At 39.5% G+C, this 128,692-nt stretch overlaps 6 protein-coding genes and 2 non-coding genes across 15 annotated transcripts; 4 read left to right on the top strand and 4 right to left on the bottom strand.

Annotated features, from left to right (window-relative positions):
• The first annotated feature begins 10,229 nt into the window (after window positions 1-10,229).
• On the top strand, window positions 10,230-21,962 carry LOC131222367 (uncharacterized). 2 transcript variants are annotated; one of them, XM_058217410.1, is made up of 16 exons: window positions 10,230-10,381; window positions 10,646-10,937; window positions 11,788-11,871; window positions 11,958-12,029; window positions 12,135-12,206; window positions 12,339-12,575; window positions 13,682-13,792; window positions 13,885-13,998; window positions 14,181-14,306; window positions 14,756-14,824; window positions 14,988-15,094; window positions 16,851-16,934; window positions 17,026-17,122; window positions 18,862-18,981; window positions 19,577-19,761; window positions 21,371-21,962. In XM_058217410.1, the coding sequence occupies exons 2-16, from the start codon at window positions 10,824-10,826 to the stop codon at window positions 21,675-21,677; spliced, it is 1,899 nt and encodes a 632-aa protein (XP_058073393.1). In that variant the 5' UTR covers window positions 10,230-10,381; window positions 10,646-10,823; the 3' UTR covers window positions 21,678-21,962. The 2 variants fall into 2 exon arrangements, with proteins under 2 accessions (XP_058073393.1, XP_058073394.1); XM_058217411.1 differs by having other exon boundaries at window positions 10,238-10,381; window positions 10,623-10,937.
• Window positions 17,189-17,335, top strand: LOC131224587 (small nucleolar RNA snoR2/U65). The gene has a single exon (XR_009161060.1). It is a non-coding gene; the product is annotated as a small nucleolar RNA snoR2/U65 (small nucleolar RNA).
• Window positions 21,963-26,129: 4,167 nt separating the features above from the next.
• LOC131224005 (heavy metal-associated isoprenylated plant protein 28-like) lies at window positions 26,130-28,865 on the top strand. The gene is made up of 3 exons (XM_058219592.1): window positions 26,130-26,226; window positions 27,259-27,331; window positions 28,404-28,865. Exons 1-3 carry the CDS (start codon window positions 26,221-26,223, stop codon window positions 28,595-28,597), a joined length of 273 nt encoding a protein of 90 aa, XP_058075575.1. The 5' UTR covers window positions 26,130-26,220; the 3' UTR covers window positions 28,598-28,865.
• A 1,948-nt stretch (window positions 28,866-30,813) lies between these two features.
• LOC131222365 (AT-hook motif nuclear-localized protein 10-like) lies at window positions 30,814-38,970 on the bottom strand. Of its 3 annotated transcripts, XM_058217408.1 has the most exons (6): window positions 38,712-38,970; window positions 37,655-38,147; window positions 36,672-36,754; window positions 35,309-35,440; window positions 32,920-33,081; window positions 30,814-31,285 (listed from the first exon to the last, which is right to left on the bottom strand). In XM_058217408.1, the coding sequence occupies exons 2-6, from the start codon at window positions 38,070-38,072 to the stop codon at window positions 31,046-31,048; spliced, it is 1,035 nt and encodes a 344-aa protein (XP_058073391.1). In that variant the 5' UTR covers window positions 38,073-38,147; window positions 38,712-38,970; the 3' UTR covers window positions 30,814-31,045. The 3 variants fall into 3 exon arrangements, with proteins under 3 accessions (XP_058073391.1, XP_058073390.1, XP_058073392.1); XM_058217407.1 differs by lacking the exon at window positions 38,712-38,970 and having other exon boundaries at window positions 37,655-38,187; XM_058217409.1 differs by lacking the exon at window positions 38,712-38,970 and having other exon boundaries at window positions 36,672-36,724; window positions 37,655-38,186.
• Window positions 38,971-58,611: 19,641 nt separating this feature from the next.
• Window positions 58,612-65,764, top strand: LOC131222362 (psbP domain-containing protein 3, chloroplastic). Of its 2 annotated transcripts, none has more exons than XM_058217406.1 (9): window positions 58,612-58,770; window positions 58,867-58,979; window positions 60,446-60,511; window positions 62,583-62,663; window positions 62,753-62,817; window positions 63,030-63,105; window positions 63,248-63,366; window positions 63,527-63,571; window positions 65,523-65,764. In XM_058217406.1, exons 1-9 carry the CDS (start codon window positions 58,613-58,615, stop codon window positions 65,547-65,549), a joined length of 750 nt encoding a protein of 249 aa, XP_058073389.1. In that variant the 5' UTR covers window position 58,612; the 3' UTR covers window positions 65,550-65,764. The 2 variants fall into 2 exon arrangements, with proteins under 2 accessions (XP_058073389.1, XP_058073388.1); XM_058217405.1 differs by having other exon boundaries at window positions 62,735-62,817.
• Window positions 65,765-66,347: 583 nt separating this feature from the next.
• LOC131224398 (U2 spliceosomal RNA) lies at window positions 66,348-66,543 on the bottom strand. Its single transcript, XR_009160886.1, has one exon. It is a non-coding gene; the product is annotated as a U2 spliceosomal RNA (small nuclear RNA).
• Window positions 66,544-67,548: 1,005 nt separating this feature from the next.
• On the bottom strand, window positions 67,549-77,579 carry LOC131222361 (uncharacterized). Of its 2 annotated transcripts, XM_058217404.1 has the most exons (9): window positions 77,043-77,579; window positions 76,025-76,086; window positions 75,008-75,122; window positions 74,792-74,915; window positions 74,122-74,202; window positions 71,013-71,354; window positions 70,697-70,881; window positions 69,776-70,617; window positions 67,549-69,691 (listed from the first exon to the last, which is right to left on the bottom strand). In XM_058217404.1, the coding sequence occupies exons 1-9, from the start codon at window positions 77,387-77,389 to the stop codon at window positions 68,196-68,198; spliced, it is 3,594 nt and encodes a 1,197-aa protein (XP_058073387.1). In that variant the 5' UTR covers window positions 77,390-77,579; the 3' UTR covers window positions 67,549-68,195. The 2 variants fall into 2 exon arrangements, with proteins under 2 accessions (XP_058073387.1, XP_058073386.1); XM_058217403.1 differs by lacking the exons at window positions 74,792-74,915; window positions 75,008-75,122; window positions 76,025-76,086; window positions 77,043-77,579 and adding an exon at window positions 74,633-74,682.
• Window positions 77,580-84,662: 7,083 nt separating this feature from the next.
• LOC131222357 (uncharacterized) lies at window positions 84,663-116,485 on the bottom strand. Of its 3 annotated transcripts, none has more exons than XM_058217398.1 (8): window positions 115,787-116,485; window positions 115,522-115,645; window positions 91,375-91,507; window positions 90,882-90,918; window positions 90,482-90,719; window positions 87,758-87,885; window positions 87,554-87,651; window positions 84,663-85,235 (listed from the first exon to the last, which is right to left on the bottom strand). In XM_058217398.1, the coding sequence occupies exons 1-6, from the start codon at window positions 116,021-116,023 to the stop codon at window positions 87,788-87,790; spliced, it is 867 nt and encodes a 288-aa protein (XP_058073381.1). In that variant the 5' UTR covers window positions 116,024-116,485; the 3' UTR covers window positions 84,663-85,235; window positions 87,554-87,651; window positions 87,758-87,787. The 3 variants fall into 3 exon arrangements, with proteins under 3 accessions (XP_058073381.1, XP_058073383.1, XP_058073382.1); XM_058217400.1 differs by having other exon boundaries at window positions 91,375-91,504; XM_058217399.1 differs by lacking the exon at window positions 84,663-85,235 and adding an exon at window positions 86,322-86,589.
• Window positions 116,486-128,692: the final 12,207 nt, after the last annotated feature.

Raw genomic sequence — 128,692 nt, 5'->3', positions numbered from 1 at the left:
GGTGAAATTGACCAAGTACAGATGATTTGATCGAGTACAAATGAATTGATTGAATATATGTGAAAATTTATTGAAGAAATTTAACCAGCATGGGTGAGAACCGTTGATACGAGATTTGAGACGGTTCTCAACCGTCATTCTTTCACAAGTGACTATCCTGAGTACAAATTTGTTAGCACATGTTCACGAGTATAGGTATTGAGACGGTTTTCAACCGTCCTAAATTCACGAAGTACAATTGTTGAGATGATTTTCAATATATGAAATTTGACTAGTATAGGTGAAAATTCATACGGGTGTTAAATTAAGTGGGAATTCACCTTGTATGGGTGTTGTGACGGTATATATGAAATTTGACTAGTATAGGTGAAAATTCATACGGGTGTTAAATTAAGTGGAAATTCACCTTGTAAGGGTGTTGAGACGGTTTTCAACTGTCGTAAGTTCACCGAGTGCAATATTCGAGTACAGGTGTTGCGACGGTTTTCAGCCGTCGTAAATTCACGGTTTTCAACCCCTTCCCCCGCAATTGACCTATAGCCACGATGTGAAAGTTCATTATGTATAAGATTCACCACATACAAGTAAAAATTCACCCGTACAAAGTAAACATTAATCGTGAAAATTCACTGATAGGCTGCTCAATTAAAAGTGAAGTTTACAAAAGCAACTCATTAGGTGTCCCCGCACATGTATGAGAAAATGGACCATAACAATTTGAGCAGCCCCATCTAAACACCCTACCACAAATGGCAAATGTGTCAAAAACTACACCGATCTGATAATCATGTCCATCAATTAGTGCCCTTCAAACTAAGGGTTTAAAGTAAAAACGGAGTTATTTGATAATCCAAGTGAGTTTAATTGTTAATACATATGCACTAGTAATGAACACGCTTTGTAATTATTTTAGTATAGTTGGTGGATGCTAGACAATTCATAACCCGAGAATCAGATTGAATGATCTTATCCTTTTGTTAGCACTTAGTTTGTTTTCTGTCACGTGTAATGAATATCATAGTCTCGGTGAAATTGACCAAGTACAGAGGATTTGATTGAGTATAGATGAATAGACCGAATGCATGTGAAATTTTACTGTAGAAATTTGACCTAGTTCAGGTGAGGAACATTGATAATTGAGATTTGAGACGGTCTTCAACCGTCATTCTTTCTAACGTAAATATTCTAGTACACAGTACTGGTATTGAGACGGTTTTCAACCGTCATAAATTCACAACATACAAATGTAGAGATGATTTTCAATATATGAAATTTGACTAGTATAGGTGAAAATTCATACGGGTGTTAAATTAAGTGGGAATTCACCTTGTATGGGTGTTGTGACGGTATATATGAAAATTGACCAAGTGCAGGTGAAAATTCATACGGGTGTTAAATTAGGTGAAAATTCACCTTGTATAGGTTTTGAGACGGTTTTCAACTGTCGTAAGTTCACCGAGACGAAGATTCGAGTCAGGTGTTGCGACGGTTTTCAGCCGTCGTAAATTTACTGCGTCCACTTCTTCCTATTACGACCTCAGCAAGTGAAAATTGACCTATAGCCACATTGTGAAAATTCACTGAATATAAGATTCACCAAATACAGGTAAAAATTCACCAGTACAAAGTAAATATTAATCGTGAAAATTCACCGAAGTTAAATTAAAGTTTTAAAAGTTTAGAACTTAGGCTGCTCAATTAAAAGTGAAGTTTACAAAAGCAACTCATTAGGTGTCCCAGCACATGTATGAGAAAATGGACATGAAAACAAATCATTGGACCACAACAATTTTGAGCGGCCCCATCTAAACGCCCTACCACACATGGCAACTGTGTCAAAAACTATACCGGTCTGATAATAATTTCCATCAATCAGTGCCCTTCAAACGGACGGTTTAAAGTAAAAACTAATCATTGAAGTTATTTGATACTCCAACCAAGTTTAATGGTTAATACACATGCACTAGTAATGAACATGCCTAGTAATTATTTAAACAGAATAGTTGGTGAATGCTAGATAAATCATTACCCGAGAGTCAGATTGAATGATCTTGTCCTTTTGTTAGCACTTATTTTGTTTTCCGTCACGTGTAATGTTTGAGGACATTAGAATCAATAAAGCGGCTCAATCTAAATCAATCAATTTTGACCCCAAATGTCGAAATAAGCAAATATGTTCAATGTGAACATATATGACCATATTCCAAGAATATCAATCACTTATGCAATCACTTGAAGAATTTTATAATGACTTAGAAAATAGAATTCTTCCTTTGAATATAGGTTACAATTTTCTGTTCACCATAAAAGATTTTTCAGTATACCAGTGTAAATTAAATAAAACAAAAAAACTCACAATAGTCACTAAGCATGATTTTCAACCATCACGACACTTCATCTTTAAGCATGATTATCCATTTTGAACGCCTAAATAAAAGAGTTTTCAGTATTTTCTCCATTACACACTTAAATGGAAGTTATATCCTAGGATTGACCGGGCGTGCCAAACAGAGTCCATGATCTGATCCCAATTCCATGGATCTTTAGACAATCCACCGACAACACCATCATTACCTTTAAATCCCATCCAATCCACCCAAATCCGTTCATTGCCCCCGACGTGTTTGGTTCGAGGGATTGGAAGGGATGGGAAGGTTTGTTACATTTTTCCGTTCACCATAAAAGATTTTCAATATACCAGTGTAAATTAAATAAAATGAAAGCTCAAAATAGTCACTATGCATGTTTTTCAACCATCACGACACCTCATCTTTAAGCATGATTATCCATTCTAAATGCCTAAATAAAAGAGTGGTCAATATTTTCTCCATTACACACTCAAATCTCTTGCTTTCTTTTATCCATAATTGTTGTACTGGTGTGAATTTAATGACGTAGCTTATAAGTGGCTGTTTTGGAGTATCAACTTTCCAAGTGAGCCCAAAAAGGCATTTACCTCGATTACCTCTCAAATCTAGAATTTCATTTGCAGCCCCATTTAACCCAATTAATTTCATTTACTTTCATTTATTTCCATCCAAACACACTAAAAAGCCATTTATTCCCATTTACCATTATTTGAGAGGTAGCTTATAAGTGGCTGTTTTGGAGTATCGACTTTCCAAGTGAGCCCAAAAAGGCATTTACCTCAATTACCTCTCAAATCTAGAATTTCATTTGCAGCCCCATTTAACCCAATTAATTTCATTTACTTTCATTTATTTCCATCCAAACACACTAAAAAGCCATTTATTCCCATTTACCATTATTTACTCCCAATCCCTCCCATTTCCTCTCACCCAAACAGCCCTTAGGTGATTATATGTTTAGAAATGCCATAGTATTTTGCCACATTTGAGAAAAACACTAGATTATATAAAACCTGCATGCAAATCCCACATTTGAGGAAAAACACTGAATTATATAAAACCTGCGTTTTAGTGGTTCGGTGGACTAAAGGGACTGGAAGTTAAATCCCGGGATTGGCCCGGCGTGCCAAACAGAGTCGGTGAACTGATCCCAATCCCATGGGTCTTAAGACAATCCACCGACAACACCATCATTACCTTTAAATCCCATCCAATCCACCTTAATCCATTCAAATTTGCCTGGGATGTGTTTGGTTCGAAACAGCCCTCAGGTGATTATATGTTTAGAAATGCCATAGTATTTTGCCACATCCGAGAAAAACACTAAATTATATAAAACCTGCATGCAAATCCCACATTTGAGGAAAAACACAGAATTATATAAAACTTGCGTTGAGTGGTTCAGTGGACTCAAGGGACAAGATTGTGTGATTAATGCCAAATACTTGTATGCACATGCAACTCAATTGTCGCATGTAAAGGGCACATGTGGATGAACAGTACAAATAAAACACACGCATCACGAGAGGCCAAAGATGCAGTGAATTTCAAAATCCTCCGGAAATTTTAAAATTTTAAAATCCACCAAAAGCTATGTACTATCTCCGGATGAAGTAATACATGGACTAATCCAATCCTTCCGAAACTTAATCTAAGGTTCCATTGACTAAATGCAATTCCCTACCACTTAATCTAAGGTTCCATTTAAACTCTTTAAAACTAAAACTAGTCCATTCACTGCTCATACAAGTAGCCCAATTTCTCTCCATTCCTTTCACTCTTTATACATTTGTTATGAGAAGCAAGGTAGATTTGTAAGTGGGTTCACCATACTGCGTAGGTTTCATCCAACCCATTCCTTAGGTGCACCTCTTTCTCTTCACATTTTGTTTTACCCACTCATCTTAGCTTATCTCAGCCCATCAGACGGTAAGGGCACCGAGGTGTGACTGTGGAGGCTACCCAGATTATAAGATTGTGTGGGGCCACCACGGTATCCAACCCCTTCATTAAGGCTACCCAAATTATAAGCTTGTGTGGGGCCACCATGGTTCATCTCTCCCATCCAAACCGTTCATTAAGTGAACCTCATGATGAAGGGGCAGTACTAAAAAAAAAAAAACGAAAACTCCAGTTTACTTTTTTGCGTGAATTTGAAATGGAAATTTTTCAGTGTGATGAGCATTATCGTCAGAAGGGATTTCATACCCACTGAATTCCACCCATGGAGTGAAGGAGCGGTAGAGACAGGCTAGCAAAGATAAAACAGCGGATGTGGGGTTCCATGCTAGTAGAACCTCCGATGGAAATAAGAGGCGATGTAGGGCCCAAATGGAGCACGTGTGAGCGTAAAGCATGGTGACACGTGTAACGATCGGCACACGTTTCAATTTCCCAGACGTGTAACTGTATCACTCCATTGTAATGAGGGGAGGACACCTGACTACGTCTGGTAATGGCGTTTCTTCCACAGAAACTCAAGCCCCAAATTAAAAAAAAAATTACAGAAATAACAAAAGAAAAGCTCCAAAAATTAAAAAAAGAAGAAAAATGTATCAGCCGAGACAGGGATGATAATGACAAAAAAGAAAATCACCCGGTAGGGTTAAAGCTGATCATTTCATCTTCATGTTGCTGGATTTGGGAGGTGTTAAGAAACCCTAGATTTTTCTCAACACTACATCTCCAGCATTCCCCAAATATATACACATCCAACCTCTTCATGACTGCAAAAAGTAATCCCATCCACACATCAAGTGGACCACACCTGTATCATACATCTCTTTCAATGTTGTGGCCTCACCTAATGAGCGAATTAGACTGTTTTTTGCACGCTCATGGTTGGAGATGACCATCTCTCACTGTAACAAAATTTATAAAAATATATATAAAGATTAATAAAATAAAAATAAATATATATAAATTTATCGGATCGAGACAAAAGCGAGATTCGTGAGAAGACAGAAAGAGAATACGCTCGGTAAGATGATCGAATTCGCTCTTGCTGGCCTCAGGAAGCATTCGGTCACGGTGCGCCATGTAAATACATACATGCGCATCTCGACGCCGCTTGACCAGCCCTTTTTCTTTTCCTTTTTAGATCGAGAAGAGAGGATTAGGGTTTCTTAGGTGGGGAGAGAGATAGGGGTTTTTTCGCCGGTTAGGGTTTCAGTCGAAAAACAGAAAGGAAGGAGGGTACTGCTATTATTTATAAAGAGAGAGGGGACATGGCTCGCTCGGGTTAGGGTTTGGTTTTTCGTTATGAAGGTAGGGTTTTATGGTTTTGATTAATGATAACTGAACACATGCAGGCAACGGTGCCGCACCTTGTGGTTTTCCGCCAGTATGCCACTTGTGTAGGAAATCAGTGCCATTGACTTAGAAGGCCCAGGCACGATAATTAATATTCTTTTAAAGCAAGATGAGTCGCTCATTATTTGGGCCACAAATTAATTTTCAATCCTACTGTACGTGGTCTATTGATTCCAACGGCATGGCCCCATTAATGGCACTCATGGTCTTGAGTTTTTAACTAAGGTGACCGTCAAAGTGTGGTCTACTTATTTCATGGTGCTGATCACCTGAACAAGTAGCAAGTTGGCAGGAAAGAGTAGTCCTCCGTGCTACCCGAAATTGTAGTTAGCTCTTTTTTTTATTTCTATTGTGGATAGGGTGTTACTGGGCTTCGATTGAGCTTAAATTTCAGGCCTACTTTGAGTAGGGCTGTGAACGGACGGGCCTTCGGGAAGGTTTAGGCCCGGTTTTTAAACCAGTACTAATCAAAATTCTAATTTCTCAAGCCCAATCTCGGCCCATTAACACCCCTAATTTTGAAGTCTGGCCAGCCTTCGACTAGATGTCTTAAAGTCTGCGAACTTAACCCAGCCCGGCCCAATCTCATCTCTCTCTCTCTCTACTTAAACCGGTGCCACTCATTTGCCCTTGCTGCTATTGCAACAGTGGGTAAGGAGTTCAAAAAAAAAAAAAAAAAAAAATGAAAGAAAAGGATTTTCTTGCAATAAATCAGCATCACTTCTCTTCTTTCTTTTGATCCCTTCTTTGAGCCAAAATCTCATATTCTACAAAAGCCAGATGAACCTTTCTCTCTCTCTATTTTATACAACTAAACTTCCAGCTTGGGTCAGGCCCTATATACATACTTCGGGCCGCCAAGCTATTTCGGCCCGTCACCGGTTGTGGCTGAGTTTGGGCTTAAGATTGAGAGTACAGGCTACCTGGCCCGTTGACACCCCTAATATTGGATGATGATCGAGCACCTTCATTCAAACCCTATGTTTTCAGGCCTATGCAAGGTAGAGATTTGACATTGTGGGATATCATGGTGAGGCCCACCTCTACCCTTCAATCAGCATAAGTGGACACGCGTCATGTGTAGCCAGCCCTGTGAGCGACGGTCACTAGCATGATGCTAAGCATTCGTTTTCATTCAAGTGCCATCGATTGAAAGTGAAAATTACAAACAACAAATTCACATCTGACATCAACTGACTAGCATGATGCTAAGCATTCGTTTTCATTCAAGTGCCATCTATTGAAAGTGAAAATTACAAACAACAAATTCACATCTGACATCAACTGACAGTATCCACGTCGTTCACTGGGCAAACCAAATTGGGCATCTCCAATCCGTCAATGGGCCCACCATATGAACGGTAGGATCACCAGTGAGCCCCACATGTGCAGTTAATAGGTTGATCCACTCAATAGGTGGGCCACATACCTTCCTTTTGAGTTAGGCTGTCTGGTGTACATTGATTCCACCTTTTTGGCCCTTCTGATGAGTGATGAGTGAAATAATGTGAGGTCCGGACCAACGATCTTCCTCATATCTTTAAAATCCCATAAAGAAGGAATCAAATCACTTATAACAGTACATTCTCTCTGTTTTTAAACCTAAAGCGACCCGTTCAGCTGTCAAATAAGATTCTTCTTATTTTTCTCAATAAGTAAGCAAAGGTGTCACTATGCACATGTCTACCATGGATGTCGCACGTTGATGATATTTTGAAATAATCTAATAATCAACTATATCATTAAAATCACACCAATAAAATTATTCAAACTACGCAAAGGCTAGTTATCTAAATTGATAACTAAAAAAAATGGACAAGTTATTTGTTTGTAATCCTTATGTTTATAATACACTTGAAGTTCAATTTTATTTTTTATTTTTTCATTTTTTGCTAAAGTATATATTTCAATGGACTCATTACAATAATTATGACAAATATCACATATATACACTAATTTATGACATGAGCTTTAATGTGAGATATCACGTATGTTTCTGCAAAAATATTTTAAAAAATTATAAGCTCTCCCAATTCCTCCCATTTACTCTCATCCAAATAAGATATTTGGATTTCAAAATATGAACGGTAGGATCACCAGTGAGCCCCACATGTGCAGTTAATAGGTTGATCCACTCAATAGGTGGGCCACATACCTTCCTTTTGAGTTAGGCTGTCTGGTGTACATTGATTCCACCTTTTTGGCCCTTCTGATGAGTGATGAGTGAAATAATGTGAGGTCCGGACCACTCGAGTTGCGTGGCCCGTTCGGCAGGAGAGCCGCGGTCTTGGTTTTAAAATTTTAGTTCTCGTAACATTCCGCTTGGATGCCACTTGATCAGCCAGATGGGATCATCTGGTCAGGTAAATCTGGCATCGTATCTGGGCCCCAACAGATGAACGGTTCTCGTCCTCAGTAGCCCCATTATCGACGGCAGAGATCAGTTGAATCACAATTCTAAACCTCTTTGTCAACGCGCGCAAATAAATCAATTTCGCGAATTTGCCGCCTGATTTCGAGGGGAGCGGATTAAGTGCGGCCTCGGTTTCACCCAAGACAGTGCGGCCCTTGGCGTGGGAACATCTTGATGTATATATTCTACATCCACGCATTCCATCCGTTTTTTAAGACGTTTTTAGGACATGGTCCTAAAAAAGAATCAGATATAAATCTAGGTGGACCATTCCATAGGAAACAGAACTGAATGACCATTAAAACTTCTTACAGGCCAAAAAAGTTTGGATCAAGCTTATATATATAAGCCCCTTAATATAAGGTTACTTGACCTTATCAACAGGTCGGATGGAAACTAAACATTATGGAACCATTACGGAACCATTACAATTAGCTTTACGAAATTCTTAATAGTGAAGCGTCCAATCACCACTGTTTCATACGGTATTATGCACTTGATATTTAGATATGTTTAATTTTTGTATTCATGCCCTAAAATGACCTAAAAAATGGTTGGACAGCTTGGATTTAGAATACATACATCAAAATGGAATCAGTGTAAGAGCTGGACCTACTTGTGTGAGGCCAGTCCGCATCTAATGCTCCCACATTTGAGGCCATTCTATGCCTAGCCTTATTCCACAATCCTGTTCGCGGGCCACTCGGCGTAAGGTATCCAACACGCTGAAAACCTTGCTAGACGGTGTTACTTGGGCACACCATGATGTATGTGTTTTATCTATACCGACCAAGTCATTTTGGATCATTATATTAGGCAATGAATACAAAAATTCACAAGTGGACCACACCGTAGGGATTGAGCACCCACCATTAATTTGCCCTACTAATGTTTATTTTCCATCCAACATTTTCACTAGGTCACACTCATATGGATGAAGGAAAAATACAAATATAAACATGATCCAAAACTTTTGTTGCTCTAAGAAGTTTTTAACGGTAGTTATTTTGATCACTACTTTTTCATTTGGTGTGGTCCACTGGAGATTTAGATTGCCTCATTTTTGGGCTCACGCCCTCGTTAGAGGGGGCAAAATAGATGAGCAACGACGATAAAAGACATAAATCATGTTGAGTCCCATGGCACCGTTCAGTAGGGACGTGGCTACTCGCAGTGTCACCGTACAATCCGCGTCCGTCCAAAAGGGTCGCCCCATCATAAAAGAAATCGGATTGGGTAAACTCAGTTGGGCCCATCTTGAATGTATGTGGTCTATTTACACCGTACATTTGTTTTTACATTTAATTTAAGGAGTTTAGCTCAAAATTGAAGCATATCCAGATATCAAATGGATAATACCACACGAAACAGTGGGGATAATGATTTCTACAGTTGAAACCTTTCTAAGCTCGACAGTGATGTTTATTTGTCATCCAACTTGTTCGTAAGATCATATGGACATGGATGAAGGCAAATAAAAAATATAAGCTTGATCGAAAACTTATGTGGCCCCGTGGAATTTTTCAACAGTAGACTTTTAATTCAACACTTTACTGTGGTGTGGTCCATTCGAATATTATATATGCTTCAATTTTTTTGGCTCAGGTCCTAATTTTATCTGAGCAGACTTTTAATTCAACACTTTATTGTAGTGTGGTCCATTTTGAACATTATATATGCTTCATTTTTTTGGTTCAGGCCCTAATTTTATCTGGTAAAATGGATAGACAGAGGAGATCAGATACATAAATCATAGTGGACCTTACATTATTAACTCACTACGCTAGATGTAGTGAGTTACTACGCAATCCGCTTCCATCATAAAAGCCAGACGCCCCAAAAACCACGCTGGGCCAGATATCGATGGTGGGCACACGGTGCCGTGTATATTACATCCAGTCCAATTATGCATGTAGCCCTCCCACTAACTCGAAGGTTTCGACGGCGGATGTAATTATCCTCACCGTCTCCCGTAGTGTGGTTCACTTGAGCTTTGGATATGCTTCAATTTTTTTGTGATGCTTTAAAATGATCTGAAAAAATGGATGGACGGTATGGATATAACATATACATCACGGTGGGCCCCACCGGGTATCCACACAACGATACCCTCGCAACACAATCCGCCAACACCTCCTCTCCAAGACTCTTAATCAAAAAACCCTAAAACCTCTCACTCTCTCTTTCAAAACGAGGCTGCTTCGTCAGCTACTGCTACGTAGGCGGCTTGACCCTCTTCCTCATATTTTCACCCCAGATCTCGTTATTTGCGTTAGAAATTCCGCAGGTAAGAATCTCTCTTTATCTGTTTTTCTCTTCAGTTTCTTGAAATTCATGAGATTTCCCGTCTTATCTTGTTGAAATTATTGCTTTCTTGAAACTTGCATATTTTATCGCGTTTTCTCTCTTTTAATTCTCTGAAAAAATCAAAGAGATATTCAAATTTCGAAAATTCAAACGATCGTCGTTGAAGTCTCGAAAATCGTTGCCGCTCGAGCAGTGTTTTGCATTTCCTTTTGTAATTTCAGCAAAGATTCCGAATATCGCGCAGGAGAGAATTCTATTTCCACTTGGGCGAATCGATTACGTCGGAATTGTTTCCGTCTCGTAAAGCGTGGAGAGATACGTTGGCTTCTGTATCGTTTCCTAGGGTTTTTGCTTCCTGTTCCGTTCGCCCGGCAACAGGAAGATCGAAAATCCTAGAGTAATTCAGCTTCTGTTCGGAAAGCATGGGGATGGAAGCAACACCGGACGTGGAAGGATTCCATGAAATGACAGATGATTATTACAGTGACTCGGAGGTGGTCTCCCATGTCCGCGACGTCCTCAAGTCGGCCACTCAGGTATACATTCTAGACTCGAAGCAACTGAATATTTACCCTTTCAGGGTGCATTAATTACAACATTACTTTAAGGGCATTGTTCTGAAAGCCGGTCAGGGCGTCCTGCCGGTGTAACAGATTGCTGAATTCAAATGGGTTCAATTGTTGGCTGGTTCAAACCGCAACACCACCTCCATGTCACAGTGATAGAGTATAATCCCTTGGGAAAACAGAGCCAGTTCATGTCGCTTTGTACTTGTTCAGGCCAGATCAGCAATGGATTTGATTGGCTTTCTTAAGCTTAGATGGTTTGGGTAGAACTGTCCCTGACAGCTGTTACACTCAGACTGCTGGTGGGGGTGGCAATGGGTCTGGTTTGAGCCTAGCGTTAAAATTGATAAAACTCCTCATTTCCCACTCGAATGTTCCTAATCTATCTGTTGATTAAGCGGGCCACACATGCGTAGAGAAACATACTGCACTTAAGAGGAATGAAATCAACCGTTTATGTTCAAGATGCATGGTTCGCGTAATCGAGTGTTGGAATGGCATACTTGTTTCATATTAGACATGTGCATATGAAGTCATTTTGGGCTAGGCTAAAGTGACTTGAGCTCGAGCCTCGCCCAAAAATTGATGGAGCCATGCATGTCAGGCCCAAGCCTGGTCCAAAGCTGGGTTGGGTTTGTTGAGCGGAGCAGGCTTCCTGCCTGATTGCTACCCTTACTTCCCAGTCTTGTCCATTTTAAAAACATTTTCTTAAATGTACACGGTTTGAAGGTTTTATTGTGTTTGTGAGGAATCATATGGTCTAGTTCTGAATTTCAGAACCCAGCTCTCTTTGAGGTCTTAAAATTAAAATCTAATGTAGGGTGACGTTGAGCATTACAATGAGCTGGTTGGGGTTATAAACCATACCGAGCAGCTGGAGGTTGATCAGGAGGCCTTGCTTGTGGTAGGTTGTTCTCTTTTGAGCAAAATTGTCATTGATTCCTCTTCCAAACTCTTGTGCTGATTAATTTAATTGTATGTGCTTACCAGCCAAGTTTAAGATCATTGTCGGGAGCAGTCTCATCTATTGATATTGTTCACCACGAGGCTCTTCTCTCTTCTGTAAGATCAGGAGTATAGTCCTTTTTTTGGGATTTGTATAAAATAAAATACCCTGAACTACTAAAAAAAAAACTGATTATTTCCCTACTGCTGTATGTGCTTCAGATATTTAGGATGAGTATTTGGAACTACAGACGGGATGCAATGGATGCCTTGCTAGAATTAATCGTTTCTTTGGTATGCATTTTTCGTTGTTCTCACTCCTGGTTTCTGTTTGGTAGCATAATTGAGTGGGCCAAATTTGATTATTTGTTTTTTTTTTTTTTTTTTTAAAAAAAAAAATTTGAATTTTAATTCTATCATTTCCAGGCTGCTTCAAGTGGCAAATTTGTTGACGCCTGTTTGGACATGCTTGTTTTCAATTTTTTGCCGCCTCCAACTTTGCTTTCCTTTGTGACGCAACCACGGGGTCTTGCAAGAAAGGAAGAAGTTCTTGATCGGGTGCATTCAGCCCTGGGAGACATTGCTGATTTGGTGCCTCTTGCTCCATTGAGGTTGTTGCCAATAATTATTCAGAGAATGCCACGGATGCATACTAGGGAGGCTGTGAGTATTAAAATCATACTTCTTTGTTCATAGTTTGAAGCTTATCTATTTGATTTACATGTAGATTTGTATGTACACATAATGTTTGCTTATGTCCTTCAGATCCATGTCATTTTTGTGCGCTTGTAGATGTCAAGCTGATTTCTAACCATCCTTCCCTCTCCTTCTTTCTTTTGTTTCTACATGAGATACAATTTATTCTCTAAAATGTATTTGCTTGTTAAATCAGTTTACTTTTGGTATATTGGAATGAAGTAGTGTCAGTTCATTGGAGAAGAAAGTCCTTCTCATTTAGAACTTGCCAATGTACTTACGGCCTTTTAGGGCCTGTTTGGTCTGTGGATTAAATGGTATATAATTGCATTAGATGGGATTAACACCATTATAGCACAATGATTGCATGTCTGGAAATACCATGATATTCTAGCCATCCAATCCCCACTTTCGGGATCAAATTCTTCCTCTGCAAAAACATTGCATTAAGCGATACCTATGTTTGGTGGACCATGGAATTGTGACCAGATTCACAATTGATGGGGATCACTTGTACACGTATATAACTTGAATGTCACGTGTAAAGGGCGCATATGGATGGACAGTGTGGATAAAACACTTGTGTCAATGTGGGGCCCACAGATGTAGTGGATTTCAAAATCCACCAAAATCCATCAGAAATCCTGTTGGGACCAAATGTAATTCCATCTCACATAATCCCAATCCTTTTGGTCATCTGCAAATGGCGAATGAAATTTGCACGATACCAAATGCAAGTCTATACCACCTAATCCCACCTAAGCCCAGATTCCAAACAGGTCCTTAGTTACTTGCTATGTTTTTACCATAGGAAAACATCTGTACCATTTATGTTCCCTCATGCAATAATCAACTGGGTGAAGACTTCTCTTTTGGCTATGGTAACAATCATGCCCAAATGATAAATTCTATCATGTCAATGTGACAGTTACTTTCTTGTTGCTGAGGTTTATTGTAACTGTGTTTCTCCTATAGCATCAGTGCAACAAAAAAATATTGATATAGGTTCTTTGATTGGTTGTTACCATTATAAATTCACCTTAGTCTGAAGATTTTTCCACTTGTTCTTTTAGTACATTGCATTGTATGTGGAGAGCATGTTGAGGCTGGAGAGTGGTGCAATTGGAGAACTTGTTGGGAGCACAATGCTAATGGCGGTGGTGGATAGGCTAATAGATTTAGATGTGAGTACATGATGTTTCCTAAAAGGAATTGTCAAAACCTTATGGTGCACGCAATTAGCCTTATGTTAATTCTCTGTGTTTGAATATTTTAGATGGAAATAGGATGGGAGGACATCTTGCAGGAAGATTCTAGCAAAGGCATATTTGACATGGAACTGGAGGATGTGGAGGAACATTCAGATGACGACAAGACAATTGGTAACGAGGTAATTCTCTTACTTTCTCTAAAGTTTGTTATTATTTGTCTATTTAATATACCTTTAAAAAAATTGTCTATTTAATATTTGTTTGATATACTGTTTTGAAAATGTGATCTTCCCATTAATGAGTTGGATTGTTCGCAAGGGTTTCAAACAGAATAAACTAAATATACAGTGTTTCTCCGCAGCTTCCAAAAGGATCATTGACTCGACAAAGTTTGGGTGGCAATGTAATTGCTGACAAACTAGATACCTTGATGGTACTCACTTGTGAGCATCTCAAATCTTGTACAGAGAATGGTCGTCTAGTTAAGGTGATCTTCTTTTTCCAATGTTTTGTCATGATCTCATCTTTGGAGGGTATCTTATCTTTGGTAGTTTCTTTTTATTATTATTATTATTATTATTATTATTATACTGTAATATATAGTTTCATCATTTATTAAAAAGAAGGAAAAACTGCATGCTCTTTTATGTTTCCAGGTGGCTGTTTGTGATTATGGTAAATAGAAATTGAAGCTGTTTTGTGAATGAAACTTGCCACATTGGGGGCTGGTGGATAACATAAATATGAAAGATATCCGTATGCCATTCTTTAGTTTTGGTTGTTATAATGTTGTCCCTCCTTATATTGAGAATGTTATTTCTCTAGCCTGCATGTATTCAGAAACTCTTGGGGCAATTCTTCTTATGTATTTCATGTGAGTTGAAAGAATTGGACAGGATGGATTAATGCATCATCTCTCTTTTAAATGGTCCACAGGTATTTGAAACACTCATCCAGTCCTTTCAGATAACTGTGCTGAATGCCTATAAGTCGAAGTTTGCCCAGGTAGCTATCAATATCTGTCTTATCTATTTCTGAAGGTCTTCTTGCTTTTTTATATCCTTTGTTGCTGTACCTTTTTCTCCACTGTTTATTAATATATTAATATTAGGTTGTCAATTGCCCGTTTGTTGCACCTTATCCTGAGACGGTTTTCTTTTTATGGCAGTTTGTGGTGTTTTATGCATGTTCGCTGGATCCAGAAAATTGTGGTGTAAAGTTTGCTGTTGTACTTGCAGATATTTTTGTAAGCAGTACTCAACCTCCCCTTACAAGGTAAGCTGAAGGAACTCTCAAAACCTTTTCGTGTTTGGGTTGTCCGAGCCCTTCTTTCATGTAATTCTTTTATTCTGAAATAGAATGGGATCTTTTGAGATGTGACTGATTGTCTTTATTGTTTTAAATCCTACACCTGGAAATTTAGACTATCAGGGTATGGGACACTGAGCTCTTATTATAATTTCTTTTTAGATGGATATGCATTTATTCCTCATTGGCTTGCATGCGTAGTTCTATCATTGTTAGTGCTGGATGAGGCGTTTGTTGGTGCAGTTTCTTCTAGTAACGATAATCAGGGATCTCAATGAAATAAAAATACTAAAGGAGAAAAAGAAAACAAAAAAAAAGAAGATTCTCAATGCCTGTACTAGGTAGACTGCAGCTGATATCTACTTTGCTGAGCATATCTATTAGAGAGCTGATTTCTTTTAGATAGAGAGATGGATAGTCCCTTCTTCTTGGTTTTCACTTCAAATTGGTTAAAAAAAGAAACAAAAAACTCAGGTTGCATCCATTATATAGGTTTGCATGCTGGAACAGGTCAGAAGAGTTGGTCCAAACCACCCCCAGAACTGGTCAAGGTCTGGTCTGGGTTTTAAACATTACGGATATTCATTGGTGAACTTTCTTGTACTTTGCTAATATCCAATCGAGGATCTCAATGAAGGAAAAAAAAAAAAAAACTTGATTATCAAAGACTACCAGGTAGGAGACCGGAGGGTCAGCAAGTCTCCATAATTATTGGGTTCTTACATGGTGGGCATTAGTGGCCTTTCAAAAAGAGTAGCTTTCCTACCAATAAAAACACAACACAAGCTTCATTTTCTTTCTTACTTCTTTTAATATAGAGATGGATAGGCCTTTTCTTTGGCCCTCTCTTCAAATCAGCAGAAAAGAAAAGAAATACTCAGGTTGAGTCCAGTAATCTTTGACTGTTTACCAATGTTTAAAACCCCTGCCTGACGTCAACTAGTTTTTAAGGGCAGTTTGGTCCAACTGTTCTGACCTGTTCCAGCCCACGAATCTGCATAAAGCAAAGCAAAAAGGAAGCAACAATTGATCAGTTTCAGCCATAGTGGTTAGGGTGTCTGATGTACAGGTAGAATCTTGGGTTTGAGCTTTACATAGTGATTTTCCATTTTTCTAACAAAACAATTTATCACCCTTTTTCTGTATGATGGCTGATGACCTAGTTGACAAAGTTTTTATTGATCCAGCCAGTTTATGTGACCTGGTTATGGTCCAAACTTGTCTCTCTAGTCCAACTTCAGATTCTAAAACCTCTCTCTCTCTCTCTCTCTCTCTAGAAATTTAGAGTTTACTCTGTCAATTACCATTCCAGTAGTCCCTCTTGTATTTTCGCACATACGTCACATGCTTACTGCTCATTGACTAGCTCACGGGTCTATACATCTCTTGATCTCATGAGCTCGTGCGTCTGTTATGGTTCATCATGCAGTGGACGTGGGCGTGGAAGAATTTATTTATTCCAATGTCTACATGTTTGTACAGGATGACCTGTAGAATATGTAGATGAGTAGAGTGCATACACTCTTTGGTTATTTGTGAAAGCACACACACACACACATGTGTGTGTGTGTGTGTGTGTGAAAATGTACAATTGATTCTTCAAGTGCTAGGCTACTAGTGCTGTATATGTGCATGCTTGTACTGGTTTCTGCAATGAATTCTGAAGCATAAGAGGCTAGATGGCATCTCTTATATTTCTTATCTTCTTTTCTTTTCTATGCAGGATGAGTGCTGTTGCTTATCTTGCTAGTTACTTGTCTCGGGGGAGGTTCCTGTCATCCTCTTTTGTTGCTAGCATATTGAAAAGGTCACTGCTGAACAAGTTGACCGCTCCTTTCTTTCGATCCTATAGATCACACAATTTTCTGATGTGATTCTTCCTGTATTCATGTGGACAGATTGGTGGATTGGTGTTTTGCGTATTGCCATTTTCGGAATGGCGAAGAAAAAACAATGAACCCTGCAGCACATCGAGTCTTTTATTCTGCATGGCAGGTACATTCTTTGGCTTGGATGTGCTTTGAGGAGATGCATAATCTTCTTGTATTATCACTTTTACATAGCTTGATGCCATGTTGCCAGTAGCAGAGAGAAGTGATTGCATTTACACATTAATAGGTATGACCAGGCACATAGCAATTTCACACATTAATAGGAACCTGTGGGTTTCTAGGTTTATCCATGGGGCTGGTTTCTGTGCTTACACATCTTTTCTTTTCAAACTTGTTGTATAATGATTCTTAAGAAAAAGATCTGTGCTTTGAAATGTCATAGGCAGTTTTGGAGTAGCAGGCTTTTAACGACCTTTTAAAAAAAATAAAAATAATAAAAAAATAAAAAAAGAAAGAAATACATTTAAATTGAAGATGGCAGAGAAGCGGTTGTCCATGATGTATGAAACATCAACTGATGAGAGATAAAGGGTTTCCTTGCGAAAGCATAACAAATATTCTGAAGACTGACAAGAAAACCGACAGTTACTTAAACCGTTTGTGATCCTATTTTGCTTGAAGTACTAAACCAAGTGACATCCAACAAATACATGGCCACACATTTCCTAGGATCTAGCCGGTGTTTTAAATAGCGAATAGCATGGAGTGTAGTTTACCTCTCTGAAGCGTGAGGCGTAAGCTACGTAGCGTGTATCGTAAGGTACATGCTACTTCTATATTTTTAACGAAGGTTGTGCTTGGTTGCACCAATTTCATGATGTTTTGCACCAAATTAGGTGATTTAGAATGAAATTTACAAAATGCATGATATTTGGTGCAATCAAATGCAACCTGTAGTAATAGGAAAGGGCAACAATTAAGTATAACGGTAAAGAAAGAGTAAAAAACACTGATTTAATATTGTTACTTTTATTATTTTACTAAAAGCATTGAAATTATTAATGAGTTTTTATTGAAAATAAATTAACAAATTATTGAAAACATTAAATGATTTTAATGTTATTACTGAAAGCATTGAAACGATTAATCAGTTTTTATTGAAAAAAAAGGTAACAAATCATTGAAAACATTAAATGTTTTTAATGTTGTAGTGAAAAATAACCTGTAATGTGAGCTACATAGTGTGTAACATACTTTATATTGTGTGTAGCATATGCAAATTATCATGTAGTGTAGGCTACACGCGACTTAAGCTATTTTCATGAGCTACGTAGCGTTAAGTCTAAGCCACGTTACATAGCGTAAGCTACACACTAAATAGCGTAGCTATTTAAAACACTGGATCTAGCAATGATCTACCTATAAGGCTAACTTGTTTTGAAACATAAGCTATTGTGGATATGATGTCATAGGAAGCACTATATCATCAATACCATAATCTCGCAAAATGACAACATACATGTAATTACCAGTACCATATTTGATCTATCACGTTGAAATTATTTTTATAATTTCCTGATAAAAGAATCATAGCTCACATACCCTTTGCTGTTAGTTTTATTTGCTAGCAGTTTCAACCATGTCATTTATTCTTGCACCTAGCTTGTTATTTGAGTGAGTGGTGTATTGCCCCCCTGATGCCATGTAGCCCAGCATCAAATCTTACCATGGGTTTTCAGTAAGGCAGTGGCCCTGAAACACACACACACAATAAAATAAATAAATAAATAATGTTTCTCTTCTTGATAATTTGTTAAGTTTTACCTTTATCTGACATTCTGAACTCATTCTCTCTCTCTCTCTCTCTCTCTCTCTCTCTCTCTCTCTCTCTCTCTATTGCAGGCTGTCATGTATGTTCTCTGTTTCCGGATGAGGTCGATGATGGATGTTCCCCATCTCAAATCACAGCTTTTCCACATGCCCTTAGAACCCATCTTGCGTCACCCAATGGATCCTTTGAAGGTGCGTTTACCATTATGTGCAAGGCATTGGTCTGTGGTATGCATCTTAGTACAAGAGGATCAGTCTCCTTACAGAAAATTGCACTGGATCATTCATATCCTTTTGTGAACCAAAATTTGGTTGATGGTGAATGCTATGCTTGTTTTTTCTCTGCACCATTTTTTCTTCTTCCAGCTTTTGTTTCTTTCAATATCTATAACCACTTGGTGTGGGCTCAACTCCCTTTCCCCTCGAACTGTGTAGGGATTCCAAAATCCTGTTTGGATCAGAACAATTTTGAAATCCCCTTGAAATTTCCCAAAGTAGGTGAGGCAGACACTGGCACATCACAAAACAAATTGCCATTTTGTATGTTTCTCCCTGCAGAACAGGTAGTTTGGAACTTAGTTGCAGGATTATTTCTAACTAGCTGCCACTCCTGCTTCTAATCACACTTTGGTCTTGCGCTTCCGCTCCCTCTCCTGCTCCTGCTTCCTTGCCATTTATACTCATACTTGCTACCTGAACTTGTCACTGCTTTGCTTCGCGCTTAGTGCAACTATACTTTGGAATTCCTGCTAGCACCTAACTAATACCTTTTTGTGCTTTGCAACAGGTGTGTTTGCCTTCCATAGTAGAGGAATTCCTGCGGCAAGCCAAAGCAGCCTGTCTATTCACCGTGTCAGAGACCTTCCTCTTTAATAATGTGCTTGACTCAGAATTCTCCAAGGCTTTTGGTGGCATGGAGAGGCTTGACATGTTTTTCCCATTTGATCCGTGCTTGCTGAAGAAAGCTGACAGGTTTTTCTTTCAAGCTTTGCATTAAATTTTCTTAGAAAAGCGAGTTCATGCTGTTCTTTTTCGACATCCAAGTGATGGTGGACATTTCTTGATGAGGAATGGAAAACACTTGGGTACCTTGACCAGGTGCTTACTGGGGTTAATTTGTTAGCGTGCATAAAATCCACGCTATCCGTCAATATCATGTAAACCACCTCTTTTGGTCGTGATTCCAAAAGTAAGTCTGATTCAACAATCAGGTGGATCACCCCATAAAATTAGACCTAAAACCTCTAAATTCAAGTGTTATGGTCTACATAAGTTTTGGAATACTGTTGACTTTTGGGTAATTTTCTCATCATGACGAGGCAAATCAGATGAATGGATTGGGAGGCATATAAACACCGTGGTAGGCCCTACACAGAACTAAGGGTGTTCCATACCAATTGTTTCCTATGGTGTGGCCTACCTGAGTTTTGGATGATGATGATTTTTGGGTTGTGGTTAAAATGAGGTAACATACCTGATGGATGGGGTGGATCTCATGAAGGTTTCATTCATGTGGCTCTCAGGTTGCAAAAGTAACCCCAGTAGGTACTGAGCTGTGGGCTAACCCTATTGCAGTTCGTGAGGAATCATATGATCCTTCAACTGGATGATGTGTATAATATAGTGCTTGTCTCCCTGCTTGGACAAGCGGGGCTGCCAATGATTCAGTGATCGAGACTGCTGGTCTGATGAGCCCGGCTGTTGTGAGGAATTCCTCATAATTTCCCCAATGGATGATTATGATCCTTCAATCAGTGGCCCTGCAAGTAGATGGCTAAGAGAAAATGTACAGTTGTCCATATTCAATGGAGGGAAAAAGAAAATACCAACAGATGGTCTCAGTTCCTCCTATCTAGGAGGTTTGGGCTTTCAATGGGTACCTGGACCCATGGGTGCCCAATGGACCACACCTGATTCTGTGGATCCAGGTCCCAGTTATTGGACCTAGTTGAAAGTCAGGTGTAATCAGGTTTCGTTTGGGTCCATCCATGTGACCAACCAGGTTAAATGTTGGGTCTGGGTCAGGTCCAGTTAGTTTTAGTAATATAATTTTATATTTTTAATACTTTTTTTTGAAAGATATATTTTTTGATATATTGACCATTCTAGCAAAAGAAATGAGATTTCCTAAGCCACACATGTAAGATAGCCCATTACACAACATGCACGTATCAAAATGGTACGTGTACGTGCAATCTAATACTTCCATTGGGTGAGCCCAACCATGTAAATGCTTTTATTTGTCCCAAACCAAACTTGAAATCTAGATCCAAAGACCTGATGGGTACCTGACTAGTACATGAACCCAATTGGATTTGGGCTTGTGTCTTCAAGAACTAGACCCGATCCAGCAAGATTGGAACCTGTATACCCTGGATACGGGTGCTGTAGGACCTGACCCAATCTTGAACCATTGACAGCCCTATTTGGGGAGCAAGTCTGGGACAGTAGCCAGCCCATCAAATCGGTAGTTTTGGTTATCAAACTACAATGACGATTGGCTCATTGTTCAGTATTGAATATTCTGATGCTATGGAAGCTCTTTATGACAATTCTCTCATCCTTTTCTTACTCTTTGAAGATATATCCGACCGAGCTTTGTCTTCTGGTCGATGGTCAAAACCACATATGACGATGACCAAGATGATGATGGTGAGGAAGATGCAGATGATGACGAAGATAATATTGCAGATGATGCGAGGAGGTTTGGAGAGAACGACATGGCCGCAAGCTTTGAAGAAGTCGACGTTGACCTCAATGAGTTTGAATCTTCAATGAATAAGATGTCCATCACACCCAAGAATTCCTTAAAATATGCTATGGGGGACGACATTGGGATCCCCAGACGCATGCCAGCCAGAATCAGACCCTCTACCAGTCCATGGTGATTGGTGTTCGCCCTTGATGCGGATATGGGAGAAACATAAGTTTCCGGCTGTGTTTATATACCAAAAAGAAAAAGAAAAAAAACAGAGAGAATGCAGTTTTGCGGGTTGACGGTGTCAGCCTCAGGGAAGGTCTGAGGCTGGGTTGAATTCGTCGTCGGGTGCTGGTTGTCTTCTTTTAAGGTATTATGACTTTTAGTGAGGGTGTTTATGGGATGCGTTTTTTGTAAAATGATTGGTCTATGATTGTATGATCTTTGAACGTAAGTGAGATACAGTTTTCTAGGATATGTGGCGTCTCAGTAGGATGTGCTGGAGCAGAAAGATTGTTGTCTTCCCAAACACGTCCCACCACCTGTCATGGCAATGGGTTGGTTGAGTCCGAGGGTGAGACTTGGAAATGAGAATGTGGCCCATATAAGTAACTGGGTCAGGCTCAGGTTGAGCCCTGCCTACCTGACCTGCTGTATAGCTGATCAATGGATTGGGCCCATATGACCTGAGCTGACCTGACCTCGCCCACAACCGAAAACAGCGTAATAGTTGAAAGTAAATATTAAGGCACATTTGGATTCCATCATTAATTGGGTCGAGCTGGCATACCTTTTAACCCAGCCCTGTTCTTAAACCCAGAGTGTCGTCATGCTGGGTCGGGTTGGATCGGTTGAGTCACACCCAATGATAATTGGGTGGGCCAGGGTGGGTTAGTTGAGCTTGGCTTGATGAATTTGAAGTTGGTCGCCTCAGGCCCCAGTGTAATGGTTTTGCAGATCGGGTTGAACAGGAGCGATTGCAGCCCCCACCCACCAACCATGGATCATGGGCGGGTGGGGTATACCTATGCGTTTTTTAAACGTGCTTGTACATGGTATTCCTGCTCACTACAAGTAAATAGGGGAGATTTTCATATCTAAATTTGCTTCTTTTTATTTTTCAAATATAATTTTTATAAATTTATTTTTACCTTGGTAGAATTTTGGGATTTGTTTGAAATCTTCAATAACTTATACAAGGTAAATAATGGGGTAAATTTTTTATTTGCGACTGTGTACTTCCTATTATTTGTCAGTGGAGTTGGTAAATGGGCACAATGCCCTTTTATGTATGGTTACCTGATGCCATAGGCTACCATTTTGGGAATTTTTCCTGTTCTTCCCATTTATCAGGTGGGCGCTAACGTGAGAATTCACTGCCCAAAAACACCTCCTTTGGATCATCCGAACCATTTGAACATCAGACTTGCTCTATGGTTGAAGAGGATTGATAGGCTGAGGTCATCCTCGTTTAAATTCAGCCATGTGCTCAGGGGAGGTAACGGCCTGGTGGATGGGATGGCCCGCTTGGGGTCCCAGCTTCAGCTTTCCTTCATAGCTCATCATGTGTCTGAGCTCACCCCTGCAATTAGAGGCTCGATTCTTCTTGATAAGTGGGTCTCGGCGCTGTTCGCATGGTCCATTGTGTATAGGTCCATTCCCAATAAAACTGCCCCGTGTGAATTTCCCTTTTACGATAGGTCTTGGCCTGAGCTTGCTCGCCTGGCCTTGACTCGAATGTTTTTGTAAAGGTTAGTTTCTCATGAATATACTCCCCATCCTTCTGGGGATTTCTATTTAAAAAAAGAAAAAAAAGAAAAAAAAAAAGACTTGCTCTATGGAAAACATAAGTAAGAAGAACAGATATGCTTTATGGGAGGGGGAAAAAATGAAAAAGAAAAAAGGACATGCTTTGTGGAATTTGCATGTCATAGGCAATCTTTTGTAGTAGAGGTTTGTCTGTTCAATACGAGCTATGAACGGCGAGTGATAAACAGGTATCATGAATTGTGGGTCCCACTTTGCATGTATCATGAACAAAAAATTAATATTATCTGACCTTGGATTGGGGGACATTTGTTTAAGAGTTATCCAATTATCCTGCTTCAACAAACGAGTGTCCACGAAATCAGACGTTAGGATTTTTATTTATTTTTGTTCAAACAGTCTGATTTTTGTGATGTGACTTAGTTAAGTTCCAACTTTCTAGGTGCCTGGGTATCAAGCCGTATACGACTGCCCTTAAAAGCAGCAGCCATAATAACAGATAAAATGTTACTTTCAGCCCCTAAAACCTCTTGCCATGCCAAAAGGTCCAAAACAAGAAACATTTATATATATATATATATATATTTTAACACACGCACACACACCACCACACACTCACACGCCATAGTGGGATTTCACCACCAATGGGTACTGGAACCCTTGACTAGGTGTTGAAACTCCTAAGAGTCTACCACCGGAGCAAGAGAAACATACAAGACTTCTAGTCGACTCACTGAGTTGGCAAGCCAGCTTGACAAGACTTCTAGTTGACTCGGCGAGTATGCTCTTGGCTCGAAAACTCATCAAAGTGAGTTGACTCGGAAGAGTTTCCAGTCGAGTCACCTAGTTCTAGAACTGGGATCTGATCGCCTACAACCCACTTTTACAAGCATTTAAAAAAAGTGGAATTAGAAATTGTGAAGGCGTGGAAAAATGGGTTGTAGCCTACAACCTCTTGTAGGTGATTTATTCTCTCAAAGAGTTGTCGTGATCAGATCACTGTCTGATCACAGAAGTAGCTATTCTATAGAGGGGCCCACAATGATTCTTACAATACTAGTGGGCCACCATTCCCAATAATGACGTGTGGACCCCCAAAGTTGAAAAATCTGGAAATAATGAAATTATCAAAGAATCCCTAAATATAATGAAATTACCCCCCCTGAACTTTTTTGGATTGACCAGTCAACCATTGGGGCGTGAGGGTGTTTTTATTCAAATAGGCAGATTACTTTGGGTTTTTTTTTTTTTTTTTTTGTAAATTTGATCGAATTAAATCTTGCTATTAATAACAAACTATCAGTGGCGCGTTTGGATGCACAATCCAATTGAATTGCAAATTAGTACGGTATACCAAAGTGAATCTCACCAAATTGAGGTTTCAATTAGCATTGATGCTGAGGGCCCATTTCGATCACTTTTAAACGGGTTACCCTCCGATGTTAGTTTTGCACTATTTAAAAAATGTAGGGACACTTCAAACGTACACATGGCATAGTTGTAAGGCAATCAAGACCATCCAAATCTCCAACCCAACTATGGATGGAGCATAACAAACAAATGCAGTGAGAAGATAATATTAACCATCTAATTTTCCATTGGACCATTCATAATATACTTTTAACCATCCATTTGATGGACACTAAATGAATGGTTAGGATTGTTCGATCAATGTGAATTTAAAGATATGCTCCACTCAATATGGGACCCACAATTTGGATGGTCCGGATATCTGTAAATCAGCTCCACTTATGAGAAGGACGATGAGTCACCACCATTTCCTAACGTAGGAGTAGCAGACTCCCCATCATTTAACCGAGGACTCGCAAATTCTACATTTTAGTTCCTTCATGCATCCAAAAGCAGTATGATAATGAGACAGCTGTCAAACCTGTCCCTCTTCAGACACGTGGCACGTGTACATATTGCCACGTGTCACCATGTTTTTTTTTTTCCTTGAAATGAAAAAAAAAAAAAAAAACAGAATATTAGGCCACGTCAACAAACATGCTACATGAAGGAAGGAACACGTTACCCAAAAATACCAAACTTGTATGAGGGTACATTTCTTACATGTGTGGCCCACATACCCTCTCTTTTTCTTTTTGCTCCTTTTCCTTTCTCTTTCTTTTGGTATTTCAATCTGCCCTGCAATTCGGATAAATCCCAACTGCATTTTGAATCTTTCTCCATCCAAAGATCCCAAAAAGCTAACTTGGACTCGTCAACCCCATCATCATCATCACCACCATCCATTCAACCTTAGCTTTTCTTCAGCTCATTCCTTGAACCTTGTGCACCCCACCCTCAAAAACACACACCTCGATCCAACCGTTTGCTCGTTTCCCTGCCATGATTTCCTTTAGAAAAAAAAGCAAGTCAAAGAAGATCATACACACATCGGGTCTAGGATATGTACAACACCCTTTTTGTGCCCTTCTATTTTGTACCACTGGGGCCCACTTTTCGGTGATCCGAGCCGTTGAATTCATCGATGGACCGTATCCCCAAAACCCCATCAAATGCGACGATCCTTACCCTTCGATCGGACGGGTAGATCCGTTCCATCGGCGATCGGAGCCGTTAAACTTATGGATGGACTGTATCCCAAAAATACCATCGAATGAGGCGATCCTTACCCTTCAATCAGGAGGGTAGATCCTTTCCATCTAGATGGTTCCATTGCCGATCAGATAAACAGCATGGATCAATGAATTATGGGCCCCACACTGACAACCTACGTATATCGTAGAGTACGATGATCGTAAGATTCCTATGTTCTGGCACTGGTGTTGATGGCCCACTTTGCCGTTTATTCCATACTTTTCTTGTGTCCCCTCTTAGTATAAATGTGACAACATTCCCTCACTCATTCCAGACATTCCTTTTGTTGGTTTTCATAACTTTGGTTGGTCACATTTCCATCATCAAAACCACATTCCTTCCCTTTCAATATTGGGTTATTGATGGAGGTATGTTGCCATGATTTTCTAAGATTGGCTTTCTCTATTTCAATAAAATAGCATTTCTGTGGAAGAACATTTGTAGTCCTACAATTTCTCTTTTTTTTTCACTGGATTTGCTAGTTTTTCAATCTTCCCTTCATTCAAATGTCTACTCAGGTTTTAAAACTCCGTTTTTAGAGTACCGAATCCTGTTTTTGATACCAAATTACTCATAAAATCAGACTGGTCCGACTCGGTCCACATCAATCTGACTGTCTCTGCCGCTCTGGCTCGCCTGACTCGGTCCAATTCATTCCAATTCGAACGAGTTGGGCTGAGTCGTCCTGATTTTAAAATATTGTTGGTCTAACTAGGACTGGTTTACAATAAAACTAATACTATTTGGGGAATACTGAGTTGTTTTGAACTGTCTCTAAAACCATGTTTTCAATGGTCCAGATCTTGTGTTCGCGGTAGATGTAGCCGTGTCTGGTCCGGTCGACTGGAAGACTCAAATGAGTCTTGATTTGACTCGGTTCAGTACTTAATTATTAAATAAAGATATTGAAAATAAATGATTAAAGGGTTTTGCTAATCTTCCTACCTTTAAGGCCATTTTAGAAACATCCGCGATTTTTTATGAGTGACGTGTTCCTGCAATCATCAATCCAGACCGTTCATTCATAGCACAACTGGGGGTGCAAGAATCATGCGGATGGGATAATCTTATCCCTTTGAATGGTGTCGATTTGTTACAACTGTTCATTTTTTACAAGCCATTAGATCACATGGTTAAAATCATCTAACTAAACTGCTTCTCTGGAATGGTAAGTGATACAATAGAGGATCTACTGAAAATATGTTTCAAGACAATGATTGGACCTATTGTGTTTCTCTGCTCAATCCTGACTGTCCATTTTCCATGCTTTTGATATAATGTTTTGGACCATCCAATTGGTGTGATTTTTGCAGCATAACTTGCTCTTAGTTGCTTCTTGCATGAATGAAGGTGATCCATGTTTTGAAATAGCTTATGAGTTTTTGAGTGTTGGTTTGCAGACTGTTGAGCTGAAGGTAGAGATGGTGGGGATACATGAAAAGAGACTAAGGAAATGCCTCTCCAAAGTTAAGGGTATGGTCTTCAATCTATTCTTAGTGTAGCCCTTTTTTTGAACGATCCAAATCGTTCATATGGTGGGCCCTATGATGGATGAAAGACATCACTAAAATCCCTCCATCAGATGAGCCTGACTGATTAATCAGGCCCATTCAAAAAAATGTGTACTGTTGGCTGTCATTGCGCTTTTATTTCTGGGATGGTTAGAATCATCTGATAAGGGGGATAATAGAGCATGGCCATCACATAATGTGGCCCACCAACTTCATCAACTTCTTAGGTTACACAAGCATCATTGTACGGCGGATTGCGTACTGAGTAAACTCTGTGGGGCCACCGTGAATTATGTATTTTATCCACTCTATCCATCCACCATATCAATGTGATCTTATGAACGGGTTTGATTATCTGTGTGATCTTATGAAGAGGTTTGATGACAAATAAACATGACTGTGGGCCCTAGGAAGGTTTCAACCAGCTGATGTTTGTGTTTTCCTTTGATCCATATCTGTGTGATCTTATGAACGGGTTTGATGACAAATAAACATGACTTTGGGCCCTAGGAAGGTTTCAACGGTGGAAATCATTATTCCCACTGTTTCCTGTGGTGTGGTCCACATGATATGGAAAAAATGGATGACGGCGTGGATAAACCACATACATTCAAGGTGGGCCCAACAGAGTTTACTCAGTACGCAATCCGATTTCAACTAGGGAAAAAACGCCTAATTATGCGACGATTAGTCAAGAACCCATGTGGGGCCCATTACAAACATCCCCTCAAGTGCACTTAGCAAATCATCGCGTGACTGTGTGGGGTTTAATCCCAACCATTGATTCTAGAGCATGGCCCACCATAACAACATCTTAGGTTTGCACAAGCCACATCGTGAAACTAGGGAAACCACAAACCACGCCTAATCACGCTGCGATTAGTCAAGTGCCCATATAGGGTCCATGAGGCCATTACCAACATCCCTCCAAATGGGCACTCGACGAATCATCACATGGCTAGGCGGGCAGCATAATCCTAACCGTTGAGGGAAAATAAGAGGTTGTGATTTTGTGCGTGATGAATGAATGGCAGGGATTGAGAAGGTTGAAGTGGAAGTCAGCAGCCAGAAGGTGGTGGTGACAGGGTACGCACACAAGAACAAGATATTGAAAGCAGTGAGGAGAGGTGGATTGAAAGCAGAGTTTTGGTCTGCACAAAATGAGATACTTCTCAATGCTTGTGCAAGTAGCAGTTTTGGAAGGATCAACAACTTCAACTTCTTCTAAGTGTCTTTCTCTGTTTTCTTACATGAAGTGGGCCATGTTGGTGAGCACCTGCACCTTTACACGTGGCACACGTGTCAACCCAGCATGTGGATAGGACATCTAAGCCGTGTTTTGAGGTGGGCTCCACCGTGCAGATGACCCAATGTGAAGATCGGGTGGGCCGGGCCATCTTGACTGTGCGGCCGACCGTATGGACGGATCAGATGTTCCCACAAATGTACTTTGGTAAGGCAAAATGTAAAGAAAGAGAATGGAGGTGTTTTGGAAATGGTGTTTTGATTGTTGTTTAGATAGAAAGATTCTGTAGCTAATGGATGGGGTATCTGTCTAAAAAAATATCTGGATAGGAAGATGGTAACCCTCTGATCATCAGGTGGGCCACCCCTAAATTGAATAATAGTAGAATTGAACTGATGCATGGATGGTTATTGCTTCAGTAAACGGAGATCTGATCACCTTCGTACCGCGAGGAACCCTACAATCCTCCATCCCAAGGATATGTGCATTATACAGGGTTTTCAATTTGTACAAATGGGTCTCTGCATTCCCGTGATCTAGACCATTGGTCATCTGGGTCCCAAAGTGGATGGACCATAACCCGCAAATCTCCTGAAAAAAAGGACTAATATTGATGGCTAGGATCTTTCAATCTGAACTGTCCAGATGGGCCCACAGGCCAAGACTGCAATAATCGGTTAATCCTATCTGGTAGTGGTAGGTGACCTGCAACGTCCAGCAAACTGATGATTAAAGCAAACAGAATCCCATCCGTTGGAACATATGCGAGTTTCCTATCCGTTGGAGCTTCACAATGATATGCATGTGGAATCCAAGGTGAACCTCCGCACGTTCCCCATCAAAGCCCAAAACTTAGGCTGATACAAAGCTCAGTTGGGGCCACACAGGGAACAACATACTATCATTTGTAATACCTCCAAATTCACGTGGTATGGCCCCACATGAGTTATGGAATGGCCTGATTCTTAGGATATTCCTTCATGGTAGGACACCTCAGGAATTTTCTATGGTGGGTGGTCCCCTCTCATTGCTCCACGTTGTTCCCTTGGGTGTGGCCCACCTAGTCACATCAAGGTGGGCCCCACACATCTGGAACTCACTCCAGCCTAAAATAGCCAACAGTTATATTTCAACCGTAAATCCATAAACCACACCGCTTGAAATTGTCCAAGTGGCACATAGACATAGACGGTAGTAACCAGCCCTGGGTTACTTCTGACCACCATATGCATGCGACGTGAATGATGGAGATTGAAGCAAGGTAAGGAAGCTCCAGTAAAACCGCCTGTCGTTCTTTACTGAGTCATGGCAAGAACACTCATCAAAGCTGTGAAAAAACTCAATATGGGTACTGATTGACTGACATGGGCAAATCTAGTTCTCCGTGATTTCACATATTCAATTTTTTTTATTTTTTATTTTTTTCATTGCAATATTATTGGGAAAATCTCGCTCAAAATAAATCATTTAAAAATATTATTATAAATTAATGAATGATGTTAAAATTATAAAAATATATGTATATAAAACGATTTATATGATCTGTTAAATAAATTTCGTGTTAAAACCTAAAAAATTACAAACTGCCTAGATATCTTAATATCTCACAATACTATTATTTAATTAAAATGTCACAATCAAGGCAATGTTTTTCACAATGTCCCAAAGGATGAAATGCCCTTCACGGCCTCGGTGTAGGTAAATTCACTAACAAGGAGGGAGGATTTTATTCAAGAATTTTTGGGATAAAAAAATATCAGCAGAGAAATTCCATACTGACCTGTTGGGTAATTGTGATGATCTTGCCCTTGTCCCTTTTCTTTTCCTAATTTACATGACTCACCGGCGCCATATTGTGATCATTGAATCATGACTCATCGGCACCACATCCGTCGATGCCGATTGGTCTCATGCTCTTTCCATCAGAAACCTTCTCCAGCTATTTTTTTCATCGACACCCCATGAAAACGCTATGAAACATCCTGAAAATTGGGCGGATGATACAGAGGTCTGTTCATTTCCAAATTTTTATACGCCTGCAAAACCCATTATGTTTTTAAATTTAAATGGCAAGGGCAACGCGGTTCAAAGAACCAACAAAAACAAAAGGATTTGCAGGGTGACTGATATATAATCAGAACAATTGCATACGTTACCAAGATATGATTCAACACCCGATAGGTTGTAAAAGAGTGACGTAAAAAACACTACATCTATTTTCCAACACACAGGGTGCCGAATGGAAGCACCATACACCATGTAATACATCTACGTCAGTGGGTCAAGAGGAAAAGCCACCAGCTCCAATCCATTTTTTAGCACAGATAACATTACATTTGAGTTAAAAAGCATCAGATTACATGTGGCCTCGACACGTGCCTCTACGCAGGATGACTCAAGTCTCCTCTGCAGCTGTACGTGACAGCTTGCTTATTTCCATGGTATGTTCGTCAAGATGCCATGTGGAGTGCTGTTATTGAAGGCACCTGCACTTTGGTTGAGCGGGCTCCCGGGCCCACCTGAGGACTCACTCAGTGTTCCGCGCGACGGTGGGCTACTAGTCCCGGCTGCTCCAGCAGGGTTCATCTTTGGTGGGGCAGAAGAGCCCAAAGGATTCATTGGTTTTGATTGCTTATGCCCAGTGTCCGCAATGAAGCTGCCCACGACCACCTGAGATTGCGGGCAATCGTTTCAGATGAAAAAAAGGAAGAGCTTGGGTCTAGATCATCAAGACCGGCACAGAAAAATAATAGCTTCTATAAACCTTTACTAAAAAGCTGTGATTCCTGTAGCTGTAGATACTTCACTGCCTAGTAATTAACAAGTAAAAGCAAAACCATCCTCTTAATGGATTTCAGAGACAATTTAGTTACAGAGAAGATGGGCTTCCCATGTTTCATGCATTTTCTTTGAAAAAAAATGAAATTCATTTTGTATAAGACTGTAGTAATAGTGATTTCCAAACAGATCAGACAACATGATGATTCAACTCGAGCAATATTCGTGTCAAAATAGAATGGTTTGTCAATTGCCACCAGAGGAAACCGTCAAATCCCTTCTTCATACCAAACCAATTAGATTTGAAAACAACACAGGTAATAAGATATGGCTGCTAGATTCAAATATCGAGGCCCTGTTTGGTAGACGTCTAAAAATGGTGATGATCTTTTAATTAATAGTAATTATGTGTTAGAGATCGGGATCTCTAATATATGAATGTTAACTCAAATAAGATGAACTCGGTTTTTTTTTTTTTTCAGAAGTAAGATGAACTCGGTTTTAGGCGTCTACCAAACAGGTTCTGGGTATTTCAGAAAAAAAAAGGATGTTTCAGAACAGAGATAATTTGTGTAATTCAAATGAACAAGGGTATCCACAGTTGTAACCTTTTCTTCTTTTCTTTTGCAAGAAAAAAGAAAAAAGAGAAGAAGATAAGAAATCAATAGTTCTTTTTTTTGAGAGATAATAAATCAATGGTTGATGTTTTCAATCAGGTGAAAGCTAATGCTTGAGACAAATGAAGGTTGGGTATAGACTGGGACTGTTGATCCAAGCGCTAGATCCCTATGCTAGTTCACCATCAATTAGAAAATGGCAGTTGCTCATCCTCCTCACATGCGGCACTCATGCATGACTATCCAGTATCCAGACCACCCAAATTGGGGGCACGTTGTGGACTGAGCATCTCTCTCAAATCACACTGATCAAGCAATCTGAACCATCCAATTGGTAGCTATCAAATGGCTGGTGGAAATTAAATTGAGTTGTCCAAGTTCGAAGCACAGAATCAGATGGTCATTTTCATCTTTTTTTGAGAGATTGATCATTATCATCTTCTCATTGTAAAATTTTGGATTATCCTCCATCCACAATTGGCCAGCAATTTGGACAGACTAGATTGTCATACAACTATACCATGTGTATGGTTGAAGAGTAGCTGCCATCTTTTATATGGTGCTAAGCTAGCATAGGATGCCCCAAAACAATTATTAAATGGACATATTTTGAATTTGTACAGCTTGGGGTATTATATCTGATTCTTTTTCTTCCAGTAAACAATAAATTATTCTGATTTTCTTAACCATAGATCATTAAATTACTGATGGGGCAGTTTTTAGTTCCCCATCTTTGTAAAGATTGCTCAAGCCATTCATCATATAAAAACCATGTTAGATCCACTAAGATCATTATACTTTGTAAAATCATACATTATATAGATTTAAACCTCTAATTGAGTTTCTTAGCAGATTTGCTTGGAAAATGAAACGTCAACAAAAGCAGGTGTAGTTAAAAGCTAGACAGACCTGGACTGGGGATGCTGCTGTTAGAAGCCCAGCCACTCCACCACCTAAAACACGGCCATCCGGACCAGCCAGTGATACGCTCAATCCACCTGTTCGGCTGCGTTGTCCACCACTTTCCGAGAGAAGAAATGAGCCAGAAAGTGATAGGATTTCAAATCGTCCCTTTATAAACAAACAGAGGCTGGTATTAGTAAAACACCTAAAGCGAGGACCACCCACAGAAAATTTTCTGTGACAGTGACAGACGCCACCTACCTGAATATCATTAATGAACATAATACTCTCATCAAATGAGATGAGATAGCAAAATAGGACAGCCTACAGGATCAAACCCTTCTTCAAGAAACAACTTTTCACAACTCAACCTTTTTGGTAAATCTCATTATTTTTTATTGCACTGTAATTTCACCAATTCAAGCTCATGGACCTGATTCCCATTTAATTAACAAAAGAACAATTCCGTCACTATACTCAAGTGCACTGGAATGCAATTATTAGTGCTTACTAACTTTGCCGAAAATAGTAATAGCATGTGCATTGGTTGGTAAACTGAGTCACTGACCAGTGAACTCTCATGGATTCTTATAGGAGATGAATTATTTCAATAACATTTAAAGAAAAATTTATAACATTCTTCTAGGAGAAGAAAAACAACTGCTGCTTCTTCTTCTTCTGTCTTGAAAGGCCTACACCTCAACATCTGAGAGTATGACTGACATTTTCTTGGACATGAATAATAAGAATCTGTTTTTCGCTTAAATATATTTTAACAGGTGTTTACCAACCCTACCAGTTGTCATATATGTTAACCCACTTGACCGATGTAGACTCTTGATTCTTGCTTTGGGAGTTTGAATCAGTGTTTAAAAACTTAGCTAGTTGACTTGGGAATAGGCTGAGCCAACTCAGATCAGCATCAAAATGAGTTGATATTCGTTATGCCTCAAGCCTATATTGGAATCAGTTGATTTCCTCCAAACTTGCTCAAGTTTTGCATTAATCCAACAGATCAGCTGAGTTATGTGTGACTTGGGTGAGTTTTTTTTTTTTTTTTTGAAAGGTAACGGTACCAGGGATTGAACCCTGTATCACTCACACAGTTATGTGTGACGTGGGAGAGTTTTAAAACTGGTTGTGTTCAGAAAATGCAAGGTCGGGATTTTAACATCCACCCAAGACAATTGAAGAAGATCCTTACCATTAAAACAAAACATGCCTTGTGTATAAAACATTAGTTATATAAATACTCAAAATTTGAATTTTAAAAAGCAAATTGGCTAAAAACCACATGAAACCATATGTCGCAGTCCAACATATATGTAACTTAAGATGATTGTGACTGATGATCTAGTAGGTCACTCGTTTTACTGATGTCCATAATAACTAACAAAAAATAGGGAATCAATCTTAACCATCAGTGGCATAAATCAATCTTAGACATCCATCATTGATCTGATGAGCCTTGACAGGAAATGCTACAATATGCTCACAGGCTGGAAGATCCTAACCTTTAAAAGAGTGGCCTGAAAGTAAAAGATTAAGGAGAAGATCTGTAAAAAAGGGATAGATCATCTGGCTAGGATCTTACAATTTGAATGATTTTGAGGAAAAGCCCCCATCTGCAGTGGGTCCCACCCATATGTCAATGGACTAGATTGATGAAGGGGATCAATTTAAGCAAAATGGCACACGGACACTATTCACTTCCCAATCAATGAGGAATCTATAATTTCCCAACTAATTATGTCATATCCCACCAATACCATCCTCTTTAGCTAACCATATCACTAATTGATATTTTCATATTTTTTTTGTGATTTCATTAAATCTTTAATTGTGTCTATCCTTAAATAATATAGCAAGGTTTCACTCTTTTCTATATAGAAAGGACTAGTTTGTGCATTCCTATTTTAATTTTTTATTAAATATGATGAAAATTTACAAGACTAGGCCTGGTCACCAGTTGACTCATCCCAGTCATGTTGGTACCCAAGTCCAAGTTCTTGGTGTTCAAACAGTGGTTTGTACCATCATTTTGTCCATCCACAGATTACGTTGGTGATGGAAAATAGCATTTGTGCTACTGAATGCTGTTAGATCACTTCCTAATCTGCACTATGGAAAGGTGTTAGAGCTTCTTGAGATCAGACTTGTTATTGGTAAAACTTTGTTAAGAAAGGAGACAAAATACAGCATTTTATGACAAAAGGAAAACTATCCACAATTTGGAGAGAAGGTTTCAATAGTGACCATTCCCTCATGAGACAGACATAAAGGTTATGGTTCTTGTTACTTGTGTATATATTGAAATGGTTGGGAGGTCTATAAAAGTTAACATAAGAGTTTCCCATATTGCATCCAAGTTAACATAAGTTATAGTCTCACAAACCTCATAAGTCACTGTGCCACCCGATGTTGCTGCCTGACGCAGCGTTACATTTGATATAGCACCATTTGCTGAGAGTATGCAAATTGCCCGTGGTCCATGCTGGGAAAATGACATTATCTTTGAGGATACATCCTGAAAAACAATATTCACAGCATAAATAGCAGCTTGAGTGCACTCAAGTGTCTTGGTCTCAAACTCTCTATAAGGTGTAAATTAGATTTTTTTCCAACACTGTCATATAAACAAATAGCTGGGACAAGGCTTCTCCAATCGTGACTATCATATAATGGTGTATGTGTACAGACATGTCGGAGAAAACTCTAAGCTATATAGTTTCTAATCTTTTTGTTGAGCTTGCCAATGTAGAATGTGAATTAGGTAGATTCCTTCTGCTAGTTATGATCAGGGTGAACTGATTCAAGAAAATTCCTGTTGGATGGTACAAAATAAATTCTTTTGAACCACCGGAGAAACCAAAATGCCAATGAATTTAACATGTTATATAAATCAAAGCACGATTTTTCTTTATCTTTTCATTTTTAGTGCTGATTGTTTATCGGTTTTCTTTTCTATCATGTAGAACAAATGTAATATTAGTAATATCATCCATGGTATTGCAGCAATCAATATCAGGGATGCATTTCCACATGATATATAATAATAGGGAATCCTAGTAGTGAGATGAATCACGGAATATCATAGAAACAATTTCAGATCATCAAGCTTCATGAGAGCAAGTTTATTCTACACATGACTATTACTACTCACCAGTGAGCAAGAACCATATGAACAAAGAACAGCGAGGAACAATTTTATTTTAACCAATAATACAATGACCAATAATTTATTACTCTGACACATGAGATTATTATTTTTTAAATATTTTACAATTTATAATTAACTTCCTAGGGCTCAATATTTTAATACCCAAGTACTTCAAACTGGAACTTGCAAAATAGTACTACCAAGAACCCTTTGTAGCTAGAATATTTGCCACAACATCTCTTCAGTTTTAACACGTTTACGAACATAATATCTAAACAAGAACATGGATAAATTAAGCTAAAAGAACAACGGGAGGTTTAAACAATTTTAGTACCAACAATAATCTAAATAAAATACATCACATCAACACAGAGTACGATAATCATGCATAGGGCATAGAAACAAAACAAAGTAACAGTTTACTATAGCAATGCATCAAATCCTAAAAGCAGTTGTTGGAGATTGTCAAACCAGATAACACATTCCAATGTAAAATTACAGAACAGAACCCACATTTTCATGCACACAATCACATTTTGACAGTAATCATAAAAGGATACAAGAATACCATGCAGTTATGAAGAAAAAAAACGCGTACCTCTCCAGCTTTGACTGTTATAACATGAGGTGTAAATCCGACTCCTGCGGATCCTGCAAGCCATTTCCTCAGGATGAATTGTGCTAACATTTTGAAAAAAGAGAATTTTAGACTAATCTAATAGAAAACAAAAGGCAAGTTGAAGATAAAAGGCAGTACTAAAATATTTAAAATCAAAAGCTCAAGGAAAAAGTAAGCGAGAGAAATTCCCAACCATTCAACAAAGAAACTATGCAGAACCAAAGTTTTATAAATAACAGATGATTCTCTAATTTTAATAAAAATGCATTATGGACACATTTACTTTAAAAAAAATAATAATAATAAAGAACTAAAAGAAAGTAAAATTTACATCCTCAATTTTAAATGTTTATTTTTGTATATCTTTTATAACTGAGACAGAGGGGAAAAAATACATATATGCAGAAACTATTCATTAGTTTTCATAAACTAAATCTGAACTTTCTTGTTTATCATTCCAACAAAAAGAATCCTTTTGCCAACCAAATAGAAATGCGACAGAGATTGAATAAGTTTATTTAACCACACAGAAGGAACAAGTACCTAAGTTGTACGCTAATCAGAAGTACAGCTATTTAACATTATTAATAACCATAATACCCATCACAAGGGCATATGGGTAACTTCCCCAATTTCATTTCTAGGGTCAGAAATTCAGATTTAACCGAAACCAACTCCCAGCAAAACAAATACCCTTCTTTCCCCCCCTTTTACTAAGTCATCTCCCCCTTTGCTATCACCCCATTTCATTTTCTGTCAGAAATCAAACTAGCCCACGCAGTACCAACCAAGCAAGAAACATTTCACCAATGCATTAAAGTAAGGTCCCTGTTGTGATAACAACCCACGCAAATCAGAAGAATATAATGCAAAAGAACATATAATAAAACCACAAAAACAACATGAAAGAAAGAGAAAAGAAAACATAGGGACATGGAGATGGAAAGGAAGAGAATTATTACCGAAAGCAACCATCTGCTTCTTGCTGCCAGAACCCGGTGGGCGGCCCCTTGCTTTTTTCATCATCAATGAAGGGGATGTTGGTGAAGATAGCCCGCCACTGTTACCCCCGCTCAATGGAGGAGCGGCAGGGGAGACGGGTGTCAGTGCGAGGGCCATGGTGCCATCGGGACCATACTTCCGCGGCCGCCCGCGCTTCCGTTTCATCGGTTCAGCCATGTTAAGGCCATGTTGGATGACTGGCGTGGCGGGACCCTCACTGCCGCCGCCGCCACTCAGATACCCTTGAGAGCTCCCTGTGACTGGTTTGTAGACTGCCGTTCCATCGGAATTGAAGGTTAATCTCATGTTATGCATTGATGGTTGCGATGGCACGGAACTTTTCTGCAGGCCGATGCCGAATGACTCTCTATCCGACATGATCCCAGGCTCAGATCCTGACAGATCCGATTACCCACTCACTCCCTTGCATCGGATTAAAAAAACACTGGAACCCTAAACCATCAGAAACCCTCAAAAAAAAAAAAAAAAAAACAAAAACAAAAACTCACGAAGACTAGAAACCTTAATTTCAGAACTCCTACAAACCGCAATTTTAAAAATGAAAAAAAAAAAAAAAAAAAAAAAAGTCAAATCGCAACTTCGTACAAGCAAAAACTATTCGATTAAAAGAATTTTTATTATTATTAAAAACCTTAAAAACGGAAATTCACAACCCTAATTCAAATATTTAAACCCTAAACCCTAGATTCCGAAAAACACGTTTTCTTCCCGAAATAAATTCAAAAAAACCTAAAACCCGGACTTCGAAGTGAGAAAAAAGAGGGGAGAAAAACACCGAAATGAAACCCTAGCTCGGATCCTGCAAAAAAAAAAAAAAAAACAGAAAATTTTCAAAATCACAGTCAGGAAATCCATCTACTACATGAAAAATTACTTCCTGAAATTCCCACTTTTTCCAATTTTACCGTAATTAAAAAATGACCGAAAAACGCAGGAAAAAAAAAAAAAAAAAAAACGAAATTTCAGAAAAGGAAGAGAAAATGGGGATTTTCATACCTGAGAGCAAAAAAAATCCCTACATAGAGAGAGGAAGGGATTTTCAAGAAGCTTGTGAAATGCCGAAGTCTCTCATATTTCTCTTTTATTTAATTTCCGTGCTTTCATTTTTCATGTCTTCTTCTTCGGGCTTTTATTTAAATAGATATTATTTTTTATTTAAAAAAAAAGGGGAAGTAAAGGCATAGCCGAAATTGCTTTCGTCCCGAAATAATAAAAAAATAAGTAAATTGCATTAATTCCAACGCCTGAAAGTATTTCTCTATTTTTCCTTTTATTTATTTATTTATTTGAGCCCACTTGCTTTTTTCTTTTTTCTTTTTCTTTTTCTTTTTTCCATCAACTGTACGGTGTATCTCAGACTCTGGAGTCAACGGACCGGCTTTGGGCCAGCCCAGTGTATGGGCCATGCACTACAATCCCCATCCAAATCCCAAAAAATTGCTGGGCTTGGGCTTACTTGTCCCATCTTGGAAATTAATCACATTCTAATTTTCCACCGTAAAAGTTCTCAGGTTCGTTTAGCAATAAAGGTTTTGGGCCTGTAGAAATGGATCCAAATTGAGCTTAAAATATTGTGTCTGGCGTTGCGATGAAATTTTGGAAGTGTGTGATTTGAAATCCTATGATGGTGTTTGTTTTCCATTTACAACCTGCAAATGTAATTAAGAAAGTAATTATTAATTACAATTGTAAATGGTATGAATTTGGAATATTTTTTTCATTTTATTTCATCTGTTTGATTTCAAGTATGAATGGAAAAATCATTCATCATGAGTAGTTCACACAATTTAATTATTATTTTAAAATGGTAAATCATAAATTAAGCAATGGCATGATGTCCCGCAAAAGATATTGTTGACCAACTTTACCAGTGCAGCTCCAATTGGTCCATGCAAACAAATCGGTGAGCTGGTGCAACTCATGACTTGGCTGCCATCCTGAAAACCAAAGACTCAAGTGAGACGTTGTCGTGTGGATGAATGTTTGTATATTATATTGAGACTATCATTTTTTGTTTTGTTTTTTTTTTTTTTTTCTGTAATATCTCGCGGTCATAAAATATTGTAGCAGATACAAGTTTCAGTTGGTGGTCACCATAGATGTTTGAAATCGCCGAATGCCGACCATTAACGTCACCATAGGTGTACGAAATTGTTGAACACGCACAATTAACTTGTTTGTAGTGCCTAATTTGATAGTTTGTTGACTGTAAACCTGAACATAAGATGAATAACACCTAAAGAAAAGGGCCAAAATTTCCATATTTAACAAAACAACGATTATCGACAATGGATAGAGTAAAAATTCGAGGCTTTGAAAATCTTGATACGAATTTCTAATTTAAATCCAAATCCAAATCCAATGTGGCAAATAACCCTTAAAAGCTAGTTTCTAAAGTCCAAGAATTATAAATCCTCTTTAACGAAGAGCTCTTCCCCATCACACTCCTAACTCCTCTCCCTCCCTAACACCATCCATTGCTGTCATTGTTGAGTCATTCTTCTCTCAATAAATTTGTTACCCATAGTTGTTTTGGTTGGAGAATTTCTTTTCTCAAGCTTATTGTTGCTTGATTAGTGGACCATTGAAGCTCAAGGCCCGAGTTTTAATATCTAGGTATCATATCTTGTAAAAACTAGGGTTTTGGGGCTATTGAAATTGAAATCCAAATCTAGCTCAAAATATTGTGTTTGGCGCCATGAAATTTTGGGAGAGCATATGAATGCACTTTCTAATTCCACTTTAAAGGGTTATTGGCAACATAGTTTTTTAATAGTTAGTGTATTCAATCATCGATTTTGAATCTAAGTCATGGTTGGCACCTTAGATCATGGTGGATTTCAAATCCTACCCTGTATTGAAAATCCTTAAGAGGGCTTTTTCTTGTTATTCTGTAAGCATGGACTGCAAAATTCAAGAGTTTTTAGTTCTGTCCAATTATCAGAGCTCCCCCCATATGAAGTGGCTTTATTATTATTATTATTATTATCTAAGTTACCAGATACAATTTCTAGATTTCCAAACACAGGGTTTTTAGGGTTCGAAAATCCTGATATGGTTTTCTAATTTAAAATCCAAATCCAATGTGATAAATAACTATTAAAATCATTACTCAGAGCATAATTTTGTTTTATTCCCAAACATGAGATAAAATAAAAATCTCAGGGCTTGAAAATCCTGATATGGAGTCTTAATTTAAAATTCAAATCCAATGTCGCAATTATCCTTGAAAGCTAGCTTCCAACATCCGAGGATTAGAAATCCTCTTTAACAGTCATACCCTATTGCACTCCTAACGGCTCTCTCCCCAACACAATCCAATATTATTGTCGCCAAGCCATTCTTCTTTTAAGAAAATTCTCATTGAGATTTGTTTTGGTTGAAGAATCTCCTTTCTCAAGCTTATTGTTGCTCCATCATCAAATTACCGAAGCTGGAGCTCTGAGTTTTATTCTTTGAGCATCATATTTTCTTGAAAAAATTAAGTTTTGAGCTCATATTATTGGAATCCAAATCCAGCTCAAAATATTATGTTTGGCGTCAAGAAATTTTGGTGGAATGTGATTTGAATTGTGAATGCGCTTTTCTATTCCTCTCTAAAAGTTCATTTAGAATATTCAAGTCTTAGATTTTGGATCCAAGTTATGTTTGGCACCTTGTATTCCGGTGGATTTCAAATCCACCTAGGATTGAAAATCGCATTTTCTTATTCTTCTGTAAGTTGTGCTGTTAAATCGAAGGATTCTCAATCCTCTCCAATTATTATAGCTTCTCTCTTCCCTTCCCTATGAAACGGCTTCTTCAAAAATTTGAGTTGCTAGACAACTAAATTTCCAAACACTAGAGAATGAAAATATTAGAGTTTAAAAATTTTAATATGGATTCTTAATTTAAAATTTAATCTAATGTGGCAAATAACCCTTACAAGGTAGCTTCCAAAGTCCTAGGATTAGAAATCCTCTTCAATGAAGAGCTCTTCCTTGTCACACTCCTAACACTGCTCTCTCTCTCCGACTCCATCTCTTGCTATCGTCATTGAGTTGTTCTTCCTACGAGAAAACTAGCACCAAGAGCTGTTTCAGTTGAAGAATTGCATTTCTAAATACCATATAATGGAAATTTTAGATTTAAAAAATGATATAATGAAAATTTCATAAATTTTAAATATCAAGTTATAGTTATTACGTAAAAAACATAATCCAAGCCACCAAACAAGCCCTGTATCTACTCATGGTTTAAGGTCCACAACACATGCGCAAATAAATAAAATTTAGAAAAATTAAAACCAAATTATATATAAGTTGGCTGAACATGTGTTGCCTATTAAGGAATTATATATATATATATATATATATATATATAAACACACGGACAAAGGCCAAGCTGACAGGTTCAAACCTGATCCAAAGTTGGTCGGTGGGCCACCTGGGTGGTTGTCCACTGCATCTGCCTGCACACAGAAACTTTATATATATATATATATATGGAGAATGTCACAAGTTCAACTGATTGGACCATACTTACATTCCTCCAAGAGAATACTTTCTAACCTATCATCTACATGCAACATCCAATCTTTCCAATAGGTTAGCCACACCATAAAGATCTACTTATACAAAAATCATCCCCATCCACCCATCAGGTAGGCTAAACCATAGAAAACAATGTCCAGCCATTGATAAATAATAAAATACAAGTGTGGTATCCTGGATATGTGGGTGTTGCTAATTTTTGCACAAGGCAATCCTCATGATAGGACCAACTCATTGGACGGGTTGGATGCGACACATACATAAAAAGGTTGAAAGATATCCACTAGCCGGACGGTGGTCCAGCTGGTTGAACTTGATAACTCGCAGTTCCAGGGGACATGTACCTCAAATTGGACCACCGAATGTTAGTTGCTCACAAGATGTGTCATGCCCTAAAATTGCAATGGAATTATTGCCATGAGTGGATTTTTGGTGGACATGAAAGGGATGGTTGAAATGGAAAGTAGTCAGTGGGACCGGTGGGCAAACAAATGTCCACTACTGTCAGTTCCTATCAATTAATCTAATTTTGGCACTATAAAAATTTTGGGAATTTGACGTAAACTACCTATATATTATAGAATTTATATCTGAGTACCTTAAAAAAAAAGTTTTCAATAAACTATATTATCATTAGAGTAACTTTCCGTTAGATTTCTTGACGGCGGCTTGGGTGAGCCATGTTGGGTGAGCCATGTGAGTAAATGGTTCGGGGTTTGGGTGAGCTCTACCCTGAACCAGCCATTTGATAGCGTTTTATTAAAGTATTAGAGTTGTTGAATATCAGGGATTTTTGGTCCATGGAAAAGTAGGACCCATGATATCAACTGTTTAGATCATCAAACCATGGGCTGTTTATACACGCGCAGAGTCATTTCAGTAACTGTTTTTTTTTTTTTTTTTAAAGACACAGGGTGTCCCTCTCCCTTTTGAGGCAATGCTATTTCCTTCCATTAATTATTAAACCATTCAGAATATTCAAGAGATCGCATCTGTCCTACTCCCCACTGATGTGGGGACAAGGCTTGGATGATGACCCTGACACCAGATAGCTAGCTGGTGCAAAGCTTTATGGGCCCCACCATGATGTATATGTTTTATCCACACTGTCCATCCATCTTTTCAGATCATTTAGTATGAGCTTAAAAGTGAGGCAAATCCAAATCTCAAGTGGACCACACCACAGAAAATAATGGTCATTGAATTCCCATCATTACTTGGGGCCATTGTAATGTTTATTTTTGGTCGGGCATTCAATCCCTATTATGTGATCCACTTGAGATTTAGATATGCTTATTTTTTTGGACCAATGCCCTAAAATGATCCGGTAAAAAAAGCTGACCAACATGTGGATATACAAAACATACATCACAATGGGCCCCATGACATGGGAAACAATCACTAAGGTGTTACCAAGGGAACACCTAATCCTCTCCGGTGCATGCAAAAGCTGGTTGTCCAACCACTTTTGTGTACCACAAAGTGGACGGTTTTGATCATCCCATAAGGAGTTGGTCGGGCCAATTGATGGTCTCAATTCATGATACGGATTTTGTTGGGTGCTTTGCACAAAACCTTAGGATCTAGCCTCCCAAAACAAACCAGAATTATGGGATAATTAAGCAATGAAATAAATCAAAGCATAAACCATACCACACAAGAGATTTTTACGTGGAAAACCCTCAAAGATGTAAAAACCACGGGACCTCGTCCAGATCAACAATCCACTATGAAGTAGAACGTTACAACCTTCGTCACTCACGCAAGAGTGGATAAATAATAAGAGAAATAAAGAAAACAGAGAGATCTCACCGATTATGAGGACGTGGAAGCGCTGAGATATGGTAGATCACCTCTACGAGCATATCCTCCCTTCCACAAGCTTCCTCTTTCTCTTTCTTTCTCTCTTTCACACATTTGATAGCCCTAAACCTTTTGGCAAACCCTTGCAAAGCTTTAGAAAATCCTCTTGTATTACCTCTTGCATACACTAGAAAACCCTAAGGACCTCCTATTTATGGTTTAAGAAACTCTCTTTCGCACTGTTGCGAAAGCCGCCTTAAAAATTCGAATCTCGCACAAAATTGGACTCAAATCTTCATAACTAGGACTGGTCGTGCAGGCTGCAGGAGTGGTCGAGCACTGTTCATTCGACTGGTCGAGTACTGTTCACAGAGCTCGTTGGACTTTAAGTCGAGTGACCCAGGACTGGTTAAGCACTGTTCACTCGACCGGTCGAGCAGGCTGCAGGACTAGTTAAGTAGCACGGGGATTCAAATGTTTGTAGTATCTGAACCGCACCTCATCTCCTCTGACCTGAGGAGGAAAATCCCATCAAATCTCCCCCTTTCCGACTCAGGAGGAATTCACCTTCTTCAAGACAGGCAGGTTTCTATAAACCTCAAACTTACCCTTGAGCAAAGCCTTGGTCATCATGTCTGACCCATTATTGTCCGTGTAGACCTTTTCAAGCTGTAACACCTTTTGTTCTAAAATATCCTTGATCCAATGATACCGAATCTCTATGTGTTTCGACTTGGAGTGCTGACTTCGATTCTTGCTCAAGTGTATAACACTTTGACTATCGCAATAGACCACGTGCTGCTCCTGCTTCAGGCTAAGTTCCTGTAGAAACCTCTTCATCTAAAGCATCTCTTTACATGCCGCTATGATTACAATGTACTTGGCCACTGTCGTCGATAATGTTACGACCTTCTGTAGCTTGCTCTGCCAAGAAACCGCTCCCCCTGTAAACGTGAACATGAACCCCGATGTAGAATTTCTAGAGTCTATATCGCCTACCATATCTGTATCTGTGTAGTCCTCTAATACAGGTTTACCGTCAACATAGCATAGGCTCAACCTGGATGAGTTTCTTAGATACCGTAATATCCACTTCACCATATCATAGGTGTGGTTCTTATGCAAGGATCTCATCTCCTCTCGCATAGCTCTCAATCACTCCCTCTTATGCTCGTAGGCTAGGGCCTCAGAATAATCTTCTAGCTCTCCCTCATCAGTTAACATAATGTACTTATGCGGCAAGTACCTCTTGGACGGCTGTTTGTCCCTAGATGACCTCCTCACCTGTGGCTCAACAGGTGGATCAAGTGGGGGTTGCTCTCCTGGTCCATCTTCTGAAGGAACTCCCTTGTCCTTTGCACCTTGTTGTACTCCCCCATCATCAGGCACCACGGGAGGAATAACCGGATTCATTTCTTGTAGCTCACCTGAACCAGGCTGGTTCTTCTCTGGCTTACCAATGTCTTCTATACACTGATATTTAAAGAAAATCACATCTCTGCTCCTGACGAGCTTCTTCTCGGTTGGATCCCACAATCTGTAACCGAACTTTTTATCACCGAACCCCAAGAACACACACTGCCTGATTTTCATATCAAGCTTGGACCTCTCGTACTTTGGTACGTGAACGGATGCCCTGCATCCAAACGCCCTGAAATGACTATACGATAAATCTTGTCCAGTCCACACCTTCTCAGGTACTTCTCCATTCAACGGGGCTGATGGAGACCTGTTTATCGAATACACCGTCGTGTGCATTGCTTCTCCCCAGAACGTCTTGGGCAATTTCGCATGCGATAACATGTATCTGATTCTCTCAACAATAGTGCGATTCATTCGCTCAGCTATACCATTATGCTGAGGGGTCTTGGGAACCGTCTGTTCATGCCGTATATCCAGGGACTTACAATACTCATAAAAGTTGCAAATGTATTTACCACCATTGTCAGTGCGGATGCACTTCAATGATCTACCTGTCTCTCTCTAGACCATAACATGAAACAATTTAAACACACCAAAGACCTCATCCTTGGATTTCAAAGCAAAAACCCAAAACCTCCTAGATGCATCATTTATAAAAGTAATAAAATACAATGCTCCACCCAAGGTTTTGTCCTCATATGACCACAAACATTAGAATAAACCAAATCTAATGCATGCACTTTATTAACATGAGAAGCGGATTTAATAAATGAAACTCTATGCTGTTTCCCTGATAAACAATCAATACAGGTTTTGAGAGGTATACCTGTCACGTATGGAAGGAGACGCTTCCTCGCTAATAGTTGAAGCTCTTTTTCACTCATGTGGCGTAGACGCCTGTGCCACATGTCAATAGTTGAATCTTCCACTGCGTTCAACCCACCCTTGCACAAACTGACACTTGCCTTGTAAAGGGTATATAACACTTTTTTTCTCTGGCCGCGATCAACGAGCTTTTAATGAGCTTCCAGCGCCCACCAGTAAACCAACTTTCATAGCCATCATCATCTAACCTTCCCGTTGACATAAAGTTGAGGCGAAGGTCTGGAATATACCTTACATTCCTAAGAACCAATGTGCAGCCTACATCGGTCTTCACACAAATATCACCGACTCCTACGATGTTCGATACGCTAGAATTTTCCATCTTCACGGTCCCATAGTCACCTAACTTGTAGCTTGTGAAGAAGTCCCTGTGTGGAGTCGCATTAAAAGAAGTTCCTGAGTCAATCACCCAGTTGGTGTCCTGACTCGTAGCTGTGAGACATATATCGTGATCTGCTAAAAGAATAATTACAACGTCGCCATCTGAAGCGACCGCAGTAGAATCTGATTCATCTTTTTTCTCATTTCCTTTTCCTTTCTTATCGTTCTTATTTTTACTACATTCATACTTATAGTGGTCATTCTTACCACAATTCCAGCATTCAACATCCTTCCAGGTACTCGACTTGTCTTTTAATTTATCTCGGGCCTTCTCACCCTTCCTGTTCTTTCCTCTCTCTCGTTCCTGTGTCATAAGGGCTTCTTGCTGAGTAGATCCTTGAGACTTCCTCATTGTCTCCTCATTGAAGAGACAGCTAGTAACCTGTTCCATGGAAATCTTTCCGTCTGGCGCGGAGTTACTTAGAGATACCACCAATGTCTCCCAACTATCAGGCAATGAACTAAGAAATAGCAAAGCCTGCAATTCATCATCAAGGACCATCTTCATAGAGGAGAGTTGGTTCACTATATTGTTGACCTCATTCATGTGTTCGGCCACAGAACCACCATCTTTGAACTTGAGATTCACAAGTCTCCTTATCAGAAATTTTTTATTACCGGCTGTCTTCCTCTCATACAACCCTTCCAATTTCAGTCATAGGCTAGCGGCTGAGGTTTCCGTAGACACATGGTGGAACACAGAATCATCCAGCCGTTGTCTAATAAACCCCACCGCCTTCTGGTCCATCTTCTTCCAATCATCATCAGACATATCCTTGGATTTTCCTGCTGTGCTTAAAATCGGAGAATATAAGTCCTTGCAATAAAGCAAGTCCTCCATCTTAACCTTCTATATGGTCCAGTTAGAACCATTAAGGCTGATCATCCTTGATGAGCCACCTTCTATAATTCAAAACCAATCCTACTCGTTTAATGAACTTAGCTTTGATACTACTTTGTTGGGGGCCTTGTACAAAACTTTAAGATCTAACCTCCCAAAACAAACCAGAATTATGGGATAATAAAGCAATGAAATAAATCAAAGCATAAACCACACTACATAAAAGATTTTTACGTGAAAAACCCTCAAAGAGGTAAAAACCATGGGACCTCGTCCAGATCAACAATCCACTATGAAGTAGAAAGTTACAACCTTCTTCACTCACGCAGGAGTGGATAAACAATAAGAGAAACACAGAAAACGGAGAGATCTCACCGATTACGAGGACGTGGAAGCGCTGAGATATATTAGATCACCTCTATGAGCATAGCTTCCCTTCCACAAGCTTCCTCTCTCTCTTTTTCTCTCTCTCTCTCACACCTTTGATAACCCTAAATCCTTTGACAAATCCTTGCAAAGCTTTAGGAAACCCACTAGCATTACCTCTTACATACCCTAGCAGACCCTATGGATCTCTTATTTATAGTTTAAGAAACTCTCTTTCGCGCCCTTGCGAAAGCAGCCTTAAAAATTCGAATCCCGTACAAAATCGGACTCAAATCTGCGTAACTAGGACTGGTCGTGCAGGCTGCAGGACTGGTCAAGCATTGTTCACTCGACTGGTCGAGCACTGTTCATAAAGCTCGTTAGACTTTAAGTCGAGTGACCCAGGACTGGTCGAGCACTGTTCACTCGACCGGTCAAGCAAGCTGCAGGACTAGTTAAGCAGCGCGGGGATTCTACTGTTTGTGGCATTCGAACCGCACCTCATCTCCTCTGACTTCATGAGGAAAACCCCATCAGATTACCCAAATACAAATACAACTAGGTGAGAGTTAGCCCACCAGACCATTTCTCATCATTTAAACTGAAATTTCTATACAGGATTTAGAAATGCGGGTGCTGTGGGGAACATCTCACCTCCCATATTATGAGCTTTGCTAAGGGCCCACGCGCCAGCAAATGCACAGCCACCAAATATGCCACCGTGGTGAACAGGTGAAACATCCAATCCGTCCATCATGTGGACCTCACTGTATAGATGCTAATGCCAAAAGATGAAGGTGGTCCACTCAGTACTTGTGCCATGATATAATAAATGATTTAACGGGTTAGAAAACTTAGGCCAATTTTTTCAGTTGTGTGACCCATCTGAGTTTTGGAATGGACTGAGTTTGAGCGTGTTCCTTCATCCTAGTGGGCCACACTAATGAATGAGTTGGATGGCATATACACAACACGGTGGATCTCTCGCCTCCCCAAATTCCATTTGTTCCCTTTGATGGGACCCACCTGAGTTATGGTACGAATCATGCTGGATTTTGGGACCTACGGCCTAAAATCGGGAGGGTGCATCTAATGGACGGATTTGATGGCACTCACACATCACCATGGGCCCAACAATGCTCAAACATGCGGATCGTTTGTAATCACTCCCTTCAAAATGAGAATTTTTGTAAGTTAATTGGATTATATTCTAAGTGTCCGTTTGGATACTACCAAATAAGTTACTTTTTTAACTTACAGTCGGTGAGTAACTTATTTGAGATAAGTAAGTTTGGTTAACGATAAATTACAAGTTGCTTTTTTATGTAAAGTTATTTAATTACTTGAGTTTAATACCTAGAAATCTAGATAAGATACTTAAGGCATAAGTAACTTATCTTAAGTAACTTAAGATCCAGACGCTCCCTAAGTGATTTCGTGGGTCCCACCTATTAATTCCCACTAACCATAACTTCCCTGGCAGGGACAATCCTGGCCGTCCAATCAACACACTTTTCTCATTGCATCTGAGACATTGTTAGCTACGGGCTGCGTCCATTCATACTATACTGATTCAACGGTGAGGATCATCTGATGATCAGCCTCAATTGTTAATAATCAAATACTACTTGCATACAATAAAAAAAATTCCCTGAAACGGGCATTTATTTGGCCGTATTTCTGAATTTTTTGTCACGAGAATAAAACAAGTACACAAGGGTAATCCATCAATTATTATAATAGAAACCCCATTTACTTTTTTTAATTAAATATTTCCTTATTTGGACGCCACTTTGAGGTAGGCGGAAGTTTCAAACAATTTCCAAATAACATTGGCCGGACTACGCACACGCACACCACACGTGTCTGCAATGTTGTTATAATAAATATGCGTTTGGTGTCCACTGCTCGCACGGTCTATCTACTTATCACTTGCTTGTATACGTGCTATTCCATCTAATTCGGCATTAAGTGAGCCCCACTATTATGATTGGATGCTCCAAAAGTTAGGCCAATCCGGTTATTGGGTGGACCATACTATGAAAAACAATTGATAACCATTCAAAACTTTTAAATTAATGTAGTGGCCCACACGATAGTTAGACTAATTTGATTTTTGGGCATCCCACTTTTATGATGGAGCAATCTTTTATTGAGATTTCCAAAATGTAATGGAAAATAAAATAAATAAATTTTAAATTTTAGTTCTATAGCCTTATAAATTTCCATCTAGATATTCTTAATTAAAAAAAGCTCAAAATCTTGTTGTTAAGATTTACTTAGATTAGGACAGTCAATGAACCGTGGATTTGTTAACATCGTTCTATTGACAAAAAAACTACGTTTGGATGTCCATTCATAAGTTGTAATCTGAATACCTGGGGTGTTTGGATGGATATATATATTTGCCTAAAACATAACAAAAGATAATGTTTGGGATCACAGGTAAAAGAATTTCGGGCAATAATTCTCTCTCTCTCTCTCTCTCTCTCTCTATATATATATATATATATATATATACACACACACACACACACACACACACACACACACACACACACACTAACGCAGTGAGAATTGTGAATCCAAAACGAAAAAGAAGACAAAGAAGAACATACCTTCTTCTCTCTCTCTCTCTCTCTCTCTCTCTCTCTCTCTCTGTTGATAGAATATTCAACCCTCTCATACATCAGATGCAATAAACCACTCAAATGATCCCACAACCAAGAAAGGAGTGGATTAAGTGTGGCCCCTAACCTGACCTCACCCAAGATAGTGCGGCCGTGGCCGTAAGGCCTTCCTTGATGTATGTATTCTAAATCCACATCATCCATCCATTTTACTAGATCATTTTAAGGCATGTGCCAAAAAATAAAGCAGATCCAAAACTCAAGTGGACCATACCACAAGAAATAGTAGTGATTGAATGCCCTACCATTAAAAACTTCCTAAGGCCTACCGTTGCATGATGTTTATTTCTCATCCAACCTGTTAATAAGGTCACATAAACTTGGATGAAGGGGAAAAAACAAATATCAGCTTGATTTAAAACTTTCGTAGCCTATTAATGGACAATCACCATTGTTTCCTATGGTACGGTCCACTTAAGAATTGGATCTGGGTCGTGTTCTAAAATAATCTTTAAAAAAAGGATGAATGACATTGATATAGAGTACATACATCAAGGTGGGCCTCATGGTAAGGGCCACACCATCCTGCGTTAGGCTAGAGCCGCACCGTCTGGATTTGATAATTCTAACCATAATTAGGTGGCCCATGGCCAATAAATAGATGAATGTGTAGATTGATGTATATGTGGGCCATGTCTATCCAACAAGTATAGTTTTAACTAGCATTGTTTTGTTTTAATCATACCTTTTGATGGACCATCAATTGAAAGGTTTAGTTTCGACGATTCTAAGGGTGTGTTTGGACGGACGGATTGGAAGGGATAGAACGGTAAAATCTCAGGAGTACAAAGGGCGCATGTGTTTAGGTATATATCCCACAGACGCACTGGATTTTGAGGGATTTGTCTACGAAGGGAGGGATTGCGAAATCCCTCTTGGAGACGACGCCTGGGATGCTGCCTGCATCAAGCCCATCCCATGGCTCTTCTTCCATCCAGTCGTACGGATCGACGAGATGGAAGCTTTCAACTCGACGTGGCCGCTCGAGTTGGTGGGAGTGAAAATGTTGGCGCGAACAGGTATGTATACAAATAGGGTTGTTTGGAATGATAGTAGTTGTCTTCGTCCTTGTGATGGTCGATTTCAGGTGAGCAACGACCTTTGATTCAAACCCATTTCGACCGAGGTACGTCTCCCTCTTCGATGATTGAAGCAACATAGATTGTTACTTTGATTTTTTCGAATCGAATTATTATGTTGATTTCTTGTGCGATGCTTTTCTAAAATCATGACCTTGTTGGTCCTACTTCGAATTTGAGATAGAAATTGAGAGTTTTGCTTCCTACATGTTGTGATTCGTTGTTCCTTTTATTATCATGTAGAATGGATTTTTTCCTGCACGAATTTTGGGGGTTTGCTGTCGACAGATTGTGCATGGTACCTAAGATGGTTTCTATGATTTCATATAATTTTTCTTGATATTTGGGGGTCTGCTGTATATGAAGGGCATGGTACTTGATATCATTTCCACGATTTATAAAATTTTTCTGGTTATTTATGTGTTTGTGGTTGAGAACTTTTGCGTGTGTCACGCCGCAAACTCGGAAACCGGGCTCATAGAATTCCCGATCCCTGAATCGAATGCCGACAGCCTCCGTAGTACCCCATTCTCGGCTCCCAGCGCCCATACGCCAGATTCTAATCCTGGGATCCTATAAGGAGGATTTTCTAATGTACATTTATCTTGTAAGAAGCATAACCACAAGTTTACCCAAATCACAAAGGCAACATCATCATCACATATCCACTAATATAAATGGTTGAATACAATGCTGAAAGGGAAAATATCGAAAATCAAATCTCCATAAGACAGCTGCACGCTACAAGCTCAACGCTGCTGCGACCTAACGCCACTTATACACATCTATCGTGCATAAGCTTATGCAAAGTTTAGATGGTGGTGTAAGTGTGTGCGCAAGATAAGTGTCAAGTACAGAAATATTAGAGTAAGCAGAAATACTGGCAAATCCATAAGTCATGTAGATCGGCTATGCGAACGCGGAGTTATAGTGAACTAAATATCAGATGTCGAGGATGCAATGCAATATTCAATTTCTAACGAACCAAGATTACCATTAACCTCATCTAGGTCATATAAATACAAAAACATAGCAACCCAAATGTCATATGCCACGGATGTAATGCAATATGCAGATCCTGGCGAGTCCATAATATCATCAACCTTATTTAGGATATGCATTACAGAAACATAGTAAACCAAATACTTTGTGCTGAGAATGTAATACGTAGTATCGCAAGCTATGAGGTCTATCATAAGGAACTTCTATACAAACTAGTTTGGAATAGAGTGAGAAATGAGAGAGAAATGAGAGAGAGAGGAGTGGTGTTGTAAAGAAAGATGACATGGAGAGCATGGGTCTCATTGACTTTAGGGATGAGAGGAATGGGCTAAGCATGTGTTGCTTTAACTTGGTGAAGAGAGAGGTATGGGTAAGTGATGGGTTGTACTTAACTTGTGATTGATTGATTAATGTAATGTTAGGCAGAGATTCTCTCAAAATTCGCAACGCGCAGCTTTTTTCTCGAGATGAACGCGGGCCCACAATTCCTGGCATGGGCATCGCATAGGTGTGCAAGATGCGACATTGGAACCGCGGTGATGGCGCGGTCATAATGGTATAAGTCTCGGGTCGAGTTGACTCAGATATATGGGATGTGACTTAGGGTCACGTGCAAACGTCGGTTATAGGTCGCGATTTGTCGAAATTTGAAAGGGAGGATCGCGGAAGTCTATGAAATGGTATGGACTAAGATACGGGCCTTACAGCATGGGATCCTAATTGACATCATTTGGATTCTATTTTTTATGTCTGAAATATTGGAGGTTTTTAATCTGCATGTGTAAAAAAAATAGAGATCTACATGAGTGCATAAGAATCAGACTGTTGTTCAAGTTCCTTTCATCGTGTGATTTCATTGTGGCCAGACATATAGAGATTGTTTCATCTCCTTCAAATTCATGACTCAATGTATGTGATTGGTGATGCTTTATTTGTAGAATGGGTCTGGCCATTATAATCCAATTTGAATTGTAATTTATGTATTTTTTTCTTTCTAAAACCATATAAGTGACTCTGTTGCTGTTACACTTCCTATGTTTTGGGCAAAACAAGTATTAGATCCATGTCTTAGGTGGGCAGAACATATATTAGATACTGTTTTTTTTTTTTTTTGTTGGAGTTTGTTTTTTAATTTCCTTTTTGTGGCCCATATGTAATTTACATCAGAAAGTCACCGCTGTTTCTTATGGTATGGTCCACTTAAGATGTCGATGAGTTTCAGTCCACTTAAGATCTTCATGTACATTCTTTTACTATGAGTTATTGGTGATGTATTTGGACTGGTTGAATTTCCTATGATTTTGGTGACTCTGAAACTGTTACATTTCCTATATTTTGATTTTCATGGACACTGAACTATTATAGAGTATGTTATGTTAATGGAGACCCTAATCTACTTCATGGATTTTCATGATGTGTAAATTGTGCCGAAAAAACTGTTCACTAGCCCTTGCAAATGGCTACATTTCCAACTCTAAGATCCGCATTCTTCCTGTACATTAGCCCTTGCAACCCATATTAGATACGATATTGTTCTTGAATCTGTATGAACTTATGGGTTTTCAATTTTATAGGATCTCATATTTGATTTTATGTTTACACTTCTTCATGCAAACCATCTGATTGTGTTATATGAACTCATATGGCACCAAATTAAAAGACGAAAATTTGAGAGTTTTAGTTGCAGAGAAGGCAACCGATGTAACTTCTTTTATCTGCATTATGGTCCTAAGCTCTCATTGTTATCCCCAGTCATCATTGTTTTAGCTGCATTTGGAAAGTGAAACTTCTTTTAAATGTCCTTCCTTGTTCCCTGCTTGGTAATTGTATAATCTTTTGTTGTTGAGTAGGCATTTACATTTGGAATATATCTGTTTGCACTGGGTTTACAAGTTGGGACTTCTCTATAAATCACCCTCTTCCTTTAATAACATGCATATGGAAAGTGTAGCATGGGTATACTTTTTTTGTCCATTTGTAAGTGAGTGATCATATGGACTTGCTGTTGGTGGACAGTGGATTGCAAGTTCTTCTATTGAACAATCACTGACTTCATATTAGATACGGATCAATGGCTATACTTTTTTTGTCCATTTGCAGGTGAGTGATCATATGGTGTAGATTGTCTATACGGAGTTTGTGTTTTTTTTTTACACGAAGCATCCACATCCGATGAACGCTCTAGGTCAGTTTTTCAACACTGAACGGGACCTGAGCTATTTTTAGCAGGGTCTAACTGGCAGGACCTGTTCTAGCAAGGTCCACTAGTTTTACTTGGTGCCTTATACATGCGCAAAAGACATTTATCTTCATCTAATTTCATTGACTGCTTCTCTTTGCTATTGTTTACATGTCATCTATTAATCAGTTTCATTCCTAATAAACTTACGTCATTCCTCAAGTTCAGGTTCCCAGGTTTATTACTCTGGTTCTCAGGAATTTATTCTGCACATGTCATTTTTAGTTGAATTTCGAGTATGTACATTGTTACTACATTTCCACTAATATTTGAATTCTTTTCTTCTTCTTTTTCCATTCAAAACTATCACTTACCCATACAACCATAATTCAATATATGTTTTAGTGAAAGGTTTGTATATATGTTGCATATATACTATAAGTAATTTATCAAAAGTATTTGGGGCTCTGTTGTTTATATACTTAGTGGAGTTAAATTCTGATATAAATAAAATGACGTATCTATATGTAAATCACACCTTTAAATTTTTTTTATTAGATAATCCCCATGGTATGATATTCAAATTGGGAACCAGATTAAGCTATCGATTAGGATTTATATTAAAAATACAACCGTACATACACGTGTAGGTGTACAGTTGGCTTGGAATGGATAATGATGAGGACGAAGAGATGGAACGGCTGTTGTCATGCAAGCGATGGAAGCTTGCGTAGCAGCTGTTGGGGAATACTGTCGCATATACATGTTCAAACAACTGGCATGACACGGAAATGATGAGCGGGCGAAGTTCATCAACTCTATCATTCGGGCAACAGACGAGTATTGTGTAACTCAACTCAGGATAACTCGAGATGTTTTTTTTTGAATTATGTACTAAACTATGCGAGAAGACACATCTGCGCGATACTCGTAATGTGAGTCTAGAAGAACAGTTAGTTATTTTCCTCCACACCGTGGGTCATAATGTTCCCAATCGGGTAATAGGACACAGATTTATTTGATCAGGTGAAACCTTTAGCTGCCACTTTCATCATGTATTAGATGTCATTGTATCATTGCACATTGACTTCGTTAAACAACCAGGATCAAAAACACCCTCTGAGATCCAAACAAATATAAATTGGACTTCATACTTTTAAGTATCATTTTGATTGATAGTCATTATATATCTACATTGTTATTCACAAACCCCTATTAATAAGTCCATCCATAAACGAAATTTGATAAATCGCATCTAGGATTGTTTTGGTGCAATTGATGGGACACACATACCTGCTCATGTCCAAGCAGTGGATCATGCGAGGTTTTGCAATCAGAAAGGGTGGGTTCCTCTCTCAAAATGTACGTGTGGCATGTTAATTTGATATGAATTTCATATATGTATTGGTTGGTTGGGAGGGTTCATATTCGAATGCGAGGGTGCTACACAACGCTTTGACCTGATCAGATGATCCCTTACTTGTCTCGCATGGTACTGCTTAGATTTTCAAAGATTACCCATCTAATCAATACTTATGAAATCTTCGATTGTCCACTTAATGAAACATCAGCTTTCAAGAATTGAAAGGAAGCTGCTACATGTTGGGACAGTCACTTCGGTAATACCAATGCACAGTCGGGACTTGGCACAGAATCTCATGCGGGATATGTTACCGCATATTCTGACGAGGTTGACATCCATCATTTATCAACTTTGTCTATCCAACAGACGACCTGGGCCATGGTTTCTAGGGCCACGTTGACCGATGATCCTGTCCCATCATTTGGAGAGAGCTTCTGTGCACTTCTGATTGCCATCCTAGTTCTTTTCTTTGTGTTATTTATTATTTTTAAATTCTAGATATTAGTGGTTGTGTACCTGAATGAATATTACATATTTTGAACTATCATTGTATGGTGGTTGATTTAGGATAGATCGGTAACGATTGGCGTGGTCACCTGTATATTATCGATTGCTTCACCTTGTCGATAATTTTGTCTCCAACCACTGACATTTAGTGTGGTCCACTAGATATGTGAACTTGATACATGTGAAAGTGTTTTTTTATTAGGGGCCGAATCATTTGGTGTGGTCCACTAGATATTTGGACGACACCCATTTTTTGCCTAACTTTTCATAAACGAACTGGGCAGTTACATTGGATAGTCCAGATTAGGCGATCTTCACGTGGTACGCCACTTCATTAATGGACCTGCTACACGTGCATATGATTATAATGCCCTATAATAAGAATGGTGTGGTCTACTGGATATCTGGACCACATTCTTTTTCTTGTAAGACGCCAAGTCCTCCATGCATCAGTTATATTGGACGGCTTAGATGACACTGTTTCAATTTGTGCGGTCCATTGCAGACCTGTTTTTCATTTGCTGGACTGTATACTGCGCATCGTGCATGTGGATGGAGTTTTGTCCAACAAAATATCAATCCTGGGATTTTGAAACTATAATCCAAATGGGCAGTAAGTTTGCACCCAACGGATTCATACCATTCCATGCCACATCCAAACAACCTCACTTCCGTAATCCCGGGATATGCCAAATGTGCCAAACAGACCCGGTGAACTTGCCTAGGATATAGCAATACCATGGATCTTAAACCAATCCACTGGCATCTCCATCATTACCTTAAAATTGATCCCATCCCTCCTAATCCCGTTCAATCCGGCCGGCCAAACATGCCCTAACTGTCGATTGGGTGGGTCATGGCCAATAAATAGATGAACATGTACATTAATGTATATGTGGGCCATATCTATCCAACATGTACTGTCTTAACTAGAATTATTTTTATTTTATTTCTCTTTAGTCACACCTTTTGGTGGCCATTAAGTGAAAATTTTGGATCCGATAGTTCTAACTATTATAGATTTTTCATTTGTCTAAAAAAAAATTTGAATCATTGAAGACATGTTTAAATTTATTAGTTATTAACACCCTAATCCATTGCTCAAGTGGGAGACTAAGTGAAAGATGCCTCGTTACAACACTGTGATCTTGGTATCAATTCCCTATGGGGTGGCTAAAACTAAAGTATTAGTGTGAACTGACAGTGGGTGTACTAACAAGCTAACAAATTTTTTTTTAATTAGTTGTTATTAATTTATACTAATTTATTAGTTGGAATTTGAATTGGTGAGCTCACTTCTATAGCCCACCAAATGATTGATTTAGCGCAAGGATCTTATCCTAATAGTCTACCATTAATGAATACTTTATACATCATTCATTGGTTTTGAAAAGATTTACTCCTCTAAGCTCTGTCTTGCATGAATATTTAATTACAGTATGTACAGAAATTATAAGTAATCCAAACAACTCCTGAACGGTAATGTGCAATGTCTTCGTCCAATAATCCTCTAAGTAGTCATTTCTTTTTCATTTTTGGGTAAAGATCATGTAACCATGAGACATGCAAGAAGTCGGTAATATGTACGGTTCTCACATGCTCGTGGAAAATCTTAACCATCAAATTTTGCTCGTTGAATCCAGTCCGCTGACCACTTCATTTTAAACCATCCATTCGACAGCACAAATCCCATACTTAAAATCGTCCAGTCAGTATAATTTTAGAGCTGCAGTCAATCAACAGCGAGGCCCACAAATTGGATGGTTGAGATTTCCGTAACTGTACAGGACACCACAAGCTAAAAAGTGGTGGTGAACTATCATCTTAGTCTTATCCTTTAAAAAGAAATGGGTCCGAAAGCCAATCTCCAAAGCATGGCGTCCGTTTGCTCCCTTCGTTTGCAAACAACGCTCCTACGGCGACACCGCTCTCCATCTTATGTTTCGAAATGCAGAAATCGATCGATTCTCTGCTTCCAGAATATCCAAACGGATCGCGATTCGAGGTAATTGCGATCCCCTTCGCTTCAGTTATTTTCCAAACGGATTCTTCCAAAAACAATTTCCTTCTTTCTTTTCTCAAAATCTCTTTTCGTTGGTAGGAATGGCTTCAAAGAAGAATCGATAAGGAGAAGGAGAGACGTTTTGATTCAATTCCTATTCTGCGGTTCTTCCTTCCATTCGATCTTTGCAGGATCCGCTTCTGCAGAGACCGGTATCTCCCTCCCTCCCTCTCTCCCTCTCTCTCTCTCTCTCTCTCAGCTCAGAGCACGTGACACTGTGCTCCATAGTGTCACGTGACGTGGTCCGTACTGCTCAAGAGGCACTTCTCTCCCAATGATAGGCCAAATAGACAACATACCGTTTAGGATGATCCTAACCGTTCGATTATGTTCTGTTGGAAGAATATATGATCCTCTGTCAACGGATGTCGCTTGATACGCAGGCACTCAGAAATTGTACACGTGGCATATATTAACTCGAATTAAACCGATTAAATTGTGGGATCCACTGTTCCTTGAGTCACGGTCCGAAGATAAAGAGTGATTGAACAATCCTACCCTCCTTGTTTATTCGAATATGAATACTGGATATCTTTCATTTTTAACCGTCCAATAAATGCGATTTATAAGTAATTTCTCAGTGCCGGCTTATCATCCTGCAAGCTCTGCCAGAGTATCGAAGGTTTTCTCAAAGAAATTATTTAAATGGTTCACATTGTCAATGGATTCAATGGTTGCTATGATTTTTGGGTGATGTTATATTCATTGCTGGGTCCCACATCTCGACCAGTTCCAGCCATTGTATTGCACGTGGAGCAAGATTTGATATCACAGACATGCACCTGCTGCGGTTGAGTAGTCCGCGGGACAACCCACTATTGTAGTCCCTCAGGACCTCACCGGTCAGAGAGTATCGGCTGGTGGGCCATGTCGTGCATGTATCACCCTCCAATGAGTACATCGTGTGCTCCTTCTCGTGTTCTCCTTGAAGCCCAAAAATCAAGCTGATCCAAAACACAAATGGGCCACAACATGTAAAAAAAAATGACTAAAACCTCTAAAATCACGTGGTGTGGCCCACCTGAGTTTTTGAATTCCAGGATTTTGGGGTGTCCATCAACCCTGGTGGGGCACCTTATGAATGGATTGGCTGACATGTGCAAAAAGCGGCCCTGCACACGATCTGGAAGGTTTTTAAGGGTGGGTGTCCCCAACCTAACTTTCCCTGTGGAGTGGCAAATCTGAGCTTTGGATTGGCCTGCTTTTTGGGCCCCAAGGGGAACATGAGTGGGCACATATGATGGACAGATTAGATGTCATGAAACATCAGACATGGCATTGTTGGTTTAGTTCCACCCAAGCTTGTAGCTGATGAGGCCCCTAATGTTTGCTTTTCTTTGTAAGAACTGATCACTTACAACTGACTGGAAGCTTTTGTTTTCTTGGTTAGCTTGTTAGTACACAACACCCTTTTTACAAGCATTTTGTCTGTGAACACGTCCATTTTTTTTTCAGGGCAAATTTGGGAAAAAAATAAAATTCATAAGCATAAAAAAAGGGTCACATCATACTACCAGTAGTAGTTGATCAGCTCTCTCTTTCTTTCTCTCACACAAATTCTGAAACTATTGGTAGTCTTTCTTTTCTTAATCTTGTGGCAAGGTTTCCTATTTGCTAGATCTGAAAGAGGACTTTCGTATCTACTCCGATGATTCAAATAAGTTCCAGATATCAATTCCACAAGGTGAATCACGTTTGCAATTTTAAATCTCAATTAAGAATTAATGGAGATTGTTATGGATGATCAACCATTTGTCAGAAATTTGAATATCATGTTAGCATTGTACGTTTTAATGAACTATCTACATATTCCTTACTAAGTTGAATTCGCGCTTTGGATCTTTATTAAGTTTACTTTATTAGTATGAGTATCGATGATATCTTATATAAATTTGTTAGGAAATAGAGTATTGTATCAACATTTCTTTTCTTCGTTCTTTTTTTTCTTTTCTTTTCTTTTTCTTTTTCTTTATCTTTTTTGGTGTGGACTAAATATCTATAAAATTCTAGACTGACATGAAAGTTCAATAAAGAACTATAATTCTGTATGGAATTGAAATCTTTAATGGGTTTGTTAGGAATTGGTGTTTCAAAGTTAGTGTATGGTTTTGTTCATGTGGAGGATATATTTATAAGATTTGTATTTATCAGCCATCATTTCCTCATACCCATGAATTGCAAATATTTTCCGGTGTATCATATAGGTCACAACTGACACAGGATTGTATCACCCCTGTGTTGGGCTGTTTCAGGCCAATACGGGCCAGTGTAACTGTATCAATTCATGGGCAACACCTGTTTGTATTAGGTGATGTTATCGCTGTTATTACAATCATTGTTGATAATACTGATATCTTATGTCTTTCTCTAGATAGGTGAGCCATGTTATCAAGGTTTGTGTAGACTAAGCTTTTGGTTGGTTATCAACCTGCATGATCCGTGGCAGCTTGGAGGAAACAATCATGTCTTTCTAGCTGTGAAGGCTAAGCTTTTAGGTGGTAGTTAGATTGATTCATTGGATAGGATTACTTGAGTGAGAAAAGAGTTCAACAACAATGGGGCCTACTCATATTATTCATGGTGACAGTGAATATAATTGAGTAAAGTGCGTGTAGACCATGTAATAAGGACTGTTTTTTAAGTAATTGCTTCCCTCACCTGCCAGCACATTCTCTTATGAAAAAAGTTAATTTATTTTATTGTATTTTAGTAGTTTCATATACATTAATACAATTCTGAGAGTATTTTTAGCATGTAGATACATTATTGTGTATCTTATGCATATCATCAGTGTCCTCATCATCATGATCATCATATCTTAGCCTTCTTTCAACAATTTGGGATCAGATTTTTACATGGTTGATTGGCAGAAGTTTTATGATTGGGGCCCCCTGACATCATCCTTCCACTTTTACCTAGGCTCTGTAACAGGGCATAGTAGAGGCTCACATTGACAACAGTTGCATGACAACACGATCCCATGTGGTACTAACCCCTAGCCCAACCAGTACATGCTTACCCCAAAAAGGCAAGTAAAGGAGGCTCATGGAAGGGGAGTTTCCAGATATAATGCTGGGCTCCAGGCACCCACATGCACATAGAGTTGTCTCGTATCAGGTGCACAAGCCAAAAGTGCAAAGGGGTAGTTGGCTACAAAGAATAGCATGGGACCCACCAATGTATGTTTACCATACACTGTCACATGTGTAACAATGCACCTTAGATTAAGTACTGCATGTTACCTAAAAAGAGGAATTTGCATTTCAGTCTCGAGCATGCTGTGCCAAACAAGTTCACCAAGCGTGACCATCTTAGACATATATGAAGTGAAATTTATATATTAATTCAGAATTTCATAGTTTTATCTGTATAAGAATTTGGGTCCTTCAGGGTCCCCGTGTCTGGCACATCACATCCATGTCAAACAGCAAGCATGCCTAAGTAAGAGTTCAGGGAATGTTTAAAGACGCAATGCAGGAAAAAGGGGAAATAATATGATCGTGGTCAACGATATGATTCACACTCATGAATCATGCACTCGAAATAAATAATCATATGATTTACATGCCATGTTGATGACTACTTTTGGACAACTAGTTAATGCACTGACCATTTGATTGATTTCAATAGTAAAATCATTAGATATTAATTACATTAATGTTACAACATGTTTTTTATATATTAGTATTTCAATCATGTTTGGATCATAGCTTATAGTCATTAGTTACTAAGAGGTTTGGGGCATGTTTATGCAGAATGGCTCGTGGGTGCAGGTGAACCTAATGGTTACAAATCGGTGACTGCGTTTTACCCAACAGAAGCTTCGAATTCTAATGGTACTTGTTGATTTTATGGTGCATCAAAATCTAACTCCTGAATTTGAGAATTACTAAATGGGCTTCTTCAGTCAGTGTTGTAATTACAGGGCTTGGTCCGGATTTTACCAGACTGGAATCTTTTGGCAAAGTCGATGCTTTTGCGGAGAGTCTGGTGGGTTTTGCTTTACAAGACCCTGTTTGGTAGATGCCTAAAAATGAGTTCAAGATCTCTATTAGATCATTACAGTAAGCCAAAATGAGTTGAACTCATTTGTAGGCATCTGCCAAACATGGCCTAATGGTTTTGTAGTCCTTCCACTGGGAATTCATTTGATTGGGCTAATCTAAATGTAGTTCAAATGTATTTTGATTGAAAAAAAAAAGGTAAGTGGCTTGGACAGAAGCTGGCAGAGACCCCCTGGTTTGGCTGCAAAACTTTTAGATTCTAAAGCTGGAAATGGTAATTGCCTCTCTACAAGTTTGCTACACTTTCTATACTATGTGTGCTATCAGCTAGTATTTATGCATATCTGATGACAGTATAAACTATTCAACCCAAAGCATTTGGATGTTTTTATAATTACAATACTCTAACTGATCAGGGTTGTATTACATCGAATATTCGTTGCAAAATCCCGGTGAAAGCTGCCGGCACATATTTTCTGCCATTGGCATGGCATCCAACGGTTGGTACAACAGACTATATACCGTAACTGGGCAGGTATGTGTTGCTACTTCAGAGGAATATATGCTATAGATCTTGTTGTTTGCTTCTAGGCATAGGTCCCAACAACTGTCCTGATCATATATATTTTAGTTGCTTGTACCTCATATCTTGGGATGGCACTGATTTTCAGCTAAAAATCAATAATCTTCTGCAGTTTTTGGAGGAAGAGTCGGAGATATACAGATCCAAAATTGAGAAGGTAATTGACGAGAAATTTGTTGAATATTGAGCTTTCTTGCCCTTTATCCATGCAATCCCCATCGACTCGAAAAGCTCTGCATGCAACCTTGGTGGTGACGTTTATAAATTTTCCCAAAACATCAAACTATCTGAAACGAACATTCATCTCTAGGGGCTATTCTGTCATGGATAATTTGAAAGGGGTTCCTTATTATCTCCCCTATTCCATGATCTGGCCATCTGATGAAAGTGGATACTTGCAAACAGAAGTCCATATTTAGCTGGGGCAAAACAGGATGGTTAGGATCATTCGATGGGGGAGATTTCAGGGTATCTTTCAGCCACTCACCCATATCAACAATTTTAATCACCAAAAGGTGGGCCAGGTAGTTTAATCTATTGGGCCAAGTTAACTGTTAATCACACATTTTATGATTCCCCACATCTGATCTGCAAACCTTTTTGAAAAATGGAGTTTCCTGTCAAAAGCACCAGACGAGTCATTTTGCCTAATCAGTGAGAACGCTGGAACTTATGGATGGTCTTAGTTACCTCTTAATTACCTCCATGTCGGAAATGTTAGTTGTCTCCACTAACCAAAATCTGGCCAACATCTTAGGCCTTGTTTGGTTGCCACTTAAAATTGAGGTAATCTTATTTTAGTTAACAGTAATTATGTGTTAGTGATCATAGTTTATATCAATTATGTGCTTATCAAAATTACTTTTAATCCAAACCAAAGCCTCTAATGCATGATTACTGTTAACTAAAATGAGATGAGATCATTTTTTTAAAGTGGCAACCAAACAGGGCCTTAGATCTTCTGTAAGGGCCTGTTTGATATGTAGTTGATGCATTGCACATGTGTAATCTTTGGGACATACATTTATAACCTTACATTCGGAAGGATTTTTTTACATTTATTAAGTTTTATCAAAATGAATACCGGTCTAGTGCATGCTTGAAGTCCTACCAGATTAATTGCTTAGGCAATATGTTAAAGGGACCATCGAAGGAGAAGTTAGAAGAAATGGGTGCCGATGGTGTCTTAAGAAGAGGGAAGACTGTTGTGGGAGTAGGCGAGGAGTGACGTTCGCAATATTCAACGTGGGCAAGGTGATGGAACGGTCTTCTTCTCAGTGAAGATTTCCAAATATACGCCAAAATTTCAGTTATTTCTTGTCTTTTCTTTTCACGTGGAATCCAGCTAGGCAGATACCCCAAAATCTCTATTTTCAAACAGCAGAATCTGCCATGTATTCCGCGCTATCAAACAAGCCCAGAACTGAAATAGATAACTTTGAACCATAACTTGAGGCGTGTTTAGGTGCATCCTGAACTGAATTACAATGACTAGTCTAATAGAATGTGAGTAATTGAATAATCATTCTCTAGTCTTCATAATGAGGGTTGACCCTGAAAGAAATGTTAACTAAAATTGAAGTGCTACTCACAACACTAAGAAACCATTGTTAGGATGTGTTTCGATGCCACTTATTTACATTTTGCATTACATCTGCAGTGGACATGCATTTGTCCAGAAAGCTGTGCCCTCCCCCCCTTTTTTTTAAAGAAAATAATGGGTTTAGCAGGTGTTGATTATCTGTCTCTGACATGTGTGCTCAGATGTACCATCTATTTGACAATCCAAACTGTTCATCAAGTTTGCCATCCCAAGAAAAACTCAATTGAATGAAATTTCAAGCTGGCCGGATGCCTGGCTGGCCACAATCCTAGGTTCATCTCAGCCATTTTTATGTTTTCAACAGGGTCTTATCTGGGGAAAAAAATGTGCTAAACCTCATATTTAGTCGCACCCAAACAAGCCCTTAATTTCTGGCTTCTTGTCATTTCGTTTTAAACTGAACATCCAGAATTCTATTCCCTTGAGAATCCAAATGCAGCCTTTAGGCCAGGCCAGGCCATGCCATGCTGCTCTAACCAAGCGACTGAATTGTACTGTTTTGCAGTCGGTGTCGTCTTTCAAGTTGTTCTGAGGAAAACAGCGAGGATCATGGATGCCAAGTTTTTGAGCTTTTCATGAACTCAGAGAGCTGGACCCAATCGTACCTGTTCGTTGACCAAAGATGGGAGTAACTATCTCTTTTCATCTTTCATGGCCTTCTGTTATGCCATATACTATAATATCAGATGTAACTGATAAAGGCATTCATCACCGTTTGTATAAGAAATCATAACAAAATGGCACTTACGCTGACCTATATACAACTGGGTGGACGTCGCATTCCATCTGGAAGTTGTGGTGTTGGGATTCCCCCCTGTTTCCCTTTTTGTGTCCCACCTGAGTTATGAATCAGGCTGGATTTGGGGGATCTAGGCCTAGCATGGGGAGCAAATCTAATGAACGGGTAGGATGATACTCACGATCACTGTAAAGCTAGGCCCCACACACACTGAAATAAAGGCAATTGTTGTGGTGTTGGGGTATGGATTAGGTATACCCCACCATTTTAGTATGTATTTTGGTAGTTGGCTCCAATCTCAACCATTGGCGCATCCTGTGCAAGTGGATCCATTCATTACACAACATCCAATTGTGGCCCACCTGGTTAGTATTTTGGGCCACGGGTTCGGTGGATCCCCCTATCCATCGTGGTGGGTGAGCCCCTGACTTGGGACCTACCCATGATGTATATGACTGCTATTCCTAATACCAGTTCGGTGTATCATTCCAAATACCAGAAGGATGATACTACATGAAATAGTTTACTACTAAAAACTGATTGGTCCAGTAATTTCTGCGTATTGTAAATAAACAATTAAATTAGGTTTGGGAGGGGTGCGCCAGGCCAATGCAATAGTGCAACACAAAGGCGACGATCAATGATCCCAGCAGCAAGCTGCTGTGGTGGACCATTCCCCACAAGAAATTAATTTAATATCATGTGACCCGATGGGCCACGTATCAGATATTAAACTGATAAGAACAGATACTACACTTGATCTTAGCCAAAAGGCCGAGAAAGGTATGAATTTTATTTTTGCTTCAACTCCAATTTATAGTGACTCTTCTGCTTTATCTTTCACTTCTTCAGCCGATGTGGGACTAAAAAATAAAATAAAGAAATTGATAAATTACATGTTGGAGCCTGGAGGCGGCTTGACATCATCCCTATTCGTAGGAACTCACGTGGCAAGCGTGTGGGACATTTGCAGTCTCCCATGAAGTGGCCCCACTACGTAGATGCCCATTTGCATAAATCAGGCCGGTTCATCTTGTGCTCCATCCCAGAAGGTGAAATGAACGTAGGGTTCTCAAAGAACTTGTCAATGCTCCATATCCGGCCTCAATGTGGGGCCCACTAGATTTGTAGATGGTTGCACTGTTCAGATGTCTCTCGCACATGAATGTTGGTGGTGAGGTGATCCGTGACTCAAATTTCTAGATTCGAAGATCCTAGTCATCAATGTTGGGCCTCTTTCAAGTTAAAATGTGGACCATTGTTGTATTTTTCTTCCCACCCATCTATTTGTAGCATACAAATTGAAAGGCCGGTTATCATGTCTAGATGAATTTTTGGGCATGATTCATCAGTCTTATCGATTGTAACATGGCGGGGCATTTGTTTGTTGAATGTTAATATCTCTCTCTCCCTCTCTCTCTCAATAAGAGTCCAACTCATCATTTTACTTGATACCACGATACAACATACTCTCGGGGCCATGATTCAGTGTCTGGTGTGCAAACCGTTCATCTTGATGACCACATGACGGGTAGACCACTGATCAGGTGATCTTAACTATTCAATTAATGGACTTCTGTCAAATATGGATCACTGGCCACATATTCAAACATCCGTTTGTAGACCACTGATTGGCATTATTACTTCAGGCACTGGTCCGGACTAGTACGCTTGTGGACAGCATGATTCAACCATCGGAAGGAAGACGTTCGAGGGTTTCCCCTACAATGGGGGCAACAAGATCAACGGTCCGATGAACAAACACCATGGGCCCACTGCAGCCCAAGGATGCCCCAGAAAGCTTCCAGATTAGATCCTAACCATCCGATTTCTGGCTTTGTCACACATGATATAGAACGTGCTGTATTTTAACTTAAACCATCTACTTGTGATGATCATGGTCCATCTAGTGGGACTCATCAAATCAACAGTCTGAATGGCACTCTTAACAGACTCATGCCAGATGTGAAGAATATTTTCAATTTCAAAGTACCATCCCTTCGTACAAGGATCAAAATTTTAATTAACAAAAAAATTAAAAAAAATTAAAAAGAAAAAAAAAAAATTCCTCTTTGAGACAATCAAAGGCCTAAATAAAACAATGATATGAGGTAGAAGAATCACAGAGAATCCCAAATTACAGCAGCGCCTGCTGCAAGACTGTGACCAAGATCTATCCAACATGGTAGCAGGTCTGAAGCACTGTGGATGAAATATCGCAAGCCCGCCGGTGAGATCTACAATGTGGTGACCTGTTCGAGTCTCTTGACCATTGTCAAACAATGCATTAGCAGTCAAAACGAATTGTGTGATTTCATGTGCCCAAAGCTCAGATGCATCCATTGATCTTGGCATCCAGTCAAGTCTCGGCCTGCCTCATGTAGATTCGACAGCCAAGAAGAAACAGGTTTTCAAGTTCTGGTCTGATGATAGCATGACTTACACTGCAGGGACGGACCCCGGTACTTTCACCACCTCTCCATTTTTCTCAAAATGAGGCTGGCATGGGAAGACGAACACCGTACACGCAGCAGGTGATGGGTTAAGCCCAGCTGAATATCTAATAGAGGTTACGGCAATCCGCGGCAACTGTTGCTGACCAGAAGCCAACGGGATAAGCTTGTAACTGAGGATGTGTTCGGAGTCTGGAAGAATGAAGGTGGCATCATTGTGGGGCCCAGCTAACACAAAGCTTGGAGAGTCCACCAATGAAAATTTGATCTCCTGCAGCAACTGTGTCTGGTTCCGAATCCTCAGATAGAATGAGAAGGGAACCCCAAGGATTGCGGTGGGCGGGCATTCTAATATCACAACCAAAGGCGCCTTCTCCACCTTTATGTCAGGGAGTTGGTGTTTCGTCAAAATGCCAATGGTTGTTTCATCGGAATGTGGTTGCTGTTTGAGCTCCAAATCTCTCACCCATCTTAGAAACACCGTCCCAATGCTGAGTTTTGGGGAATTGACCTGAGGCGTGACTGAGAAAACCCTTTTGTATTCTTCTCCCGGCATGAGAAGGGCAAGATCAGTTGAACTATCACCCACGTGCTGAACTGTGCATCGACGGATACTTTCATTGTCGTCCACTTCAACAGACATGGATATCAGCCGCAGTGGCACCTCAGTGCAGTTTCTGGCACTGGCAATAAGGATGCTCTTCTCGTTCAATGCAAGCGATGGCAACAGATCGGAATCGAGTGCTGGTTTGATATTTGAGAGCAACAAGGGGTCACGCCGGAATGGCATCATGAAGCGGTGGCCTATAGCAACAGGGGCCTTCCCTTCGATTTGCAAGCTTCTGTGAACGTGAACTTTAGGAGCGTTAGCATCCTTGTCCTTGCTGTTTGGAGAGTAACCCAGTGACACGTAAAGCATGATGGGTTTGGGTCTGTGCCATCTGATTTCTAGTTTGCCAGACCATGATTCCCCGATGTCCAAAGCTGGAATAGACACCAAACCAAATGACTGTTGAACTTGCTTGATGTCATCGACATCGGTTTGAGATTCGTCCTCATCAGTAGACCCTGAAATACTGAGAAGCTCAACATGTAGACTGTCAAAAGAGAAGGATTCATATTCTCTTGGGCTGAGCAATCCTCCTCCCCTCGTATCCACCAGATTAATCTTCAGCTCACCAGAAAGAACTTTGTGGCCCTTCGAAGTTATAGTCACAGGAACTGCAAAGTTCTCTCCAACTAATGCAGGACCAGAAGCACTTAAAACAAGATCGACTTGAGGGTCTGGCTCTTCGACCTGGATAACCTTCTGACCAGTGAATGCAAGACCAGGGTCCTTGGTAGGGAAGGTCTCTACTCGGTCCTCAAACTTCCAAAGCGGCAACTCCTCCATTGATGCAGGACTCTCAGCTCGGCAACAGATTGTCGAGTGGCGTCCGATTTTTACAATGATGGACAGGCATTCGAGCTTTCCCGTTTGTCCTGCATTAGTCATACATGTCCCTCATATTTACATAAAAGATGTGAAATAGTGAAGTGCACAGAAGAGGAGACTTGAGGCCATACCCGATTTGATGTTATATGTCAACCGTAGCCACTTGTTCCAAACTAGTGTAAGGTTTGGAACTGTCTGTATCCGAAGACCCTGCTCCTGGATGGGGTTTTCTTCTGAGAGTGCTTTCTGCCCATTGATGACAATGAAATTACATACAGACTGATTGAATTGAATTTCCAACTGATCAATCTCAACTGGATGGGATAATTGTGTTAGAAGTGACACTGTAAACAAGGTAGGCGCACCCAGCTTAACAGCTTGGTCATGAAAAGCAACGGATGCTAGAAATGCTGCTCGAAGGGGGCTAACGGGATCAATCTCAAGATGAAGGGGTTGATCTTCTGTTATAGTGAGGCTACTACTGCCTTCACTTGACAGTGGCGTGGATTCTCCTTTCAAGAGCCCGAAAGCTTCTTTCTGTATGTTCACTCGTTGTGGTAGACTAGGTGGACCAGCTGGGCCATACACTCCTTTTTGATCGGAAGAAGCCACCCTAACGCCAGACAATATGGGCAATGCAGCCATTTCAAGAGAATATTCCACAAAATCTCTTGGAGAAGCTAGTTTTCTAGAGCACTCTCGCAGGTAACCCAAAATCCCCCAGATCAATGTGACCCAACCTTCTTGCCTATAAAGACCCATGATACCATCAAAAAGCTGCTTCGCGTTACTGAAGTCCCCCATGTTGAAATATTCTCTTGCCATAAGGTTGCTACAGTAAGAAGCCATCCTCTGAACTTTGAGGCTATTGTATGATTCAAAACTTTTCCTAAGCAGTGCAATAATTTCATATGAATCTTGAAACCTCTTCCCTTCTGCAAGGGCATGGAGCACATACTCTCCATCAGTAAGTCTGCAAGGTTGACATGGGAATGTCAGTATCAGCATGAAACAACACCAGAAGCACCTGGACACTAACTTTCAAGACTTACGGTAGCATTGCAAATCCATCCTCTTGCTCAAGTAACCGAGCAAATTGACCCACATAAACAGAGGGTATCACAGATTCCGGGCTGCTTTCAAGTGAATTTGCTCCTAGAGGGTGTTTGGTTTTTTCTGATGCAGACAAAGCGAGTTCCAAGCAATCTCTTTTCTCCCTCAAGTACTTTGCTGCTGACTGTAGCCAAAGGAATCAGGGAGATTTAGAATAACATTCCCATCCCATACGGTCATACTCATTTTTCTTGTACAGGAGAGATAGAAGCCTAACAAAAGAAACAGTTTATATTGGTAAAGAAAAGGACACACCTGATAGTAGTAAGATGGCTGAAATTCCCACTCAGTCAATGATCTTTCAGATGGGACAGATGGGAGAGATGCAGTGGTAGGAATTGGTACAGAACTTGTCTCTAATAGCTCAGCAAATACCAAGAACTGCCTGCTCATCCATTCCCAGTGAAGAAAGACAACTTCTGGTGCCCCCACAAGCCGTTTGTAAGATGCAATATGCTTTTGGAACCATGTGATGGCTTCTACAACCTTCCCACCATGCAGCAACAAAGTTGACACTTTGAAATGCAGTTGCTCTGCTACAGCTTTTATCTCAACCAGACGTTGTATAGGTGGCAACCTTTTTGATGTGCCAATCATCTGGAGAAAAAAGGTAAATGACGAATAAAGAAGAGCAAAACTGAAAGTTCACAGTAACAACCCTATTTCTACAGACATGCATTCCAGCAGATGTTGATACCTAACTACCATTGACATATAAATTGAGAGAGAGAGAGAGAGAGAGAGAGAGAGAGAGTTGGAAAACTGAAACATGTAACCTGGCACGCCTATTTCTCAAATACATAAAAGTAAAAAAGAAAATGTGTACAATCACATGATTTCCACTTCATTTGTCATCCGAAAACAAGTTTACTAGAGATTGCTTGCTGAAACCACAAAGCACTTATTCTCAACTGCCAGCCATCACACAGGCACGCAATAAAAGATCAGAGTACGCTCACACTTCTAAGTCAGGTAAGGTGGGTTTGGGGTTTCAGGCTGTTCCAAGTCTCTGATTGTGGTCAAAGTGGCGATCGGCTGGCGAGTAGTGACTCAGGGCAGAATGGGAGTAAAAGAGGAGGGCTATTGATGAGATCAACGAGTAGCAGCCTGTCGGCTGTTTTCAGATAATCAGAGCTAGTCATTGAGTTTCTCTGGGCCATTAATTCTGTGAGAATGCTCAATCAAGGTTAGGATGTTGCTGATCCATATAAGTAGAGCATATGGCCAAGTGATCTAGAACGTTCATGTGATGACTCCCACCTTGGATTGGGAATGCCCCAAGAAGTTTCTGGTTGGAAGATTAGGCACCCGATATGTGGCTTTCTTTGTTTCAGACAATTGATGTATTTCTTGTTGCTGTCTATTTTTGGTTCCTTATTGATGGGCCAGGATCTTCTAATCAGGGAGTTGGCCTTCTCCATAGATTGATAAGCTCATGTCCCCTGTAGGCAGCGTTTGTGGTTGGCAGTTAAACAGAAGATTTTAATGATTGATAAGCTGCAAAGCTGCAGCATGGCCCTCTCAAACAGGTGTCGTGTGTAAAAGAAGCAAAGAAAGTGACCATCATCTGTTACTTCATTGTCAGACTGCTACAACAGCTACGAATTTCTTTCAAGCGGAGTTTAACGTGGCTTGGTCTTCTTGCTCTTCTTTGGAAGATCATTTTCTTAGCTGGAGTTCCAGTCTGTTCACACTTCACACCAGTGTTTTGAATAGAGTGTAGCATACCATACACACCTCTGAAGCGTGAGGCATAAGCTCTAGATTTTTAATTAAGGTAGCGTTGGTTGCAGCAGATATCATGAAATTTCATGATATTTGGCACCAAATTTGACCGACTAATAACACAATTTCATGATATCTGGTGCAACCAAACACAACCTAAAGTAATAGGAAAAATAAGACAGATTAACTATAAAAATAAAGAAAGAGCAACAGAACTTATTTATACTGTTGCTTTTATTAGCTTTACTAAAATTGCTGAAAAGATTGACTAACTTTTATTGAAAAATAGAAAAATGTAACAAATCATTGAAAACATTAATTAAACTATGTTTTAGTGAAAAATAACTTGTACTGTGTAGCATAGGCTGTGTAGTGTGTAGGGTATGTAAATTAGCATATAGAGTAGGATACATGCCTACTTTCATGAGCTACATAGGTTAAGGCTAAGCTACACGTAGCGTAAGCTATTTAAAACACTACGGGAAGAGGTAAGGTCCTATGGAACTTGGTGCCCTTTGCTATTTGTTAGGAGATTTGGAAAGAAAGAAGCTCGTGAATATTTAAAGAAGGTCCTATGGAACTTGGTGCCCTTTGCTATTTGTTAGGAGATTTGGAAAGAAAGAAGCTCGTGAATATTTAAAGACTCCCATATCTCCACTAAGGCCCTATTGGACAAGATGAAAAGGGATGTTAGCAGATTGGGCCTTGGCATCCCATAAGTTTGCTGGGACAGCAGGTTCAGAGATTGGTCTTGATTGGGCTAGCCTTTTGGATTAGTGCATAGGCCTGGTTAAGCATTTAACCAGGGCAGTGTGTCCCTTTTTTATTGTGTTGCTGTTTCTCCAAGTTTGGTTGCTGTTGGGGGGGTTGCATGATATGACCTCCAGGCCACGACAGTAGAATGACGATCTGGATTAGAAAACCACATGCCCCACTTAATGCAAGATAAACATCCTAATACATCAGGGCTTTGATGGAAATTCAACCTTCTGCAAAAGGTTTGCATGATATCGCGCCTCCGGGCCACGACAGTGATCTCAGTTTCTGTTTACCACCCTACTTCATAATGCAAAATCCAAGAGGGATGATAACTGCTCGATTGCCCCTCAGAGATATACTCAATAATGATTTCTTTACAAAAATTTCCTAAAGAGAAGGGATTTGATGGGAATAATATCTTCTTTTTTCCATCAACAACAATATATTGCAATCTGTGCAGAATACATGATGGCAAAGTGGTCTGATGGGAGTGTCATGTGTCATATGATTGAGTGCAAAACTACAGGAGTTTATGCTGATGCAGCTCTTCAATGAGCTGTTAATCGGTTACCTATGAGAAACAATGCTTGAACAATGCAGCTCTTCTTGAGGGTCCTTGTAGTCTTTAGGGATTGGGTGCCGTAGCCTCCTTTTGTTGTTTGGATTTTGGGTATTGGGTTTTGCTGCCAGACAGGGTTCTGGTGTTGTATTTTAGTTCCTTCTTTTCCTGTTTATGTTTCTTTTGTTCTTTTTCATTTTTCATCTTGCTGTCTTTTGCTTCTTTCCTTTTAATAAAATTCTAAAAAAAAAAAAAAAAAAAAAAAAAAACAGAAGAAGAAGAAGAAGAAAAGAAAATGAATGATGTTTATGTATAGCATACCTCACGTAGCACATGGTAGGCATCCTCATAAGACCTTAAAGCTTCAACCCAATCTCTCCGAAACTCCGCATATACAGCAACCTAGCATTTCAAAATTTTAGATAAGTAATAACTAACAGATTTAGTGCCCATTGGGTAGCGTTTCGGTGCACAAACAAAATGTAGTTGGCAGGGCTTCATAGTGTATGATATACTTGGCAGTTAAAGTGGCATTAAAATGCAACCCACATTAAGTAGGTAGCATTTTCCAACTTTTCCAGCCCAAGTCATCGTTGAGATATAAGTGGGAACATCCCCTTCTAATATCTACCGAGATTTTCCTAGTGTATCCTGTTGGCCTTGTGAACCGCAAACATCCAAATGTACCCAATAATGTTACACGGGAGTCATATTGTCAACTACATTCTGAGTGATCCATTTTTTATGATTTTCCTGACAGAAACATAAAACTATGGGTGTGGGATTCACTTTATAATTACCTAATTAAGATGAAAAAATAAGTTTGCATTACCATATAGCTAAAATTTTGAGACTGAAAGAAATCCAAATAAAAGCATTCTTACGGAACTTCTGGTTCCATCCAAGAAAGGGAACAACCACAAGCCCAGAGCTTCAAGGCAGAATAAATCATATGCATAATCAATAATAGCACTAAATGTCAGGCCCTTGCCTTAAAGCAGTAACGAATATTCATCTCAATAGAAGTGAAGCTCTTCTTCTCAACACGGGTTTTTATCCTCCGTCCTTCCTCCCTATAATAAGCATTCGATAATTCTGCAAATATACTCGCCAGCCTGTGCAATGGTTTCTAAATGAGACCAGAACATTGGATTCTGAAAGCCAAACTTAAAACCCAACAGGTATATGAATCAAAACTACTCCATACCTGTTGAGAGACTGTCTTAGTCCTGATACATCATTCTGAATAAACATGAGAAGGTGCTTAGAATCTATGTCTGCACGCTTTCTCAGAGCAGTCATAAGATCTTCACTGACATCATCTGCATCGAATGGTTAAGATATCATATTTCTGTCTAGATCTAGGACAATACAAACATCTGCTAAAGTATCATAAACAACAACAAGGAAAATATATCATAAAATATCACAGGCAAGAATCCAATCAGTGTTCTAAATAGCTTGTGCTATGTAGAGTAGCTTAGCCTTCACGCTACATAGTTCATGAAAATAGCTTAAGTCACATGTAGCCTTTGCTACACACTAATTAGCATATGCTACACGCTCTGTAGCTTAAACTACACATTAGTTTTCACTAAACATTATTTTACATATGTTATTTTTTTAATAATTTGTTACATTTTTCTATTTTCAATAAACACTGGTTAATACTTTCAATGATTTTAGTAAAATAACATATGTAAAAGCATTAAATCAGTTCCGTTGCTATTTCTTCATCTCTATACTTAATCTTTGCCCTAGTTTTGCTATAATTTTAGGATGTGTTTGGTGGCACCAAATATTATGAAATTTAACGATATTTTGCAACCAAGCACAACCTTAATTAAAAATCTAGAAGTATTGTGTAGCTTCTGCTACACACTACGTAGCTTACACCTCGCTTCAGAGGGGGGTCAATGCCACACTAGACACTATTTGAACACTAAATCCAATAAAATATAGTAAACAAAAATAAGGAAAATATATGCAAGTCTCGACATGTAACAAGCAAGAAATACAAGTAATATGGTTCCTGGGACTCTTTCTTAATGGGCAGATCAATGACTAAAAATCACCCGGCACCATCCCAAGCATTAGAAAAAGGCAGGATCATATGAAAAAGATGATCCAGTGTCATCCCAACACAACAGTTCAGTATAAAAGAATAACGACTCCACAAAATTCAAACAAATTCAGATATGAATTTCACATCACAATTACTTACCATTGGGAGTGGACTGCACAAGAACCACAACGAGCTTGATGTTCTTTCCACGAATCACAGCTCTGTCCATAGATATAACAAAGAACAAAGGGGTTGCAATCATATGAGTTCACATCTGAAGGGCTACAGCAAACCTTCACACTCAAAAAAAGCAATTCACGAAAAGAAAAGAAAAAACCCAAGGAATGATTCAAACCATGAAACAAATGCTTTATGTCTAAGCTTGGCATTACTTGAACACTTCATAACAGGAGTAATTTGATTTGCCAGGACTTCAAGACACTTTTTTTAAAAGGTAACATCAATTTTATTAGAAGAGAGGCAAAAAAAGTGCCAAAACTATACAAAGAAAGCAAAAACACCAACATTCCCCACAAATTACGAAAAGACATGACCCTCGCTCACCCCCACCTTACACGATCCCCATTCAACAACAAAACCATTCACCCTAGCTACCACCCAACTGTTTAACCTAGCTAACCATTCAAGACACTTCTAAAATGGGTTTTAACTAAGACATTATATGATGCTGTCGGAAAAGAAAAGAAGAAGAAATAAAAAAGAGCAATTTTTTGTTTCGCTCAGACTCTGTGCAGGTATGGCCCATCTTTTGGCAATTCAGAAAGTTAGTTCCTCTGGGGAGGGGGGGCTCATTATGTACGAGTGATGCTTCAAAGTTGCCTCCATTGAGATTTTGTCCAATTAGCGAGATGCAAGACAACAGTTTTTCCAACAAATGAACGCCTCAGATCGTTGGAAGGTGGGGCCCGCCTGTACCATTTTTGGCATAAAAAAGCCAACTCTCAGCTAAACATTGCACCCTACATTGCACACTTACTCCTTTTAAAAAAACAAAAAATCTCACCATTTTTTCATGCTTTCGGTATCCTATACTCTCCCGTGAACTTAATTTTAGTTTTCCATCTACTTTGGATTTCTTAATTTTTCGAATTTCCTGTTTATCCAAGCAAACGGGTCTTTAAAAAAATTGAAGAAAAAAAGAGGAAGGAATCCGTACTTCAGGTTTTCAAGATCGTTGCAGACCTGTAGCCACTGCGCGGGATCGCCGGACACGTGATCAGACCCGAACATCGCGGCGACGACCGCCGGGATCCTCGTCCGGTGCTTGGCTAACCAATCTCTCTTCAAGATCCCCCCTGCCGGAGTCGTACGCCCGGAATCCGGGCCGTCCGTTTGCTTCCCGACCATGATAGTGATCTTCGAGAAATCCGGCAAAGCAAGAGTGTTGATCGGAGGCTGCTCCGAGTGCAGGAAGCTGGAGATCGTCGGATGGAGCTCTGGAAACCCTACCAGAGATACTAGACAGACCGGAGGCGTCCGAAGTTCTTCTGCGTAGTCTTCCATCTCTCTCTTTCTCTCTAGCAAATCGTAGCGGCTTTGGGGAGGAATCGGAAGTAGAATGCGATGGAGAAGGAGATTAGGGACTAGAGAGAAGGAGATTAGGGTTTGGAGAAAAGGAGATCGGAGGGTTTTTGGAGGATGGGAAATGGTATATAGAGAAAACCCTAGGATCCGGCACTTGAGAGGAGAAAATCCCGTTTCCCTTATGTTCTTTGCTTTAATACAGGGAGAGGGGTTGGGAATTGACACGACTGAGCTGGCTCGGGCGAGTTAGGCGATTCCTCGTCAGGGGTGTCAATGGGCCGGGCTCAGCCCGAAAATCATAATTTTTGAACAGTTACGACCCGTCGGCCCGGCCCGCTGACAGGCCTATTCCTGGGTTCGGTCGGGACGGGTCGGGTTGGTGCTTAACCCTAAACCCAATCCAATGTCCACATACCTCAACCCTAACCTAACCCAAGCCCAACTCAGGTGGATATATGCTAATATTTTCATTATTACATTATTCTATTATATTTTCAATCCACATATTATTTATTTATTTATTGTAACTATGATTTTATTCATAAAGAATTTCATTTTTTATAAACAAACAATCTAAAATAGAGGACAACTAATCCTTTAAAAGTTGTGTTATGTAGCACATAATCTATTTGAGAGAGAGAAATCCAACGCATCTTATTAACTTGAGTCATAAAAAATGACGTGGACCAATAAAACCCAACGGCACTAGAAGTTTTTGTGCCTTCAACATAGTCGATCTACACTCAATTTTAATTTGTAAGTAACTTATATATTGTTCGGGTATAGATTGGGTTGGGCAACCCAAGACCGACCTAAGTTTCATTGGGTTGGTGTTTGTATAATCCAAGCTCGAGACTGAACACGATACGCCTTGCCCGAGCCCAACCCAATGTCGGGTTGGTCGCAAGTTAGTTGGGTTGAACCCACCCTACTTTCAGCCCTATTCCATGGGAAGGAAACTGAGAGGAGGAATTCTTTGGTACACATGGGCCGCATTCATGCACGTCCACACGCGTTCTTGATTATAATACGTGGGGAGCCCATTGGTTTGATAATCCAAACCATTGGATTGTTGACTTCTACTGCTGTACAGAGTTCCTTGAAAATTGGACCATGCTTGCCTCACCAACGAGGGGCACGCATACAACCACCCCAGCACCATGTAGATAGCATGAATGAGATCCACCCTGTTCAACAGTTGCGCCACCACATTTTCACCGTGAATCCAAAATATCAGTCCAAAGACTTAAGTGGACCACACTAACGGAAACAGTGTAAGATCTATAAATCCAAGTGTTGTAGCACACATGAGTCTTGGAATGTCCTAATTTTTAGGTAAACTACTCGTTCTGACGCAGCTCATCAGGTGAGTGGATTAGATAGCATATAAGCATAACATTTTTAATTATAGACTCTCCGTCTCGACTTTTCTCACCGATGGTTATTTAGACTTGTCTTAGTATGTCCACACCAATTAATGAGATGCCACCATATAATGACACTGTATATGATAGACAAAATTCTACTTGCACCTTGAGGATATCTTTTACCCCATATCTTTTAACAACACGTCATCGGATAAAAGCATAATAACTCAGAGTCATGCACACATATGCAAATAAAACAGTGCAATGAAGGACATGTAACCATCGCATGAGCGACTCGTATGGTCAAAGCAGTGTGCTCAACAAGCTTATAAAGACCTGCCGAGATAGGAAGTCTATCTCAATCTAGATCCACCCAGCTAGGCTATCTCATGCAAATCATACTCAAATGGAAAACCTCTCAAAGATGATCGATGCTTTCAACACAACGATAAAAGTTTGAGAAGCTGATTTCTCCTAAAATGAAAAGGAATCAATGGATGTGAAGAGGAATCTGGCTTCAACTGGATACATATTGATCTTATAACCTTCAAAGATCCCATGCCAATAAAGAAACTCAATATGGTTGTCACCTACCGATCTAGGATGAGGCACCAATCCAGCTATCACACAACATCTCATAACACAACCATGTCTTATCTTAATTTTAGCTTTTGATTCATCTGCTTTTGTTTAGCCCTGTTGTAAAACGTCTGGAGTTTAGGTAGCTTAGATCAGGGATATTCAGTGCAATCGCTACAATATGCTTAAGAGTAGTGTAAATATCTACAAACCATTATCTTTATATCCGGATCAACTGAATTCATACGTGGAAGATCACACCCTAGTCACATCCTACTGACCATCTATCTCGATTGTTTGTCTATACAGAGGATCACATATATTTATCTTTATTTCTCTGCTTATTTTATGATTCTGACTAATTATATTAAAATTCATTATAAATTGACAAAATTGACAATTCTACCTTTATTATTAATTCTTTCCATCCATTACTACATTACTAAGAAACCTAATACAGACAATTATTGTTGAAAGAAAAATCTTTAGCTCAAGGTTGAAAAAATACCAATTAAAAGGACTAACCCCTCACCTTCTAAATTACTTGATTGTTGCAACATTGGTGGTTGGACAATTAAGTCAACCTTTTACATGTCTGATCCTACAACTTGATTTGGGGTCCGAGGTCGCAAGTGTTCAATCAAACTCATATCAATTACAACCATGGCATACCCAACATTATCTTAATTAAACATGTTTGACCAAATACAGGCTATTCGTTGACACATGTAACATTGTATTTGATTGAATAACAACAGAGTTGCCCACTTGAATTTTGGGTCCAGTCCAAAACAATGGTAGCGCACCCAATAGATGGGATGGATCTCATCCACATGAAGCCCTCCATCTACATTAACAAATAGTTACACCCCAACACGTTTTACCTCAACTAATCTATATACTTGAAAGATACCAGTAACTAATATTGAAAATATATAGAGTTAAAGATTCCAACAACTAATATTGAAATACTTTTCCAGTAAAAAGTGGACTAGTGTTGTGTTTATTTTCTTAATAAAAGATTAAGATTGTCCAATCAATGAGATTTTTCGCAAGTGGTCCATCTAAGGTGGGGCATAATGGGGTGATGGCAGGCACCCTGCAAATTCGCAAAGGCTACAAACCATGCTAGAAGAATGGTCACATGAGTTGGATGCATTGTAATGTTTGAGCTATATGGGGCCTACTGTATAAACTAAGAAGGTTAATTTCATCAACCACCATGGGTGGGCCTTGCTTATGTTTTAGCCATTGGCTTACCAGGAAGAGTAAGATTTCCCCAATCACACTCTCTCCCACTAGGCCTTCGTATCCGTTGCGAGATACCATGTCATCCTCTGGTGGGGTGTGGCTTTGGTGGATCCCCAAATCTACCGAGGTGGGTGGGATCCTTGACCGTAGGGCTGACCGTGATGTATATGCCCTATATCCATTTTGAAAAGGGCATGATCCAAATCTCAGGTGTACCATAATACATGAAACAGTGGTAATCAATCATTAGAAACTTCTTGTGGGCCACTGTTATGATGCCCAATGCCACATGTTAGGATTTGCTTAGTTGTCAATAATGATCTCTATGTATGGAGAGAACCCTAAAGATAAAGTCTAACCTATATTAGGAGAGTTATAAATAAGAGTTAAAAAAAAAAAAAAAAAAAAATCAATATTGCTTTATATGGAGTCTCTATTTATACTTGTATTTGTTTGATTGAGAGGCATCAAGGAATGAAATTACTTTTCTTGGTACATAGTTGAGTAGTTATAGACAAAAATTAAGTTCATTTTGGTATTAGAGCCTCTTCGTCCTTGTGGCCATGTATCCTTCTGTCAAAAATGAGCTTTATCACATTCAGAAAGATATTGCCTCTACCCGTGATAGTATCACCAATTTACATGCCTGAGTCAGAGAGCTAACCAAAGTAATTATTTTGAAGATTCAAAAGATCTTGGCTATACAATTACAAGCGGCACCACCTCTACGTTCCTTCCCACTACTACCTCATCCACCGTCTACTAATCACACTCTACATGTACTATCATCCAACATTCTCCTTCCCGCACCCCAATCGACTTTTAAACTTCTTACTAACCCCCAAGAGTTCACCGATTAAGCTTGACTTAGCAATAGGAACACAAGGAGAAATGATTTTGTTTCAACTGCGATGAGCAGGTCTAATCAGAGCACCGTTGCAACGGCCTCAACCGTTGCTACTAGAGGCCGGTGATGGTTTGGAATCCGAGCCTGGCTTGGAGAATTTTGACACAATGCAGCTTTTCGGGCATATTAAAAAACAGCCAGTGACAATACTGGTTGACTCTAGCGCCACCAATAATTTCTTAAATCCAACCATAGCCAATTAATGTTGATTTCTAGTAAGTCGTGCTGATCACATTAAGATTATTGTTGCTAACGACAGTGTCGTGCACGTTGTCACAATATTACATGATCCGTATGAGGTTATAAATTCACCGACGACATTTTCCTTTTACCCATTTCAGTTATGATGTGGTTTTGGGAGCGGAATGGCTTAAGTCACTAGGAATTTCAAAAGATCTAACGATGCAGTTTTACTTGCCAATCTAGTTGACGATGCTTCCTTTTTCTTTTTTCTTTTTTTTTTACATTGTTAATAGATCCGTTAAACAATACCTTCAGTGTTTTGCCTGTCATTGCCCACATCATTGGGTTCAATGGCCTCCTTGGATGGAGTATTGGTACAATACATCATTCCACAGATCCATTAAAATGTCACCCTTCCAAGCAGTATATTGATACTCTTCTTCACACATTGAAACTTATGTGTTAAGCTTCACGAGTGTGCATGCTATAGACTCTACCTTGTGTGATCGCAACTATATCCTACGGGTACTCAACAACAATCTGCAGTTAGCTCAAAATCGTATAAAGATATATACAGATCGTCGATGAATGGAGTGTAATTTTGATATTGGCGATTGATTATTTTTACGTCTCCAACACTATCGTCAAGCTCTGCGAGAGGTTGCTATACAAGGGAGGTGTAATGTTACTATGTCCAATGCCACATGTTAGGATTTGTTTAGTTGTCAATAATAAGCCTAAAGATAGAACCCAAGCTATTTTACGAGATTTATAAATAAATCAATATTGCTTTAAATAGAGTCTAATTTTTTAAGATGGTTAGAGAATAATTCTATTTATACTTATATTTGTTTAATTGAGAAATATAAGAAATGAAATTACTTTTCATAATACATAATTCTTAGTATATAGTTGGATAGTAATAGATAAAAATTAATTTTCTGCCAGGATGTATCAGCCACAAAAAAAATTGATTAATCTATTCCTCCAAGCCTTTGTGAGACTTTTGGATTAATCTCTTCCTCCAAATATTTCTGAGCTTATCAATAGATTTGGATCTACTTCATTTTTTTGGATCATGCCCTAAACTCAGCTGTCAAAATGGATGTACGGTGTGGATGTAAGGTGCATATATCACAGTGGACCCCACAGTTAGGGATCCACCCAAACTGCGCGCCCCTCCGGTGGGAGGAGGTGGGCCACACTGAGTATGGGAAAAATGGATAACTGGAAAATTTTCTACCAAGAATTCACCTAAGGACAGGACCAGCGTGGTTTACGGTCCATGGCACATGTACGGAGAGGCCCACCTAGAAATAACCTGTAGCCAGCACAAGCAGCGAGAGTTGGTTTAGGATATCTACTCTCACGAGTAGCCACTGCAAGGCTGTTCATTTGCATGCGATTGGCTGTGGCTATGATCTAGGGTGCATGGACAAGATGGACGGTCCACAGTTGATGGCAGGAATTAGATACTTTCTGCAGTTCTGAAAAGCCTCATCGCAAAGTCCAACACTACTGTCCGTAGTTCTGGGGCGGTAAATCATACCGAACTAGGTATCAGATGGGTCCCACCACGTGGACAGCCTGGCTTAATGATAAGGCTGGTCATCCAATCAGGGGGGGCCCCACATACGTACCAAAGCATTGGATGGTTTAAAATAGGGCTGAAAATGGGCCGAGTTCTGGGCTGACAAAATCGCAATTTTGAATAAGGCAGGCCCAAGCTGACCCCAATCCTAGCCCAGCAACCCACATTCAACATTCACGTGTGACCCACTTCGAGATTGGCTGGCCTCTTTTTTTATATCTTAGCCAGTTCATCTAACGCAGCGACCAATAATGGCCCAACTGTCTTGCTGGGTTGGCACTGCCCAAATATCGCATCTGTAGGATGATTTCGCGATTTGGAACTCTCATGAAAAAAATTCTATATGGCAAAATTCTACTCGCATTGTATATGGTAGAGAGATGCATGCCATATTATTATTATTATTTTTGGCCATCCCCCAACAAATGAAGTTTGGATCCCTGCAATCAAATAAATGGGAAATAATTTAGCAGACCAACTTCACTGATCTTCCATGAAACCTCCCTTTCACCACACACGAATGGGAGGATGGTGAATCAGGAACATCCATCTTTTTGGCCCCAACCATGGACGGCTGGAGTTCAAATTGGTCTTGGAAAGGAAAAAATTGGTTTAAATTCTACATTCAGAGGAAGAGGGCAGAGTGATGGCTGCCATCAACTGATCAGTGCTGTTTCCAAACTACAAGCCATCCACAGTAGAGGCCACCAGACAGATGGTCCTGATTCAGCGACAGTCACCTTGCCACGTGGTTGAAATCAGTAAAGCAATCATTTCCTAAAAAGAAAAAAAAAAAAATGGAAAAAAGAGAGGCAGAAAAGACTTCTAGGGCACCACCTGGTCGGGCCGTTTGTTGGGTGGGCCATACTAGAATCATGAGTTACTTCCAGTATCTCTCTTTCCAAGTTTGCTCAACCTATTGCAATAAGCTAAGTCAGGACCCCAGCTGTTGGATTTGGGTTTTTCAATGACCCAAACAGTTTATTTGATTGGGCTCCCCTTGGATGGGGAATGCCCTGGAAATTTTTCATTGAATATTTCAACCTTCGGATCATACATAGGTTATTTTGACCAATTATGTCCAAAGCAAAAGAGCCAAATTATCAAAGGGTTGAAATAATCCAATTGAAAGCTTATATTTGGTGATTTTCCACCATAAAAAAGTGAAGACTCCCATATATAAACGGTTTGGATCATTGGAAGATGACCCAAATTCAAAGGCTAAGTCCCTACGTATCATATTGCAACACATCGGGATCAACTCGAGCAAAACTCCCCTTCCTATTTGTCCATTCCATAAACTTAAATCCCACAGGCTTTGCAACGTGAGGCCCCACAGAACGGATGGTTTCAGATCCAATCCACAAGAAGAAAGAAAAGAACCACAGCAGAACCTTGGGATAGATAAAATCATCAATCTGAGCTAATATAAGGAAAATATCAAATTCTCTAAATTTCCGTTGCTTCCCCGACGAGTCAAAGACGCTTCCAGGGATGCCCAAATTACAAAGTTTCCAGTATTATAAAGAGAAGGAAGACACTAAAACGCAGAGATTCCAAGAATCACTGCTGTGCTATCCACAAGACACTTGGTTAAGAACACCAGTGCAGGAGACCCGCCCCCAGAAAAACCACACAAACACAAGGACTCTATACATCCAATCCCGTGGACCGGAGTTTAGAAAAGAATCGTTTTTGGATTCTATGTTTGAAATCTATGGTATCATTCCTACAGGTAAGGTTGTCGGAACCCAATTCCGGCATCCATCAGTCCATGCCCTCCGCGGGCCATCCCAGGCTCCCGGCAGGGCACGAGGATTTTACACAGACACTACGACGGCTGAAAAAGAGCAGTTGGCGCTCTTTCTGCTTCCGGCTCTGAGAGTCAGTCGGAGCCACTCGACATCGACTTTTGTGGTATCTCTGGTGACCATGACTATGGATGACCTGCACCATCAGATTAATCAGAGAAAATCAAGTTAAAAATCAACAAAAGATGCATGCTTGTACACATGCAGTAGAGTGCTCAAATACTTTAAAAAAAGGCGGGGTTTGAATGCACGATAGACAAATCCAATCACTCTTCTTCTTCTTCTTGTTTTTTTTATTTTTCCCTCTCAAAGAAAAGGACAATGAAATAAACATCCTAGTGTGGTCAATGAGCACTTGGACATGCCTCCTAGGCTCTTAGTGGGTTGGCCCCCCATCTTTTGAACCCGCTAAGAAATCAGCTCGGGTTTTGGGTCTCACCTTTTGGACCTGGCTGAAAATCTGGTTTAGACAGGTTTGGGTAGGATCCGTGTGATGGACTGTCAAATTCAATTCAGGCCTGGTCTAGTCGGGTCCAGTTAGTTTTTTTTAGTACAATGATATATATAATATATTGATGATTATAGCAACAAATGAGGTTTCCAAAGACCGTTGCATACCCAAACCCAATTGGATCCATGTCCGGGTATTTAAGGACTAGACCCAGACCTGAAGGGACCCAGTCCCAGCGAGACCCAAACTGGTTAGCCTAGGTACGGGTTGCTATAGGACCCCACCCCAACCTGGCCTGTTGACAGCACAAAGACATCCACATTAAAAAATAAAGGGCTGTTTGGATGGGAGTAAATGGAGGGTAATGGGGGAATTGGGAGTAGATGGAGGTAAATGGCATGTGTTTGGATGGGAGTAAATGCATGGAAATGAAATGAGAGTAAATGGACATGTAATTGAAATCCTCCCTCTAGAGAGAATTTGGAAGTAAATGGGGTGAAATGCCTTTTTCAGTTACCTTGGAAAGTCATACTAGTAAAACAAAGGTGCCGCTAGGCACATATCCATCATACGTGTGGCATGTTGATGATACTCTGAAACAAACCAATTATCATCCATATCACTAAAATCACACCAATAGAATGATCCAAACCGTCCAAAAGTTGGTCATCTAAATGGACGATTAAAAAACATTAGCAAGTTGCTTGTTCGTTGTCCTTATATTTGTAGCCCGCCTGAGGCTCAATTTTCCTCATTTTTGGCAGATGTATATATTTCAATGAGCTTATTTCAATCATTCTGTTAAATATCACATGTGTACATTAATTTGGGATATTAAAGCTGATTTAAGATATCACATATGTTCCTATGAATATATGGAAAAAATCCAATGCATTTCAATTCCTCCCATTTACTCCCAACCAAAAAATATCTGAATTTCAAATGCATTTCATTTACTCCCATCCAAACACAACCGAGTAAGCCATTTACTCTCAATTCATTTACCTCCAATTCCATTTCCCATTTAACTGTTTACAAGCTAACAAACGAGCCAATAGTGTAAAATCAAATCAGTGCTAGTTGGTTGAAAATTGAACTATAAAAGTAATGCGTCATGCTAGAGCTGTTATGAGGACATAAATAGGAACTGAAAGTTCTGATCACCTTAATGTAAAAGATTTAGCTCTCCATGTTATCATTGCAATAGATCTACACTGTGTTCGGATGCTCAAATGAATCAGATCACAATAATTGAATTCAACAAAGTGATGACCATCTGAGTGGGGCTAACCCAACTCCTTTCCATCACAAGGATCTAGCCCCTGAGTAGACATTTGGGGGTCATCTCAGATCCGTCTTGAAAGTGCATGAACAGGAAACTAGGGATCCACAATCTGTGTAATGAATTAAAATTGTGCCACCACCACTTTGGTCATTTATTTTCTATTTGAATTTTGTGAATTTGAGTTAATTGAGCATCCAAATGCGCCCTTAATCAGGTTACTGAGATACAGGGGCAGCTTGGTTACGCTAAATCCAAATCCAACTAGCCCAACCTGAACTTTAGGTTGGGTTGGTTTGAGCTTGGGCTGGAAATCCTCAACCCGACAACCTCTGGCTGGGTTGGGCCTGGGTTGAGGCCTCGGGCAACCCAACCCAAACATGACCCTATATCTCTACTGCATATGACAGAAGTGTTCAGGGTCAAAAGTTTCCACCAATTTACTTTTACATAGGTTAAAACTTTGCCTTGGTTAAAGAGTTTTTAGCCAACATAAAGGACAGTTTTTACCCAACCTGACCCGACAACACAACCCGAATTGTGTTAGGATTGAGTATTCAAGACCTCAGATTGGGCTTGGGTTGGGTTGGTCCTTGGGCTGACTTCTCTCTTGAGGTCGGGTTAGGCTTGGCTTGACCCTCTTCCTGCCCAAGTTGTAACCCTATGTAATAGGTTATTACCAATGACAATTTCCCATTCATACAATGTGCACCGAGCGTACCTCTAGAATGCAAAGATGATAACTTGCAAGGCTAGATTTGAAGCCCGCCACTCAAGTAGCAAACTGCTGCTCTTAGTCCTGCTGCAATCTAAGGATACCTATTCAAGGTGTGAAACATATGTGCAATCATATTATCCATCAGAAACCAAAGCATAAAAGACCCAAGTTCAGGTTGGGAAAATAAATGGGAAGTCCACAATCTACCTCAAGATGTTAATCATCTCAACGTTCCTCTCAACCTGCCGTTTGGTCTGAGCCACTACCCTGCGTGAACTGCGGAGAATGAGCAGGAACTATGAACTGTGGCTGTGCCGGAACTGGCGCTACTACACCTGAAAATTTCAAGAGAAAGAGAACTACCTGAATTCCAACCATAAAACAAGATTGCCAGGAGATCTGTGACATGAATGTCAAACACACACACGTAGGCGCTCGCACACACACACAAATGCTTAGTAGGATGAAACATTAACCTATCAACCTTCTTTTCAGTTGTTATTACATGCACTGCCAAGCAATCATGAAAACAATTGGCCCAAATAGCTGGGGCAAAACCACGATCAATGATGCTAGTAACTGGAAACTTCAGATACTGCAGTGTACTCGCGTTGGAAATCGCAAATGGTATATGCATGGGATGCACATCAGATCTGGCCCAGCCATAAACAAATATTTTTATATTTAAAATATATCTAGGAGCATATTCAGAAAATTTTCCAAAAGAGATGTTATAAGAGTCATCATCATCATCTCTATTCCAACTAATTGGGAAAGAAATGTTGTAATAGTAAAAATACTATATATAGTCATGCCCGTGTACCCTGAGATTTTGGGTTGAGAGAGTCTGATAACTAGGCCAGTAGTGTGCTTAAGTAACATCTAGGCTAGCAATGGGCCACGTAGCCTGTCCCAGCCAAGCGGCAGACCCTTAGGGTCAGGACGTGGGGCCCAAAATTTGGCCCAAGCTTGAAATCCAGGCAGAGTGTTGGGCCAGACTCAGGCCACCATTATACCAAAAGCATGGATGACTTAAAGACACTAGTGAGCGGTTCCCATTCATCGTAAACGTGTAATTTAAAGACACATTGGATCCGAGTCATGTTTCAATAATCTAAACCATTTTATATGATGACCCATTGTAGATGGAGGATACCCAAAACAATAAAAGATTGGACTAATTTCAAATCTTTTCCTTACAGAGCTGGCCCCATAGGCTAGTGCCAGGGCCCTTTCTGCCTGATCTGGGTCAGGCCCATGCTACACCCCAGCCCAACACATTGCCATCCAGATGCTTGTATATAGGTCACTGAAAAGAAATTCTATGCAGTTCCTGACCTGTTGGACTATGGGACCAAGTCCAAAGGGTCAGGCTCGGCATTATTTCTTAGGCCAGTGAGCAGGGCGCAGGCCTGGATAAATAAACAGGCAGGGTACGGGCTTTAGCTTTAAAACCATTTTCTATTTGAGGCTCAGCCCCAGACTGAATCCGCACCCGCTAATATCTGCCATGGCCTGGGATTGGGCAAAATTGCCAGGCTCATGGACCACGGACAGAGCCAGGCATAAATTTCAGGCCTGAAGTTCTATTCATGATTGGCTCAGGGCCTAAATTTCAGGCCAAGAGCCCGGACTACTGACCGTCCAACATGGAAAATGTCAGCCAATCAGAACTGCTGCTCTGATGGGCCAACATGCAGGTAGGCCATATCCAAAACATCAGGGAGATTGGACTGTGGCAACCATACAATCCTGCAAGAGGAAAGGTTTGAGCAGACCACATTCGATGAGCAAAACTCACAACAATCAGATTGTCTCTTGAGTTGTCCAATCATTGTGATGTTTATCCTATAACCCATCCAAATGGCAGCCCAACAGATCAACTGTTGAGATCACCAGAAACATTAGGCACATGTACTGTGAGAAGGAAACTGCATAGGACTTGCATTCAGTAACCTGTACATTAGCATTCATTTTACACAATACCATTCTTTTAATTGATTGTACGGCGGGTTCGCAACACCTTGTGTCCATGGCTACATAACATGAGACTAACACATGTTAGTTGCTGAACTTTAAAGGAGGTGAGCAGTGTTTGAAATATTGGCATCGCTACAAGTTTCAATGCTCGAGGATATGGAAACAATACCGTTATCGCCAATAGCCGGAATTGCAGCGAAACATGCGGAAAACAATGGAAATTTTAATGAAACTTCAGAGGATGCTAAAATACACATCTGCATATTTAGGAATTTTTAAAAAAATAAAAAATATACATAATGTGTTGTCATAAGAAATCAATCCATCCAACCTTCTATTCAATTGTCCATTAATATTTCAGAATATCAACAACACACGATATTTCACCAAGAAATCATCGACAACTAGAAAGGAAACAAAAGATTGTGGTCTTGATATCACCCATGTTGCGATAACATTAATATCACACTACTATCGATATTATCATTGACAAATTGAATACTGCAGACACCCATGCATCCATAAAATAAAATTTGAAATGGAAGTTTTTTTAATAACCATATTTTTGGCGATATCGATACATTGGTGATATTATCGAAATATCGCCAATACGCTTACGATATAAGCGACACCTAGAATTTACACAGTAAAAAATATTAGTAATACAATGGCGATATCGATACATTGGCAATACAAGCAACACCTAGATTTTACATAGTTGAAAACATTGGCGATATCAATATATCAGTGATACCTAGCAATACATCGCCAATACTTGGAATTTTTTATACTACCAATGTTATCGGTATCGCTAACAGTGTTATTAGTATCACCGAGTAGGAGATACGGAAAATATCGGGGATATTTCATTAATATTGGGGATACTATGAACAATGGAGGTGAGCAGCGATCCTTAGTAAAGGGGGAAAAGTTTCTAAGAAGAAATATTGCCTGCGGGATAGGGGGCTTGAACAGCAGTTAGGGGTGCAGCAGTTGCTCCATTAACATTCGGCCCACTAAATTGCACAATGTGATGACCTGGCATTGCATAACTTGGAAGTGCTGTATAGCTGTGCCCACTAGGAAGAGGCTGACCCAATTGCCCAAATGGGTAAACGGCTGTGTTAACTGTGCCTGGGATGCCATATATCTGAAGGTATTGCTGCCCCATATAAGGACTGTAAACATTCTGCAAAACAGAGACATAATGATGGAGCTGAGCACACGTTGGGTTTTTTATAGCAAAATCCAGTACTGTTATTATAAAACAATGTGTAAAATCATGCTGCTATGATAGCTTATTCTCAATTAAATAAAATGAAGGGACGGTGATGCTTTTGCAACGCTCAACCTGTGGATACACATACTCGGGTCCATATGCCGCATACCTGAAACAAAAACCATTGCACACATTGAGAATTTTGGTCTATATTTTTCTGTTTTCTTTATTGTTTGGGTGTTGAGAATTTCAGGTAAAACGTTTTTTCTACATTGGTTTTTAGGGCATCCACAAGCAGAATTTATGTAGTGAAACCATGTTCAAAAATGCATATCAATGCCACCACTTGTGCAGTTCAACTCGGATAGACAATGTTAAAGTGCAGTTTGCAAAATCAAATCGTTAAAAAATAATAATAATAAATAAATAAGGCCGAGTAAACGATCGACCGATGCTGATTGTTTATAGATAGGTGAGTCTTTTACTGAGCCGGAAAGTTGAACTTGGTATATCAAAAGCTAGTTCAATCTATTAATCTAACCATGTATATGGTTGGCTAAGATTGATTGAAAGAAGAAAAAAATTCTGAGCAGTAACTTCTTTAACAATGGAAATGATGACCTACCCATATGGAGAATATGCAAATCCTTGTTGGTAGCTGTAAGAAACTGGCTGATGATAGGCTGGATTTCCAATGTAGGCCCCCCGAGGACCTTGCACAGCTCCAAAGTGTGGGCTTGCCGACCTCAGTCGCCCTGCTAAGAAAGAGCAGCAATAAAAGCGCGTTGGTATCATAAACATCTAATGCAAATAGTATGAAACTGACGAGTGCACAGCACAACTATAATCAAGAAGCTTATGAGAAAAGTTTTATATATTTGAGCTGTATGCTTAACAGCTCGCAATTTTCAATTTGATTCTGAAATACAACAGAATTGCAACATGGCATAGCTGCAGTCCGCATATCTTCACATTTTTAAGTAATTAACAAAACTAATGCAGAAAATAATAAAACTGTCTTGATCACTTCATTTTGAAAATATTGTACATCTGCCATTTGCTGCCAGTACAGAAAGCATTATCTGTGCAACACGGAAATCACAGTGTCTTCAGGCGTGTGAACACACATCGACTCTGGTTCTTCTCTTGCAACGTCTCATAACACACATCGACTTTGGTTCTTCTCTTGCAACGTCTCTTGCAACGTCTAATGCAGAAAAGAGAAGAGATGAGAGGAGAAAAAGTACAACTAGTATAAAACAAAAAGATAACGGCAAAAATAGAGAAGAGGAGAGAAGGGAGAGAGGAGGAGACGAGGCAGGAGGACAGAGGAGAAAAGAGGAGATGAGAGGAGAGAAAAAGAGAGATGTCAGCTGTTGCTTAGAGCCTCCTCACATCCCACCTCTTAGGTTTTATTAGGGTTAAATAGAACTTGTTGATAAATTTACAGAAATGCCCCTCTTGCTGAATCCATACTTAAAACATAACCTATAGACCTAAAAACAATACAAAACCCCACATATTAAAGCCCAATTAACATTCTAAGTATCACAACCGATCTTTTAACAAATTTAACATTCCCCCTCAAGCTAGAGCATAGATATCTTACATGTTCAGCTTGGCGTTAAACTTTTCGAATTGAGATTTCCTGAGTGCCTTAGTGAATAAATCCGCAACCAAATAATGGAATGAAATATAAGAGGTGTGAATCTCTCTATGAGATATCTTTTCTCGAATGAAATGACGATCAACCTCTCTATGATTCGTTCTTTCATGGAATACTAAATTATTGGCAATATGTACAACGGCATGATTGTTTCACAATGTAAAGACATTGGAACTTGAACCTTGAAGCCTAATTCTTCAAGAAGAGATTTCAACTAGATAAGTTCACAAGTTGCGTGCACTATTGACCTATCAGCACTTGACCTGGTGACCAATCTTCTTACTTTTTCATGTAACCACATTACCATCCACGAAGAGTGCAATAACCTGTAATCAACCTCCTATCATATCTCGACCTAGTTACCTAAAGATGACCACAAGTAAGACTTTGCAATGCAGGGGCATTTTCACACCGTGCTCAAGTGGGGTGGCCTGTGGGATGCAGGGGCATATTAGGGGTAGGCGGTTCGTGTGAGGCGGGCCCCACCTGTGTGAGGCGAAACCCATGTGATGTGCGACCCACGAGGGAGGTTTGGCCAAGGACCTAACCCATGGGATGTCGGGCCTGAGCTATGAGAAAAAGGGATTGATTAGCCACACTCTATCCGTTCGAGCTTTTAGAGCAAGTGGCTAGTTGTCCTGCATCACTTTGCGTGAATTGACTAACCACTTTGATTGAAAATGCAACCTTGAGTTTGGTGATCATAGCATGCTAAAACGATTATATATTGGCCATTATGTAATGATAACAATAGTAACCATTATGCACTATGAGACCAAAACGGTTGTAACAACCATTACAAAAAATGACATATAACAACCCCGTAGTGATCCTGTACAGGTCCCAAAACAATTTAAAAAAAAAAAAACAAAAAACAAAAAACAAAAAACAAAAAACAAAACCAAAACAAAAAACAAAAAAGAAGAAAAAAATTTTAAAAAAAGATGCCATAATGACCCGTATTGTAATGATAACGGTGGTGGCCATTACAACTACCATTACCATTATAGAACACCTTGCTAGTGATAATTGAGTAGATGAGTTTGCCAATGAGTCCTATACATACCAAGGTCTACTAATAATTCTCCAATTTTAGGTTTGAGGTGAGGGTTCATTGGTGTATCTACCGGTTTGGCACCTAACGTGCCTCTCTCTTCCAAATAATGACAAACATATTTTCTTTGACATAGACTTATTCCAACTTTAGATTTTACCACTTCAATGCCCATAAAATATCCAAAAAAGACCAAGGTCTTTGATTTGAAACTAAGTTTGAAGATATGTTTTCAGCTTCTCAATACCCTTCAAGTCATCACCTATCACTATAATATCATCCATATACACAACAAGTACTATATAACCAGAGGTAGAGTGCTCAAAGAAAATCGAGTGATCTAGTTTACTCCTCTTCAGTCCAATACGACACCACCACATTGCTAAACTTCTCAAACCAGGCTTGTGGAGATCACTTCAATCCATATATAGACTTGTTTAATCTGCATGCATTAGAAGAATCCTTTAGGCAACTAGTTGTGTAAGACTCCATGAAAGAATGCGTTCTTCGCATCTAGTTGAAAGAAGGGCCAATCATAATTTGTTGTTATTGATATAATAACTCGAACTGAATTGAGCATAGCCATAAGGAGGAAAAAAAAAAAAAAGTGTCGAAATTCAATAAACTTATGTATACCCCTTGGCAACCAAACTGGCTTTGTAGTGATTAATTGATCCATCAAGCAAACACTTTACTGTGAAAACCCATCTACGCTTGATTAGTATCTTTCCTAATGGAAGATTAATTACTCTCCAAGTATAGTTGGAATACATGGCTTCCATCTCTTCATCCTTAGCCCTTTTTTCCAATTTACATCAAACAATGTCTCATATACTAACTTATGAGTGGAGACAACCAGTGTTTGAGTTGTCGGTACCGCTACAAGTTTCGCTGGACAGAGATAAAGATATAATATCGTTATCGCCGATAACTAGAAATGCATGAAAAAAGGGGGAAACATGGAGAAAATGGTAGAATTTTTCAGTGAAACTTCAGGACATGCATGAATACACATATTTACATATTCAGGAATGAAAAAATTGCAAAAAGAATGCATTACATAATAAGTTTTCATTTAATGGGACCCAAAAAGCATGCGATGCCATAAAAATTCACTTTAATAGCAACCAAAATGAGTTTATATATTACAAATGCAGCTGGCATATAGTAATTAAGACATGTAAAAGTGAATGAACTCAAAGATGCCAAATCAAGGATGGATTGGATTATCCAATCAGTGTGGTTTTTGCATGATAAAGATGTACGTCACAAATCCACTCCTACCATCTGTTTTGAAAGGCCACAATAGGACAATGTTCTAAAAGTTAGGCAGATCCAAAAACTGGTGGTGGGCCATACCACTGTTTTTAATGGTGGGCATTTAATCACCACTGTTTCCCTTAGTGTGGTCCACCTGAGATGCAGACCTGTCTCATTTTGGACTTATGCCTTAAAATTATCTATCAAAATAAATGGACGACATTGATAAAATATTTATCATTATGATGGCCCTATAGAAAATCGACCCATCAATCCATGGATACAAACAAGTGGAACACACAATGGGAAATAGTGTGAATGGAACATCTACCGTTGAAAATTTCTTGGGGGCCACAAAGTTTTGGATCAAGCTTGTATTTGTGTTTTCCCTTCATCCATGTCTGTGTGATCCTATGAACAGGTTGGATGAGAAATAAACATCATTCTGGGCCTAAGAAATGTTTCAACGGTGGAAGTTATCATTCCAACTGTTTCCAATGATATGGTCCACTTGATCTTTGGGTATGCTTAAATTTTGGTCTCAACCCCTAAAATAAGATGGAAAAATGAATGGACAGCGTGGATAGACCAAATACATTCACGATGGGCCTAACAGAGTTTACTCAGTACCAAAGAAGCGTACTATACGCGGTCCGATTTCCCCGTAAAAACAGGACGCGGGTTTCCTGCAAAACCCTTTCGCAAGAAGTTCCTGCGCAAGGATTCTGGGTGGGGCCCACTGAGATGTCTGTTAGAAATCAAACCCGTCCATCCGTTTTTCGACCCCATTTTAACACAAGCTACCAAAAATTAAGAGGATCCAAAACTCAAGTGGGCCATAGGAGAAGAAACAGTGGGGAAAGGAATGTCTACCATTGAAACCTTCCTAGGCTCCACCTTGCTGTTTATATGCCATTAAAACCGTTTATAAGATCATTTTCACTCAGATAAAGTGAAAACACTAAAAAAATTAGACCATTACCAAACTTTTATAACCATATAAATGTTTCAACAGTGGTCGCTAAATATCCACTGTTTCCTCTCGCGTGGCCCACTTGAGTTTTGGATCCTCCTTATTTTTGGTCTCACGTCATAAAATGATCTTCAAAAACAGATAGAGGGGTTAGATTTCTCATAAACATCTAAGTGGGCCCCACACGTAATCCTTGCGCAAGAACTTCTTGCGAAAGGGGGAAGTGGATTGCGTACTGAGTAAACTCTGTGGCGTCCACCGTGATTTACATATTTTATCTACTCTGTCCATCCATTTTAATAGATAATTTGATGGTGGATCCCAAAAATGAAATATACCCAAATCTCAGGTGGACCTCACCGCGGGAAACAGTGTGAATTGAAATGCTACCGTTGAAAATTTCTTGGGGCCCAGAGAAGTTTTGGATCAAGCTAATGTTTGTGTTTTCCCTTCATCCATGTCTTTGTGATCTTATGAACCGGTTGGATGACAAATAAACATCACTTTCGGCCTTATCAAGGTTTCAACGGTGGAAGTCATTATTCCCACTGTTTCCTTTGGTGTGATCCACTTGAGCTCTGGGCGTACTTATATTTTGGAATCAACCACTAAAATGATTTCTAATAACAGATGGACGGCGTGGATAACCCACATATATTCATTGTAGGCCCAACTGAGTTTACTCAGTACGATAAAAGCGTACTGAGTAACTCAGTACGCAATTCCATTTTGCGTAAGGGTTTTGCAGGAAATCCACGTCCGTAAAAACCCAACCGTTTTCGAAATGTAAGAGGGTTTCGGAAGGGAACCCTCAAAACCCTAAATTTCCGAAACAAAATCTCTCCAAATCCCTAATCTTTAGCAGATTCTTCGCCGAAATCATCTTTAGGTTTGAAAATTTTGACGTATTCGAAGAAAATAAGTGGAAAGTAGAGATTAGATGGCACCTACGGCACACTGATCGATCAATTGGCCCATCGCAATTTTCGTTCATTGATCCTCTTCTCTGATTGGCCCTCCTCTTCTACAGGTATGGAAATCCGCAAGTTTTCCCGTTTTTCCCCCTTTTTTGGGATATTTTGTGTATTTACGCAACGCTCCGATGTTATCGGTCCTTTTATCGTTGAAAATGGGTTGTTTGTCACCAATTTCTCGCCGACAACTCGACTTTTCGCAAAAAATCGATAAAATCGCCGAAAAATTGGCGATACTAGGAAGAGAAACGAAAAAAGGGAGTTTCGGTGTCGCAACTCCAGCGATACCGAAATTATCGGCGATAATTCGATAATATTGACGATAATTTAAACACTTGAGACAACAGCCAAGGTAAGAGCAAACTAAAGCTAGTTTGAGGACAAGTAACTAAAGAAAACAAAATTGAAAATTGGATGAATAACATAGGAACATTTACCTTTTTAGACTACAACAGGTATATTAGTGACAACTTCAGGAAACCCAAAAGAATTAAGAACCCTAGTAGGTACAGTAGCTGATTGTGTAGATTGAGAAGGAATAGCCTGCAATACCTAGCCCTTTCTCATTTTCCTACAATATTACTAAGTGAAATCCTTCTGAGGTGGTGGCATTCCAACAATGAAGTTTGAAGGAAATACATTAGGCAAAAGAACTTCCACATGAATAGCCTTGACAACACGTTCATTTTTAACATAGAGTGGGACACTTTACAAAAAAGGTAACATCAACATCAACTATAATAGCATTGATAATACTTTTTAGGTACGAGAATGTCTCGAAAATTTATGAGGACTGAAATATCCCTATTTACAAAATCCCAAACCTAATCAATAATTTGTGAGGACTAAACCCTACAAAAATACCAATATACAACATAAAGCAGTTCAAACAACATTCCCAGTTTCCCGCACCTTCATACCCAACCACAAATTAGGCCATAAACTCCACTTTAGTTCTCATGCAGAGGGGGCCACTCATCTACTTCCCCAAATCCATCCCATCCATTAGCCAAATCACAATCAAAGCATGCCACGACAAAGCCATTGCTATCACGAACCCATCCACGGTGTTGTTGTTCATAGCTAGACTTGACGATCACTAGATCTGGACAGTTCATTGGATTAGAGTTAGATTTAAGTTAACTGCAAAACAAATAGTCCATTTAGGTCACCCGAGGTCTCAGATCGCATCATACTCTAGTTGGGAGGAACTCAACTGATGAGGACATGTGAGCACCATACCAAAGGAGGGGTGAGCCAGTCTCCTTATGGCTAGACGACCATTAAATAGGGCCCACTTGGTCCAATTCACATTCCTAGCCGCGTTGAAGACCTCACATGCGTGTTCATGCATCTTTGAAGACCCCACATTGGGAAGATGCACGTGGGCTGCATATAAGACATTGATGGACGCATCGAACCATTGGATTGGGTGGACATGATGATTGAACCGTTTGATCATCATCATCGGATCAGATATCTTAATCGTAGACCCCCATGGGCCACGAAATAGTTTAGTTGTTTACATTGTTTACATGCTTATTATTTTTTATATACCTTATATTTGTGCTAAGATTAGGGAGTTAGGAACAACTTTTAATTTATTAAGCGTCTTTATGTTGAGAATCTTATCTGAGAGCGTCTTTTTGTGAAAGGTCTTTTCTAAGACTAGAATAGATAAAGATGAGTATGTGAAGCCCTAATGCCATTATTTTGAAGAAAAAAAAAGTTGTGTTTTCTCTTCTTCATGTGATTTGAAAAATACTTCATGTGATTTGGAGCTTAGGTGTTAGTGTGATTCCATTCTCCATTTAATGGAGGTGCGAGGCTTCCAGCTATCATCTTCTTTCTCTCTTCATTTCTATCCAAAAGAGGTATTTTCCAAAAAAAAATTGTCTCTCTTCTTCCCTTCATATCCAAAACCATCTAAATCATCTTTTTCTTCAACTTTTCATCATCCAACTTCAACCCCAACCGAAATCAACCATTGAGGGCCCAAAAACTCTAACCAACGACCCACACGTACAAGGCCTTAGGCTAATCGTATGGACAACCGCTCAATCCTTTGATTTCCCCTTGCTTCCCCCTCAAAACTCATTGATTCCTCATCCATAACCCTACCCTAAACCCTATATCCCCAATTTCTAAAAACTCTAATTCCAAAATCCTCAATTCTCATTTACTCTAATTTTCCAAATTTCAGATTTTTCCATTTCTAACCCTAATCATAAAACCTACAAATCTGTCCCTTGAGTGTGGAACGTGCTTATGCTAAATTAGAAGTTTTATCCTTCCATCGGGCCTAGTTTTAATTGATTTATGTGATTTCTTAGCATATGGGCATGTGATTTAAGTTAAATCGAATTTTATTTCCTATTATTTACTCTTAATTATTTGGTAGGTTAACATCTTTTGTTAATTGAATTACTTTATAGACTCTTTCATAATCTCCACGTTGTATGCTAGCATTAAATCATGTGTCTTGCATCATCAGCTCTATCGAGTTAAACTCCTATAAATTGCAAAACAAATCATTGTTGAATGAATGGAACTCAACTTCATCCATACACATGTAGTCAATCAATGAAGGCCCTCCCTGCTGGACCAAATAACGTTGATGCATATCTTGTCGGGTCCTCATGATTTTGACATCAACAACATCCTTAATCCTCTTTTAACTTTAGCAGAATCTATTGTTGCGGCTCCCCATGTTGCTCAACTCACTCTGGAACATCATTTCCATGGTATGCATATACGTCCGCTATACTAAGAATTGGCAAAATTCAGACATCATCAAGAAGATCCACCAAATAAGCGTCATCACCCAATATCTCAAAATACAGCACAGATCAATCTTCCCCGCTTTCAACCTATGATATGTTCCCACATGGAAACACTCTCAATGAATGTGGAACATCACTAAATCTCCCTCAAACACCTGCAACCTCCTATGAACATCAACAACTTCTTTATACTTTTCATTGTTAATCTACAGTTGTTGCCCTACACTATCATGTAACTCTTGAAGATGCTTCACGTATTCATTAGCATCATCACTAACTACACCCACATGTAGCAACAACAGCAAATCTAACACATGCAGATCGCCGCCCATGAACAATCTCGAACAGTGATTTTCATGTAGGCTTGTTTACTATGCTATTACATGCAAGCTCTGCCTAACAGAGAATCAAAGCCCACTATGACATATAATCACCTGCAAAGCTCCTCAATAAATTACTAAGTCCCATGTTCATGACCTAGAGTATAATTTGTCGATAGTGTATGAGACCAACATCTGAGAACACAGCAACTTTGCACCCTTTCTTAAACCATGCGATTGCATACAGCCTCAGGTGCTTAACCGTTTTTGGCTTCAACTTATCAACCATCTCATATGAGACAACATTCTCACAGTTGCCTTAGTCTATAATTACATCAAACACCCTTCCCTCGTATATATGTAATGGTACAAAATATGTTGTTTCGATGCCACAAGTTTGCTTTTGTGACCCTGGGTGCCATCAATACTCATCTCAACACTAGCAACTCTCCCTGGTCAGTGGTAATTATGGCTACATCTCGGGCAGTTTTGTGTAGGGTTGAGGGTCAACCTCAGCTCAACCGACATCAAGAGGACCCAACATACATGTTAACCCAGCCCAATCCAAGCCGCCCAAACCAAACCCAACCCAAATTCCTCAATTCTCAACCCAACCTAATCTGACCCGAATTTGCTCATGTCAGACCCAACCCAATTTCAAATCAGGTTAGCATTTTCCAACCCGAACCCGTCCCAAGGACCTTGACAACCCAACCCAACCTGATCCAAACTTGGGTTGGGTCAGTTGAGTTCGGGTTGACCCAAACCAAGTTGCAGCCCTAGCAGTAATGTCTGTTGCCTGAACCTCCTCACCTCACGTTGAAGCTTAGGTCTTCCCCATCTCCCTCATTCAGTTCAAACGAATCTTTACCAACAACATCCCTTTCTTTCCCATCATCTTCAACTTGATAGATTAGGTTAGAAGACTGGTTGAACACCGCCTGTGGATACTTAGACGCTTTGTATCCTGGCTTGTCACACTTGAAGTGGTTGAACACATTCAACCCCTGCTGTCATGGAGTTGTTTCATGCCCTCAATTGCCTTCCCCTTGAGTGGGGTTTGGCCAGGTAGTACAGTGGCTAGTCAATGGACCAGGGTTGGCTTCGTTGCTGAATTTGGAGCCCCTGGGGTGGACTTAAATGAATTCCAATTCATCTGCTCTTCAATCTCCAAGGCGATTTGATGGGGACATCACGCGCACACGCGCACTCACGCCGCCCCCCCTACGCACGTACGTATGTAGAAGGAGGACCCCACCATCGATCTGGCTCGATGACGACGTCCAGAGAGGGCCTCCTAGCTAGAAGTCAAGTTTTGGTTCAGAAAAGTGGCCCGATAGTCAAGAAAAGCCCACCATGGGATCTCATGATCGTGGCCCACTCATCGGATTGGTTTTATATTTTAGGTTTTGCTTATTGTTATTATTTAGAACATCGTGAACGCTTTAGATTTCCTCGTTTGATTTTTATTTTAGTTTACTTAATCGCCAAGTAATAGGTGTCGCACATGGTGCGAGTTTTTGGGTATAGGATTCTCCCTATAAATAGGAACCCCTTGTAGTTCTTTTCATTCATTGAAGTTAATAAAAAAATTCCTGCTTTATTTTTTTGCTCTCTTTCGTGAGTTGTGGAAGAATTCAAAAGTGGGTGCGAAGCCCTCCCTTTTCGAAGGGCTAACTACCGTGGTGCGAAGCCACATCGATCCCAATTCACCCCCATCTTCCATCATTTTTTTTTTTCCATCTTCCCCACCATCCGTACTTTGAATTTGTCCTTTTGTTGCATCAGATTTCTTCATTACACCAGATTTCGGCCCGCAGGCGAGCTGAAACTTCGGCGGAGCACCACGCACAAACCGTACATCGGATCGAGCTGAAATTTGGAGGTTTTGGAGTCCATCCCTGGCCGACCAAGGCCAAGGTGGCCTTTTTCTGAATAGTGGGCCCCACACGCGTGCGGCCGGGATCACACGCACGTCCGTCTGGGCCATTGTTGCTGTCCACACGCGGGATTTTCTTTTGGCTCAGGTTTTTATCCTCTTTTATCCTCTCATAGCCATTTTTTCATGAATCTTAATCCTATATTACATGATCCCTAATTGATTTGCCCCTTTTTATCACCTTAGGGTTCCTTGAATTGAAATTAGGGAATCTCTTGGATTAGGGACTGATTTTTATGCATGAGTAGTTGATTTTATTTCCCTTTGACATTGTTTGGTTTATAATTTTATTGGTCAAGTCATAGCCTGTGGCCTGGAACCGCATAGATTCCCCTTTAATTGAATGTTTGGATTTTCATGTGGGATGTGGAATTTGTGTGATTGTTTCTGAATTGGTGTGATCTAAGCCTGCAATCTTGCATATCATATTTAATTTTCCATGTCCTGCATCAAATTTGGTATCAAAGCCTAGGGTTCTTGTAGGGGAATTCATTACATGTTTAGGGTTTAGTTGTTTATGTCCATTATGCATGCAGTCCATCATATATAGCTGAATTTTAGTAACAGTGTGTAGTCTCCTTCATATAGAGTCTCGTAGGGTCATTTAGTTTTTAGACGCATATAGTTGTCATAGAAGATCTTTAGGTTGAGCAAGTCACTATATGCCCACACGTACAGGTCGCAGTTTCGGTTTGCACCCTACACTAAACATGGAACAATTGCAAGAGTCACTAAACAAGATATCTCAGACGTTGGAGTCTATGATTAAGCGCTTGGAAATGGACCAATGCTGTGAACAGCTTGATGTACGCATTACCAGACTAAAGACCATCGCTAGGACAAACCCCACCATTAGGGTAAATGTCCAATCTCAAGCAGGTGGCCTGGAGGATACACTAATGAATGGAGTTGGTCAAGGAATCAATTATGGGTGTGCACCCGGACACCCACCCCATGAGAGACATAAAGACCACTATTTTGAGGGGTACAACATGTGTGGCCTTGTGGCTGGAGAGAGTGCACCAGCGGCTAGTGTAAAGTTACCCACTGAGGCCATTCCGGTAATGGATGAGTTACGTGATATCTTTCCTGATGATCTACCGAATGAGTCTCCCCCTAGGAGGGATATAGAGCACACCAGAACATGGGACACCGTAATACCTACAACCGAGTTTACGTTGAATAATTTTATTGATAGGTTCACAGGTCTAAGTCCTCGTGAAGTCCTTACTGATTATAAACCTAGGAAACTTATTGATCTTGTCCCTATGTCACTGTCCCATAGGCCGTCAGAGTCTGCAGAGTCTTTTGCGCATCACATTCATTCATGGCATCAAGAAATCACGCAGAAGATCATGACTAATAATGAACATTGCACATTTTCTACAGACCAATATAAATTTTTCAAAGGATTCAATATTGGGGACTCTGTGATGGTCTGCATCAGGCCCGAGCGGTATCCTTCGAGGGCCGTTCGTAAGTTACACGCATGTAGCGCTGGACCCGTCAAAATTATAAAACGAAACGGTCTCAATGTGTATGAGGTAGATCTTCCACCTTTCATGGGAATTAGTTTCACATCCGATGTGGAGGATTTAGTTACTTTTCAGGGGACCACTGATACTTTGTTCAGCCCTTCGCCCACCCATCCTGATTCTCCATATTTATCCCTTGAACCATGGCCCATTCTCAACCCATTTTTCCAGCCTCTACGTCCCATACCTACCCGTCCCGACCCATTTTCTCAGCCTCTACCTCCCATATCTATCCTTCCTAACCCATATTTTCAGCCTCTACGTCCCATACCTACCCTTCCCGACCCATTTTCTCAACCTCTACCTCTCATACCCACTCTTTCTGACCTTTCTTTTCAGCCTCTACCTCCCATACCTACCTTTCTCGATCCATTTTCCCAACCTCTACGTTCCATACCTACCCGTCTTGACCCATTTTCCCAACCTCTACCTCCCATACTTATTCTTCCTGAGATTTTTTCTCAACCTCTCCCTCCCATACCTAACTTTCACACGCCCAGAGAGGAAATAGAGAATATCCAGGACCATCAGATAGTTTCAACGTCGGACGGCGGGTTTCAGAAGTACGTGGTTAAATGGAAGTCACGCCCAGCTTGGCTCACTGAGGAGCTTCAGAGACTTGATCCTGACATCCTGAAGCGGTTCAGGAGTTTTATTTCTCCAGTGGCGAAATCTTTGCAGCCGGGGAGAATTGATGGGGACATCACGCGCACTCACGCCGCCCCCCCTACGCACGTACGTATGTAGAAGGAGGACCCCACCATCGATCTGGCTCGATGACGACGTCCAGAGAGGGCCTCCTAGTTAGAAGACAAGTTTTGGTTCAGAAAAGTGGCCCGATAGTCAAGAAAAGCCCACCATGGGATCTCATGATCGTGGCCCACTCATCGGATTGGTTTTATATTTTAGGTTTTGCTTATTGTTATTATTTAGAACATCGTGAACGCTTTAGATTTCCTCGTTTGATTTTTATTTTAGTTTACTTAATCGCCAAGTAATAGGTGTCGCACATGGTGCGAGTTTTTGGGTATAGGATTCTCCCTATAAATAGGAACCCCTTGTAGTTCTTTTCATTCATTGAAGTTAATAAAAAAATTCCTGCTTTATTTTTCTGCTCTCTTTCGTGAGTTGTGGAAGAATTCAAAAGTGGGTGCGAAGCCCTCCCTTTTCGAAGGGCTAACTACCATGGTGCGAAGCCACATCGATCCCAATTCACCCCCATCTTCCATCATTTTTTTTTTCCATCTTCCCCCACCATCCGTACTTCGAATTTGTCCTTTTGTTGCATCAGATTTCTTCATTACAGCAGGTTTCCAGATTTCGGCCCGCAGCGAGTTGAAACTTCGGCGGAGCACCACGCACAAACCGTACATCGGATCGAGCTGAAATTTGGAGGTTTTGGAGTCCATCCCTGGCCGACCAGGGCCAAGGTGGCCTTTTTCTGAATAGTGGGCCCCACACGCGTGCGGCCGGGATCACACGCACGTCCGTCTGGGCCATTGTTGCTGTCCACACGCAGGATTTTCTTTTGGCTCAGGTTTTTATCCTCTTTTATCCTCTCATAGCCATTTTTTCATGAATCTTAATCCTATATTACATGATCCCTAATTGATTTGCCCCTTTTTATCACCTTAGGGTTCCTTGAATTGAAATTAGGGAATCTCTTGGATTAGGGACTGATTTTTATGCATGAGTAGTTGATTTTATTTCCCTTTGACATTGTTTGGTTTATAATTTTATTGGTCCAGTCCTAGCCTGTGTCGGCTTGGACCCGCATAGATTCCCCTTTAATTGAATGTTTGGATTTTCATGTGGGATGTGGAATTTGTGTGATTGTTTCTGAATTGGTGTGATCTAAGCCTGCAATCTTGCATATCATATTTAATTTTCCATGTCCTGCATCACGATTTGACATGTGTCATCAACCCATTAAGTAGTATGCAACATCGCCTCACCAAAGATATTTTGGCAGAAACCATTCATATATCTCATGTGACAATATGCTATTTATTCTTCTTGATGTCATCACGAACCAAGAACTAATAGAACTCTTCAGTCTTCAGTATACTCTTACACAGTATCAAATACTTGCCTCAACAGTAATAGATGAGCATAAAGTGCTTGTGTATTATCCATAGTACCAATGTTTTCCCATCAAAGAATAAAAAAGAAAAAGAAAAGAAAAGAAAAGAAATAAACCAATGATTAGTCTTGTCTTTCATACAAGTCCAACCACGAATTTTGTACTTTTCTTACATTGTAACTCAATCTAGGTTTATTTCTGCCACAACATTGTGCCTGTCCTTTCAATTTCATGGTAACAAACTTCACCTAACAATCATCTAAGGGCTTCTATTTAAAGAAGTGTTCTATGATCGCAATCCAGTAATAAATTCATTTGGCTGCACCCTTTTGTGGAAATTGATGACTTCTACGACTTTGTTCTAAGGCTTTAACAACTCGTTCTTCAAAGGGTGCAACTACAACTTTTTTCTTCGCATTCACCATTCCCACCTCCATTCAACTCGCCCTCGATCTTAGCCATCTTTTTACTTCCCACCACTGCTTTCACCTTGTGTAAGTGCAATCTATGCAATATGACCTGCAAAGTCCTAGGATATCATCTATTTGTTTTTAGTGACACAGAGGGAAGCTCTTTTTATCTTTTGAAACAAAACCCTTGTTATGTTCCCACATTTTCCCGAATTAGATCTTGTTATGATAATTATCCAAAACTTCGTTTTCATATCTTATGACAATTCTCACCTAACTCAAGGTATTTAGTAATGATTTGGATCTCTTTTGGTTAATTTTTGCTGATTTCATCTTGTAAGATCTTGGATTTTGGGTGAGAACATCTGTTAATTCGATATCATTTGTTAAGCAAATAGTCCTCACACGGAGGACATCATATACAACACAAGCAAATTTACAGGCTTCTGAATGGGCAGTCCAAACAACTTAAACTGTCATTTGCCCATATGTATACATCTTTTTATTGGTTGCCACATCAACTGCAGTGGCTGCCCCACGTGCTCTTCCACTGCCCCTTGGTTAGAGTTTGGTTGAGCCGTTGAGCATTGTTCTAACTTCTACCACCCAGTGTTTTTAAGGGCATTCCAGGTGCACCCCTATAAGGGTGCAAATATATAAGAAGGGGCTTTTAAGCCCTATTTCAACAACTTCTCTCATTTCTTTTGAGATTGAAGCTTGAGAAATTATTCCCCAAAATTTCAACAACTTTTCTCATTTCTTGTCTTGTTGCTTCTTCTAATAGCAAGTTAAAGTCATTAATTTATTTTACAAGTAATGCTATGGTAATTCACCCAAGCGATTCACGGTCTAATAGCAACATGTGTCCCTTCCCCATGTTTAATTGGACAGGAAAAGGGCTTAACAAAAAGATCTTTGGGAACCACCGTGAGGTTTGTGTGACATTCATTCTGCCCATCCATTTTGTCAGCTCATATTAGCGCATGGAATCAGGTTGATATAAAACCCAAGTGGGCCACACAACAGGGAAAATGGGAGTGGAGACGCTCGCCATTGAAACCTTCCTAGGGCCAATGTAGTAAAGGCACCAGGTGCACCCTAAGTGCACTTGCCCCCGGAGCGCCTGAACGCCTAGGCGCACACTAGGAGTTTTCAGGCGCAATTTTTAAAAAATACATTGTAAATATTAATATATACATGTTGATTTTTCTTATTATTCAAAATCAACACACCAAATTTCAAAGGGAAAAAAAAATGGAGCTCAAAATTAAACAAAATCGACTAGCACACTAAACCTTCTATTTATAAAATAGTATTAGTAATCAACTAACAAATAATCATTAATTAAACCATCCATGAAATTAGAGAACTACTAAATTAAAGCATTAATCAAAATCTAACGACTAGAAGAACAAAGCAAGAAGAAAAGAAATAAGGGAAGATGTTGAAATTTAGGAAAAAGAAATCTTAACCCTTCGATCCCAAAAGAAAATAGGAGAGTTGTTGGAATAGGGCTAAAAGACCCTTGTTGTGTATTTACACGCTTAAAGGGTGGTAAAATCCACACCCCCCCCCCACAACAAAAAAAAACAAAAAAAAAAAAAAACTACAACAAAGAGATATCCATAAGTGTACTTCATGACGAATGGCTCATATGACGCAGTGCACCAAAGCACCAGACGCACACCTAAGTGCTTGGAGTTAACACTTTGTCTAGGGTCCAAGCGTGGCACAACATGGCCAAGAGACCTAGGTGAGTGCCTAGGTTGCCTTTAACTACACTGTTTGGGACCAACCATGATGTTTATATGATATCCAACCCATTATAAGGTGAGTACATCTAAGATAAGGAAAAAAAACACCAAATATCAGGTTAATCTAAAACTACAATGCACCCCAAGAAGGTTTCAATGGTGAGCGGCCCATCCCCGCTGCTCCTTATGATGTGACCCATTGGAATTTATGGATCAACCTAATTCTAGGGCTGACATCCTCACATGAGTTGGTGCAAATGATGGATGGAGCAGATGTCACATTGTTACACACACATCATGGTTGTCCCCACAGAGGTTCTTGTTGCATGCTAACCACAATCCAATTAAACGAGGGAAGGAAGGGGACACGTGTTGCTAAAAGAAGGTGAACCACTCAGGCAAATTGACCCCGAGTGAATCACCATAGCATTAATTTGTTTTGATTTAAGGGAAGTGGGACTTGGGAGTTGAGACATGGTTTTTAAACTTGTCTATCTAAACTTGATAGACTGGAATAGCGGAACATGATTCATGTAGCCAACCCCAATTAATGGGGATAAGGCTTAGATGATGATGAGTCTATCCAAACTATAAACAACATTTTGAGTAGCTTTAGTTTTGATTAATGGCTATTCGTTTAGTAGCTTACTAGTTTTATGGATGATCTGATGAATTGTTACTTGGATTACTAATACTAGTTTGATAAATAGACGATTCATTGTGCAAGTTGATTTCGTTTAATTGTCTTAACTCTGAACTCCATTTTACATCCATTGCCTTTGACATTGGAAAGGTGTTGATTTTGATTGATTTAAAAAATCAGCATGTATCTATAAATATGTAAATATTAAAATTTGTTCTTCATCATCTAAGCCTTATACCAATTGATTGGGTCAGCAACATGAATCCCTATTCCACCATTCCACTCTATCAGGTGGCTAGACCTTCAGTTAGACCATAGGTCATCAAGTCTTTTCTTACTGCCTCTATACACATCCTTTTGGGCCTTCCCCCTTGCCCTTTTTTAGCCTTCAACTTGTACCAACCCGCTCCTAACCGGCGCAGTTCTTGGTCTCCTTGCGCATAGGCCTTGTCAACAACTTTTCACTAAAACAACATTGGGGTTTCCTCAAAAAATGTGATATCTCACACCAAGCACATGCAAACCATCTACGTCTACTTTCCCTCATCTTATTACTTGGTGCTACACCTAAGTTCTCTCAAATGCATTCATCTCTAATTCTATCCTTCCTGGTCTTGCCACTCATCCATCTCAACATCCTCATTTCAACTACACTCATTCTATGAACGTGTTGTTCCTTAACTGCACAACATTCTATCCCATGAAGCATGGCTGGTCTTATAGGTATCCTATAAAATTTCCCTTTCAATTTGAGTGGTATACGAAGATCACATAAAACTCAAGAAGCACATCTTCATCCTCCACCCATCTTGAATTCTATGGGCAACACATCCTTCCACTCATGAATTATTGACCCAAGGTATCAAAACTGGTCATTTTGGGAAACTTCTTGGTCAGCAATCTTAATTAATTCTACGTTTTTACTCCTATGATTACTAAAATTGCACTCCATATACTCTTCTCTAGTCCAAGTAATTTTAAATCCTTTAGATTCTAAAGCATCCCTCCATAGATCTAGCTATGTTTATGCCCTCCCTTGTCTTGTCAATCAAAACCATGTCATCTGCAAACCACATGCACCATGCGATCTCTTCTTGCAAATGCCTCATATCTCATCCATAGCCAATGTGAAAGGGTATGAGCTCAATGCTGACCCTTAGTGCAAGCTTATAGTCATTGAGAAAACTCACTCGCCTCACCACTAGGGGTCCTCACATTTATTACCGTCCTGTATACACCCTTAATCATGTCAACATATTCTCTTAAAACTCCTTTCTTTCCCAACATCCGCTATATTAACTCTCTAGGGACTATATTATATGCTTTCTCTAAGTCAATAAAGACCATGTCGAGATCCTTCCTCCTCTCCCTATATTTCTCCATCAATTGTCCAAATAGGAAAATAGTTTCAAGCACAAATCAAAACTGATTTCCGATACATTGGTCTTTGCTCAATCACTCTCTCCCAAAGTTTCATGGCATATCCCATAAATTTAATCCCACAATAGTTAGTACTTAGTAAAACTCTGTCTCCTTCATTCTAATAAATAGGTACCACCGTACTTTCCTCCATTCATCTAGCATTTTCCTCAATCCTACAATCTAGTTGAACAACTTTGTCAACCAAAATAACCTAGTATCTCCCATACACTTCTAAACCTCTATTGATATACCATCCAGTCCGATGGCCTTTCCTGTCTTTGTCTTTCTCAAAGCTTCTTTCACTTAAGATTCCTAATTCTATGAAAGCATCTATGGGCTCCTACGTCATTTGAGTTCATGTTTCCTTCCATCCCTATGCACTCAGAGTGGTTGTCATTTAAGAAGTTCTGAAAATAGCTTATCCACCTTTCATTGATCGCATTGTCTTTTACCAGTACCCTCCAGCTATCCTTCTTAGAGCACCTAACATGATCTAGGTCCCTACCCTTCCTCTCTCTCATTTTTGCACATTTGAAGACACATTTCTCGCCTTTTTTTGTTGCCAAAAAAAGATCATCATAAGCCTTACATTTAGGCTCACTACTTTTTTAGCAATCCTTTTTGTATTTCTATATTGTTCAAAATTTTCATCATTTATAGTTCCGTGCCAGGTTTTGAAACATGAATAGCTTTTTGTACATCCTCATTCCACCACCAAGTTCCCTTTAGATGCTCCTAAAACATCTTTTGCCACTTTCCTAATGTACCCAGCCATCTCATTCCACATAACATTTTCTTCTTCATCGACATTCCACTTTCTTTCTTCCATCAATATATTTCTAAATATTTTTAAAATTGCACCTGGAGATTCCAAGGATGCGCTTAGGCTTTTTAGGTGCTCCAAGGGTAGGTGCACCAAGGTATGCTTGACACCTTTAACTACATTGCCACCACCTAAATCATTGGTCACTTTAGACACAATACAAGAATGTGTTCTCAATATCTAATTCCTCCAATATGCGGTACACCAAGAGTAGGATCATGCGGGTTGCTCTATAAGCACATGTAAATTTCATATATAATTGTAGAATTTCATGGTCAAGCATTAGTAGTCACTATGGACCAGGCGACCAATCCTATCGGAGTATTGCTTAAATTTCGATGGTGGCTTCTACAATCTAAGTAGGTAATAAAAAGTGTGCTTAATCCATCTAAGATTATAATTTCAATGGTTAAAAGCAACGGTGATCTATGATGCCCAATGGAAAGCACATGTAATGGATCGGGCCCACTATGTGGCTATAATGTTGACCATACAGTGGGCCCGTATCTCTGCACACGAATAGGGGCATGTATACCCAATTATCTTCATGTTGAGAGTTACAGTAAGTATAAAGTCCTTAAACTACAAAAAGTATCGAAATTGGTTACAAAGAGGAGTTTAGTAATGAGTTGGACTTAGAAATTGCAATATTTACAAGGAATCTTGGTCCAACACTCAACTTATGTTCTTTACAATCAAACCTCACATGTGGTATTGTGTTCGGTGTGAGATTGTAGAAGATTGACACTTAACCATCCATCACAGCAATAAGGCAATCAAGTATGCATGCTGGGTATAGGATTTACATGTATTTGATGCATGGATCCTTAGAACAATTTCAATTTGGTGTCAAGTTGCCAACAAATAGTATTATAACACAATGATGCATTAGATGTGGGAAATTTCCCTCTCTTTTTTTTGTTTGGGGGGGGGGGGGAAGATATAGGAATTCCTTATTCATGTAAATGGTAGCCTTTCCAATCATGCAATCTACATTCACATCGTACTCCAATCATGATTAGAAAGTCATCTAGTTTTTGGACGAGACTTTACTGTTGCAATCTGGAGAAAATATGACTTTGTGTTTTAGATATTTCTTGCTTTTGGTTAATTGGAATCGAGTGTTGCGCTAGATTACCATTTTCCACAACATTTTGCATTGAATCCTAGCTATAGTTTATTCGTATTTGAATGGATCGTTGATGTTCTTTATTTCAGCATTTGTCGACACGAAATCAAAAGTATCCTAAGGAACCATGCATTAAATACATGTGACTTTTATCCCTAGTATACAAACCTGATTGCTCAAGTTGTCATGATAAATGGTTGATCGTCGATCTTCCTCTAATATCTCATACCAGATTCAACATCCATATAAAATGGTTTGATTGCGACAAACATTACATGACTTGGGGCACAAGATTCCCTTTAAATATTATAAGTATTCAACCCATCAATAGGCTCCTCTTGCAATTTGTCTCCACACTCGTTGTAGATTAAGTATTCCACACTAAGCATAACTCTCCACGTGAAAAGGGTTGAGTATACACAATCGTGCTCATGCCTAAAAGCATCCATCGTGGGGGTCATCGTACACTCGGCACTTTGTGTGTGTGTGTGTGTGATTGGTTCAATCCATCACATATGCGCATATGGTGCATGTGGCCCCCAAATGGGCTAATGCTAACATTCTCTCACCTAGGCCATAGGCTACACCATTGCCTTTAACCATTTCAATGGCAATCTTAAGTATTTGCCCAACACTCCCACTGCATAAGCTATCTAGGAAAGTATAGACATAAGCATACACAAGACTTCTCACTATCAATGCATATGGAATGTCCTCCATTTCCCTTTTTCTTAAGATCGTTCTTTGGACATTGTAGCATGATAAGCTTGTCACATTTAACTACTTCGCCTAGAGCACAACCATGTATGCCAAATATACTAAGCATAGTTTCTATGTACGTCTTCAGGACAATCCCAAAAGACTCATTGACTTGTCACATTTTATTTCTATACTAATGACAAATGATGTGTCGCCAAGATTCTTCATTGCAAAGTTCTGTAGCAAGAATTTCTTGGTCTCACTCAACATTTCTATATCATTACTAGCTGGCAAAATGTCACAACTATAATACTATGAACACAAACCTACTCCCACTGACCTTTATAGATATATACACTAATCAACATTGTTTTCCTTAAGTTGAATGAAGAAATCACCCAATGACATTTCAAGTACCACTGGCTTGATGCTTGCTTTAACCCATAAATGGGCTTCTTTAGTTCGCACTTTGCATATCAAATGTTCTGACACTTGATCGTAAAACCTTCTTGTCACAAAACAAGCACCTTGTCCTTTACATCCCCATTGAGGAACGTAGTCTTTACATCAATTTGTTGTAGCTCGAGATCATAGTGAGACACCGTTCCATGATCCTAAATGAATCCTTAGAATCCGAAGAGAAAATCCTTTAAAATCAAATTATGACCTTTTGGGTGAATCCTTTGGCAACTAACCGGTCATTATATCTTTCAATATTCACTTTGGAAATGGTTTCGTTTTAAACGCCCATTTGCAACCAAACGACTTTATTCCTTTAGGTAAATCGACAAGATCTTAAACATCCTTGTCCATTATGGACTTCAATTTATTATTTATCCTTCAAGGCATCAGTCCATTGAGAGCAGTTAACATTGTGCTTGACTTATGTGAATGACACTATAACACTATATTCTCTTCCACTCCTATATCAAACTCGGTGCTCTTGCAGATACATGAAAAAATCATCCGGTATGGCCAATCAATAGATGATAAAAGCATCCAGCATGGCCTATCTCCTCTTCCTTTAGGATCTCCTTAATGACACTTCTTCTTGATTTGGTGTTTCTTCTTCAGTGGGATTATCTTGAGGAACTTCATGTTGATTACCCTAAGTATCCTCCCAAACCAGTGGAGAAATGGCTATGTGATCCTATATGACTAGCCTGAGAACAATAGTTCATAGATCTCTCTTCCTAGTTTCACAAGACGTTTAATTGTTCTATCTCCTCACCTCTCCCAACATTCTCGGGCATATTTTGGCTTTGGCGAAGATTAGAACTATCATTGCTAGTGTCCAAACACAGTGCTAGTAATTGGGCTCCCTGATGAATTCCTTGTTGTTTCAAGAGTTGGCATTATATAGTTGATCTATTGTTGGAGTTATTAGAAGGCATCCTACTGCCCACCTTTTCCTCCTCTACCACTACCGCATGCAACCACCACCATCTTTAATACGAAGGGGTGCTATGGTCAGCAAGGATCTCCTAGATAAACTTGCCCCCGCCCTCCAAACCAATTTGATGTGACATGCAATAAATGATGTAATTGGAATGCCCAAATAACAATTCAAGTTGTTTGGACACATCTACAAAATAAATCAGCTGGCCTTGTCTACAAGATGCCCACTTCTTTAAAAGGAGTGTCTGCTTACCAACTGATATTCAAAGAAACTAGAAGAGATCAAGATAGCAAATTAAATACATGATATTAAAGACAACCTGATAAATGATGATAACCAAATCTTAGAGCATTAATCTCACAATAGAGGAAGAAAAAAATGCCCTCTAATTATCCCTATTGCAGAATAACCAAGTAAAATGTTTCATCCAGCTTTGGAAGGAAAATGATTAGAGCAAAGTAATTAAGGCTCTATGATTATATCACAAAGCCAACAGTGGCCAGCAATCAAGCCTAAAGTGTGCAATCGCGGGAATCTGCATCACCACTGTCAATGTGCCCAATTCAATCCAACAGTCAGATTGATGTAGTCTCTTCACCAATGTATACTTCTCCAAATATAGAAGACGCCCAATGGTTCCCAATCACGATATGGACCATTTTGCATCACCCGCTCAAGGCCCATTCTAATCATGCTCATGAACCATACATTCTATTTACAATGTCACTTCGTGATGAATGCCTTCAAATGATCATAGGATGATAGGATAATAGATGAATCCAATCTCCCTCAGCTTACAACTTGATAGTACAAACTGGTTGATGAGCCAGTCTATAAGAAAACATGAAAATATGAATTTAACTGCAATAGATCCAACAACACAGCAAATGAACTCAGACAAGAATTGAATTGCAACAAAAGTAAAGTGATGAAAACCTTAAAAAAATAAAACATTGCATGAAAGTGGTGAAGAATGTTCCAAGAAACAGCCCATAAGTCCCAGGACAAATAATTGTCTTTCCACTTAACAAATCTAGCGCGTAAACAAATGATTCCCCGGCATTAAAACCATGATTGGATCTTATAGCAAAACTTGGAGAAGTTGGATATTACTATCGAAAAGAGGTGTTCAAACAGACGTCCTTTCTATGAAAAGGAAGACTTTTCATCATCATTATTAAAAAAAGAACTGATAAATTACAAAATATGAAAAATGAAAAAAGACGGTTGGAAGAGGAAACTTTGATTACTTGCCATCATTTCTTCCAGACCAATGAAAACAATTGAGCTAAATGAGATTTGTAACACAACTTGAGAGATTGATCAATTAAAGATAGTGGTTAAGTTGAACTACAGCTACACCATTGGAAACATCAGAAACATGAAAAAATCAATGTCATGACTTTTCATAACTGATTTGGGATTTCATGCTTCATCCAAAGTTTGGATACCTGAGGCAGTCGTTTTTATTTCATTATCATTCTTCTTATAAAAAAATCATAGTTTGGACTTGGAGATTCGACCCAAGTTTTGAACTACTGATTCAATCAGCAAGCCTTTTGACAATGATTCAACTAAGATATCCAGAAAAGGTACAGTAAATCATAAGCATGAGCTAATAAGAGAATTTTCAGCCATCCAAGAGAAACTGCCAAAAAGGCAAAGATTCTTTGATCACTCAAAAAATCAAACCCAAATAACATATTTCAATCAAGAAAACAAAGGAAACAGAGGGCTTATGTCCTTAAACAACCCACATATACTTCGTCAAGGGAGATCAACCAGATAACAATCATAAATTTCACAAGATATAAACCATTCAAATGCAACAGACAATGTCAATTATAGCTAACCAATTAAAATGATCAAGAGTACAAACATCCAGATACAAATTACACAAACCAACCGTAAGGTGGAGACGGCCGAGGCCGGCCAAGCGAAGCCAAATTACAATTTGCCCGTCTGCCATCGATAACAGGACTTGGATCAGCACATGCCCTCCTTGCTGAATCGGGATCACGGAAAGTCACCTAAACCCTCCATACAGAGCAAGCCCCCAACAAAAATCATTTTTTCCCCTTCTTCAATATCAGACAACCAAAAAAAAAAAATCCAATCTTTCTTTCAAAAAAGCTACAGAAAGTGTCAGTCCCAAAACAAGAAATACTCACAAAACCGTAGCCCTTTGATCTCCCGGTGTTCTTATCATAGATCACAACCGCCTCGAGAATCTCCCCAAACTGCTCGAAGTACCGACGCATCGTTTCACTCTGCGTCTCCCACGCCAAACCCCCAACAAAAACTTTGGTGTAGGTGGTGTCCCCAAAGGGGGAATTCAAGAACTGGAAGCCCGAATTCGAGCTTGATCCGGAACCCGATCCCGAACCCGGAATCGGCTGAAAAGACATAGCTTTCCTATCAAAAAGGCCCCGATAGAAAAAACCAGATGCCGGATTCTGCAGAAAGTCAGAGGGAATCGAGAGATCAAGTGATACTGTGATCAACCCAATAGAGCTTGGGTCTCATGGTAGGAGGGGTAAAACCCTATAAAAACCCTAGATTTGGGGATTTTGGGGGAGAGATTGGATCAAAAGAGGAGATGGGTATTGTGCAAATTGCTGGAATCTGACATAGTTTTTTGGGGAAAAGCTGATCAGAGAGAGCTGTATAAAGAATCTGAAAGAGATTTTCTTTCTTTTCTTTTTTCTCTTCGAGAAAGATGAATGGAAGGGTGTAATGATTTTCACAGAAGAGCAAAGGGAAGAAAGAAAAACCCTTTGATTCTCAAACAAAGCAGCAAACAGGAAGAGAAGGTGGGACCCACATCTCTCTCTCTCTCTCTCTCTCTCTCTTCGCTTCTCTTCTCTTTATTTTTAAAAACATACGGGAAAAGCTAATTTGCGCCCCCCGGCATAATGAGAGCTCATGTCCAACTGGTTGGACGATAATTTACCGTCCAACAAGCAGATGAGTTCACTTTTTATGTTTCTAAAAAATCCCCGCCGTCCAATGGACTGATCTCACTACTCTAACAATTTATTTTAATTTTTACCATCCACCCTTGACGTGGTCCACTACATAAATTTTTTTATAGCTGATGGTAAATAAAAAAAATACAATGGTTATCGCCTGATGAGTGGATGGAACTTATATAACTTATATTCATTGTGGAAAATCTACTGGACGGATTGGATTTCTCATGCAATGCTAGGTTGAAAGTTATCAGATAGGTGGACTGTGACTTGTGTCCAACCGATTGGATGTGAGCATCTCTTACTGTTGATTTTAGTTGCCACGTGCGCTGTGACACTTGGATGGTCAGACCATCAATCCAAACCGTCCATGTGGTTTGGCCCGTTGTTCATGGGCGACCGTGAAAAGTTCATTTTAATATAAAGATCCTAACTTACCAAATATCAGCCAATCTTTTAATAACCGTCGTTTTTTTCCCAGACCACGGATAGGACGGTTGGGAATCATCTTATGCTGTGTGGGCTCCATGGATGACAGTCTTTAATCCAAAACGTCCTTTTTTGTGACGTTGATCACATGGAAGTTGCTGTCATTGGTGTACCTCTTCTTGCTAGCCCATGTACAGTCGAGCAGACTTAATGGACGGTCCGGATAGATCATTCGACAGTACATGAATCTGAACGTGAACGCGGCCCACACATTAAAGAACGTTGCTTGTGCCCCCAGTCTACTGCGTAGGGCATGTCTGTGTACGGATTGGTTGCAGTGAGAGTGAGTGCGCACATATCTCCCACCGTACAATAATACAGGATTGAAATATTAATCGGCGTATGAAAATTAGTTTTTTAGAAAATGCATTTTTAGATACTTGCTAGGCTACCCACGACCGGCTTTTGACGGTAGGATGTTAATGCACACTGAATCTCGATACGCCCAGTGAGCACTGAAGTCCTTCGAATATAGACTCCTGCAGAATTCTACGATCCATATTCAACGTAACGGATCGGCTGTAATTAAACCGTCCAAACTGTGGGCCAGATTTTCATGGGTCATAAACGAAAATCGCATAGAACCATTGATTCTATGTATTGATTGATGGATGCTTAATGGAGATTTAAAAACAGTCAATTGTCTGGATTCAACAAACGAGTGTTGATAATAAGATGTTTTAACTTATAATGGACCTTATTAAGAGGATGTGACCAATCTACGGTGGGTCCCACCATTTGAACGGTTTGGATTGAAGCATATATATTCCATGTTTGCAAAGGCTCAGTGCCTTAGCATGGCTCTGTGTACTCTACCAGAGTAACTCCTCAATTTGTATTTCTTAATCATTTGACCAGTTCTGGAGCCTGGACACCGTTAGGTTTGATCCCATGACGAATTATGTGATCCCAGGATCCGCATTTTATCACGGTGATCTCACTTTTGTATAAGTGGGTCCCATGGTTAGGGGATCTAGACCGTTTGGGTTCATGGACCATGCTTTGGGTGGACCAAACCCCAAACCTGTCCTGGATGTGACCATCCTCACCCTTGTTTTGGTGGCCTAAAAATAGATAGTAAAATAATAATGGTCCACATCTAGCTCAAACAAGGCTAAAGATTGGATCATAGTTTTGAAAAATTGGAAGAAACTCAATTAAACTCGCTCGAGTCAACTCAACTCAACCGAATTTCACTATGACCCGAGAAATTTTGATTGGGTCAGGACAATGAAAGGTTTCGATTTATCTTAAAAATCCTTTACAAAACAAAAACTGTATAAAATACGAGATGTTACTTACAACTATAACTTATGAAGCATGTAAACATGAGTAGCATTTGGAGTTCTTTAATCCTATAATTAGTTTTTGAAGTGTGCCAAACACAATATTTCAAGAACATGGAAAGACCTTTTAACTAAAATCAAAAGTATTTCAAAAACTTGAATACGTGGTTCTCCTTATGATATACAGCTCATATTTCATCTATTAAAATTAATCGACGGTTTATATTTTACCTGCAAAAGAAGTTTCTTCGTCTATTTTTCTTTCCTTGTGTATCGATCATTCCTCTCCTTGATTTCTCTCATCCTTCTCCCACACATGTTACATGTGCAACACCTATTAGTTTTTTTTATATATGTATTAAATAATAGTGAGAAAACTTTTCTTAAATTACTTGAGTTTCTTAAAAATCTGGTCAAGTTTTCACGCAAACTCAGTTCAGTTAGTATGAGATCTCATGTCTTTGAGCCAAATATTGGATAGCTGGGCAAGACTGGTTGTCCAACCTCGACCCTTAACTATGCATCTCAATTAATCAAATCACTCCACTGGTCATGGCAATCACCTGATTTTAACAATTGGATATTCACGAATAATAATTTGAACAAGTAAAAAAATTTAATAGTTTGAAAACATTTATAAAACCTTTTAGTATTCACTTGATATGCATTTGATCTCCAATATTGAAGCCATAAGTAAATTCCTAGGAAGTTCTTGGAACCCGTATTGGCCCATGTAATTTAACAAGACCTTGATAGATGCATTAACCACACCCACTTTTGTTAGGTATATGGTGATCTCATAAAGCAAATTAAAGCACATGTAATTAAAACATTGATTAAAACATTAATAATGGTACAGGCATTACGAGTTGTCTAAATCTAGAGACTTGATCTCTATCTACTAATGTACTCAACAAGTCTCAAAATGAGGAACCTATATCTATAGCACTCTTACCCTCACATGCGAGATGGGGTAAAGTTCACAGACTCGTGGTCATGCCCAATGGTGGAGACATTTCATTTTGACTTGTCATTAATCCATCACACAAAGTAATAACAATAAGTTCACCCTACAACATGGTAAGTAGAATATGGAGTCCCACGGTCCTAAATTCTTCCTTAGCTAATAATAGTTGTATCTACTCTCAACTTTCCAACGAAAAGGAGAAAAATCTATCTCTTTTAACTCATGTTCATATACGTTTATAATACTTTCACAAATTAACTATGGTATGTTCACATGGCTATCTAGGACCTATGATTATCACAATTCACCGTCAAGATCATATATGTTACTGGATAGCATTTTATGTTATCGATGAATAAGATTTACATTGATTTTTTAGAGAACAAATCTAACATGAATTAAATTATAAGCAAGTGCTACTTTAACACATTTACAATATAAATAAGCTATATTAGATATGAATGCATAAGATAGTTATTATATATACCAATATTATTAACAAATGAATTTCTAACTAGATCTAAGATAATTAACCCAACCCTTCTTTGAACAGACCTTTTTATTTACTAGGTCCAATAATGGGGAACCAACCGTAATACTTAAATGAGTCTTAGGACATCGACTCTCTTGAGTACTCATAAAAGTATACAACTGTCAAATGAGCAGATTGTCCCGATTTTTTTTATTTGGGATGTTTACGGTGAACACCCCCTCGAATGAGCAGTCGATGCATCATGCAATCGCATTCACATGTATTGGATAGTTAATGTTGTTGTGGGGAAATCCAACTTGACAAGTCAAGCCAGCTACGGACCTCGAAGCTCGGAGGGGAGACCTTGGGAATGTATGAAGGACAAGCAGGACCGAGTCCTCTCTCGGCCCATCCCGACTCCAAGCTGCCATCGTTTAAGAACTCAACAAAACGGTCAATCTACATACCAGTCTTAGTCCGAGACTTGGAGTCGAGACCATCTTAGTCTGAGGCCCAGAGCAGAAGCACAGGGTATTTGACCAGTCCCGACTACTAGTTTTTGGCTTTGGATTGGATGAGGCCAAGGCTAAAGCTAGATGTGGATATTCTGAGTGTCAAATTAGGATTTTACCTAAACGTGGACATGACCAAATATTTCGTCAGCAAATACACACCATTTGGACACGATACGCTACAGGATCCATGGATTGCAGATAATATCTCTACGATCACAATATCCTGCTGATTGAGCAAATCATGCCATGATTAACGGATTTGGATCGTTCAACCCACATGTATAAATATCAGGGGATCTCATTGCTATGGGTACGCAATATCTCATACTCTTTATTTACATTTGACTTTGACTCAAATTCCCTAGCCTAACTTAGGCATCGGAGGGCCCCCCGGCAGAGCCAGGGTCTCCTTTGCTGACCACTTTGTGAAGGACAAGGGTTCGTTGAAGGTTTGCAGAATTGATGAAGGGTGGTCCAGATTTGACCTCAACAAATGTGTTTCTTGTTCCTTGCATAAAAGAATGGAAAATTCTAAAAAACTACATAATTCAAATTTTACATTCTTGTACCCTTTTCAAAATGGTTTTCTTTTGTAAAATTTATTAACTACTCAAGCGCTAGATGGCAACAAAAGGGGCAAGAGGCTTAGGTGGGCCCTATTATGATGTTTATGTGAAATCTACTTTAACCATCCAATGAGTTACCCCTATTAAGCTAAGGGACTAGAATTTAACTCCATCTATATTTAAGTTGCACCACACGATTGGAAACAATGTATAGGGCAACATTAACCCTCCAAACTATTTCCTTGGTGTAGCCTATGTGAATTATGACTAAACTTGATTTTTGGGCACATGACTAAAATTTGGTGTGACATCCAATGGTTACAGTAGATTTTATATAATTATCATGGTAGGGAGTGTAATTTTAAGAGTAGACATCTCTCTTCCAACTATTTCATTTCATGTAGCACACCTAAATTACAAGTCAGCCGAATTTTTTTGCTTTGGGCCTAACATGGCATTACACATTTAATAGTTGGAGTGGATCTCACACACAAATCACAATGAGCCCTATCAAGAATCAAGGGTGGCCTCCCCATTGGACAAATTTTATTTTATTTTATTTTTTAAAAGGCTGATATTTCCGCTAAAAAACCAGATGATTATATATTAAAGAAAAAAAAAAGGTAATGGGATGACACTCATGGATTTTTATACGACCAATTGTGATGTGTATGTGAGATCCACTCCGATTACATGTATAATACAACATTCGGCTTATGGCTAAAAATAAGGCTAACTTGTAATTTAGGTGGACCACTGTAAAGGAAATAGTTGGGAGAGAAATGTTCACCCTTAATTTTTACAAGGTCGTTCATGATGATTAAATGAAATCCATTCCAACCATTAAATACCACACCAAAATTTAGCCTTGGGTTAAAAAGTAGGCCCATCCATGATTCTAGTTGACCATACCGAGGGAAGCATTTTGGAGGGTGAGCCTTGTCGAACACGTTATTTCCAATCTTGTGGTCCAATTGAATCACGATGGATTCGACTTTTCGATGGATTCAACTTTTGGACCCCCGAATGCAGGTAATGCACCTAGTGGTTGGGATGGATTTCACATAGACATCAGGGTGGGGCCCACCCAAGCTGCCACCCCTTCACTCGCAAGGCCAACCCAGCCGTTAAAAAATCAAACCGGAATGGCTCCGTTAATAATTACTACATTGATGATGGATTTATATTCAAAACCTTCTGGAAAAGGCACCGGAATCTATAGTCTATGATAATGAGGTAGTTTCTGAAAATTTTCCTAAAAGAAAATCTTACCATGCTCAGAGGAACCAGCCAGTCTGAGACATGTGGGGACCACGTTCTGGTAACTTCCCAATAGGTGCTCGACGCCAGGGTCCACCGAGAAATTCCCGGTCTAAAAGGATAGCTTCTGAGCCCACCAAGACAGAAGTCCACTCTCAATAGGGTAAAGTCCATTAATGAGATGGACAGAGACTGTCGAATGAGATATTGATTTTGGTTCGTCCATCCAAGATTGGCCTTCCACATGAACAGTAATTGCAGTGCACATTTTCAGTAATGCTGGATTGAAAACAACTACTGGTGTGTCACGGTGCGCACCGACGTTATCTCCTACCATTTGAGAGGGTGGTTCGGCACATTCATAATAGCATTTTAAATACAAATTTTCAAATTACAATTACGTGAGGAATGATTAGCATAATAATCTTTAATTATAATACTAATATAAAATAAAGGGCCATCATCTCACCCCACCTTTTTTTTTCAATGAAGAGGCTCACAGACCATGTATACCGACATATGGGTTTTGATCATGGTTTGAGTCCAGAATGGATAATGTATTGCCGCACTGTCATCGCCGTGAACGATACAAGCGTATCGGCCACTCGAAATGGCCCGACAGATGGCTAATAGGGGCCATGCGACCCGGTATCAGCCCAAAACACCCCGAGATGGCTAATAAGGACAATATGACCCTATAATGCTTGTTGTACCATAGCAACCCCGCCGGGGTGGGTCATATGAACCATTTATGTTTTGGATTTTTTGCTGAAAGATTATCAGAGAAACATCCGTTGAAAGGATGATTGCATGTGAAGGTGAATTTGGATAGTTGAGATCATTAATAAAGGATGAATGGCTTATGTCATCATGAAAACTAACTCTCCATGTTATTATGGTATGGGCGTGAGCTATCAAAACCCATCATCACTGGTATACAAATCTAAGATGTTGGCTCCAGTATATGAATGGAAAATTGTTGATACTCTTACATAAGGGGATGAATGATACGCAGGCCGTAAGAAATTATTTTGTACTTATGTCCGTGGCATATAAATAATTCAAATTATATTGTCCAAATTATGGTTCTTAGTTTGGGTGTATCATAACCAAATATTAGGCTTATTTTATTATTAAATTATCAAATTTGTGGACATTTATTAGATGGTCGAAAACAAAATTATACCGAGTCGTCCTATTTCAAGAAACAAGTGTCTACGAATCAAAGGTTAGGATTATTCAGCCACTATGATCTTGGACTCAGGTGATTTGTGAGCTCCAAAATTTAGTAGGTTTAATCAAAGTCCAATATGTCACATGTACAATTTCAGAGAGCATGCATATCAAGTGTCATACCTTATGGGAGCCAATTTTTACATCCACCCTTTTCCACACATACCAACAAACGTTCTTATTGGAATTTGCAATGAATGCATAATGCTGGATATCCTTGGTGAGCTGGCACGGATAGATTTGATTGGATCACATGCTGCCCCAAGAGATGTAGTCATAAAAAGCATGTTGAAAGTTATTTAGTAGATTATGAACTTGAGTATGAAAAACCCAAGCCCGGCCCATTGACAACCCTATTGACAGCAGCACGTGGCCCAATTAAGCCCATCATGGCCCCAAGTTACCAAGCAATTCACATCCTGTTAGAATGCACTGGTACAAAATTGCACAACCTTGGAGGGTGTAGATATTTTCTTAAAAAATTAGAATTTTGATTAGGATTAGCCCAATCAAAAATATTTCAAAATCCCGGCCGAGACGTAGCCCGAGACAGGCTCATTATCAACCCTACTTACAGCAGCATGTGCCCAATCAAACCGCCATGGCCCCGGGGGTGGCCAAGCAATCCACATCTATTTACAGTGCACTGGTACAAAATTGTGCAACCTTAGAGGGTGTGTGTGTAATGATTTTTTATTTTTTATTTTTTTTAAAAAAAATTAAAGTAAGCAAAAGAAAATATTATTTAAATGGATGTGTAAAATCTGAGCTTTCCATTGAGTGGCAAACACTGATAAGATCTTCTACCTAAAAGATCATGCCAGTTCACTCCTTGAGTGAGCTACCATTAGAGACCCAACTTGGGTTAAGCTCTCCCCAAACCAACTCGCCAGCCCAAAATTTTGTTCTGGCAGGGCGCATGTTGGCAATCCTCAAAGCAACCTTGGGTTGGGTTTAGCTCGGATTGAGGGCTCGGGCGACCCAACTCAATCTGAGCCCTATATTACATATATTGCATAAATTATTACATTACTAGTATAAGATATTAGATTATTAATATGAGTAGTGTACCATCTGACCCAACCCAAAACTTAACCCGAGATGGGTTAGATGGGGGGGTTATGGTATGTCGGGCTCGAGAGCTTTACTTGGATTGAGCCCAGCTTTATTTTGGGTTGGACTCAGGTTGGCTCAACCCGACGTGACCCACCCAAGTTGCACCCATGCTAAGACAATATTAAAAAAAAAAAAAAAAAAATCTTTTAAAGCTGTCAATTTGCTTTCTTTCCAAACCGTGGCCTTATCGAGAGTGAAACACCTAGATGAGCTAAACATCACGGTCCATCTGATGGAAATCTCAGATTTCTCACACGTGTGCCATATTGGCACGTGTACTAGAATGTAAACACTCCACAGGATATACAGCTTCAATTTACACTAATGCACATCTTTTCTATAGATAGTAAATGATTCTCATTTACAAAATTCAAGAAGTGGATAAAAGCTTATGTAGCTGTTAGAATAACCCAAAATAATAATAATAAGAAGGGGATAAAAGCTTATCTAGCTGTTAGAATAGCCCAAAATAATGATAATAAAAAATAAAAATCTCATCTACTCAAGAAAGGGACCCTTACCTATAGTGATGGGAGGTTGTGATGTGAATTGCATTTATATCGTTAAAAAGGCAAGTGAGCATTTTAGCCATTTTATTCTATTGAAAAATACAAACAAGTCACCCTCAGTACCTTAGTGGTAAGGAGGCAGCTGGTGCCTGGGGTTCCACCCCTTTGAGACCCACCTGGGCTAGGGGCTGCTGCGTACATGGCGACTAGGGGACCACACAAGTTCATGAGATAAAAATGATGATTCCATGTGGAAACATGCTTATTCTAAGAAAATTTTGGCTTTTTAAGTAGAAGAAATTCAGCTACATTATTCTGCGGTGGGCCCGCATTGTACTCGGCTAGAAATCAATATGCAACATTCCGTGCACATGTGGACCCTTGACAGAATGACAAAAACCAACTTGGATTGAATGGTTCTTTCATCAAGTACGTGAAGTTATTGCCATTTGTTTCATTAAGGCCCCGTTTGGATGGACATAATAACCAAATTGGGATAAGGGAAAAAGAAAAAGAAGCAGTTTTTAATTGTGTCTATAACTATAATGGCCCTTATATTGTACTTGCATTTCCTTAAAATCTGACTTGAAAGTGGCATAGTTGCAATTTGGAGCCCAGACCCTCAAATCATGGCCAGGGAGAATCTCTATCCAATGTCAGAAAATGGAAAGATGTGGAATCCACCAATACTTCCAATGTTTGGTGTGGATTGTAATTTTCTGTGTAAATGTTATAAGATCATGGTCAACTGGCAAGAGATAAAATGGATATATGCATTTTTGAGTAAAGCCTTAGAAATGGAAATATATGCATTTTTTCAGTAAAACCTTAGAAATGGAAATTGATTTCCTTGCGCAATTTTTTTCTTTTTCTTTTTCTATTTCTTCACTTTAAAAGGAGGAAAAGTAAATACGGATTTTTTACTACAAAATTCCCAGGTGGTAATTTTTGAGGGGAGAAATTACATAAATGCAATTAGTTTAATTTTTCTTTAAAAAGTAGAGATTCGAGAAATGTAGGGTCCATATGGTATGTATCTGACGTCAATTTGTCCAACAAATGCATCCCACTTGTTGTTGCTTGTTTTCGGCAATTGAAATGCGAGCGTGTCATAATTGAATTTGCGGCTCAAATCAAAACAAATACCTTTAACTTTCACACTAAAAAGATTTTTCGTTACAAATAAAGTGAAATAAGAAATGAATTTTTATAGTCGGTCGTGAAGAACAACTGTGAAACACACTTTCAAATGTATAATTGAATTCAGTGTGTGAGTATAAACTCAAATTACAGCTAAGATTATCAGCTATTTGATTAACGCTATAGATTACACTTCAGAATATAAACAACAAACTGATAGTAAGGGATTACACTAAGAAATGTGATTTAGTTGGCAGAAAAGTAAAAAGTAATTACACTAAGAAATGTAATTGACGGGTAATCGAAAAGATAGTTGAAAAATAATATTTGATTTTGATTGGGTTGGCATGAGTCAAAATCTTCCTACTTGGTTCTGTCAGTATTTATAGCTTTATTCCGGTCATCTAAATCCTTCTCACTTTATGACGGTTGCTATAACTGCTCAACACTACTTGGCCTCCTCTATTTCTTCTTCTACCATCTATCTTGAAACTTCTTCTTCACAATCACTTTTCTTAAACAATAATGTGACATTATTTGATGTGCTCCAACAATATTACCAAAAAATTCTCTTTATATATCTCTGCATACCTTCAAAAACATCACATGGATCCATTTAAACTACATCGTAACTTATTCTAATTGGTTCTCATAAGAATGATGTAATAGAGCTAATCAGTTTTGTTATTCTATCATGGTATTAAAGCAAAATTAGAGATAACAAATTCCAATATATATATTTTTTCTTTCTTCTCTCCTCTCTTTAATCTCGAACAGCCATGGCTAACTCTTCACCCTCCATTCTCAACACCAATGAATCCCACAACACTCTTATCAGCATTAATGTTGCTGCCCAAACCCCTCTAAAACTCACTTCAAGCAATTACCTCTCATGGAAACAGCAATTTCAGACCCTTTTCATTGGCTATGATCTCTTAGGCTATATCGATGGCTCAAAGCCATGTCCCTCAGCCACTCTCACACAAAAGGACACAACCAGATCAAACCTAGCTCACACCCTCTGGATCCGACAGGACCAGTTAATCTTAAATGCCATCATTGGCTCCATCTCCCACACTATCATACCATTCATTGCACAAGCCAAGACCGCTCGCGAAGCATGGACTATCTTAACCACCACCTATGCCAAGCCTTCTCGTGGACGCATCAAACAGGCCAAAAGCCAACTCAAGATTATCACCAAAGGCTCCGACAATGTCACAACGTTCCTACAATCCATAAAGGCAAAAGCTGATGAGCTTGCCCTTCTTGGAGCACCTCTAGATGTAAAAGATCTCACCGACAAAATCCTTAATGGACTTGGCGATAAATACAAAGAACTAACACGAGCTATCCAAGCCAGAGACACGCCTATAACCTTTGTGGAACTACATGAAAAATTGCTCAAATTTGAAGCTTCGGTGATCACTAAAAAACCAGACCCTCTTCAGTTTCCTGCCACTGCTAATCCCACGAGTAGGAATCCAACAACTTGGCGCTCACCTGCACCTTTAGGCACCAACAATCATTCATGGCGCCCCTCCAAAAGCCACCAAAACAGGTATCCTACTACACAAAACAGCGGACAACTCACAACTTAAGGCATCCGCCCATCTCGGCCATACCTGGGTCATTGCCAAATCTGCCTTTCTTCAAGGTCATCTATTAGAGAATGTATACATGCCACAGCCACCGGGATTTGTTGATAAAGACAACCCCTCATATGTCTGCAAACTCAGAAAAGCAATGCCTAAAACAAGCCCCTCGGGCGTGGTATCATGAGCTTAGAACATTTCTTCTACGGTTTGGTTTTCAGAATTCCTATGTTGATACTTCGCTCTTTGTCTTTCATGCTGATGGCCACACTATGTATCTCCTTATTTATGTTGATGATTTAATTCTCACAGGAGACAATGCTATCAAAGTTAATCATTTCATTGCTATTCTTGATCAGTGATTTTCCATCAAAGACTTCGGCTTACTAACTTACTTTCTGGGTATAGAAGTTGTCACAAACAAACATGACTTGTTACTCTCACAAAGGCGATATATTATGGATCTCCTCACTCAAACCAAGATGCAAGATGCCAAGATTGTTCTTACTCCCATATCAACCAGTCCGACTCTCATGTTAACCTCCGGTTCTTCTCTGTCTGATCTAACTGAGTATCGCCAGGTAGTTGGGAGCCTCTAATATTTTCTAACAACAAGACCAAACATCGCCTTTGCTGTTAACAAACTGTCCTAATATATGCACTGCCCAACAACTGCAAATTGGTCATTTCTCAAACGGCTACTACGTTATCTTGTTGGCACCATTGATGATGGCTTACAACTCTACAAAAACTCTAGTCTTAGTTTGCATTCTTTCTCAGACTCTTTTCTCAATTTACAAGCTTTCTCTGATGCTGATTGGGCAGGGGACAAGGACACTTTTTGCTTAACCAGTGCTTATGTTGTTTATCTTGGTAAAAATCCGATATCCTAGAGTTCTAAAAAGCAACGGACTGTTGCTAGATCCTCAACTGAGGCAGAGTATCGCTCAATTATAA

Source organism: Magnolia sinica, chromosome 13 (assembly GCF_029962835.1).
Source record: "Magnolia sinica isolate HGM2019 chromosome 13, MsV1, whole genome shotgun sequence".
In the NCBI taxonomy this organism is placed as follows: Eukaryota; Viridiplantae; Streptophyta; class Magnoliopsida; order Magnoliales; family Magnoliaceae; genus Magnolia; species Magnolia sinica.
This window is presented reverse-complemented; position numbering and strand designations above follow the sequence as displayed.

Bases quoted from the DNA above. Each gene is read 5' to 3' on its own strand.
- LOC131222367 (XM_058217410.1), top strand. From the start codon at position 10,824: ATGGGGATGGAAGCAACACCGGACGTGGAAGGATTCCATGAAATGACA. The intron at 12,030-12,134 runs GTAAGATCAGGA...TATGTGCTTCAG, and splicing joins ACGAGGCTCTTCTCTCTTCT to ATATTTAGGATGAGTATTTG. The intron at 18,982-19,576 runs GTGCGTTTACCA...GCTTTGCAACAG, and splicing joins ACCCAATGGATCCTTTGAAG to GTGTGTTTGCCTTCCATAGT.
- LOC131224005 (XM_058219592.1), top strand. The intron at 27,332-28,403 runs GTATGGTCTTCA...AATGAATGGCAG, and splicing joins ATGCCTCTCCAAAGTTAAGG to GGATTGAGAAGGTTGAAGTG.
- LOC131222365 (XM_058217408.1), bottom strand. From the start codon at position 38,072: ATGTCGGATAGAGAGTCATTCGGCATCGGCCTGCAGAAAAGTTCCGTG. The intron at 36,755-37,654 runs GTAATAATTCTC...TCAAAATGTTAG, and splicing joins GAAGCAGATGGTTGCTTTCG to CACAATTCATCCTGAGGAAA. The intron at 33,082-35,308 runs GTTTGTGAGACT...TTGTTTATAAAG, and splicing joins GTGGCACAGTGACTTATGAG to GGACGATTTGAAATCCTATC.
- LOC131222362 (XM_058217405.1), top strand. From the start codon at position 58,613: ATGGGTCCGAAAGCCAATCTCCAAAGCATGGCGTCCGTTTGCTCCCTT. The intron at 58,980-60,445 runs GTATCTCCCTCC...CCTATTTGCTAG, and splicing joins ATCCGCTTCTGCAGAGACCG to ATCTGAAAGAGGACTTTCGT. The intron at 62,664-62,734 runs GTACTTGTTGAT...GGGCTTCTTCAG, and splicing joins AGAAGCTTCGAATTCTAATG to TCAGTGTTGTAATTACAGGG.
- LOC131222361 (XM_058217404.1), bottom strand. From the start codon at position 77,389: ATGGAAGACTACGCAGAAGAACTTCGGACGCCTCCGGTCTGTCTAGTA. The intron at 76,087-77,042 runs GTACGGATTCCT...ATCTATGGACAG, and splicing joins AACGATCTTGAAAACCTGAA to AGCTGTGATTCGTGGAAAGA. The intron at 69,692-69,775 runs GTATGGCCTCAA...TGACTAATGCAG, and splicing joins GACATATAACATCAAATCGG to GACAAACGGGAAAGCTCGAA.
- LOC131222357 (XM_058217398.1), bottom strand. From the start codon at position 116,023: ATGTCTTTTCAGCCGATTCCGGGTTCGGGATCGGGTTCCGGATCAAGC. The intron at 115,646-115,786 runs GTGAGTATTTCT...TGGAGGGTTTAG, and splicing joins GATCAAAGGGCTACGGTTTT to GTGACTTTCCGTGATCCCGA. The intron at 90,919-91,374 runs GTAGGTCATCAT...TTTTTGTTTCAG, and splicing joins TTTGCATATTCTCCATATGG to GTATGCGGCATATGGACCCG.